The sequence below is a fragment of the Scomber scombrus genome, chromosome 9 (genome assembly GCF_963691925.1).
Source record: "Scomber scombrus chromosome 9, fScoSco1.1, whole genome shotgun sequence".
NCBI classification, from domain to species: domain Eukaryota; kingdom Metazoa; phylum Chordata; class Actinopteri; order Scombriformes; family Scombridae; genus Scomber; species Scomber scombrus.
Genome location: NC_084978.1, coordinates 13,938,802 through 14,082,980, shown reverse-complemented (window position 1 = coordinate 14,082,980; position 144,179 = coordinate 13,938,802). Strand labels below are relative to the sequence as shown.

The window sequence follows — 144,179 nt, the reverse complement described above, 5'->3', positions numbered from 1 at the left end:
TTGATTTTAACACCACAACCTGCCTTTGGTTACAGCCAAACATTGAGACCAGGATCTGTCTTTCTCTCTCACACACACGGACACAAACACACAATGGCATCAGTGCATGGAATATATGCAACACACACAATTTGAGCTATGTTCAACACAAAGACATAAAACCAATGGTTAACAAACAGAAGAAATTAGGGCATTCATCCATGAGGTGATGCATGATGTAAGTAAATAAATGAAACAAAACACTGAAACTTAATCAACAAACAAGGAGCTCTTTTGCAGATTTGATAATGCAGAGAAAACAGATATTATGTATATTATTGTCTTCAGCAGTAACCACCAGTGAAACTAGCTTGGCTCGAGACAGAGGCTTAGCTTTATCGATGCCTCCTGACAGATGGAATTGAGCAGCTTGTGGGAGCATGAAGCCCTTTCAGCTGCACTCCTGTGGAGATATGTTTGTGAAGAGCAGGTACGACTCCATTTTAAACTGCGACAAACAGGGCAATATTGTTTTAGGTTCATAGATGTGAACAGATTAATAGTAAATTGATGCATGAATAAGGACTATGGGGTAGGTTAGACCTTTTAAAATATATAAAATAGAGCAAAAGATTAAAAAAATATATATGCACAAAGGGCAAGAAAATAAAAGGTTAATTTCTTATGAAACATTTCTGCTCTACCGTCACTTTGCTGCTGCTGTTGTTGTTACTACAGTATTTTGTTGTTCAGCACCTTTCAGAGGAGGTCATAAAAAGATTAAAAATGGTTGCATGTAAGCACAGTATGTCACACAAACATAAAAAGCAGCAACATGTTTAAAATACCAGCATATAAACAGGATAGTAAGGAAGACATGAGGTGGGGAAACATTTACATGCAAACATAGAGACAGAAAGATAAAAGCAGCTGAAAGGTGGCTCTGCTTGAAAATAAGAACTCTGTCACTACAAATTTCACCCTGCCACCCCCTCCCTTCCCTCTTCTTTCTCTTCTGTCCATTGCCATCTTTCTCCTCTTCATCTATCTTTTCTGTTGTAATTTGTGCACAGATGTGGCAATGAGGCAGGTGGCCTCCTTACCTCCCTGGCCCTACTCCTGTCTGATGCCAGATCCAGATGCTGAGCTATAGAGAGGAGGGTTAGCTGAGCAAGGCATGATGGACTAGGTTAGTACCTGCCAGAGAAGGGGAGTGGACCTTGGCACAAGGGAGCAGGGGAAGGACAGAAGCCTCTGTAGAGGGCCTGGGGCACCTTGCTGTCCCCAGGTTTGTGGATGACACTGTAAATAGGTTCAGCCCTGCTGTGGGGTACAGGAATCACAGTGAACGGGACAAGTGTAGGACACAAATAAAGCACAAATACCAACAAAGATGCGACAAATGCACATACAAGTCATGTAGACAGCTTGTACAAGGACATTACAGAGCCACAGGACGAACACTCAGTGTCATCTGGTAACACGTTCACGCCACAACACAGACACAAATAAACGCCTGCATGCAGTCACACATGCACACACACACAGGGGGAATACAGCCTCCTCCCCAGAGCTGTGGGTTAAGATGACTCAAGGCTTTGTGGGACACTCCAATCAAGCCACTATGAATGCTACTTCTGATCCAGTACTTGGATAGGAGGTCAAAGGTTAAAACACAGTCATAACAAGTACAAGAAGTGACAAGAGGCCCCTCTGCAAAGCATTTGGTCAGCACATAGCCACCACACACTATCCAGCTATAACACAGTATGTACCACAAGGGCCCTGATGAGCTGAAAATTGTAAACTTAGGACTTGTTTGCTTCATGAAACACTTCATGAAGGCACTCTAAACTGCTAGTGTATCGGTCAAAGAAAACCACACTATGACAACACCTGGAAAACAACAACTAAACGGAGGCAGCTAAAAACAAAAGGAAAACCAATCCATAACTAACATAATTGTTTTTACACACTGAGTCATTTAAAAAAAAAATTCCACAGCTGCATTTCTTCACTGATGACTACAACAGCAAAGTCACAAAAAAGCCTTCTGCTTTTGTCTACAAGCAAAATAAGTGCTATCATTTTTCAGACCTACAGTCACAGAGCCTGTGTGAGTGTAATGTATGGAGGCATTCGTGGAAGAACCAGCCTGCAACCTACCTCGTGAAGTCTTCCTCCCCCAGCATGTGGCGTGGAACTGGCGAGTACCTGGACGGGGTGACCTGGGGCGGTGGGTACACTGGCTTAGGCTCCATTGCCCCCATGTAGTTGTGGCTGACGTGGTTGTCCACCATTGTGGGGAAGGCTGGAGGGAGGGCCAGACCAGTAGGGGGAAAGAAAGAATGATTACAATACAGTCACAACAGGAAGACTGTACAATTAACTGAAGGGGACATGAAATGACAGCTTCAAAATCACACAAAAAAGATGGTATTGCAACATTTGCATAGTGTTGGCCATCATTTTTATGAGTTATAATTACATTATTTGTCTGTAGGAATGATACCGACATCACTAAAACAAAGTTGGGGCAAGAAACATGAGCTGTCAGACAATCAGACAGGTTGGAGGTGCAGTAAAACTGAAAATGAGCAGATCATGTAATAATTCCTCGCTGCACAGGAAAACCTTGTGCACATAAGTATGGAAAGCACAGCAGGTCAAAGAGGTGATGGATGATTACATCAGAGAGTTTGGGTTGTAATCAGATTGTTCAGTTTTGTTTTGTCATCTAAATAAATCTGGCTAATCTGGTGTGTGTGTGTGTGTGTGTATGCGGGTGTGTTATGTTTAAATTATGCATATTCTTCTGACTGCTAGTGTTTCTTGACCCAAATGACATCTTTTTAGCAACATTGCTGAGTTCCCAGATCTCAACACTTAACTTGCTTAGCACAATGTTAATATTATACAGGAATAATGGCCAAAACTACAAAAACAAAAAAAACAACAACTGGATTTTCCCTTTAGAAGGTCCATGCAATCTCACTTTGGGAACTTGGGCTTTTTATACCAGCACTGAGACTTTTGAACAGAGACAGATCTAGACTTGATGTGCTTTTTTAAATCTGCAAATCCTCTTATCACATAGAAGGAAAAATTGGGGAAGATATTCTAAAAAATGTGTGTAGTCCTTTACGATACAAAATGTGTATGCAGCCTTTAAAAACATGTTTTTCCACTGAATTTACATACTTGATGGAGGCAGCTGAGCATGATAAAACAAGCGTTTCAAATCCAGATCATCTGACCAGGGGTTATACTGTCAGAGCAGGGTTAAGTCTGCATTAAGGGCTCGCGTAAACCCTGACAACTGCAAACATTTAGAACATACAAAAAAGCCCTCAATAGCCCCCTCTGATACTAAATCACTGTTCTGTGGAAATTTGAGATGCTGCAGCCCAAGATCGTGGGCTCTCATGAGCAGGTGGGATGTGAGAAACCATCCACACTCAGTGGGAGGCAGAGAACTGCGCTTGTTGTTGCTGTGGGAAGGATTGTGTGTGTGTGTGTGTGTGTGTGTGTGTGTGTGTGTGTGTGTGTGTGTGTGTGTGTGTGTGTGTGTGTGTGTGTGTGTGTGTAAGCATTCACTACATTCACTATGTGGGTGTCTGGGCATTTTGGGGAGAGAACAGTGATCCAACACTAAAATTCATGCAAGCCCACTGAAACATCTCTGATAAAGATAAAAAGATGATTCTCACCGCAAAACACGCTAACATGGACATTGACTTATAAATCATCCTTCACCTCAGTTTCTGACCAGGACATCTGCTTTAAGGAACCAGCAGTGTGTGAACAGTGATCACGATGACTTGAACAACAGGAAGAGGTAGATACGTACTGCTGGAGTAGTCTGGAGGAGCATACATATCGTTGAGATGCACAGGTCCCGGCTTGGCCACCTTGAGGTAAACCATATCAGAGGTGTTCTTCAGTGCTGCCACCGCCTCCTCGTGACGCACGTCCTGTAGCACAATGTTGTTCACCTGAATCAATGATTGTCGAAGAGAGAGGAGGGAAAAATTCTTGTATCAACACCTGAACACCTCGTGTCTTTGCTGTACTGTGACAACATCGCACCAGCCATCACACCAGCCAACACAATAATGAATCATAGCTTGAAAAGTATTATGAGATTTCAGTCAATTTCATCACAAGGTTGGTGTGCTGTGCAGCGTTAACAGAGGTCAAAGCAGTAGGTAGAGGTTCTAAAGATGTACTGAATTTTTAGTTTTAAGATTCTGGAAATAAACTGCAAAAAAGTATTTGAACACCATATTTTAGCACTTTTGGATACTGTATATCTCAAGTAATGTGCTCTTTTTAAATAACTCACAAAGGAGCATATGTAAACTGAGAAATGTTTTGTTTTATATCAGTGAAAACTACCTAAAACCTTGATCACTCTTCTAAGACACACAGAGCTTGAAGTATCCTTCAACACATAAAATATGTCTTAATGTTATGTCCAATAGATAGGTCTATTTATCACCCCATGATATTGCATAAATGGTAGATTATCAATCATGCTCAGAGCCATGAATGATGATGTGGGTTGGCTGTGGCTAAGCTTAAAATGACAGGATGGGGCACTCAAACATAATGTGCTTCTTTTCTTATACAGTCTTCTATGTCCATTACAAATCCACTCAGCCTCATAAATAGGTGTTTGTATAGAATTGCTAGTCATTGATGATGTGTGCCTCATTGATTTAGTCTGTTGAAATTATGCTAACCTACTAGTGAACGACATAAACAACTGTAACAACTTCATTTTGATTAGAACACTCAATGTGACTGTGTCAGAGGGGGGTTTAGACTCATACAGCTAGCAGGCGGTCCCCGGTCTGCAGCCGTCCATCCTTTTGGGCAGCTCCTCCTTCTATGATCTTGGTGATGTAGATGCTGTTGTCTCCAGGGATATGCTGGTTGCCAATCCCTCCGGCAATGCTGAATCCAAGCCCTGGTTGAGTAATATACACAGTGAGAAAGTTAATAATTGTGTTTGAAATCATCTAATTTTATACATTTTTATATACATATTCCATATTTGGTGCTTAGTGTGTGATGTCTCCCAGACCTTTGGGCCCTTTCAGCAGGTTGACCTCCAGAATCGTCTCAGGAGGCGCCTGCCTCCGCCGGACCAGGAGTCGCACTACTGGCCCCGCCTCCTTCAGGGCTTCCACTGCCCGGCTGTGCACAACCTCAGACACGTCCACATCATTTACACGCAGCACGCAGTCATTCACCCTGTGGAGAGAAGATTTTTAATATGTATATATTGCGCAACACCATCACCTTGGAAGTCAACAGATGACAACATGGAGTTAATGTGCTGCGCAAAGGTAGGGAGACCCTCACATGGCCAATGTAATCAGAAACCTCCAAAGCACATAAAAAAGCACTCCATATCATAATTTTTGCATGTTTCAGGCTTTGGTTTTCCAGTGAATCATAACTTTGAGGAAACACACAGAGCCTGGGGGCAGAGGGCTGTAGAAACTCTGCCTCCCACACAGCACTGCCTGGCGGGACACAGTGGTGATGAGCGTTAGAGAAAAAGAGTAAAGAGGTTAGAGTAGAGAGAAAGAGCTGAGAGAGGATGGAAGAAACAGAGGAGCTTGAAAAGAATAGAAGGAAAGGTGAGGAGGAGGAGGAGCAGAAGGAGGAGACAGAGGAGTAGGAGAATGGTAACATGGTAAGGAGGGGAAACTTACCCCAGCCTTCCATCCATAGCAGCTGCTCCACCAGGGATAATCTTGGTGATGAAGATCCCCGGATCATCAGGAATGTGGGGATTGTCTATTCCTCCAGCAATGCTAAAGCCCAGGCCAGAGTTCCCCTGCACATAGGTTATGATTGGCATTTTGAGTAGGGTACAATAAACAACACACACATACTTAGATGTAAGTGATGGACCCAATGTGGACTCAAGGTCAGTACAATATGGCTCTTAAGTGTATTGGTATCTCAGAGGAACACGTGATCGATGCAAACTGCTCCAGGGATTTCTCTGGGCATTTCTGATGTCCATTTTCATGGACACGTGCGTGTGTGTGTTTGTCCTTGCATGTGACGAATGATAATGCCATGTATTCCATTAGATGAGGGCACTTCATTCAAAATGTCACGCTTATTCCATCAACCCACAAGAGGCATTAGTGGTGGAACTGCCCTATGTCTGCAGGAAAGTGGATTTATGATCTAAAGTAAAGATGAGTTGAGAAGCGTCATTTCTATTGCATGATACAGAGCTTCTCACTCTCTGCAGGAGACAGACACAACCATCTCCCGTCGTTCTTGTTCCTAAAATGACAGAAGACCCATTTGGATCCAGTGGGTCCGGGCACACTGCTGCATCTGACAGCCGTGGCCACAGAGACAGGCAGCAAACAAGACAGCTGAGAAAAGACTTCACTTTATTATTTTCTATAATTAATGAGCAACAGTCGCAACAAATTAGGACAGAGGGAGGCTGAGGCCTCCCAGTGTGCTGCTCTGGAGCTGAGAGGAGTACACTGGGCCCTACCACCAAATGTTACACACCCACAGACCTTTTATAGTGTGGCTTTGCATACTTTATTCAAGCTTTCTGCATGCAGAAATGCCACTTAGAGTGGAAGGGGCAGAGAGATACTGTGCATCCATCGTGGGTTCTGAGTTGCATCTATATGTGGGTGGAATAATGAGAGCAGAAACGTATAGCTCTGCCACTACAAGCTGAACCACCGCTGACAAGTGCAGTGGTGCCTGCTGAACAATTGAACAGGAGAGCACTTTACATTTCTGGCGTCTGCTGATGACATGTGCATTAGGATTATGTAAAAAGCTATGCCTCACTGGCATTATTCTATGCTCATACTCACATGAGACATCACACATAAGACATTCTTAATCATGTGATGTAACAGCTATAAAGCTACTATCTCATTTGATTCTCATATAAATGTATAGATATCAGTAATACGATTTCCCCTTGGTTTTCATGTTCTTTAAGCTCATGAGAAGACTGAGCCGCTTACTACCACCTAGTGGGGAGAAATCCATCCATCATGTAAAAATACATCAAAGAGGAATGTGTAAATTTTGGAAAAAAATAATGTAACAAGCAACTAGTAAAACTCACCCTCTCTAAAATGATCTCCTCATATTTGTACATCCCATCACTGCCATTTACCTGTCAAATGCAAAAGCACAATAGTTAGTTACATCACCGAGCCTGAACTATGTCATTTTCTAAAAATAGTTAAAGAAAAAAAAAAAAAATGCATGCAAATGTTTTAGCTAAATCCTTTACCATATAATACCACGCAGACCTATGTACAGACTGAGCACTGAGAACCGTGAAAATAGGATTATTGACAAAATATACTGAAGATACATCCACCAGATTGTTTTACTAACTAAAAATAGCACCATGAATTTATGACGCTACAATAAAAAGAAAGTATCTTTCATTTTTGTAAATGCATATGCGCTGTGACTCTAAATGTGCAACTGCAGAATGCACATTCCTCACAAACAGGCAGGGTCAATGGGATAATGGATGTTGGTCCACATGGCAAACAGCATGTTGCTACCAGGAGGAGGCCCTTTCATGCGCACACACACACACACACACAAAGACACACACACAAACACGCTCATGCATGGACACAGAGGAAGTGTGAATGAGAGAGATGTATACTGTACAGAGAGAGAGAGAGAACAGATACTTACATAAGGGCCTGCATCTAGTGAGTCTGCGTTGACGATGATGGGGGGAGGGTTGGCCTGTGAATATGAAGAGATACACATTATCTCAGTGTGCGAGGCTGGCAGCACACAGACGTAATGCGGTACACACACTATCACTTGGGAGCAAAGTGAACGGATGCCATGGGAACAGTCAGTGAGTCTCCTTGGGGCTGAGTCTGGGGGTAGGAGGGGGGGTTGTCGTTTGGAAGGTGTGAGGATTGAGAATGAGGACTGGGGCAGAGAGACCGCTGTTTATTAACAGCCACAGCAAGACGTCCTGAGGTCACCTCATAAAACAAAGTGGCTTGTTTGCAGCGGTTGGGACAATACTTTTACACCACATCAGCCCCACTCTTCAATTTCACACACTTCCAAAAAAAAACCCAACATAAAAACCCCCCAAAACCCAGCATGTAGTATCACATACAGTAGGAATAATTTCATGGTTCAGTCACCACTTGGTTGATATGAAACAGACCTGTAAAATACTGTGCAACAAACAAAGGCATGTATATACTTCTTCTTCATTGCTTGCACACATTTCTTAAAATAAACCCCAACAGCAATAACACTTTTAGCCAAACTATACATCCATTTTATAAAAACTCATATTTCCCCACGAACATAACATAAACAAACTTCCCAAAAACCTCCTTACCATAATCAAACATTATTACATTTGTTCATGTGCACCACAACATAACACACACTTACTATAATGGTATACTGCAGTCCAACCACATACACACACAGCCTGTTTAAAAACTTATCTATCTAACACATGCTCTGAACACAGGTGGGAAATGTTTGGTACACATTTGGAGTTGGCAACATTTGTGTTTTGCAACGTAAACATGTAGAAGAGAAGATAAATAAATAAGTCAGTAATAGAGTATGAATTGTATTGAAACTCTTCTCTCCCATTACTGGTGATCAGATGGAATAGCTACACTAAATCCATGCACTAAAAATGCAGCAAAGGTCAGGCAACCAAAAACTGACAAACCTAAGTATGTTCATCCTCAACTTAGACAGTTGCTGGATGTAGAGGAGTAAGGTAAAGGCATGCTTGCACTATCCATCAGACATCCTGCTGTTGTTGATGTCTTGACTTGTGTAAATCAGAAACGTTACCACAAGACTGTAAGATGACATCTTTACATATCATACTTGTAGGATGTGTGAGTGCTCTTATGTAGTTTTGATTGCATTTTTGAGTTTTAAGCTGCTAAAGAATCACTGAGATTTCAGACTATAAAATGAAGGGAACATAAGTCCTGCTCATATTATTTTCATACAATCACAAACATACATCTAAACTTGGTTTAGAGATCAGGTACATTGTATTATATGCAGAAAACAATGTGCAATGTAAAAAATTGAGAAGAAATATTATAAAACGTTATATACATTCTGACAGTTAATTAATCATTTCATTTTCGTAATTCATTAAGAAAAAATACAGAACATTTGGTAGTTCCAGTTTTTCTCAAACATGTCTATCCTTATAAACTGACAACCAATAGTGTTTAGATTTTTGGTTGGACAAACAATTTTGCACAGAAATGTTCCTTCAAAATGTACCAAATGTTGTCTTTTTATGTACACCTTGTACATGTTGCTGTATTGTATCTCTAAGTGAGCAATGTACCACCACTGGTATCCACCAGTGAAAGACAAATTTCCATCCATGCTTGCATTAATGGACAATGAAGTTTTCTTGAATCTTGATTGATCTTGATTTGAAGATGTCACGTTGGGCTCAAGGAAATTATAAATGAGCATATTTCTCATTTTTTTCTTTTCATGGGAAAAATGCAAAAATATCTATACATATAGAGATGTCACATTGTCTTGTAGAAAATTTTGATGGGCATTTTTTCAGAGTTTTCTGACTGTAGTTGCAGCCCTGCTGGCACATATTGTTTCGTGTTTTCTAAGAATTGTGTATTTCCTAGGTAATAAATGCTGACGTCGCCTCTGCCATTTGATAATTGGGTCAACCTCAAAATATATAAAAAATGTAATTAATTCATTACATTGACAATTCTGATTAATAAGTATTTGCTCTCTGACATATATTAAATACTGTTTTGTGGAAAATGCTGATCACCCTGATTTCTTTGGGGGCTTGAAAAGAGTCAAATAAAAAATACAGATTATCTCTTCCCAGTATTGATCCACAGTATCAGCCTTCATAAACCCAGCTGAATCCAAGTACAAGCGCTACACTTTCTCACTTCAATTAACTTAAAGAACAGTTCAGCTCTATTGTGCCACCTGGTGTTTCTTTCTCCACTTCTTTAGGCCTGCAGAGCAGCAACAGAAACTATGAGACCTCCGGGGAAAGCTGCTAGGGTGGTAACAACGAAACAGAGGTGTGAAGGAGGAGGCACTGGTCGGTTTAGGAGCAAGCTTAAAGGCCGTCCTCTAGTTCAGCACACTGGGCTGTCTGCTTTTTATTGATTTGATTCAGCTGTGTGGGTGAGGGGATGCTGACGGAGCTGCTCGGGGACCTTACACTTCCTGAGGTCCAACACTGAAGAGAAAATCACTAGCTGTCTATCTTACCCCTACCCTCCCCCACATCACCTGATCTCACCCTCTTACCTCTGTCTTACTGATACATACAGATACTGCCTGTGTCCAATCAGCTGACTCCAACTGAATCTGATCTTCCTCCTGAATCCTCACCATCGTGAGGATCATATACACTTATCATTAATGACTGAAAATTAGATTTTATAAGTAAATCATTTTCTTATATATTATGGAAACACCAATGAAAGCCTCACAGTTAGTGAGTACATTATTATATTTAAAATCCAGGGAAAGAAAAAATCTGAAGACCAGGGACCAGGGATAATGATAATGATTTAATGTTGTTCTGTAACAAAATATACACCTTATTTTTTTTTTAGCAAAATCAAATGAACCTTATTCTTAATAATCATTACCTTCTTGGTATTAATATTATTTGTGAGTGTCTACTTAAGCTCAATTAGTGATCCTTTTTATGCTGTTCTATATTAAAATTGGGGTATTACATATTTACATTCTTACATTAAATTTGATCACATCACCTTGTGCTATTTTTTGTAGAAATGTAAAGCTTTAAATTGAACTGCCAGAAAATCTACTATAACAGATCACTATCATTAGGAGTGAAAAGAATGGAAACATCTTTTATCATGGTATATGTAATTGTGGAATATAAATTGTGATTGTGGTTTCAGTTAAAACATTTTGCGGATAAAATCAGCGGAAAGGAATGAAGATGTGTTTGTGTTTAATACAGACAATCAAATACCTGATGAGTCAAGTTACTTCATCAAATCATGTATCATATGAAAAATCCAAAACTGTCATGAAGCACTTCTGCTCAATGAAGTATAAAATTGCCCACAATGGTGTAATACACACAGTGAAATTAAATGCATAGCTACTATGCCATAAATATTGCAAAATCCCTGCCGGTTGGCAAATATATCGCTAGCCCTAACTATCATGATATAAAATAACATATAATGTGATTGGATCTAAAACTGCTACACAATTTTCTTTCAACCCTTTGGATAAGTATACTATGAAAAAAACATTTCCACAACCATCAAGCTGCATGAGGCTTGAAGCTCGAACCACACAGATCTGATCCTTAATAAATATCCTTCATCATCTCAAACTTTGTGTTTGCTGATAATGAAGGCCACCCTTCAGATAAACAGGAGCTCTAGATTTGACCTGCTCCACTTGGTGGTGATGTGATATGACTCTGGACAGCTGTGGCTGTAACCCCCCACTCCTCCCCCCTCCCGGTCAGCACAATCGGGCCGTCGTTGTAATCTGCATATGGACTGACAGATGCTCCCGTCTGTGCTTGTGTTTGCACATTTCTCATCTTAAAGCAAACTCTTAACACACGTCCAAAATCCAGATAAATTAATAGTAAATGTATCATGGGTTTAGAAGTCAACAGCAATTGCTTTAGTGAATGGAAAGAAAAAAAAATTGGTCAGAAAACCAATGTCCATACAGCAAGCAGTGCACAAGGCAGGGATGAAACGCAGCCTGAGGGCAACACAGGGGAATAACATTGTCCCTTTGTGACTGACAGACTAAGCTACTGAATCCGCATGTGACAAAACACACCTGTTACAGTATAATGCTTGCGGCGCTTATCATAAGTAGTGGACCATTGCTGCCCCAATGGGATCACTGGATCTACAAGTCCAGCTGAAAGACAATAAATCAGTCTTTCCTATCAATCTTATAAAACAGCAGTATTATCCTGCTCTGGGATTGCTGTGTAATCCCTCTATCTGAATCTCACAAAAAAAGCAAACAAAAAGGAATAATGGACGATAATCTCAACATGGGTTTGTTTAACATTTAGCAATTTGTTCAAGTAACTTGGATTAGATTGGATTACCCCTCCCTTCTTGGGACTGTTGGTCACCTGCTCTTATCACAATGCTAAACTGTTGTCCCAAGGAAGAATTTAAGACCATAAGATCTGACTGCCACTGAAGTTTATGGTACATATTTCACACTGTGTGCTATGACAGGCCATCAGGAAACAAGCAGGGGACCAATACAAATTTACAGTATCTGTATGGGATACTTTGATGGGAGGCAGGCTAAGGATCACAGAGGTCAAAACAGGAAGGGATAGAGATTTCTGTCTGTGTGTTACAGATGAATGTGATCAGGGAACTCCAAGTGGTTCAATAGGTGAAGCAGTTAAAGTCAGCAGATGTGGTACAGTGCCAGAGCTGTGAACTTGGACTTAAGTGTCAGAACGAAAGCAGCTATAATCAGTTCTATTATGGATATTGATTATGTTATGTAGAAGGTTTTGCTTATAGTGATGGACACACAGAGAATTTGTTGCTCTCAGGTCCACAGAACATTTGAGTGTGTATCAGCTCATTGTTTTGGTTTTCTAGCCCACAACGTCACTATTTTGATTCACTCTTACTGCTTTTATGGCCTCATTTCTAGCAGTAGGTGGCCATTTTCACCAAAAAAGTTCTAAAATTACCTGCCGAGCACCAAACAGACTTATATTTATCTGTGGCCAAAAGCACAACTCAATAGGAATGCTAATGTCGATCCATATATACTGAATGTGTAAAAAGGGCAATGGTTCACTAACAAGTTGAATCATGAAATACAGATTAATTGAAAGGACTTGGTCTCACCTAAGTAAAAAACACAATTAAGAGCTTAGAAATTATTGTATCAACTATATAATTACCATTCAGAGACCTGAAAGATCTGCTTGTGAACACACGAGACTTGAGAGGAGATATGAAAACACCTCTGTATAGTACAAGTGTGACATATATGCAGAAATTGACCCAGTCTGGATATGATTATCATAAAATTCCCCTTTGAAAATTAAAATTAAAATTATTAATGCTTAATAGTTTTTGATGGTTATTGCTCTTCATCTCTGCCACCTGCAATGCAGAGTTCAGAGTTACAGTAGCTTTGAAACTATGAACATTCATACAGACAGGCTGTGACATGGAGGAAAGTGAGCATGCTGGACACAAAGACATCATGCACACACAATAACAATGAGTCCAGACTGCTTCCACAGCATGAGAGCATTACAACAAGTCCCCACTGACCACCAGGAGTGATTAAAATTCACTCGCTACAGAACTCTCTTCCTTTGACTCCCTCCTCTTGTTCATCTGTTTGTAATAGTTCAACTTAAAAAAAAAGAAAATGCATCAATTTATCGTCTTGCTCTTCTGTCAGTTTATGATATGTGTCTGTCTCTTGTCTCTCAGCATCATAGGGGATGTGTATTACAGTATGTCTTGACAATGTTGGACCACAAAAAAGTTATTTGGCTGCAGACCCTCGAGACAGTAAAGCTACAAAGACTCCCACTGAACCTTGGCAAGTGCAGGGCACAGGCTTCATCCAAATTGTTAAATAATCAATGTGTTCCCATGGTAACCGGTGCTCGCACGGTATTGGCCGGCAGGCCCACTTAGCCACCTCCCCATGCTTCACCTCTCAGGGCTCTCACTGCAGTTTATGCGGCTCTGTTCTTGCACATGCCTGGCCATGGGCTGGATGTGCCTGACTGCCTTCAGTGCTCCACGTCACACACACTCCTTCAATCCATACGTCACGAGTTAAACTGAGAGAAGCAGTGTTCAAAAATAACATTATGGCTGCAAGTGAGGAGGGCTGATTTGACTAAATATCACACATTTTTATAATGTTGAAAGATGTGAAACCTGATCATTAGAAGCACACACACATCAGCTGACAGACATTTTGACGTGGCCATACTGTGTTTCATAGCAGATTGTTTGTGAGACAAAATAAATCATATCTAACTCATACATATTTGAAAATAAAAAAAGACTTATTTTTTCACAGTGCAGTGCTGTGTAGTTAGATTCTGCCTCTGAATACAGTAATGTATGTGGTACATAATTGGCCAGAAAGCTAGAAATGGCAGATAGCCAACACTGACACAAACATATTCTAAAAGTATGTAGATCATATTATGCTCATTATTTTTGCTATATCCTACATACTCTGTAGACCTGTGGATGTCCCTGTGTCCCTGATGACTACAATAATGTTACACCGAAGGAAAGTTAAACCCTTCTCCACCTTTCAGCATAACTTTAGGTGTTTTCAAACCCTCAGCTTCTTCTCGGGTAGAGTGGAAGGGAAGAACAAGAGGGTTCAGCATGTGTATAGCAATGGTGTGATAACAAGGCAATAACCCCTTTCTCCTTAGCGAACATTTCCACATCAGTTCCTCTCTCGCCAGGCACACCAACATGGCAGCTCAGTCTCCAGTGGTGACATCGCAGTGAAATATGACAGTCAGCCCTGCTCAGATGATGCACCCAGTCAGTCAAATGATACAGCCAATGCTGAAGGAAGCTCTTCCTGGGCCTAGAGTCAGAGCTAATATCAGATAGGGATACAAGCTGTGCTATGGCGTGCTTATGTTACCTACAAAAAATGTAATGTTTCTTTGGTTTTCTGATGCCTCTAGTTGTACTGTGTTTGTTTTCCTGCAGAATGTGGGATGAGAGACACAGTCAGTGGTGCTGCTCTGATCTTCTGGCTCTCATTGGCTTCTCATATGCCACGCTGCAGTCCAATCAATACCTACTCAATTACCATGCACCCAACATTTCATTCACACTGTGGCCCCTGTGCCGGAGGGAAGAGGGAAGGAGAGAAGCAAGGTGAGAGACGGAGCCACAGGATGGATGGAGCAGAGAGGGATGAACACATGACAGCGAGAGATGTTTTACTCGCAGACGCTGTCGAAACTCAGTGTTGCATTCTTTGTCAGGAACAAATGCGGAATAACGAGATGTAATAAAAAAAATCCCATAGCAGTAAAGGTCAACTGCTCCTTCTTTCCTGCTACAACGCCAGCTGAATCCAGGCGTTCATTTCAATGAGGAAGCCACAAGGAAATTAATTAGTTCAAACATAAAACGGCCCCATTAAAGGCTCAAAGTTTTTTGATTTGATGGCTATGATTGAGCATTGTGACTATGCTGCCCCCCATCCAAAACCCTTCCAACACACACCACAGAGGCACATTCATGAAACCATAATTAATAGCCCGTCACAGCTGTCAGCAGCAGCGCTCCCTCCTCATCTTTATGTAATATTACAAAAGCATGCTCTGGCTTACCTCTCTGTCATGCTGAGCAGCTTCAAATGAGAGCTGGCTAGTTTGACCTTCACAAGTGCAGCCACAGAGGGAAAAGTACTTAGTGCAACGAATATTCATAACAGTGTTGCTCGAGAAGGCCTTTTACAAGTCTGCTGACAATCGATTAGGATTGAACATGAGACTGTCTGTGTGTGTGTGTGTGTGTTGCTGTACTTTAATCTTGATGTATATATCAAATGTGGGCAGGTGGAGCGTGTGTGTACTTACAGGGCTAGAGTTGATCAATAATTACGTATTGTCATTTATCTGCTTTCAGAAATTCAAGAAATTTCTGCTGTCCAACATAAAAATTCATGGCCATATGATTAAGATGCATATCATACAATAATCTTTGTTCTATGTCTTTCTCTCCTCTTATCTCCTGACAATAACAGCTAAAAATGGCCCAAAAAACTAATATGTTTGTGTTATCAGTTAATGAAGTTAATGTTTTATACATACGAAGAGTTTGGTCACATGCACTGCATGACAGTGCATGTCATTATTGCTAGTGCAGCATTTAATTTTTTGATTGTTTCTTTAACTGATAAAATATAAGATACAGTGGAAGTTGTTTTGTCTGATCAACAGCCACAAACCCCCAAAATATTCAAACATACAAAGATACAGAACAGATGTGAAATGATGTAAAATTGAGAAAAGCAGCAAATCTACAGATTTCAGAAGTTAGAAGCAGTGAATGTCTGGTGTTTTAGTTTGATAAATAACTTGAATCCACTGACTTGATTATTCAAGTTGTTGCCATGTAATTTTCTGGCGATTAATTAATAGATAAATTGACTATTATTTCCTATTCCATCACTCCCCCTCATAACTGCAGCGAATTGATTTGCTAAAGATGTTCATTGTGATATCCTTGTTATCATTCTTTTACAATCCAGATACATTGCTATGTTAGCTACTGTCTGACCCTTACTGCTAATTCACATCAGTCACTGGTCTCACGCTCACACAGCCAAACACCAGGACAAACCAACACTCACTCACAAAGTAACAGCTCTGATGAAAGTTACAACATGTGCTCTGTGTGTGTGTGTGTGTGTGTGTGTGTGTGTGTGTGTGTGTGTGTGTGTGTGTGTGTGTGTGTGTGTGTGTGTGTGTGTGTGTGTGTGTGTGTGTGTGTGTGTGAGACTCTGTAATGAAGGAAGCTTGTCATGTGTGAGTGTCATCAGCATGCTTCACATAATCCCGCCCCCACTGCTTCCTCTACATCAGAGGTCACTGCAGCATGTTACCTCACAGCTCTTGACTAGTTGCTACCCCTTGTTGCTAAGCTGAGAGAGCTGCTAAGCTTGTTCCTCTCTGGTGTTTTGGATCCTGTGTGGAGTACTGGTGACAGTGCACAACCGCACACAACTAAGCGCTGCCATTTTGATGGTTTTGCGACTGCCACGCTGCCTCCTCAGTCAACAAGGGTATATTACTCATCTGCTGTGGTGTCTTTGTGGGGACAGTGGATTCTTAAGTTTTATTTATTTGAATGAATCTTCACTTTTTTTGTTTGTGTTTGCATTTGTGTGCTCTATGTGATGCTGCAAGGAAGCTGATGGAGTTGCTGAGGTAACAGACTCATTTTGATATGACAAGGTGAGGTGTTTCACCACGCAAACAGCCACTAATAAATTCGGGGGAAAAAATCTAGTGATTCATTTCCATGTTTTGAGATCTTTGCTCAATCATTTCTGGAGATGGCAAAAAAAGACGAGGGGGCAGCAAGATGAGTGGTTGAGTGAGTTAGGAATTAAAGCTGCACCACATATTCCTTTTTACCAGTTCTACATTTTAGAGGGTAGAGGGTGTCGTATGCTGTACAAATCATACAAACTTATGATTTGTTATTTAAAAATACATGATAAATATTAAGCACATTATATAAGAAAGTATGAAGTAATTTGATTTGAATATATCAGATACTGCTTTACACCTACTGACACTAGAGCATATCATTTTACATTCTAAACTCTAAAATCTTATAAGTCTCACATGTCACGTTTCTAACTTAACTTGTAATCATAAAACAAGCCATTTTCTATTAAAATGATGCTAAGCTGCCTCCTTCCCCACTTGTAACGCATTTGACTACAGGAAAAAAAAGTACCTGTGCAGTTTTTGTCTGACTTTTTGTGTCTTTAATGGGGGAACATTGGACTTCGTCATTCTGCTTCTTGAACTGCACGTTGCAAATGATCTAACACTTTAACTCATCTGATGCATTTTCGTGCTTAAAAAAGAAAAAAGAAGAAAAGAAAATGTTTCGTTGATTTTCTTAACCAGACTTTTCCACCAGATGCCTCTATTCCAATTTGTTTCCTGTTTCTTTAAATGTGACTGTAATTTTCCTGGATGTGAAAAAATAGAAATAAATATTCAGCTGGTATTGGTTCACAAATCAAAATCATGAGACAGTGATAAAACAACTGAGAGCAAATACAAAGGGCCTACAGCTTCACTGTTAAAATAATGCAGTGACAATAACAAGACTACCTTTGACCCAAAGCCCAATGAAAACCATTGGACCCCACCTCCCAGGGGGCTCAGCCTCTCTCTACAGCAGCAGCAGAGATCCTCCTGTCATGGTTGAGGCTTCATGCTGTTCTATAAGCTCCACTTGCGAACACCCACACATTCACATATCTCTATTCACTACCATTGCCTGAGTTTTGGCTCACAATAAGTGTAGGTGTTGAAAGTGATGAAGAATTACAGTAAATAGGACAACAGGCGAGGCAACAAAAACAAGAAACCGTGCCTCTAGTTTCCCTGTGATAGTTATGAATACATGAGCACATTTATCCATATGCTGATGTATTTAGCGCCAAACAGCAGAGGGAAAAACAGGGCATTGTTTTAAACGTTTGTAGCACTTTGGTGATTGCCAAATCAATCTGCCTCCTGTTGAGGGTCCAAATTTGCCCTTTATTCTCTGCCCACCTCAGGTTGTGTTCAGGCACAACACACAGCGTCCCGAAGAACGTGTCTCGGATGAGATCAGAGCAGCCATCTTATTCGACTGGAGAGATGACACACACACACACACACACACACACACACACACACATACACACACAGACACACACACAGACACACACACACACACACACACACACACACACACACACACACACACACACACACACACACACACACACACACACACACACAAACACACACACACACACACACACACACAGACAGACACACACACACATACGCTGATCTGAAAACATTCAAACTTTTAAGGCTTGAAACACAAACACTGGTCACCCGCCGGCTCCCAAAACACGACAAAATATATGGACTGTGGTCATCAAAATAAAGTATGAATACAGCTGTCAGAACGAGGGCTTAAAAGTAACAATTCTCCATGAAACTGAAAAGGGGCTTAAAGGAATAGTTTTAACATTTTGCTTTCTTGCTGAAAGTTCGACGAGAGGATTGAAACCATTCTCATGTTTGTCTGTCGAACATAAAGCTACATCCAGGAGAGAGTTAGCTTAGCTTAGCTTAGCATACACACTGGAAACAGGGTGAAACAGCTAGCTTAATTCTTAGGAAGGTAACTTAATCCACCTACCAGCACCTATAAAGCTGAATCTGTCCAAAAAAGTATAAAAATAAAATGTTTTACAGGGTGCTATGTACCTGTAGACTGTAGAGGTGCTGTGATGCTGTGATACATATTATTCCCTACATTCCTTAGACCCAAGAATTTATCAATGAATCCAAAAATTAATAACATAATAACGATAACAACAATTATCAACAGTTGCACTCCTTGGTTATTAATATTATTTGAGTGTGAAGATTTCTATAACAAAACAGAAACTGCGAAATAATTTTTTATACATTTGTAATATAATATAATGTCAAAATTCCATAAAATGTGCCTACTTTGACTGTTAATAAAGCAACTTTGTCACAATGAGATCCACATGCTTGTGTGACAAAGTAGTTGGGATTTTTTTTTTAAACAAACAACATCATGAGATTAAAATGGGGAATGAAGTTTCAGGGCGGATTTGTCCCTACTAGACAGTTGCGAACTGGATTAAAATTGTTTATCACTCAGTCAAAGTGTTCCACAGGATCAAAAAGAGAACATATGTACTTGACTTAATATTTCATCACATAATCAATGTCCAGTGACAAGCGGATAGTATGTACAGTAATGTCTGTTTATAAATCAAATCAAATGAGCAAAAGGCAGACAATTTAATTACCTGAAGAGCTCTACAATTTCTTTGCATCAACTAAATGACACATCAAACGACTATGTTTAGATTTACATTTGGACTTGGTCATACCAAGCATGAATTCATTTCTTCAACACATTTTGATATTTGCTTAAATAAGAACACTAATTTTCTGTGCACGGTCTGATGTCGCATCATTCCTCTCATTCAGACTCGCTCTCCAATCATTCTTGCATGCCCAGATATTCTAGTGAGCATATGCAGAGCTTGGATTTGGCTGATTACATAATTGGACATTTTAATGGTGAATATTAATCCACAATGGCCCATATTGGGTTTTATAAGCAGGCTGATCAGGATCTGCAGGCTCTCGGTAAGCAGCGGCAGTCGACCGACAATGGAGCTATGGGTTAGAGAGCTCTTTATATTACACAAGTGGCATGGCTGACACAGCGGAGCACCACTACAATGTTCAATAGTTGTTCAGCATATACTTACCGCACATTTTTTTGTTGTTCTACGTCATCGCAACTACATTTTACTATATATAAATAGATAAAGTATTCCTTCACTTGGAATCGTGTGTCAGACAAGTGCAGCAATCAAAAACCTCTTGGAAATCTAGAAGCCTTTGGCCGCTTGCGTATCAACATTGCAGTCTGTGGGTAATTAGCTAGTTGAGCAGCAAAGCTACTGTGCAGCTCTGACTGAGCCTGCACCATGGCAACACACAGGGCTGTGTCTGAGCACAGGCACCTCACTGCTTTCCGTTCCTTTCCTTTCCTTTCCTCACCCCTTTTTTCTTTCCATTCCTCTTCCTCGCCGACTAACCCCTCTCATGCCCTTTTTTACTGCACACAGCTCATTTCCTCTTTTCTTACATTATTTCTTTCAACCCCCTTCCCATCCTTTCATCTCCTCTCCTAATCACTTTCCCTTGCATCCCCTCCCCTCTTGCATCATCATTGCTCAAACTGAAAAGACACTCACTGGTTCAAATTCATGTTCTCTGCATTGCCGCTTTCCTCAACGTTCTCAACACAGGACTGCTCACTTGTGTGACATATGACAATTGCTTGGACAGTGCAGCCTTGTCTCCTAAAATAATGCCAAATAAATCACACAACCTATCTGATTTAGCAAAACATGCTTGTAGGAGACAGAATGCCAGAGAGGTTTTTATCAACATAACGAGAAAGCATTTTTATTTCATGTACAGTATCTGCATACTGATCACTAACATAGCAAAACATTCAAACTAAACAAATATGCTCAGGGTATTGTATTCCAATAATTAAATACATTTTAATAAAATTGCTTGGGATATATGCTTATATATCCCAAACTATATGCTATATGATATTTGCTTTCCAAGTATGAGATTAGAATAAACGATAAATATGAGGCTAGGTTAGCTTAGCTTAAAGACTATAAAACAGGAATCCTGGATCTGTCAACAGTGAAACATTTCTACCTACAAGTACATATTGAAAAATGAAATTTAACAAATTAATAGTGAGGTTTACAGGTGTCAGTAAGCAGTATCTCCTAGTCTCACATTTACCATACAAACATGAGAGTGGTATCTTGCTTCTCATCTTGGTCTTGGCCAAAAAGCTACGTGTGTATTTTCGGACTATTCCTTTAATATTTTAATGGTGTTGTTTAGGCCACTCAAAGCACTTGTTTAAGGTTAGGGAAGGATGTTCAACTGAAATGGAAATCTTTGCCTGCCCCCAACTTTCCTCGTTTGACAGCATCTCTAAAACTACAACAGTATAGGAACGTCACAGTTCCTGGTCTGGAAAAAACATTAGTAGTATTTTAACGTATTATATGTCATATAACAAATGGCAGAAACCATTTCTGCGAAAAATGTATTTGTCATGTACTTTGATTTTTTAGTTTGTCTCGTGTCCCAAACGCTAACGGAGAGGGCGGGATTTATGAGCTATACTGCAGCAAGCCACCAGGGGGCAAGTGAAATGTTTTGGCTTCACTTTTAAGGAGCTCTCATGAAGTCCATATTTATATACAGTCAATGGGAGGCAACTAGTGTAATTCAGAGCACATTCCGCCCTGCAACAAAAGCAAATTGTACAAGGTAGGGCAGCTTTTTATTTCAAAGTCCTTTATGAAGCAGAGCTCTAACATTACACTGGCATTGCATGATGAAGTATTGTGATTTATTTCCAGCTGGCACATAAAGCACATTAAACCACAACTGTCTGCTTTGTTCTTCTCACATGTCTGAACTTGTGGGACTTCAGATTGTTATACAGACTGTGCAACTCTAGAGATGACCTTTTAAAATTTTTGCTTAAATGCATAAAAAATGCTAGCTTAACAGTCAATTTCATACATTATACATGTAGATTGTGTATGAAATCATTATGTATTGTATGATATGACATAATATAAGTTTGTCTTTTTAGATTTTATATGTAAATATTTGAGAATGAAAATCCAAAATGCATCTAGGTGTAGGTGCTACTGCTGAAATTGTCTTAGATATCATAGATACCAATTGTATCTTATGCATCCAGCCCTATTCTCACATCTGCCTATTGTTTCTGTAGGCTGGTCCAGTGTCCAGAGCTGTGATATTAGAATATTTTGGTAGAACAAGGAACATTAAAACAACCTCAGAATGAAGATGCAATTTAAACATATATGTCTTTATGTTTTATATTGGATACAAATGATGACTTTAACAAGTAACTGAGGATTACTTAACTGTATCACATTCATACAGTATAACGCTCCACACTAATACTGTCGGTCAGTCACACATGAACTTAATTATGCAAAACTTCTTTGACTGCAAGCCTAGACCATCATGACCACCAACACAAAAAGCTAATGCACTAAAACATAAAGATTATAACATCAGCCATGAAACAAGTTATTATTACTGTACATAAGTATTGCTGTGGCTGCCAACTGAAAGGTTGGACCACTGCCTGCTAACCATGTGCTGTCTTTGAATACTTTGATTATTACAAAACATGGTAATCCAGCATGTGAACTAGCCAGCCTAAATTTAACATCTCAATACCTCAGATACAGGTATTTATCATTTACATAAGCGTCACTGTAACTGAGAACTGGGCTTGAACCTGAGCTATTAAAGTTGACTATCATGAATATGAGGTTTGAATTCTGTTGAGTAGGTTTGCAGCAAAAAAAGTTTGTCTTTTTGTCCCATGCTGAACAGGTGAGTAGGAAACAGCATAGCTATATTATGGATAAGCAAATGGGAAAATACAAAAATTCAAAACAATGACTGAATGTTGATTATACAAGATCCACTTATGGCTGTTTGATGCTCCAAGAAAACAATTTATATGGGATTAATGGCAAAAGCAATTAAAGTCTAAAAAGCTAATGGCATGCCATCACAACTAACATATGTCCTGCAAGTGATTTCTTTATTTATATGTTTTCTTACTGTTCACTTAAGAGGCTATGTATTGCAACACTCAGTGGTCCCAGCTAACAATAAATACAAACTCCAGCCTTTAACACACATGTTAATCATGTTGCTATACAGCTTACTGTATATGAGATAAATTAAAATACTTATCTATACAAATAAAGGCAATGACACGAGGAAGAGTTCAAGTTTGGTTTGTATTGGGAAATGTGTTGCATTTCGAAAACATAACAAAAATGCACAGACACACAGAGGGAAACAAAAAGTAATAAATCCATAAAAGCAATTTCAAGGCAGAGATGTACTATCAACAGTCTAATAAGATGTATGATATTAAGCTGGGATTGCTTGTATAGTTTATATCTGTGACAGGGTGAGTGCATGCTCTCTCTTTATCTCTCTCTGTGTCTTCGTCTCTGAGACTGAGATGTGTGTTTCTGTTTTTCCAAACTCAGCGGGTAGATGGAGTAGATTTTCACTAATAGAAAATAATGGCTGATAATAAACTGAGGGACATGTTTAAAGATCATCTATAGCTCTGTGTACATAAAAATAGACATATGTCTGCATAGAGTTAGCTGTCCTTTCTTCTTGTCAGCTCAGTAAAGGGAAAACAGGCTGCCTGAATATATACTTTCTGCCTGCTGTTCACACACTAGCTGCAAATACAAAATGCCGCAAGTGTGTCCTACTGGAGTGAGAAAATGGAATGTGTGCACATATATAAAGGACTGCATAGCTTTTAAAAGATCATAGAAACCAGTGTCAGCTCAAACTTGATTTTTTTTCTTTAAAAAGTTTTGTCTTTTAAATTAATCAAGGGTTAGGGTTAAAGAAAGAGCCAAAAAGGCTCTACAAATTTTGTCCAGATTTGAAACGTAACTAAAAAATTTGCCTAAAAGATGTTGAGTATAATTTTGTCCTTCTAGCTAGCAGATGGATTAGCAATTTGCTAATAACTGTGTATGCACAAATATGTACACAAATGTGCACAAAAGTGTATCACTGCAGACTCGGTCAAATTCATCTCGATTATTATATAATAAACAAATTAATGCTAACTAACTTGGGCCATCAATCATAACAGATCTTAAAGGTTTTTTTGTTTTTTTAATAATGACTGGTTCTCATTTTTACAGTTTTGGATGTGTGTTTATCTCTCTCTTCTTCTTATTTTAAAGAAGTGGCTATGATAATAGGGGTACAAAGAAGTTGGATTAAAAGCCACATGACTGCTCCTGCTTGTTTTCCATAGTGGACTGCACTGTAAATCAACTGTATGTTTTCCCGGAGGAATAATGGGGAGACCTTTCCCAGAAAATGGGAGAAATGGCTCACCTTCACTGCAATGGGGACGTTATCTGGATATGGATAAATCAATAGGGACAAAGAGACAATAAACCAAGAAATGTATATCCCAGTTGGATCCAATGCTTTGTTGATGTTTTTCTCTTTCTTTTGTAAATATATTTTATTAATCGCAACTAAAAAGTCACAAAAAAGATACTGTATGTTTAGCCCATTTTCCTGTAAGGACACCAAGCTAGAAACATCAACGTCATATGATTCAATCTCATTTTGGCACTATGGTCATGATCTTCACTATGAATCAAAATGGTGCTATATTCAAATATGTGATTAGTTCCCAGGGATCCTTTTGCTTCATGTGTTATGTCATACAATTGTTACCAAACTCAGTCAGCTTTAAACAAGTAATAAGACACATATGGTGTTAATCATACAGAGGCGCAGATCTGGAGTTGTTTGCTGCTGCTGCAGCATCCTCTCTGAATACTGCTCTACACCCGAAAATGAAGCCTTTGATTCGTACTATGTATGAAAAAAGAAAGAGCGGAGGAGGAGAAGGGCAGTGGAAGACAGGGGGGGGGGTGATAGAAATGAAGAACACAACACATACACACGCGCACACGCACACACACACACACACACACACACACACACACACACACACACACACACACACACACACACACACACACACACACACACAGAAATGATAGGCCAGACCAAATGGCTGAAGGGCTGCTTGGATAATGCATTAGACAGAGATGGCACTCAAACCAGCTACACATGGTAAGAAATGCACTGCTTTGCCAAATGTCCTCCTAACACACACACACACACACACACACACACACACACACACACACACACACACACACACACACACACACACACACACACACACACACACACACACACACACACACACACAGGGAAGGTCAAAGGACAAATATTCAGTATTTTTGTATGGAGATTTGCCGGAAAATATAAACATTGGTTCACTAATTATGGCCGAAGTGAATCACACTATAATGAGTGTTGAACACTGGACATTTTTAGGGCTTCATCAATATCACGTATACTTGCAGTAAGAAAAAAACTGCGGTGTGAAATTGCAAATATAGTAAGAAGTGTCACAGAAAGGTTTACAATTCTTGAGTAGGTACCAATGAACAAGTAAAAGACAAATCATCAACTAATCAATTTATTTGTCATTATAATAGCTAAGCAGCGAATAACTGAATTAAGAGTTATATAGTTTCTATTAAAGAAATAATAATATGAACTATATTAACCTGCAATGTTGAATTAGACTAATTTCTAATAGTGAGCAGTGGCCATGACTCTTTATTCATAAACTGGAACAATTCTTTGATAAAAACAGTTCATGAGAGCAAGGATGTGGTCAACATCAACATTTGTGAGTGATGGAGCTTACAGGCCTTCATCACAGCAGACATTTTGATTTGTCATATCAGGAAAAGCACAGGTGGATGTGATAACATTAACGATTGTTCAAGTTTTCTTGGAAGGCATACTGGTGAGCCATCAGTCACTATCATGAATTTGGAAAAAATAAACAGGATTTAGCTATCATTAATAAATGCACCTGTGCTTTTCCTGCTTTGACATGTCAAAATATCTGCTGTGTAAAGGTAAGTAGCTCACAACTAGGACTACAGAAATCCAAAATGTAAAGAGTACATATCAGTTAGCTAATTAGCTGACTAGCATCTAACGTGGCTGTGGTAGCTAATAATACTGTATGACAGAAATATATATAGTATTAAGTGAGCTCTGATAACACCAGACGAGTTTAAAAAGATTAAAATAATAAATAAAATGAAAATAAATAGATGAATCTCCAATAATTTCCAGGATGAACAAAAAGGGCTTTCACTAACAAAGGCTGTGAAATGACCTTGACTCTGATTCAGAATAATGTACATGTGCATGTGAAACAACAGTCATGTGTACTCACCTATGTGCTGCCTTGAGTTTCTCTTTTTAACAGGCACACTACTTACATTCACTAATTAATTCCAATCCACTCTGCTCTACTCTACTATGCACACTTTTATGTTACTGCAACTGCAAAAGAAACTCAACACTTCTTGCAGATGTGATCAAATTAAACATGAACCAAGAATGGAGAAGATAAATACTCTGTAAAGGCTTTGTAAAGCTTTCACTGTGAAACAACTGCACAGGAAGTGGACATGGACAGTAGCTAAGCAGCAATAGAAAAATGACTAAATTCAAGTGTGTGACTGTATTTCTATAATAATATAACAATGTAACATATATATAACAACAGAAACTAAGAGCAGACAGGACTTTGTTGTTGCACTGATTTCATTGGTGTTGTGGAAATGTACATCAACAGCAAAAGGTACATGGAGGATGTTTTGAGTTTTCATTAGCAGCCAATTATAGCAGGAGTAGAACAGAAAAAAGGGAGCTAAACTAAGGGAGCTAAACTAATATAATACGGTGAAAAGTAGAAAGCAATGTCTATCTTTTTTTTCCAAATAAAGCAGAATTTACAGTAAGAAATTAAGAAAGTGGTCAGTATACAGAAGCAAATACAGAAGGTAATCATGTACACACAGTATTCAGATGACTGTAGTTCCTGACCTTTTCTTTAGTTGTTCCTCGATCCTGTAACTACTCAAAGTTTTGTGTATCTTCACTGTACAGTGTTACCAAAATAACAGCTGATATAATGGTTGAATAAAAGCAATAAAAGCACAAGCACCGTTGAAAGAACCCACACACCCCCACAAAAATGAAGAGGAGTCAGAAGGCTTAGGGACTAGCTCTTCACTGATATTGATTGTGATATACACATATTCCACGGCAGCATGTGGGTGATGGTGCTAGTGTACCCTGCAGAGAACGCTAAAACGAGACTAGCTAGACTGGTAGAGGAAAAAAAAAAAAACCTCATCCCCCATCATATCTGTACATACAGCCCGTCCCTCAGTAGCATGTGATTCTTTTAATTAACAGCAACAGTGGTGTATCATTTAACTCTGCTGTCTCATTCCATCAAAGGCCCCCGTGTCCCTCGCTTTTCTCTCCAACAGAAAATCTGATGCTTCCATCGCTGAATCAGGAGTCCGCTCTGCCCTGCACAGCACAGTCACATTTCTAGGCCAGTCGCTACTGTGATCAGCAAAAACCCCTAAATAAAACAAAGCAGGCAAGCAAACAAACAAACAGCGTTCTCCTCCCTTCTCCTTTCTTCTCTCCTCTCCTCCCCTGGCTGGCAGCGAGAGGCAGAGAGGGGAACAGGCGAGCTGATACAGGGCTGAGCCCTGGCAGGGCCTCTGACAATGACCATATGGATCACAGGGGCATGGCAGCCTCAGCTTCCAGCAGGACACACACCTCCACACACAGGATCTGCAGCTTCAGGCGACTGCACCTATAACACTGTACTGCACACACATCACATGGCCGCAATCATGAGTAAACCACTTGATGAGGAGAAAACTGCGTTGGCAAACAACACATTCCCTCTGAAGCCTGCATTTCACAAAGGACCACCATGTTAAAACAACAAAAGCAGCCCCGGTCTGTGAATGCAGAGGTAAAGAAAAACAGAGCGACAGAGCGGAGGGAAGTGTAGGAGGTGGGATTCAACACCACTCAGGTCCTGGGTCACCGCTAAAGCAGCTCCCCATCACAAATCAAGCTCTTCAGCTTCCATAATGGTCTATCAGTTGTCAAAGTCTCCCGAGCACTCTGACGTCAATGTCTGACTGGCTTTTTCTCAGAAGCTTGGTCTCAGACCCCTATTACCGCATATAAAAAGCAAACTTTGGTCAGAGTGCACATAAATATTGCAGTGCACCTTGTCTCCCTTGTTTCGTAGTGCATTTCCCCTGATTCACCACCCTCTCTTTACCCCCAAATTCTTATGAGTCTGGAACACTTTGTCTTTAGGTAAAGGTTTGTGTCGGGCATGTGTGTGTGTATACTGTATGTTTGTGTGTGTGGGAGAGAGACAGGCAGGCAGAAAAGGGTAGATAAGATGTAGGAGGTTCGGTAGCAGACGACTGAAATTGAATTATGTGCTCTGAATTTGTATGAGATCAGTAAAATGGAACGTTGGCATCTGAATCTTAATTTTTGTGCCTGTCTGAAATTGCTGAAATACAGTTTTTCTGATATCACTTTTATTATAATTGAGAAATGTTTCAAATGTAGTGTTTTATGCAGAGTACATTTACAAATACCAAAGCTTTGAGATAAAATTATTTCCTTGGCTAAACTGAACATTAAAAAAAAGGAATACATTTTTCTTTCACATGTTTATCAAAACATATCAAATAAACCTAAACATAATATTTTTTTCTCCTGTTGCTATCTCAACGTAACCACTTTTTGGCAAGAAACTGAAATGCTGACTTTGCAGGTTTGTATTACACGTAGCAGCCATTTTGAAACTATTAGTTAGACAGTTAGACAGTATTGGCTTCACCACACTTGATAAATTGTCAGAGCTAATTAAGATTATGGAGAAACTACATCGAACTGGATCTTATTGCCTGAATCTTTTCTTTGCAGAGACGAGGCAAATACAGGTCACACAAGAACAAAGGCTGTGGACCTAAGTCTTCACAAAATCCACCATAGCTGTTCTACAATCTTACAAGAACAACATGAAACAACTGGAGAGCTGTTCACATTGTTACATTATTTTAAACAATATTTTAAAATAGCTGGACACAGTTTTAGTACAGGTAATGGCAATAAACCTGTTTTAAATTCTTTTAACAGCTGCTGCAGATTAAAGCAGACATTGTGTAAGTTTTGTGGCTCCAAATGGGTGGGCTAGTTGCTATAAAGTAGCACAGAAAGGATCATAAGGACACTGCAAACAGTTTTCAAAACATTTCATATTGTTCAGTTGAATACAAGGTTGGAATCACAGTAGCCTATAGGCACATTCCAAAGAGTAATGCTGGGGTCAGAGTGGGACAGAGGGAGGGATAGCACGGACAAGCTTTGTCCTCGGATGAAATGTCAATCTGATGCCAGCATAATGCTGAAGCTTATGAGTGAGACGTGCGCTGACATCAATGGTGTGCCAGACAATAAAATAATTACGCTTTTTATTATTTTTGTGCTGTTTGATATTCTTTTAGAATTGTTGAAAGTACTGGCTTTATAATATTACGTTTAATTACATAGAAGACTAAAAAAGAACCTCTTGTTTCTATTTAATTCAGCAAATGTACATTTCCACTCGGCACTAAGATTGCAATTGAAAACTCCCATTTAACAACTATCCCACACCTGGGACGCTGTCCTGATCTGACAACAACCGAAAACCGCGTCTGTACACTTCTGGCAGAAACATGACCAAATCGCAGCTCACATCTTACTGCGATTTGTGATGTGAAGGAGATCTATGGCCAAAATTGTGAAGCTAAATAAACAACAAACGTTGAAAGACAACTATTAATCTTTCAGGGTGTCCTTATTTCATGAGGTCAAGGTTGTCTGGCCTTAGGGGAAGTCCTTTCATATGTATGATTGGGCAGGGAAGATGGAAGAATGCCTGCGCAGCTCCATCCATAACATCAGGCCATACATCTTATCGGCAAACATGTCTTCATATTATCTCCATTCTTAAGTTTTCTCTGTCTGTAGAGCTCATCGAGTAAACTTTATCACTGTTTACCCTTTAGTAAACGATTTACTTTGGTCATCTTTATAAGGGGAACCCCAAATTGACTCATCAAGACTTTTCTATCACAGGAAGAAATATTAGCCATTGAGTGCTGAGATGAAATCTGTTACACTAAGTATGCAAATTTAACCCTCTTCTTTAATAGAGCACTTGAAACAACCATGCCATAATTGTGTGTCAGAGTGGACTGAATGTATTGACAGGAACTACACCTGGAGGTGTAATGAAATTGTCACCTATTATGGCGTTCATACCAGATTTTTAAAAAGCATGTATGGATATGCTGAGTGCCATTTTATTCAGATCACATATCTCTTGATTCTCTTTTTTTTTCTTCCCTGAGACAAGCTCATAGATAAATCTCTCTTGATCTGATGAGAATATTCCAGGTTTTAGATGGAGCCTTTCAAGATCACAGTAGGGGATCCAGCTCAAGACATTTGGACATGGAGCACATGTAAATCCCATCCGTTAATACTCTGGGTTGCTGTTACAGGAATGGCAAATCAAATCTGGCCAAGCAAGATCTCATCAGACAGATGTACAAACCAATGACACCGATAAATCAATGTGACTGTAAAAGACAAGCGCACATACTCACAGGGCAAACATCCACCTATAACGCACACACACACACACACACACACACACACACACACACACACACACACACACACACACACACACACACACACACACACACACACACACACACACACACACACACACACACACACACACACAAACATTTCTGATCAAGGTCTGAAGGCTTTCGAGTCGTAATCACCTATGGGAGTGTTCGACATGGAACGCCCACCGTGCCTGTGCATTAATCTAACACACCACTGCCACTACAGAGGCCTGTGGTAAACAATAGCTCTGGCAGAGCATTTTGGACAAAATCTTGATGGTAATAAATAAAGTAAAATCCAATTAATGTTTAAAGCCATCATAGCCACAGAGCTGGAGAACACACAAAGACAGATTGGAGCCCGCGGGGGGAAGAGGGAGCTTTCTGTAGCTCCCAGTAGACTGAGGTCTCTACTTTTCCTCAGATTTAAATTCAAAAGCTCTTGTTTTAAAGAATGTTATTATAATCCCAACTGGAATCATCCATAATTAACAAAGCAAGCTCTTGACAAAAGTCACACAATCGTTTTGTAAATAGATGACAGAGGGGTGAATTTTTTTTTTGTAAAAATGGCATCTTTATGGCTCATCTTGTCTTATAATTCCCTGAGACGTACATGAAATGTTCATAGCTGCACGAGCCATTTAAAATGTCAATGATCCAGCTATAAAAAACCTCCAGCTCAAACACTTTTGAACGATTGTGCAAGGTTGCTGCTTTTTCATTGTGTTAGCATCCAAAAACCTGAGTTGTTATGAAAGCTGTAAGATAATATAACGTGTGTCGCTGGGCGTGTGTGTGTGTGAGCTATTGCTGCCCTGCTCTCAGGCTGTGTATAGGTAGTGGAGGAGGGGTAGCTTTCACATTTCCCACCCAAGGATGAGCAACGGTGACTGAGGAGAGCTGGGAGGGTGGGGGTGGTGGGTGTGCATCTTCATCCATGCCGTGCTGTAGCCTGTTCATAGGACGGGGTGCACATACTGGCCATTCACATGCCAGTTTTTAAGAGATGGAGGGACAGATGCTTGTCCACAGTGTCAGGCCCTCTCTTTCTTTCTCTCTCTGACAGCACCACCAACTGCCTCCTCTTACATAACCCCCTCCCCCTCTCCAGGCCCGCTGCCTGCCTTTATTGGCTTATTTCTCTCTTTTTCAACCTTAGCATTTTCACCTCACTGAATGCTGCTTCCCTCCACCCCCCCATCGTCATCTCTGATTCGTTCTCTGTAATTCCAGCTCTTATTATTCTGTTGTTCATGGTGCATGTACGGTAGATACTCCTGGATGGAAACTACTAATGCTAGGTTGGATATTTTCTCTACAGAGTTTTTGTGCGGTGCACATTTGTATGATACAGCAATGGAAACAAGCATCATTGAAAAGGATAAGACCAGAGAGGATGCTATCATGAGTGGTTTATCTATTTACTGTGCTATTTCAACAACATAAGACAAAACATAAATCACAATGCGGTTGAAAAAATCTTTTTCATCAAGTAGACACTAATTTGCTTCATTGTATGTTGAAATGAGCAGTAGAATTATTAGGATGTAACTCTGATGAGAGAACAAAATCAGACAATAATTGCTTACATAATCACATCTACTGTGAGCTTTCAAACGTGTGAAACATGAAATAAGCCTGATTGGCCTGGATGCAGCTGATAAGAAAAGGCTTGCAATGGATTTTTAACGCAACACGAGCTCAAAGAAAGTGTCAATCTCTTTTTTGCCTGCTCAAAGCTAAAACCTCTCCTTGGCTGTAGTAATCTGGTAATATCAACCAGGTTACGGCTCATATGTGGGCTCAGCTCAGGGGGATCTCTTCCACTCTGCCACTGAAAACTCAGCCTCCATTTTACCCCTGTGCTTCTTCTCACCTTCTTCCTCCTATTGCCTCATGCAATCGGACATGAACGGAGGAAGTACGAACAACGCAGCAGCTTTCCTGCTGCAAAGACTACATAGACACATACTCATGCATAGCAAGAGCCATTCCTTGAATCTCATGCTCACCAAGCTACCCTTCCCCCACCCAAGCTCACTCTCATGCTCACATACATGCACCTTGCTTAATTAAAGACTGTGCTTCTGAAGCTGTTCTGACCTTTTATCAACTGTAATTTACAAATACATGTAAATAAATGGAGATAATAGATGCAAGATGGAGCGCATGTAAAGAAGCGGTTTCATTCACACAGTGTGGCATGTATGACAGCCAATGTTTAGATACAGATTATTGCTGATTCTCTATTTTTCTGAAGACACATTCATTATATTCTTATTCTTTTGGGTAAAATGCTCTCTGCTAAAAAAATGGAGGCCATAAATAAGAATGGAACTGCTGTCAGTGATCGATTTCATCACCTCTTCATCTACTCTGCCTCCACTGAGAGTCAATCCTACAATTATTTGATCTCTACTGTACATTTCTTAAGTCAGTGTGTAATGTTGGACTACCTGTTTAAAGAGATAATGCAAAATAATTGCATCTCAGTGGTGCTTCAATGAATGGAAATGCACCATTTTTGGTCTATGGTAGCTGCATCGGCGTAAGCCTTTGACGACATATACTAGGTGTGTTAAATCTATAAGCATTAGTCATCTGCATCAAATCCAAACATGAAGATCATCTCCATGAGTGTGCAGTGAAACCGGAGGCTGTTCTGTTCTCCTTACCCTGCCGCTACCAACAGAGGAACCACAGTCAACAAATCACAATCTGAAAAGGGGGGCTTGAGAAGAATGCTAAATGTGAATTCCCTTCTGTAAACCGACAGCTTTAGCAGTTGATACATGATCGTCAGATCCCACTCCCCCTCTGTTAGGCCCCACAGGCCTGAGCTATTTTACTACTGTAAGTGAGAAAGATAAGTTACCTGGTCATACCACTCCCGGTTGGTACAGGTGCATTCAGGCCACCATCCTCCTTGTCCACTGGAGTTGTTGCCGTTTACTTTGGGGCCACATTTGGATTGGCCCTTTGGGTTGGGGCCTCCAGGGCCCCCACCAGACATAATCTTGCCCTTACTTCTCCCTAAAGTGCCCCCTCCTCCTCCCATGCTTCCACCTCCCCCTGAGGCTGGAGGGGGTAAGGTTTGGCCTCCCCCATACCCAGGTGGGTATCCATAGGGCTCAGCCTGCCAGTCTCCTCCATATGACGGGGCATCCATCCTACGCAGGGCAGCCATACGGGTCACCTCATAACATTCTGGGCACTTGCAGCAGTGGTGGTGTTTGTGCATGCTGGCTGTGCTGGCTGAGCTGACGCTGAGCTGAGCGGCGTGGCACTCTGTCTCTGCTGCCTCCTCAGATCTCACAGAGCACGCTGTGATCGGCTCACAGAGCACTAATGCCGATGGAAATAACACTAATCACAGGAATTTCTACAGATTTTCCCTTTTCGTCAAATCCTGTCGCCCTCCGCTTTATTCCTCTCGAATGTAAAAAAAAGAGATGATTGAGAGGGACGGGATGCAGCAACAGGAAAACAAAAATACAAAATGGGCATGTAGTCTTTGTCCTCCTGACGTAGAAAATCAAAAGGAAATATTCAAAATATTGTATACGACCACACAATCAGAGACCAGCCCCGATGATAGAAATTTCCTCTTGCTTCTCTTGGTTCACAGTGATACGCATATAAATTCATAGATATATATATATATATATATTCTTTTGTTTATATATCATATATATTTACACACACAAATACATATAAAAATATTAATATAAACAGACAAGCACAAATACCGATATGTACAGGGATAAATGTATATATATAAATATCTATATGCGTGTGTACAAATATATATATAGATATATAAACAATATGTATAAATAAATGATATCCGCAGATGAAAATCTTCCTCTGTTAAATCTTGGTATCTTCCAGTTTGGTCAAAATCTCACGTTTTTCCTCCTGCGTTGAAAATCGTTGTCTTACTCTCTCTGTCTCTTTTCTCAGCCTGCAGAGAGGAGCTGAGCACTGGATTGCCTCTCAGCCAGCTTGCCCTAGATGTGGATTATTCAGAGGGATGCGAGCAAGCAAGAGGGAGAGGGAGAGAGAGAGAGAGAGAGAGAGAGAGAGAGAGAGAGAGAGAGAGAGAGAGAGAGAGAGAGAGAGAGAGAGAGAGAGAGAGAGAGGCAGGAAGGGAGGGGGGAAGAGAGATACGTAGCAGCATCCCTCTAGCACCTCAGCCCTGACAGCCACAGCCAATCAACTGGCAGCGCTGCCATCAGCAGCAGTAGCAGCACCAACAGCACTGAGCGCTTCACTAGCTGCTCTTAAAGGGGCCACAACATCTAAAACCTCACTGCTGCCTGCCTTGGGTGAAAATGTACTACTTCTCAAATAAAGGCACAATAAAAACATTTTATTTCTTGATTTGTTTGACATCTTACAAATATAAGATCAGGATTTCTTCAATTTGCCAATCAAAACCCTAAAACACCGATCCACTAATTGTGAGTCTAATCCATGTTTTTCATCAGACCAATGCAGCCAAAATCCAACTAACAGTGAGCACCCCTGTCCCTCCGACTGGTCACTGGTCACCTCCACGGTCATCTCTAGTTCAGCTGCAGACTTAACAGCTTCCTTGTGCTAGATGATTGGCAACCTCAGGCTCTGTGTCACAGCACACAACTGTAAATAATCTCACAATGGAGCAGGTGCAGCAGATGAAAAAATCCCTTTTCTCCTGGGTATCACTAGACCTGCCTCTCATCAGAGGATGCCTTTGAATCATGCTGCATTACTTTACATCATCCGATATCCTCTTCCTTTTTTTAGTATTACTACTGGCAAGCTGCACTGCTGCTGAATTATTTTTATTGTTAAGCCCTGCCCGTGTGCAGGGATTGGGTCAAAATAAGCACTGAGAGAGAAAACTGCACTCCTGAAGCCTCGTTTAAGAACCATAGGGGAAATATCTTACATTCACATTACATTCACAATGATGACATCAACACATGTGTACGAAACCAACAAGATTACACGCTTGGGCTTTCGAGTGGGTGGAGGAAGAGATTGAGAGTGAGAATGTGTGAGGGGGGGAAAAAAAGAGAGACTATATGGCTTTCATGTATCTGTGGCAGTTATATTTGCAGTAATGCGATAGGACTGCCTATAAACCATTTTGCATGCTTATTTGTGGGTTGATCACAGCTAGATATAAAACATCCTGACACTGAAAGTGAAGGTTCATATTTTAGAGAACTGAGAGGGAATGTTTCAGTGTCGCCATTAAAACCCTGCATATGCATTATTAATGAAATGTGACGGGAATGGGTGAGCTGGGTGTGTCTGCATGGGGGAGAGAGTATATTTGTACATAGTCTGCATGTTACAGGGTTCATATATGAATGCTAGTGCCTTCTCTGTGTTCTGATTAGCATATAAGACATACAGTCTTCAAATTAGGTGCATATGAATGTCTATTAGTGCAACCTTCCTGTTTAATTGAGCAGGATTTCAGGGCGAGGGCACACTGCAGCCCTACCAGGAGGCACACACAGCAGGCTCAACCACACTTAATTACATGCAACAGTAACTCACTTCTTTTAAATGATATTCTTTCACTCTAACCTACAGAGATTTGCCAGGCAGAGAGCAAAATCAGGAGAAACTTGGGCATTTTTTAAACAGAGACTAGAAACCACTGAATGCCTCAAGTTACATTGCAGGATGCAGCCACAAACCCCGCCGAAGCCAATCAGAGTGGTGAGGCGGGACTTTAAGGCAGCGGCTTGAAAGGACCATGTAAGCATATCGATCACAGCACACATGACCGAGCACATGTTGCAACCCTCCTCCCCAGCCTTACTCTGTCGCTCTTATATAGTGTCCACATCGTATTTACAATTTAGTACATTCAGGGGATTTGCAGTAAAACAACAAAACAAAACATACTGTACAATGTTTTGTGCGGCACACAAGATGGGGGAATGGCAAGCAAATAAAGGCAGGAGAGATGGACAGAGAAAGACTGTGCAGCATTGAACCAACACTAATATGTCATGGGTGGGCATGCAAATACACTCATACACATCTGCGTTGTGGACTCTGCAATATGTAGGCATATCTATAATACCTCTAGGGGAAAGAAACCTCTCCCTTTAAATATTACATAATATAAAAAACATATATAAAAATGTCAGTGGGTCTTCATAAAGCATATCAATTGTTGTTTTTCTGTAGAAGAGAGATATAGAGTGCAGGAAAAGGAATACAGTAAGTTAATATGAGCTAATCAAATCAGAGCTAAGAAACATCCTGGAGGGTAACATAGTATTGGTGTACATGTCTTACACATGTCATTTTTCTACATTACTTTGCAGATTTTTCTGTTAGAAATTTGATGCTTCGAAACTTCTTATATTTCTACAAGAGTTAATATTTCAGTGAGTTGCTGGTAATGTGAAATTGCAAGCTTACAAGGGTGCAATAAAACCAACACTAGTACAATATTATCTAATCTAATACCATGACCCTGTCATAAATAAGCAATCTGTGAATATTACATTAACTTTTTGTTTTCGACTAGACTCAATTAAGCAAATATTTTTCAGTTTGTCATCTGCAGCGTGCTTGTATTAGATTACACACTGTGCCATGCCTAAAAAACTATATTCAGTTATTGTTGGAACTCTTTGGTGGTTAGACACAGATATCAGTGAAACGGGATAAGAGTAAGATGTAAAACCATTAAACAACAAAAAGGTAACAGTAAGCCACAAAGTGATCTGTCCTGTTTCTGCCTTCTGCATAAAAATGTGGACAAAGATGTTTTACATATTTAATGGAAACTGAGAAACGTGTCATTATTATAGAAACAAATTATAATGCACAGTAGGGCATGGTTGAACTGCAAATTTGTAATTGTAACACTCTTACAATGTGACTTTTACTCAATGTAAAAATAATAGTGCTATGATGGTGGTGATCCTGGGAAATACAATAACAATGATTTTGTTTTAGTTTACACAGAACAATAACAACCCTGTAAGACTCAAAGCAATTTGAAAAATGCAACAAAACAGACATTCACCTCATACATGCATGCATCACTGAATGAATGAATGAGCAGTGTTTGTGTGTGTGCGATCCTTGATAAATATTGTGCCCAATTAAACAGCTTGGACTGGAAAGATGCGGATCAGCGGCATTAGGTGATTTATCTTGTGAAATGAAAGCAGTGACCTCTGACCTTCTGTAGACAAATGAAAAAGACGGACCTGTGATTTATGGCATAAGCGAGTGAATTATCCTGTGCTTTTCAACAGAGATGCTTCTCTGCATCCTGCCTTGCAGCACCCCCAACACTATCAGCTGAGCATCAGCCTGCACAGTCCTTATTACATAAACCCACCTGGACACCCTGTAACACACACACACACACACACACACACACACACACACACACACACACACACACACACACACACACACACACACACACACACACACACACACACACACATGCTATCGTAATGACCATTACAACCCCCAACCACTGCACAGACCATGTATTGAGCTTTTCAGTCATTTCTAGGCATTTCTCAGAGAAGCTATGTGACTAGTCCTTCGTCACCTGATCGGATGCAGAGCCATATAAGGAAAGTCGGTAGTGAGGCAGTCTTAAAGAGGCAGCTCCATATCAACATGTACTAAGCTTTTCTACTCTAGCCTTAACTAACTGCAAGAAAGGGTGAGGAAGCAAGACTTATAAGTCATCATTACATCTTAGCAGAATCAATGTGTTTCTTGCACCAATGGCAAACACTGAGAGGCTAAAATATAGGTGAAATCTTTACACTTAATGCTGCCACCACATGACAAGTAAAACCTTTGTACAGGTGTTTGTGCAAGTCCGTGAGTGTGAATGTGCATTAGGGAGGGCATGTGCAAGCGGGAGAGAGATCGTGAGAAAGGAAGCCAGTCAGGCTGAGAAAAATGACTGGGTGAGTTACAGAGAGATACTCATCAGTTTTGTACTGAAAGATTAAAAGAAACCTGCCAAGGAGCCGTTACGACGCACTCCAAGTGATGCAGATGCAGAAAACAAAGGCTACACAACTAAGACTCCTATTAATAGGCCTCAGTGGCAGAGAACAGCTGCTCCACCACACATACCAAACACAGCACCTCCAACTGATGGAATAATGAGAGAGAGAAGTACACACATGGAGGGAAAATGAGAGGAGGAATGGAGGGAAATGAGGGAGAGCGGAAAAGAGGAATGCAGGATGGCAAGAGTAAAGGAGATCATATCAGGAACAGTGTTAAGTGTGGATTTTATAAAAGCAGAGATACAGAAATAAAAAGAGCTATGAAAAGGAGGTTAAGAGATATGCGGCAGACCATCAGAAGGGTGAAAGCAGTTGACAGAATAAGATAAAAGTGCTGTATGTCCACGACAGACGCCATAACTGAGGAGAAAAGGAGCTAAGGTGCCCTGTGTGTGGGCAGAAATGCAATGACTAGAGGGGGCATTACTGAAGCATGGTGCTGAACAGAAGGGGGAGTAAAAATAGAGAGAAGAAAATAGAGAGACGCAGAGAAAACAACAAAGTGCTTATGTGTCCATGAGTGTATGGGAATGCAAAATAAACTCTGTGTAATTACCCATTCAGCCTGGTACAGAGAGCGAGGCATCTGAAATCACAGTGCTTGCTGAGTTTGCATCATCACGAATGTGCTCAATGTGTGTTTGGTGTAAAAGCAGAGCTGAAAGTGAGGGGTGGGGGGGTGGGGGTGCAGACACGAATTAAAAGAGGAATGAAAAAGACAGGATGAAAAACAGAGAAGAGAGAAGAGAGATAGATAGAGAAAGAAAGAGAGTCAGAGCAGTCTGTAGGGATGCAGGCGGGGGAGGAATGTGGTTTCCATGGCAACCCGAGGAAGGCTGAGCTCTGGGTGTCCGTTCCAGCTCTGCACTGCACCGGCCCTCGCCTCTCCGCTGCCTTGCTCTCTCTCTCTTTCTCCAGCCTCCCCCACTATATCTTCCTCTCTACACCCCCTTCTTCTATCCCTTTCACTGCCTCCCTCCTGTTCCCTGCCCTTCCTCAGCTCCCCTCACCTCCCTCCTTCATGTGATAGCGGGGTCTCTCACACACACACACACACACACACACACACACACACACACACACACACACACACACACACACACACACACACACACACACACACAGCTCCATATTATCCACACCAGCTCCCCTCAGAGAGCCAACCTGTACTGTCACTGTATTCTTATGTAGACATTATCATACAAGCACAATTAATCTATGTGCTTACAGCCTGCATCCCCTTTCCGTTTTACCCCTCCCAAGCCCCCCAATCCTCACGCCTCCACCCACCCATCTCCCCCCTCCGTCAAACCACTTGCACTAGTTCTGGGCTCAGCTGAAAAGCCAACGCCTGCGGCCACTGTGCAGCCATGTGCCACTGGCCGTGTTGTAATGGGGAAGGCATGTGAAAATACAAGGCCTTTAACAGTGCTAAGAACATGGCTAGCCTATAAGACATGTCTCCATCATGAAAAAAGGAGACTCTGCTTGTTGCTCATGGTGACCACAATCCTTTAAGGAATAGTTAGACATTTTGGGAAGTACCTCATTTGCTTCCTTGCCAAGGGTAAGATGAGAAGAGTAATAGCTACAACTCTCATATCTGTACACTAAATATGAAGCTGGAGAGAGCTGCCTGTTAGCTTAGCTTAGCATAACGAGTAGAAACAGGGGCATATAGCCTGGTTCTGTTCAAAAGTAACAAAATTCAGCTACTAGTGCCTTCAAAGCTTATTAATATCTGTATGCCATATATGAAGCTGGAGCAAGCAGATCTTAGCTTAGCATAAAGAGAAGGGAGACAGCTAGCCAACAAAATCCAACCTACCAGCATCTCTAAAAATCACCATTTAACACACAAAACTTGCAAAATCTGAAGTATGAAAAAAAAGAAGCCCAAAACTGCTGTTTATTTATACTTTCTTTTATGTAAACACACCACATGTAGCATGTGGGCTTAAAGGTGTTGGTATGCAAGTTTTGTTACTTTTGTACTGAACCTGGCTAGCTGTTTCCCCTTGTTTCCAGTCTTTATGCTAAGCTAAGCTAATTAGCTACTGGCCATGGCTTTACTCTCTACAAGTTTATTTTCCAAAATGTCAAATAAGTCCCTTTTCAACTATAATATTAGCAGTAGGTAACAGGTAAAAACTACAACTTTAGGATATGAGTGTTTTACAGCAGAAGGCCAAGACAGTGATTACAAAATATTTATAAAATGCCTAAATATTATTAATTACTGTGGTCTATTTGAACATAACAGAACATAAGAGATGCTAATTATGTTTGGAGGTGTTGAAATAATGAAAAAAAATGAATTAATGCAATGTATTTTGCCTTGAAATATTAGCATTTCCTAGTAGTACACACTTGGTGTGATTTCATCAAATCAAACAAATTAAACAAATATCTAGAAGTAAATCCGGGGCTTCTTGGACTGGGTTATGATTTAGTCATGTCTCAGTATTATCAAAATGTTCCAAATGCTTGTGATGGCTTCTCTGTAATGCCTCACTAAACCCTCATGGAGAAATGTGTAATCATCGCATCATCCGGATCATTAGTATCTGCTTCCATGAGCAGCAGCTGCCCTTTGAAGAAGAACTTCAGATGGTTCAGGAGACCCCTGAGAAACTCCTTGCTGCATTTTGCTCTCACTTACCTTTGGTATGTCGACATGGGAGCGGGTCACCACGCCAGACACTCGTTCCACTTTGTGAGGACTCCTCCTGCTGGTCACTCGCACCCGAGACACGCCCTCCTCCCCCTCCTGGTCCATGGGACAAAGTGACAGCAGAGGTAAGCATTTGAATACCAGTGAATGTAAGTATAAATATCTGCCTACCAGCACCCCCAAAGCACACTAATTAACACATTATATTTGGTTTGCTCAATAAACTAGCGTGTAAAAAGAAAAAGTTGTGGTTTAACCTGAAGTTATGTGCTGTAACTTTTTCTTTTGAGAGAGCTAAGCTAATCTTGCACAGCCTGCTGGCCCAAGCTTCATATTTAGTATAAACATGAGAGAGGTATCAATCTACCCCTTAATAAGAAAGCAAATGGGCATTTCCCAAAATGTCACACTCCTTTAAAATGTTACTTAACAATCAGCAATTTTCAGGGGGAAGGAAAAGATTAGAGGCTAGTGCCAAAAGATATGTCAGAGCATGGCTAAAGAAATTATACCTGTGGTGAAAGGAGAAGACCTTTGGATAATTAAAAATAACCTATAACTATTGCAGTTTACACCTCTGGAAATCAACCATTAATCACAACACAGTGCTATTTGTTGTGGAAACAGTGATGACAAAGCAGCACAGAATTGTAGTGAATACTTCACTCCATATCAATTCAGCAAGTATGAAGTAGATCAAAACTAATACTAATACTTTACCTGTCAAACTTTGACAGGTAAAGGTTTCTCAATGCAGTGACTGAAACAAGTCTACTTACCATGGACATGAGCACACAGAGTCTACAGTACCTGAAAGTCACTGAGATCATTGCCACAGTTTAGACCACAAAGACCCTTAACTGACAGCAGAGGGCAGCCTTTAGAGCAGGACATCACTGGTGCAAAGTTGCAAAAAGTGTTGCCACAAAACAGTCTAATGATACCCCAAATAAGCGGTGTGTTCTCTCCTGGTAGAGTTAAAATGAAAGCTGTTCTCGCACCCAAGTCCAAAGGACAAATGTGTTAAGTGTTTCTATAAAACACACACCCTCCTGAGCATGCAGGCTGCTGTACCTGGTATCAATCAACAGAAAGAGTCAAAAGCAAAAAAAATCAACCACTAAATTTAAATCTATGTCAAGTTTACAGCATTCTCACAACAATATGTATTTTCACACTGGTAAGGGCCACATATACTGTGTGTTACTCCTGTGATAACAAGTGAATTTTTCTTTGGCAGCTCCATTTCCACATGGCAGCGCTGACAGACAGGTCAACTGACACTGCGAAAGCCAGATCTCTGTCTAATAGTTGCAGCTAAGAGTACGCCCTTTGCACTGTGGACAAACATGCATATACAAAACTATGCAGACATATTTAAAACTAGTCCATGAATTAATACTTTCAAGTCACATGACTTACTTATTACAATTTACTAAATGTTTTCATTTTTTTCAATTAATATGACATCCAAATATTCTTGCAATTAAAACACAGTTCCATATTTAATTACAAATTCAATTAGTTTACTAAAAACAGTATAAAGTGCTATAGTTTCTTTCATTTCTCTTTTTCTAAAGCAGCTATTGTCCACTCTCACCTGCTACTCTGCACCAAATCAAGGAATTTGCAGACTCATTTAGTTTCCCTCCCATCCTCCACTCAGGTGACAGCATGGCTAGAATACTGATGAGCACCTCACTGGGTGTCCATTAAGCAGCTCTCTCTCTTTTCTCTCAAACTTCCCACTATGACTGCTGCATCCTTCCGTCAGCTTCTCTCTTTCCAGGACTGTGCCTGCATGGGCCCGGCAAGCAGCTGGGATCCGGAGAGGAGAGGATGGGGAAGGATCAGGAGCCATGCTGCACCGAATTAGAAGCTAGACAGGGTGGATCACAGAAATGCTCTGAGAAGAGTTCAGGATGGCAGAATAAAGTTCAAGCCACAGTCACAGTTTGTGGTTTAGGTCTTCTTTTATGGGAATGACAAATTAAGAACAGATGACACCGCAATAAGCAGCAATTCATGCAGTCATTGACTGACTAATCCAGCATGTTAAAGGTCATAATTTTGCCATACTTTCCAGAAAATAGATTAATATGTTCCTTAATATGTTAATAAAACTGACTAATCCAGCGTGTTAAGGGTCGTAAGTCTTGCCATACTTTCCAGAAAATAGATAATTATGTTCTCTAATATGTCCTTTACACAATATTACAAATGTATGAGAACCATTTTCAGCTGAAAATAATGTGACTCACTCAAGCTTGCTGTGTTGAGGAGCACTCATAAACTGGAAAACACAGTTTCCTGCATTAAGCCCTTTATTTAATACAGTCTAGCAAATTACAAGTTTATTGCAGTTCCCCTGTTCAACTGACCGTACATAATCCAGTTCACACTTAGCTCATGAATTTCAAAAATCATATTGCCATTAAGTGATTGACTGGAGGGAGGGGTTGCTAAGCATGAAGGAATAATGTTAGATTGAAGTTTTTATCTCGTGGTGGGCGTAAATTATGTAATTGCACTATCACCTTTATATTATGAATTTGAGAGCCACCAAAAAGCAGTATAAATAAACAATTGAACCACTAAAAATGTTGAAAATTAAATCCAGTATAAATCCCATCAACCAAATATATAGGGGTCTTGGTCAAATCCACAGCCGCCTGGTCCCTGTTTAACCCTTTTCACTGGAGACTCTGCCTGGAAAGTGGATTAGAAATGTGAGGCCCTTCTTTAGTCTGTCAGGTTGACATTGTTACATTCACGGTGCCAGTTTGTGACCCATGAGGGAATCCTCAATGACCAAATAGAAAATGGACAAACCACTGAAGCACCATTTTGACTGAGGTACAGAGCCAGCTGCTCTCCCAGTGATCAATGGTCAAATATAGGCCACTTTATTATGCAATGCAGTGTTATATAGAGTTTACAGCTTTTTACTTGTAATAGCTTTTTAGTACAAAATGTCATACTATAAATACTACAAATTTGGAACATATCCACTTTATTCATTTAACTCTGACTTAAACCTCAAATTAGCTTCAGCTGACCTTTAAAAAGCAGAACAAGGGATATCTATGTAGCAAGTAGAAGTAGTAACCAATGAAAAACTAAACAATTTCAGTGTCCAAATGGGCATGTGAGTTGTTGTTTTTTATCAACGTATACTTGAAGAAAATTTTAACTGTCATTTAAAGTTAAAAAAAAGCTGCAGTAATTGTATAGTTTCTCAAAGCTTTGGGTGATGATGCATAAATGCTTTCACGCAACATTAACAGAGTCTGGGTTGGAAAACAATGAAGTTATCCTTTAATTCGTAAAGGATTTGAAAGGGGTCAAAGAAAGGGGGATTCCCTTTCAGAGCACAAACTTTGGGTGCAAAATAACAAATCAATGTTACAAATTAGCAGATCAGCATAAATATAAAAATAGAAGGGGGAAGATAAAAGGATGAAATGATGGAAAATGTGGAAACAGTTTATCTTTGGTCTCCCCTTCTGCAGCTACTGTAGAAGAAGAAAACATTTAACAACAGTGAGTGAACTTTTTGAGTACTGGATCATTTGAATGCCTCATGTTTGTGATATGCTGGCTCCACCCCACCCAAAAACTGGGATACTAAAGATTTGCCATGTTAAGTGTCTGTGCAGGTATGGTTACTGGCAGGACTTCTCCCAACAAGACATTTTTTGAATGTCTCTAGATGTATTTCTATTCACTGGAGAGCTTTTGTGACACATTAGAACTGAGAAAAGGCTTTAAAACTGTTTTCTAGTGGGCTCTTTTCACCTCTAAAGTATTTTTGAGTTGAAAGTTTTGTTTTTTTCCCATCACTACCAAGACTCCAATTCTCCACAGGCAAAGTAAGTGCCTACGTACACTATCTGCCCATTCCTATTTCTGTGGTGTTACAGTAAATTTGAAAGGAAGTGCTAATAGTGTAACATGCTTGCACTCATAAATAATAAATAATTTTAATGCAGACCAGAAGTTTTATTAATACCCGTCATATTGTTCCCGTCATATTGTTCCCTCCTGTATAATAAATAACAGCTTTGGGAAATGAACTGTTGCTCTTCCTGTTATCGAATAACAGCCTTTGAGGCATATTATAGGCCGATTCTCAACTTTAATTTGATACAATTATTTCAGCGGAAGATTCCAGTTTGATATTTTAAAGGCTTGGCGGTGCTGCGCCTGCTGTACCTTACATTCAATTTTCAAAAAATTAAATTTTTAAGTTTTATGACGAAATTTAAATTATGTTTTTGTTTTCGTCAGTGTGATAACTTTGTACCCCCTGAGGCTGCACCACTGTGTGTGCAGATGAATAAGCAGACACAAACACACATACAGCAGACGCTATAGCGCTTTTCTAATCTCTGCTTAAAACCAGGCCAAAGATCATTCAGCTAATGGGCTATAGAAGTCAGCCAAAGATCAATTTCATTAACATTTTGGCATAGCTGAAGGAAAGTTATGAGGCAATATTAAATCACACAATTGATGTGAAGTCAAGGGTTCCTACCCATCCAAAGACTATTAGGAGATCTGTGACATGAAACTATGAAAAATAGATCCGTATTCAACCACAGAGTATGGATGTATTGATATTTAACTTGCTGAAACATGGAGTCTGAGCTCTTTGATGCCTCTTAATAAACTTCTGAATAACATTTGGGTGTACACAACATGCAGCTTCCCCCTTAAATCATTCATATAAAATAAATCATTGCTGTTTCTGTGTTATACACTAAAAATATTCTAAATAACCATGTGACTGTGAACATTACATATAATGAAAGGACAGGCGGACTTCATGAGAGCAGCCCACTGATGATGAGCAAATGGTAATCAGTGCTCCTTTGACTCTGTCTAATTTCCTCTTCTCTCGCTACCCATGCATCCCTCTAACTTTTTTTCCTCTGCCTGACACACACTCACCGGGTTGAAGTCAGAGCCGCCGTGACTCACGACAACATTTTTAAGTCCATGTAGGAGTGTGAGGGATACAGGTAGTGACACCTTGCGGGTGCCGCTGACTAACCTTTCGTGCAGCCAGGAGGCGATGCATGATGGCACGTGTGAAATGTAAACACTTTGCATATTTTCACCAATCTATAATGTGAAGCAGGAAAATTACCTCCCACGCATCCTGCCTGCTGTCTTCTTTCACAACACTTTGTTCCGTGTTCAGTTGCAAGGTCACCTCGTAACACTCTTGAATATCTGTGAGAAAAAAACATAAAATAATGAGCTGTTTATTTGTCTTAACTTGGATCATTACAAATATTTGATGTGCAAGCTTTTCTTACTCAGTAATGTTTATTGATCATAAATCTTCTGCTATCTTAAGTTGACTATTCTGGTCTGGTTGATTATTCCACCAATCAATCATGGGCACATTGGGAGATATACGCTCTCCTCTGTGCTGCACTGGGTGCGAACATTGGGGTGGGAGTCATCTGTTTACATGGAAGTTATGTCTCCATATTTGCAAGTGTTCTTCTTATTTTGCTGCTGAACTATATGACTCAGGTACTGACTGAGTAAATCATCAAGTCCGAGTCTAGAAAGCACACATTATACTATCCTAAAAAACATTCATCACAAACACCATCTCTCTACTTTTTGATTTTCTTTTTAGAATAACAGATTAATCACACCCTGTGTGTCATTTCCAGTCAGTTGCTTTGAAGCTCCATTTTAGGGTGAGGGTACATGAGCTCCTACTCATGTTGAATGAATGTAGACAGCACCCCCTAGTTGAAAAGTAGCCCATTTATATCCTGTTACATGCTCTGATTTGAATGCCATGTAGAGCAAATGGAAGTTGGTTTCCTGAACTTGAAATAAAAAATGTAAATGGTTAAGGGATGATGCTTTAAACTTTAGGTGATTGTGTCAGCAGTAGAAAGCCATAGTGAAAAATAATCCAAGTGGATGAAAGTAGGAAAAATATCAATAACAAACAATAACAAATGAATATGGCCCTAACATTTTGTACATGTTATAAAGGATGCACATTGGGCCTCAAGTGTACGTCACTGTTTCTCAAGCAACACATAGCAGTAACAGTATTGATATTGATGTCTAAGCATGTTTCTCAAGTCTTCCTCCATTCTTGTAAAGTTTTCCATTTCTTTTCTGACTGCGCTCCTCTGCTCTCCTCCCTTCTCTCCTCATCTCCATTCATCACCTCTTGGGTCATTACACGCCTGTGTCCCTTGGACGCCTATTGAGTGGCAGTCATTTGACGAGAATGCACTGGGACAATTTTGCTGATGTCACACGTAGGGCCCCGTAACTGCTCTGTTGACACAAAGAGGTTACCAGAGAGTACATCCACTTCCCAAAGTTCAATGACGGGACAAGGCGGGCAATGAGAAACATTTGAGAAGGACATGTGGAAAGTTGATACAACTGGAACATGTTTTTTATTAGTAATGTGTAGCTATTGTTGAAACAGAGACTCAACAAAAGTTCTGCACTCTTTGTGTGTGAGACAGAGAGATAAGAGTCAGTATGGCCCAGGAAGACAATGTGAGAACAAAAGTGTAAGAATGGAGCATGTGACTCATCACTGTGTCTGAATGTGGAGGAGTGAAGCCATGTGTGGGAGAGGAGTTTGTTGCCCGGCTCACTAAAGAGCAGCCTCACTTACACAAACTCTTATATACAGATACACACACAGTCATATTTCCATCATTTCAGAGGACATTACATAGACTTACATTCATTTCCTGGGCACTTATCCTAACCCTAACCCATACCCTAACTCTACCCTTAACATAACCCTAAACTTACCTTAACTTTAAACTAAGTCCTCAACCTAAAATGAATGATTTACATTTACATTTTTGTACCCATAAGGCAGATTTATGTCCCCACAACATGAGGAATACCTGGACCACACACACACGCACGCACACACACGCACACACACGCATATACACACATTTACAGGCACTGACACACAAACATACACATAAATACACACCTGAATCTCCTTTTTGTCAATATATAAAACTATTTCAGATACACAGTGAACAACTCTGTTTATGGAGGGGTCACTGTGTGTTTTATGGATTCAAGAACAAAAATATCTCTGAGTTGAAATGGGTATGAATACACGCTTATTTTGTTTGTAGCTTAAAATAATTGTTATACAGATAATGCAATATATGCAACTGCAACATGATTCAAATACAACATTTTAAATCTCAGCACAAATGTATGTTTTTGAGCAAAATGAATAACAACCATGTGCCATCTTTCTGCATGACCCAAATAAAGATATTCAGTTTTTGGTTACCATCTTTTTCCTTAAACCTGCATTAACTGATATGTTTGCCCTTTGGAGGCAGAAGAGCATATAACACAACATTAAAACATTAAAATACCACCTAATGAAGTTGATATTGCAAATGTGTTGCCTTGAGTTGTGTGTCTGTCCTCTTGATTAATGTAGGTCCATTATTCACTCTCCTTCTAGCCTCGGTTTGGCCACTACTAACTATTCAGGGGAAATATCTGTCTTTTTAGCAGCTACATGCTCCATTATGTTCACTACCTGGTTGCTAACTTTGTCCATCTGCTGTTTGGTTCTGGACAGGTAGCATACAGCACTGCTGGAAAAAAGGTACACAAAAAGTATAGCTGCAGGTCTGAAAAACAAAACAATGATCTGAAAGATGCTATAAAGCTTCTTAAAGCTGAAGGTAAACTGCAGAGTCAGGTGAAAATTCAATGTGAGTTTGTCACTTTGAGTGACCTCTTCCACGTACAAGTAGTCCTTTAATCCTTTATCCATATGAAATATTAATTAGTGAAGCTTTAAATAAGTCTTGAAAATACTGCATCTGTTAAGTCTTACAGGATTTGCTCCTCAGCTGCACCTTGGACACCTCGCTTCTATCACACAACTAACACTTCTATTTGCATCATTTATCTATTCCTGGCAGAGGTAACAAAACAGAAAAAATGCTCAGTTCAGGTCTCAAAGTGTTCTGAAGTCACAGTTGCACAAGTATAGAAGTTGTTTCTTTTTCTTTTAACATCTGTGACTTTCCAAAAAAAAAAAATCTCTGAATTGTTCCAACCCTCACAGACCACATACATTCCTGCCCATAGAAGAAAATACATAATCCAAGCCAGAAGTGTCTTTCACAAGACTTATTTCAAGATCTCTTTTTGATGTTGGGACTATTTTAGGTCGGCCTGGTCAAAGCTTTGTGCCTTTTTGTCACAGTCATAGGGGGTTTCCAGCACCTTCTCCCTGCCCTACACAAACTTTGCAGGCAGGATTAGTGTGTGTGTTATAGGCCTCTTCTATTTGTAATGTGCCTATTCAATTGGACTGAAGTCATATCTCTATTGCCTCCCTGGTTGATTCAGACAAAAAAAGAATGTGCCCCTGATTGTTAACATGATGATGAGCAACCCACAGCTCACTAGAATAACACATTCAGGGAAAACTAGGTCACAATTTGAAGGCAGGGCAAACAATTCACCCCCTTGTCACTGCCTCAATAAAATATTCCCCAGCAATTTAGGGTCCTCTGTAATTTAACGTGTGTTTGTCTGCATGTGTGCCCCAACTCCTGGCGTCCAACCCCCCCTCCTCCAACTGCATGTTTGTATGCTGGAACAAAAGGGTGGATGCACAGTTAAGGCAACCTTTGTTCGTGACTGTGCAACCATGTAGACATCCAATCAAGTGGCCAGTACCAAACCTTCCCACATGGTGGGAAAACCACCTCTTTACTTCCCATAGCTCATCAAAATTAGCAAAATTGCATAAAGACAAATACTTGACTGTATTTTTTAGAAGATCTCCCTAATTTTTAATATCAGAAAACTCAGTTTTGTTCATTTTCATCTGAATACTTCCTTCTCAGCCAACTATCACAGTGACAAAACATATTGGTCCAAACAGAACCGGTTCACACGGCCTCAAGCATGTGAAAGCAAACACAACAGAAGAGTATAAGGGGATGACTAATGTTTATACTGCACTGTATTCCTGTTAGTGCTGTGAAGCGGCTGCTACTCCTTTCTGCCTTGCCATGATGAAAACCACATGTTGAATGAAGGGCGAAGCCTCATCAGCCCTGCACCTGAGACACACTGACCGCAGACCTCTTTGTCTATGCTCACACTCCATGCAGATGATCCAGAGATCCAGTAGAGTAGTGGAAGAGGCTCGGCATGGCAGCCAAAAGCAGTTTATTTTCCTGTCCGCCTCAGGATCGGCCCTGATTGAACATTCTTTGTGAGGAATGTTTGGAATCCTGATTTGGAAACCTAATCCTCTCTGAGTCTCCTTCACTTAAATATATTACAAGGTATATTACATCTGATGTCAATAGTTACTAGGTTTGAATTTCTAAGAGCATCAAGCTATTAAATCAATACATCTTTAAAAACATTTATGTATTCTGCAGAGGTACATGAGTTAATGCAAATGTCTAATAAAAATGTTGTTTCAACATATTATGCAAATCAGTACCAACACTGGGGAAATGGACAAGACTTAACTGTGTGTTTTGTGGCCTTGCTACCTTCAGAGAGAGAGACAGTCCCTTGGAAACACAGGAGCTACAAGGTTATCTGTGCCTTGATCAAGGACAGTTTTATATCAGTTAGTTTCGCAGGAGTTGAGAGGTATAATAACATCCTTGGACACACTTAAGGATCTGTGATTGGAAAAACTCTGATTTCAGAAGCATCAAATTGGTGTTGTGCTCAAGTGTAGAGTACTTTAGCCAAGCGGCAACTACCACGGGTTGAGACTCAAGCCAACACCGAAGTACCTTTAAGTGGAATTCCACAGACAACCACTAGATGCTTGCTCAGATTGACTCTCTTTCAAAAAGTGTAAACTTCTCTCTTGAAATACTACGTCAATGATTTTTTCCCCAACGAGGCGTTATGGTTTCAATTGCTAAAAACTAACACACCGTGGCCATTTTAGGAAATTATTGCTCCAGTCTGAGAATCAATAATTATTTGGAGGGTCCTTGCTCATACTGGCTCCAAAACAAACTAATTGGTGACATCACACCTTGCTATGTTCATCTTTATATACTATTAGCATTGCACTTCAGTAACACTGTTGGACTTACAAAGGAAAATTGTGTTTTTGTTTTTTTAAGTATCACAAATGATACTGCAGAACCAGAGCTATCGTCTATATTTACTCCATGCATTATTGTTGTCGAAACGTTAAATAATTCACACCCCTGATTTTTTTTAATTTCCAACTTGGGACTTCAACAATGATTTATTATTTTTATTGAAAAAAATGTATTAATTTGATACATTTGTTCCTATTACTACCTATCACACATACCAGTAATCACTAGATATGAGGCAATCACCAATGTAAACAACAAAACAAGTAGACATTTAAACTTTTGTGTAATGTTCTTGAACTTAGATAAACCTGAAGGTCCAGATTTAGGACTCACAACTATCTGTCCTGCTGAGGTGTCCTTTATCAACACAGTAGCTACAATATTTCATAAGCCATGTCCTTCAGTGGACATGACCTACAAAATATGAGCCTTTGCAGGGCTGAAGGCTAGAGGGCTGATCAAAAGTCTACAGGCAAGGGTGTGTTCAGGCAGTATATACATTTGTACCTCAATGTCACCAATGAAATTAAAGACATTTTAACAATGAGTGGTAAACTCAGGGCAAGACCCATGATACCCAAGTTTACTGTACAAATATGTATGGATTAACTGATTTTTGGCTACAAGGGGAAAACAACTAGTAAACACAACAATATATATGTACAAATACCTATGAATACTTTTAAAAACATTTGCTTATTTACACATCCAGTGGACACGGAGCAGCATAAGTATTTATTTTTTGGTGGATTTCTGCCACATAACATATTGAGCTCTCTCTTCATCTGCTAAATGCTCCACTATGTTCACCAGCTAATCACTAACTTTAAACTATGGTGATGAGAGTGAGTCAAAACAGCAAAGTTGTGGACAATAAAACTAAATCAGTGAGCTAAAAGACACTGAGGCTCTCTGTTTGGCTGAGGAAAACTGCAGTCAGGTGATATTTCTGATGGTTTGTCACAACTAGTGAGCTAGTAACATACAAGTACTTTAGTAGGTTCAACGCAAAATTGGCAACTGACAATCGGTGAACCAGAATAAGGTAAATAGGTCCATGTAACTTTTACTCATCACTTACTGCTAACAAGAGTTTGTGTCTGGCTTCCATTATTTACTCCCTGTAGTGGATTTTTTTCTCCAGTTCCTGTAATTTAATTATCAGTAACTGATGACCACTTACAGACAAATACCCCGTTGTCTCATGATATATTTAAAGTTTACATGTTGACGATAAAGCCACAAATTATGTATCACTTCTTTCACTTCTATTGCCACTTCTCACTTCTGCAAAAGAAGACCTGTTGCACCATATTTGGTGTTGAAATATGGACTCATACATAAAATTGCTTCCTACTACCTCTTGCGGTGTTGATCTATGACATCATTGTGGTAGACAAAAAAAAACACATTGACAAATCCTGTACAAGCAACTTACATTCATCTTGCACAATAAACTTTAATATAATCAATGAATTTATATTTTTTGAGATATATTCTCTGTTCAAATAGGTGCAAAGTGTATTAAATATATAAAAAGATTTATGATCAAAGTGTGTTCATGTCCATTCAGTAAACACCACTGGTAAAGCTGCTAGACTGTCTTTCTTTAACTACTGCCCCTCCCCCTCACATCCACAGTAGTGGGTCAGCAGGAGCAGCATCATTATAATGGGCAACCATCATTATAACATGGCTTTGGTAATTAGAACAACTACTCAGACCCACAATTGGTTAAACTGAAGTAATGTGCTTTATTTGTTTTAAAATGAACTGAGGTTAAGGTTCACACACACTTCCCCGAACTCTTTTCCCAAACACCTAAACTTGTCATGAAGGTGTAACCGCTTACACATACAGTAATAATAGTGAACCTATGCACACTTCATTCAGGATTGGTAATATGTTTTTAGTCATCAGCCAGTTAAGTACATGACTAACTTCTTTCTGGTTGTGGTGAAGTAACAGTTTCAGGTTTTTCTGCGCAAGTATCATTTGCATGATATATATTATCATCAAGTTGTTGATGGTCCAAAGTCAGAGGAAGAAGTGTACTTTCAAAATGTGAGAAGTCTGAGCTAATAACAATTCACTATATAGATAGGTGGTGTGTGCCTTTATTGGGATTTCATTACAATCTGAGTACAGAGGGGGGTATACAGCAAACCTTTGTAAGGCGAACTGAAAGGCCTCTTTCATAAGACTTAATTGGGAAACATTTAGACTCAGTTAACTTCCCATACAAATTAATACAACCTGACCCTGTCTACATCCTGTGTGTGCCTGTAGTCAATCACAAGAAAATACAAATCAGAGTGTGTATACCAAACTAAAGAATGATATTTTATGAGTGAAAAAAACTCAAATAGGGCACGTTTGCATTAAAAGTTATTTTAAAAGTCCACTCTGGGAAAAACCCTGATGTGATGAAAGTTATAGCAGAGTTATGAAAGACTCTCTTCTCTAAAACAGGCAGTTTTACAATGTTTTTCTTACCAAGAAGGGCTTGGAACAGCTGGCTTCCCAGGATGGTGGACACTTTGCCCACATTGGTCTTCAGGGCCTGTTCGTCTGGGCTGGTCAGGTTGGCCTGGTACTGTCTGAGCAGCTCCACTGCCCGATCTGTATCTGCCTCACAACATAAACACATGTCTCAGGACAACGGCAGTCAAGAAACTATGCATGCTGACAGTCCTGGGTTAATAATATTCTTTGAAACTATAGAATTAAAGTTAACATTTATTATATTGCGCAGAATATGATAATATGACAAAATAGAGGACAAATCTGTTTGGGCTTTAACTAGTCATCATTTCTATTATTGACTATCTAAAAATTATTTTCATGATTAATAGTTTAAATGGTGAAAAATGCACATTACAAGTTCTAAAGCCCTTGTGAAAAGCCTTAAATGTTTTATTTTGTCCAACCAACTGTCCAAAACCCCAAGAAAATCACATGTGACAAGATTACACTGGTAAATTTCTGCCATTTTTACAATAAAATGTAATGCTACAGCTTCACTTGTGTCTATCATGTACACAATGTTAAATAGACCCACAAATATAGGTATTAATACTGACTGGGGTACCGTCCGACCCCAGAAAAAATGCAGCACTTGACTGTCTGGTAAACGCTCCTGCAGAGCACATTAAAGGTGTTGCACTTATGCAGCACGACTGTACAGCCGGTTGTTGAACCCTGTGGGTGGTGAGGAACACAGCAGAGAGATGATGATGATGATGATGATGATGATGATGATGATGCACATCACGGAGGTAAATCTGCCGCTTCACAGTTTCCTACCTGATTCTCTCAACATTTAGAAAAACCTGAAAACACTCCAGCTGCTGCCCGGAAGTCCCACAGACTTTTAGTTTACCTTTTTTTTTCATTCCATGAGGAATACAATAATTTCCTGTTTCCTCGATGGATTAGTTAGTGGGAAAGTGAAAAGCCATGTAAACAGTTTGATGGAGTAGCCATCAACCTAAAAAAAAAAGTTTAACAACAAGTTTCTGACACGTGAGCAGGATGAAGACGAAATGTTAACGGTACTCACCATATTTATGCACCATGTTGTGGCCGACTTGAAAAGTCATGTAAATGACAGTTTTTGGGGAGGATTTTAGATTAAAAAAAACAGTTAAAGTTGCAGTAATAGTCCCGGATAATGACACCTCAAAAATCGGTCGTTTCTTTTTCAAAAATCAAAGTGCAGATCTTGAGTTTTTACATCCAGTCGCTGGACACTCCCCGTCTGTCTGAACCTAGCAGTCAGCAGTGACACCCACAGACAGACAGAAGTGCAGATGTGACAAGAGCAGATTGTTTACTTCATGTCAATTTTCCAGAAGTTTGGCCAAAATACGTCTCCAGAGCGTGACATGTGTTCCCCCTCCCCTCTCACATGCCTCGCCTTCATGGAAACCTGCCCAGCTTTATTGAGATACTGTAATACCGACACGCTTACAGTAAGCCCGATGCACAATCCTTAGATAACCTGTTAGATGACATCATCACCAGTGATCAATCACTCAGTTTATGATCTGATTCTTGTTCATAGTTAAATTTTCCTCTGATCAGATTCAGTTTGCTTCTTTTCCAAGTTGTTGGAATGAGTGACATCTAGTGGTGCGTTAAGGTGCTGCTGGACCAAATCAGTGTAAATCCTCTACTCCAGTGGTATGCAAACAGCGGCCAGTAGGCCAAAGTCGGCCCTGCAGAAAATATATTTGGCCCTTTAACAAAAGTTTTGACTCATAATTTGCATCAAAAATATTTACATGATTCTTCACAAATGTATAGATAACAAAATATACACACAGCCGGTTTAAATCTCAACCATTAAGTTACTTCTGTGCTGTTACAGCACAGTTACATCATTCTACAACAGTGCATGGTGCTGAAATTACATCTAATAAAACTACCAGAAATTAAATTTGTGCGAAATTGTGCGAATTCCACAACTTTAGCCTATTAGGCCATAACAGATTTATTTTTTGGCACACATAAATAAGTGGCAGTTACACAGAAATGGTGTGTTGATAACATTTTTTCTAAGGCAACGACAACAAAACAACAACAACAGTACTTTCAGTTAACCCTGAATGGAGCAGGCCACTGTATGTGGATAACAAAGTAGTCGCTAGTCTCAAAGTGCAACACAGAGCATGTATTCAGGTATGAGTCATTTTTAGCCAAATTACAACACACGGTTAGCATCACTTCCTAATGGGAACATTACATCTGCCTACAGCTGCAACCCTAAACAGGGTTACCCAACCACATATCTCTGAGGCAACTGAAAGTCTTTTTGGACCCTCACAACTTCCCATTTACAAATATTTAAATGTTTACACTGTTATTATCTGATGACATGTTTTTGATAAATCAAATGAGACGCTAGAGAATTTTGGGATGGGAACACACTCAGGAAGCTGCCACTTGTCACACTGCCTCTATAGTGGTGGAAAAAGTATTTAGATCATTGAGTAAAAGGAGCAGTAATATAAAAAATATTCTATTATAAGTAAAAGTCCTTCCTTCAAAATTTGACTTTAGACATATGGAAGTATTAACAGCAAAATGTGCATGAGTAAAAGTATTCTATAAGCACACAGAATGGGCTCTGTCAGTGTTAAATTGTTGCATATAATAATATTGATTTAATATAATTGATGCATGAACACAAAAACAGCATATTAATCCTGTAGCTGGATGCAATACATACAATGCATATGAAAAAATACTGAGTTTTTACACAAAGAGACGGTAAGCAAGTAACACCTTTCTAACGTGCAGTTTTGTATTCATCAATTCACCTCATACATAGATCAATGAACAGCAGAAACATAAATTAAATCAATATTTGGTTGTCAGGCAGTTTGTTCCTGTATCTTACAGGGGTTGCTACAGTTCTTTTGTGGATTTAGGCATCACAGCTGCTTGTGTCCTTGTAATCCTGACCAACTTCCTGATGTTGAGATCGGGGCTCTGTGGGAGCCAAACCATCTGCTGCAGGACTCCTTGTTCCTCTTGTTGATGAAGATACATCTTTGTGACTCTGGCTGGTTGTTGTGATGCTGCAGAATTAATCTGGGACTAATCAGATGCCTCTCTGATGGTGTTATGGACAACAATCTAAACATCAAATAGGTTACACCTCCTGATTTGTATAGTTTACCCTTATTGTAATGGGATTACTTTAGGTGTAGCTCTCTTTGAATGGAATGCACTATTAATGTTTGTTTAATCGCCTTCAATTTTTCTGTTTGTTTTTTTGTAACCACAAGAGGATGTCTGGGAGGGTTGGTTGTAGATTTGGTGGGATTTGCTTTGTTTTTACTTGTTATATGTCAATAGAAAGAGTGCCAAAAAAAAATCTAAACATCTAAAGTGCCTTAAACTTTGATACAACTGTATATGTTGCAATAATATTGCACCAAAATATTACATTTTCTGAGTTTTCATTTCTACAGGGCACTGATACAATATCACAAGACACACTCTTCCAAAAGTATAACTCATGCAACAGTTGAGGATCAAATACACAGACACATCAGAGTATAGATAATAGTTTTAATGCTTTTGGCTCTAGTTACATATATGTAAATAGTTTATATATCTACATCTTTCCTGCATTAATGACCATGAACCAAACACCATGAAAAAACGGTCTGAAATGAATCAAAACACCAACAACACAATGACATAAAGTGCAGAGAGTAAATCCAGTGCCCACAGCTATACAATCAGACAAAAGCGGAATATTTTTAATAGTAACAGAAGAATAATCAAACATGAGAGAACCTGTTAAGAAAAGAGGTAAACCTGGTAAAAAAAAAAAAAAAAAAAAAAACAACAACACCAAACAACTAAAACTGCCATCCAGTGGCACAATGCTGATATTTGATTCAAATTTATAATCTCTGTAAAAAAAGAAAAATTCTCATTTTCATGGCTACAAAATACAGTTTATAGTCCAACGTCAAGGTCCTTTCCTCCTGATCCAGGTCCAAACCGCTCTGAGGCAGAAACATCTGCTGCTCGAGTCCGCTAAACTACACAGTGGGTAAGAAGGGTGACAGTTCTTTCTCACTCCAGGCTGAAGTATTGTTGTTTCCCTGTTTCCCTGATCCTGTTAAAGGTATGAAAACAAATGAAGGGATCCATTTTGACACATTCAATTTCAGTTTTACTAAAAATATTTACTTTGATTGCATTAAACAATCATATTCATGCATATTCATGTTGTTTTGTTGTTGCCAGCAATCATTTTATCACTGTAGTGACATTATTCAGTTATAAGCTTTTCACCACATTCTCTCACTACTTCACCCATTTCCCCATTAGAAGCCTACATACAAATGAAAATGTATACAAACCCACTTTATTCACCATATGTACAGTTATCTGGAATACCGTGCACAACACCCACATGTTAAAAATGTCTTTTTAAGTATGATTATTGTTAATATGTTAACTAGACCTGAGACAATTAGTTGGTTAATTGGTCAGTAGATCAATAGAAAATTAATTAGCTATTTCAACCGATTAATCACTGAAGTAATTTTTCAGGCAAAGAGGACAAACGTTCCCTGGATATCCAACTTCTCAAATCTGTGGTCTTGCTCCTTTCTTTTTTTCTATATTTATAGTTGACTGAAAATCTTTTCGTTTGGACTGAATTTTCTCACTATTTTATGCCACTTCATAGACTTAACAATGAATCGATTGATTAAGAAAATGATGTACTGATCATTAGTGGCAGCAATTCTTCAGTTGCAGCCCTGACTTACCTTTTCTGTGACAGAAACAGTGTGTTTTCCTGGCAGAAACAGGTGAGGTGGATGAGTCAGTCTATATTCACTTCCACAGACATTTTCAAAACAACAGACACAAATATGTATAAGAAACATCATTCCTGTTTACCACTGAAATATGTAGAGAGCGAACATCATCAGAATAGATAAAATATCCACTGAAATCCATATTATTCGGTATATGTGACGTGCCTGAAACAAACAAACATGCTGTTAGGGTCAATGGGTGTCACATACATTTGAAAAAACACACCTCCAACTTCACCTTCGAATGTACTGTATGCTTTAACTGATGGAATTACAAACTTGTTGCTCACCATAACCCAGTCAGGCTGGGTCATATTTTGCAGGAGGTGGCAGGAGTTGGTGGTAACGGAGCTGGCGCCTGCACACCACAGCAGAGAGAACAGCCAACGCTCATTAACCACCCACAGGTTCACTGTGATGTTTTTTTCCCGAAGGTCCCTGTCAGATACATTAGAAACAGAACATGTAGGAAATAAAAAGTTGTAGTTTTAAATATTGGAAGACAGGAATCAGTGGAAAACAGGACAGTAAGTATTTGTGCATGCAGATGTGTTTCTGCATGTGCATAATGTGTATGTTCATATCTACAGTATGTGTGTGTTGTTATATTGTATGATTGGTTCTCTTTCTATTTTAAAAAACAGATTACAGTGTAAAATTCATGATGCCCAGCGCAAACTGTTCCTGCTGTATAAAGAAAGATGATCTGCTGATGTTTGGTAAAAAACCTAAATCAAGAAAACATACTGTGTAGTCTGATGAAACACATCTACAGAGTGGAGTCTTATGTGAAGCATACTTTATCCAAAAGTTTAAGACACACAATGTACAATGGTACATTATCATTAGCAATAGAAATGCATAGTACAGAAGACAGGTGTTATTTGTTTGCAGTGTAATGTTAATGTGAGATGTTTTGTTCTTGCCTATGCCCATGACACAATAAAAATATATAAACTTTTTTGGCTGTATACATACATGGGTAGGTATGGATAAATAGACACACACACACACACACGTCTATATCATATTGCACATGATTTCAGCACAAAAATTGCAAGTATTCAAAGGGTGTAATTAAAGATTAACAAGTGCTAACAGGTATTAAGCATTTGATAAGGAAAACATGAGTTGTGCCATGACCAAAGACAGCAGTGCATAATACCATAATAAAGTGCTGAAGCAAACACACGTGTGTTTGCTTCAGCACTTTATTATGGTGGCCCTGAGGTGCAAAACACATTTCACCAAACATAGTATCTTGAAATGTTATGTTTCCTGTTTTGTTGTTGTGTTTTTTTGAAATGATGCTGATGTGTTTCTCGAGAGTTGTTGTGTTATGCACCTCAGGGCCTTCATATTTTATCAAACATGTTTCTACACTGCATTTCATTCTTTAGTATGTTTCAAAACTGGTTTAAAAAGACACTCCTGGTTGGAACATTATTTGAATGTGATCCCCTGGAGGCCGATGCTTCGTCTTTATATTCAGAGCCAGCACTGTGTCTCAGCATGCTACAGACACACTTCTAATTAACACATTACTGTGTATGCCCTACGGCACTACCTCATACTATATAATATGGGTGTATTTTGTTTCTTCTTGTTTACCTGATTTTTTGTGTAGAGAACTTGCTGTATTTCACATTCAGGTGCTTCCCTCCTTCATTATCCATATCACTTTCATTGTCATAGATCTGGATGAAGCCTGGAGCAGTCATATTAACATAGTCTCTTTGTTTTGGAGGAAGCCAGAGGATCTATTGAAAGGAAAATCAAGCCCTTAACAAATACAATTATGAAATATGTCAATCAAATTCCATTGGAGGAATTGACATCAGACCTACCAGGCTTGGGTCAATGCCAGACTCCAAGATGGTGCTGACTGTGTCCACTGTGTCATTTTCCGGGTTGGCACAACGTAGGTCAAATATCACTGAGATATCGGTCTGCTTGGCAAGGTTGAGGAGCTGAAGTAAGGAAGGTATTGTCTGATTCCCCGCTGTTTCTCTTTCCTCTTTAGAGAGCTGGGACACTGAACGGAAAGGATCTGTCTGGATATCAGATGAGGAGATCATTCATATCAGATATGTGATTTTGTCGTCAATAAGAACACATGATGTGAAAAAAGTCAGATAATACACAATAATTCTGTGTGACAACAGATAAAACTTCATGAGCAAGTGTGTGAACATTTAAATCAAAGTCTCACCTTTAAGAACCATTCACCTGCATTCAGACTCTGTAATCCCTCCCAGGTCAGGTTGCCGCTGTAGTTGAAGTCAATGCCAGGGAACTTCTCTTTAACGTTTGTCGTTCTCCTCAAGAACCCAGAGGAATAGTCATGCATCAAGAAGGGAATTCTGTCTTTACTAGGTTAAAAACAGAAAACAATAAAGATCATCAAAATAAATATAGAAATAAACAACTATTTTTCAATATGTTTGTGTTTTTTATTTCCTTTTCAATTATTATTATTATTTTTTATTTCTAATGTGTATGTGTGTGTTTGTGTGTGTGCTTCATTTGGTTTTCATTTAATTGTTGTATTTCTGTGTATTTAAACAATTTTTATTGCTTCTTTTGCTGATGTTAAGCACCTTGAACTGCCTGTATGAACTGTTTGAAAAGTGCTGTGCAAATAAAATTGACTTGACTGTTTCTTCACCGCAAAGAGTACAGCCATGGTAGTTTCAAACAACCTTCAAACATTTACAGAGTTTCACTAGCTTATTGTGCTACATATCACCTCTTGACTTTGTGCTACACAGTAAATTTCTCAAAGAACACCAGTGCAAGTATAGGGCACAGAAGAATACGCTAGGACTATAAGCTGATTTGATTTCATAAGAGTTGTTAAATTATGTAAAACAGTTAATGTTGGGAAATATTGAGTTAAAAGAAGATTGTATATGTTATTTGACTGTTTTGTTTGAGGAGGGATGAGTACAGGAGTTAATTAAGATGAATAAAATGTTTTATGAGGTATTTCAAGGGCTTCACTGCCCGTAATGCTCTAGGAGCAGAATAAAAAACAAAAAAGTTAGCTTTAGCTCTTTTTGTCAGCAGCCTAGTTGACTTGCCATGAGCTACTGTTTGCTTTGCTAATGTCTATGTGTTTATTTTAGTCACGGAAGAATCATGTCTGATTTGAGAGTCTCATCTTGTAATTTTGATAAACTACAAGAGAATAAGTTAAGGTACTTGTAAGTAGGAAGAGTTCATTATCGGTTTGGCTCTGCACATGATATTTGTTGACAATAATATTAATAATATTTTTTAAACATGAAGTTACGTTAACATTCATTGTTTCTCACCAAAATACAATGCATGTATCTTCCAGGCCTAAAAATCATGCAGAATTTACTCATAAATCATTTGCAGATTGATTTTTGGAAAAATGTTTGATTCTTCATAACTATTTGCCAACAGTCTTCTTCTTTACTGCCTTTGTTTGAGCATTGCTGGATTATTTGACATTACTGCAACCAACTGTTGATCAGTTAATCAGCATAAAACCATTGGCAGGATTTTGTATCTGCTATCTTTTGGCCTTGTGTGTGTGTGTGCATGAAAATCTAACACCCCCTCTCATAGCACTACCAGTGGTAAAAAATAAAACAAAAAAACAACAACAACTCCACGGGATACCTTTAAGTACACTGTTGCCCATAAAGTTGGAATAATTTTGTTTCAGACACATTCCTCTTTTTATTTTCTATTTATACACATCACTAATCACCTTTGACCAGGTGCAATGAGATTGATCAATACAATTTTGAGAATATATACACTTTATCTATCAAGAATAAATCACATAATCACAATCATTTCATGAGAAGAAGTAAAAACTGTTTTATTCCAACTTTATGGGCAACAGTGTAGTTTAGTTGACCTTAGTGGGCAGCAAGAAGAAACTGCAAGAACATTGATAACAAGATGGTGTATTGATTGTAAACATTTGTGTAGCGATCAACAAGCACATAGTAGTAATTATTTGCTATGGAACAGTAGATAATTATTTCCATCTTTATTTATTTATTTGTTTGTTTATTTGTCAGGTACCATGTACAATTGACATTAATCTCAAAGAGAAAAGATGCATTGCACCAGAGTATAGCCATTGGCTAGTTTCCATCTGCAGTCCCAGTGATAGTCCAATATAAGGACTACACACACTAGAAAGTATTGACAGACATACAGTACAACAGGTAGGGCAAGGTGGGTAGATAAACACAAGCACAAAATACATAATTATTTAAAAATATAAATAGGCTTTACTCTTACAACTCACACTAAAAAATACTAAATAAATATGTACTATACTAAATATGAACCCATTTTCACTGTACCTGAGTTGAACGTCTGTCTCAAAGGCCGTCACGCCGCACGCTATGCTCCTATTGAACGACATCATGGTGTTCTCCGGAGCCAGCTGAACACAGACAGGACAGATGGGTGAAGCACACTCATGTGCTTAAACTCATAAACTACCCCAAAGCTGTGTGAACACGCACAACCCCATACAGAGTGTTAAATTGAGCCTATTGGCGAACCAAGAGCAAAGCAGACTAACAAGATGTAAGAGCAACATGGCATATGGGGCCCTCACATGACTGGACATGTTCACACCTGAGCCAGACATAGAGCTGTAATGTGAACACATGAAAGTGCAAAGCCATGTGATATCATTACAGTATCAGTATACTGAATATGACAGAATACATTGCATAATTCACTTTGAATTGCAGAAAATGATGATATTTGCATGGATTGTAGACACATTTTCTTCTTGGGTCACTTAAAAGTTAAATAACAATTAGACTACCTGCCTAAATGAACAACAATCCTTAACTAAAATTGCTATGCCTCAACTGTTACAGCTTTATCCAAAAGTGTACAAATGACAACATGAAACATAGACCGTTTGTGTGTTTAGGGTTTTGTAAACAGTAAACAGGATTCTCACCATTGGTGCACCTCGGTGGCCAATGAGCTTTGGTTTTTCAGGTAATTCCTGCAGTTCTATCAGACAAGGTGAGTCAATAAGCAACGGACATAGGAAGATGGCTGCTGACACCACTACAAAGACAGTCGCAATCAGGAACTTCGAGCCTGGTGGAAACAAAGAACAAATTGCCTCTGGTTATTTACATTGCTGTGAGTACAACCACAGGACTAGTACAGTCGTTCTTTTAGGAAAGTGAGTTAATAATGACTATTATTTGTACTATGAGAGTATCATAAACATCAGAAGTGCTTTTCAAACCGTTCCTTTTTTGTATGCCTTTTTCACTAGAATTGACACATGAATATTTCACAAGAATTGTTTCATGCGTCATTCAAATGACATGTTGTAATTCAAGCAGAAACCAGATTATTCTTATACAAACAGTTTACACAATGTTCTTGTTGTGTTTAAAACAAATTAAAAGTTATACGTGGTTAAGATGACTTGATCGGTGCATTGTTCATTCCTGCAATCCACTGAACATTTCTGCAGAGCACGCAAACTCTAGTGTGCTATAGGGTTTGAGAACAAGTATTACAATAACTTCTAAAAAATAACTCAAGACTCAAGAATATTGGTGGGATGGGTGAATATGTCTCTAATTTCTTAATTAACTGTAAATTGTAAGAGCCAATGAGCATCATTAAGATGTTTTTTTTTCATTTCATATCTCTGCCTTTAATCCTTTATTTGTATTCACTCTGCATGTCAACCTATAGCACTAGATCAAGATAATCAATCTTATCTTGTAGAAACGATTTCCTCATTTTCAAAACTGACTTTTTGAAAATGCAATGAAATGTTTTAGCAAGCCAGTGATGAGGTTTCTGTCTGGAAAAATGTAGTGTCTGTATAAACTGTTATATTTCCTTGTGACTCATTACAGTTTGTGCTTTTAAAGGGGATATTTTCCTCGCTGCTGTCGCCAAGTCTTGGCTCATTGGAAAATTTGGGTCTTTGTAAATTTGAGTCTAGAGCTGCTCTATGTGAAAAGTACCCTGAGATAACTTTTGTAATGATTTGGTGCTTTATAAGTAAAACTGACTTGACTTGACTTTTTAGATGATGTTGTAAACATACATTTGTCCTTGGCCATGTGGAAGCCTTGGAAGACAAACGAGCTCAGCAGGGTCAAAGCTCCAACGGCTCCAAACTGCAGGAAAGGAGCTGTGGCCTGCCAAAAGGACCACATGGACATCAAAAACACAATCAAAGCCATGAACAAAAACAGATGATTATCATTCCCACACAATTAAATGCTTTATCTTCACTGTACCTGCAGAGAGAGAGGAACAGTCGGCCATTCTTGTCGCCACTTCAAACTGATTCCCACGACTCCAAAGGAGATGAATAGCACACCAAAAAACAACAAGATCTGCGGACAGAAAAAGCAAAAATTATACGTGGTGAGAAAATTCAACCTCAATATGATGATGAGTTTTGCCGGTAAAAAGTTGAGCAGTTAAATATTTACAATACCTTATGCAGCCAATGTAGGTTGAGTGGTTCCCTCAAAGCAACTTGAAACAGTGCAAAGACCTGTAATGAACAGTGTTATGGTAAATTACAGAACATGAAACTGCAACTATAATTTCATACTGGAAAAAAGAAACAACCTATACTACATGATACTAGGCTAAACAATTGCAATTTTATGATTTTTGTTTAGTTGAAACATCCATTACCATGCCCATAATTCACTAGCGCCTTGAGAGTGAGGTATGATTATGCAGTTACTCCATCATTACTGCTGAATTGCAAATTATTATATTCTCACCAGCAGTAGAACACAGTAGCTGGTTAACACTGTGGACACGATGATCACTACCATGAACCAGTTCACCCAGCGTTTCAGTTTTGCGAAGCCTTCCCTGATAAAAGAACAATAGAGGGCAACATAGGGTTAGCAGAACAAAGGTCACTAAAAAAAGAAAAAAGAAAAGGAAAGAAAAGAGAGGATTCTGGGCTTTTGTGCTAGCCTCAATGTGGGCTGTGTGTGTGTGTGTGTGTGTGTGTGTGTGTGTGTGTGTGTGTGTGTGTGTGTGTGTGTGTGTGCGTGTGTGTGTGTGTGTGTGTGTGTTCAATTCAATTAACTTTAATTGTCATTCTTATGCTGGTACAGTTAAAAAAACATTTTAAAAGAGAGAACAGAGTGTTTGTTTGTTTGTGTGTGTGGGTGTGTGTGTGCGTGTGTGTGTGTGTGTGTGTGTGTGTGTGTGTGTGTGTGTGTGTGTTTTGACTCACCAGTTAACATCCTCTCGGTCATTATAGGTAACCAGACAAATGTACATCCAGCATAGGGAAAGCAGGGAGACCAGAGTGACAGCTGAGAACCAGCAGCATGCATACTGGAAAAGGACAGGTGGGACATGATTTGTTTTCAAGCTCTGATGCTTCAACGCTTTTATGAGTAAAATAAAGATAAAGATCTTATGTGTGCTTTGTGAGAGTGCGTGTGTGTGTGTGTGTGTGTGTGTATACACCCTGTGTATGATTCCAACATTTTTTCATACTCTGTTTCGCTCTGTGCACTATGTTGTGAAAACCCAACACAAACAGCCCCTTCATTCTCTTTCACCATCATCAACACACCTCCACTGTCCATTGCAATCTCGTCTCCAAATTAAAAGCAGCCACCATCCTCATTCCTCCTTTCATAATCATGTTCCAGATGAATCCATAACAAGCCTGTTAGGGCCTGTGTGTTTACTCATTACTCTTGGAACACAAATGCATATTCACCATTTCAATCATCACTTCATGTTTTCTTTTGCTATAAATGATTCCCCTAAAACTGTTTTCCCTAAACAGAGTAAAAAGGTTTGTATAGGTCATAGGCAATGTTTTATATTACTGAATTCAGTCTGGTGGAATGTTAATCCCTGATTACAGGGATTTGTAAAGGTTATGCTGCAGTGGAAGTACAAGGAAAACTTAAATCTAAAGAGTCATTTTAAACAGATTAGCACACACTACAACTACAATGCAGTAGAGGAGAGCTGAAGAGAATTGAACTTTTAGAACAACTACAACTTATCTGAGTGTACTAATTATCATACACATATATTTCTGTTTATATAAACGCATATTCAGTTTTTGACATATGTGAAAATATGCCCCCAAAACTTACTTTTCTCTTATTTCTACTTGACTGGTTCAAGTGGCAGCTATACAAAACCCTGCTGCAAACAACACAGCAACTATCGTCTTGCGACATCCCCTCTTCTTCTCATTCACAGTTTAGGAAATGCAGATCCTGTTTTGTAGGTCTGGACACCTGATACACGCAGCCAGAAGGAGGATAGAGGAGCAAGCCCAGATAACCCTTTCTCTGGATACTGAGGAGATGCTTGACCTCATTCACTGCTCTCAACCTATGCAGTGCAGGAGAAAAAAAAAGGATGACTGTGACAGAAAGCAAATGAGGGAGGGGGGAAAAAAAGAGTTTCTTTTGGGTATTAAGGCAATCCCTGCTCAATAACACCATCAATAGAGCCTGTGTGCAAAGGGGGTATAAACCACTGGCAGCACTTACAATGGTCAGCACCATGGGGTATTCAGAGTAGTGCACAGACTGGCCTGAGAGTGAAGTCACACTCTTTGAGCCTTTGCTACACAAACAGATGCAGTGACAGGCACATCCACGCACAGAGAGTGGGCAGAGGGAATAAATTGAGAGTAAAGAACAAACAGTTTACAGACTAGCTGAGTGGACTAGATCTCTTGACATGGATGACGACTGGAGTAGAAACTGGTTTGCTAGATTTCCATGAGAACACACAGTAGCCTGGGAATGGGATACACTAGGAATTTAGTTAACAGGTTGGGACATATCATTTTACTATTGCACCAGGTTTCTGTCCATTACACATGGGAAATTAAAAACATAATTTGTCTCACCTCAAACAGACATGTTGAGCAATAAAGGTTGTCTTTGTGGAAAAGTTACATGACCCACTGTTTTCTTGTCTGACTTGATTTGACTCGGCGCCTTGCCAGCTATCTTTTCACACAGATTGTTCATTTAGTTTGGATAGTTCATAGCCTTTGGGGCACATAAGCAAGTTCAAGGTTAGGGCATAAATTTTGGATGGATAATGACGGTCAAAATTATCCATAAACCTTAACCATAACTTAAGACTCTGAATGATTCTGCAGACAAAATTCAATTAAACTACTGGTTTTCTTAAAAAAGGATTTGGAGATTACCTTAAACAAAGAGCGTGTTTGGACAGGCTGGCTGGTCGAAATGTCACCAACATGAAACACAATACACCTTGTTTCATTGAAAAACTGGGACATTTACCAGGAAGTGTTCAACCTGAGACCAATGTTGAGCAATAACAGTTGTATGTGAACAACCACACTGTCTGCAAGTGACAGGATGACAAATTGGAATGAAATAAGTTTCCCCGCTACAAGGAACAATCAAATACTTTATGGTTGAGTGACTTACAACAGTGTCCTATTCATGTCCCTTTTTTAACACATGTGAAAAAAATAGCTGTTTATTTATTGAATGATTCTGCAATTGTTGCTTTAGTTTTGCAGCTCATGTCATAAAATAGATAACTCTACTTAAAATAAGGCATAGAGCTTCGTTGTATCTGCATTGTTAAGCAGATACAACGAAGCAAAAGATACACACATAGACACACCTTGCCAGTTGGCTCATCCACATTGCTGTTATCATCTTATACTGGTTTGGCTATGTAAACTTTAATTAGACACAAAATTAGTGTCTCTAATTATACAGTAAGAAAAACTACAGGGAGAAATATATCCAGCCAAATAATAATAAATATTGTATTTTTAGGCACTGACAGATTGATGGAGGAGCAAAACTCAATCTCTCACGGTGTCTGATGCATATCTTCATGCCGTCAAAGTATTTCTTTTTGGATCATGGATTGCATTGCTCTGCTGCAACTTTTCATAACAACAGGAATCATCTTTAAATCAATTTTTAAAAAGATCATTTAAAAGACATGACATAACAAGACACAAACACCTTGCTAAGTCAATTTTACAAACTCTCAATCTCGTAGCAAATGTAATCAAGTGTTTTTTTCAACACTTCAATTACTACAACAACAACAACAACAACAAAACAGAAATAGAGCCTGTAAAATCATCTCAGGTGTGTATAACACATTCCTTTAAGATGTGCAATATATGCTTTGTTTCTGTCCGGGAAATTCCTTAAAATTTTAATCTGTCTTGTGATTTTATCTTGATTTCTGGAACATCGGGAAGTACTTAAAACAGTTTCAACAAGCATACAGTGTTTAAACATTATTTGTTATATTCCTTTTTTAATGTTTGCCCCCCTGTGTCTCTTACAGGTCTGTGGATGGACTTGTTGAATTGATTGCTTGTTGAACTCAGGCTGATTTTTAATTTTCTTTTCCCCCCTTCTTGTTGTGGCCACTATGTTCAAATGGCCAAAGAGTGCCACACAGAGCTGCAATCTTTAGCACTTTAACCGAACCCCCCGCCCCACAAAAAAAACAATAAAAAAACAGCTAACATGATTTCAATTAAGCTATGTGTGAAGAGACGTTCAATCAGAAACTTTAGAGTGACCTTCTGACCACGTGGTTGATTGCAAGACCATTACTGTCACTGTCAGTGTTGTCAAACAGAAAATGTTAAGTTGTTCATGTTCACAATGATTTCTCATTTTAGTAGTTTCATCCTTTGCACCAGCGGGAAAAATCCATGAAGTATTTAATCACTTACTACAGTGTCCAGTCCAGGGAATGAGGATGATTTCCCTTCTTATATAAACTACCTTAAACTCTATCTATCTATCTATCTATCTATCTATCTATCTATCTATCTATCTATCTATCTATCTATCTATCTATCTATCTATCTATCTATCTATCTATCTATCTATCTATCTATCTATCTATCTATCTATCTATCTATCTATCTATCTATCTATCTATCGTGCTGAAGCGGAGTTACTCACCATGAATCCCTCCGGTTCCTTCAACTTTCTGTGGATTACATGAAAAACCGGACTCACACGCTTCTTGGGAAAAAACCTCTCAGCCTGCTCTCTGCGCCCTTCTCATCCTTTTCACTTTCGGGTGAGTCCGTGGACTGAATATGAATGGTCTCACATGAATAGTCGAGCGATGAAGGGGTGTTGCCCAAATTGAAAGGGAGGATCCATTAAGTTCAGCTCAGGTACTAGGCGAAACGGATCTTGCAGCCTGTAGGTATTCAATTACAGAGAGCCTTGAGCTTAAAGAGGATAAAACAATCATTTCATTTCAAGGTCACCTTCAACAAAACCTTTTTTAAAAAGATGTAGATATAATATCCCAAATACACTTATCAAAGATAATCCGGGATTACTTTTGATTTAGTCTCGAGCAAACTAACACCATCGCGTGCCTTTTGAGAGTTACGCCCATCGTAGTTAGGCACCTGCACCGACTGTGATGACAAAACTTATTGTGATATGATGATAATAATACAACTAGGACGGGAACAGTAACAGTGCACCGGGTAGTGCAAATATCTCACTGAATAGCCAATGAATGACATGATTTCATGTGTGTGGCGGTTCGTTTCATGCCAATGTAAAAAGTAAGCTTGCACAGACTTGAAACCTGCTCGATAGAAATCCATCACAGTGAACATGGTGTCTGGTTCAGTTTTTATCCAAGGGATTATTCCTTGGTGAGGCAGTGCATACTTGTCAAACCAATGTGCACCCATAACTTCATTACACGCAAGAAAAGCGCACATAAGGCTACTCTGATCAAGCGCATTTGAAGTCTCTGCCAAATGACTTTCCTGGTCATTTAAAAGATCTCTAGCTCATGAGAACTAAAAAAAGCTCTGTTTTTAGGAGTTCCCCCCGTTTTTCTGAGTCATTTTTTCCCCTCCATTTTTCGGAGTATTTTTTATTTCTGAATTAACACAATAATTCTAAATCCTGCGAAAAGCTCCCACCTGCAAGTAACGTTAACCGATGGTCAGCTGCTGGTGTGTGGAGAGAGGCACACATCATAATAGCTGATGTGATTATTTTCCTTCAGCTGTTAGAATTGAGGCTTCATGTTTGGGTTGAGACATGACGAGATTTTGCTGTTATTATACTGTGATGAGTAGGCCAATGTTTACACTGAGAAGGATTTAAAAGTGCATGGGGCTGTATACGGAGGACTCATTCATCCAGCTGTATACAGGAGAATGAATCAGTCCGACCCACTGTAGGTCATTCATTCATTGACGTAGGATGAGCCACCACAGCCCACAAGCAATAACACTCATTTTAAGAAGCGCCCAGGTTGTTGTCTTCTGACTCCTGTTCGGATGCACAAAGACAGATCTCTCTCTCCGTAGCCTTCATGGTAGGATGAAATGGCCGCAGCATGTTTTAACCACATATAGAGCTTCACTTCTAACAGCTGAAGGAAAAAAATGGAAGTGTAGGAGAACATCAAGGGAGTCCACCTTTGCTTGAGACTTACTTGCAGGTGAAAGCTTCTCGCGGGATTTTGAAGAATCGCGTTAATTAAAAAAAAAACAATTAGTCCGAAAAACAGAAGAAAGACAAAATGACTCAGAAAAACAGAAAAAGAAAATATATTACTCAGAAAAACAGAAAAAAATATTACTCAGAAAAACAGAAAAAGAAAATAAATTACTCAGACAGGTGCAGGACAAGAATAGCCAGCTGATCTGTCATCATTACGATACATTTATGCTGCATTCATTAGAAGATTCATATCTATGTTTTAGGAGTTCAGCCTGCATGTCAGCTGCACAGAGTTGCATGTAGCAGATTGAGGATTTGTAGCTCAGAGGTTGGTCTGTGAGAATATTTAATAAGTCTCCATTTCTGCAGTTTTGGTCTCTTAGTTACACACAAAGAATGCTGTTTGAGTAAGTGCGTGCAGTCTGATGTGAGGCAATAAGGACATGTCACACATACGAGTAAAAGACTGATTCATTAGATTGTTAATTTATAAACAACATTTTCCTGTTGTGGGTGTTGGAGGTGGAGTCGGTTTAAACTACTTTTATATACAGTTAGCTAGTTTAGTTTAGTGCTTCCCAACCACTGGATGATTAAAAGGGAAGTGATTAATGGGAGAGGAAAGAATAAGCTATGCTACACAAATCTGTTTTCAGTTTTTGGACTTTTTATCTAATCTTTGATTTTTGGTGAAATATTGGATCATGAAATGAAACATTGTGAGAAGTGAAAAAAAATCATTATTTTGTGGAGCTGTTAACACTGACTGCTTTTTGTAAGATGTCAAAAGCCAAAAAGGTTGGAAACCACTGGTTTCATCTGTAACAATGTGTTAAAAGTTTGTTATATATGTTATATATATGTTCTTAATTACTTTTTAGAACTGACTAGTAGCCGACTAGTGACACTGTCTAGTGTGTGTGTGTGTGTGTATGTGTGTGTGTGTGTGTGTGTGTGTGTGTGTGTGTGTGTGTGTGTGTGTGTGTGTGTGTGTGTGTGTGTGTGTGTGTGTGTGTGTGCATGACTGTCTGCATGAAAATGATTTGGCTGGCAAAACACCTGGCCTCAAGAGGAATTACTAAAGAATTAAATCAACATGTTCAGACAGGTGGGAGCTGAGGTGTAATTCAGTCTCCGGGCCAGCAGGTGGCGGTAATGCTCCGGATCACAGTCACTGTTTAACCCAAGAAGCAGTGCCCGTCGCTGGCTTTCAGACCAGCTTGGTGAGATTATTTGTTGTTTTATGGAAGATACTCTGTGTTTTCCGTTTTAGAGTTGTATCTGTACATTCATCGTTATCGCTCCGACGATGATAAGAGTGAATGTTGGTTTTCTGTATTATCTGATTAACGGAGCAAAGCGAGCTCGTCCCATTACAGCTGAAGTTAGCTAGTCAGCTAACCGTAGCTTTAGCTGTCAGCTAAAACATGATTCACTTCATTTTATTATTTTTATTAGATCTAAATATCCTTCAATACATTTACATTCGCCCCAGGATCTTTATTATGTTGGTTGTTTTGGAAACAGTTGTCAATTGAAGTAAGTTAACTAATTACATAACATTACATGCACTGTTATTTTGAGTCTTGGTCGTTTTGCTGTCAGTCATGTTATAATAGTTGCCTCAGCTGAACTATAACAAGTAGTTACCTAAACCTCAAGGAAGTAAGGATGCTGGCTGCAATTGGCGATGATTTCCATAATTGATTTATGTTATTTCTTATTTCTTATTACTTTGGTTCAGAAAATGCTGAAAAATGTCGAGCACTGTTTCTCAAAGCTCAAGAGGACGCCCTCAAATGTCTAGTTTGGTCCATGTCTCAAAGACATTCAGTTTACTGTCATAGAAGTACAGATGCATCGATACTGATATCGAACTGATACTGACTGAAATAGCTGGATCGGGTATTGATGAAAATGGGCCAATCTGGTATCAGATACTATTATTTTAATAGATAACAATTCAGTATATTTATAGCTGTGTTTTTATCTGTTAGATTTTGTTTTACAAATATAGGAAAGCAATATTTCACTCAAGCATGATATTCCACACAGTGAGACATACAGTTTATTATTAAACACTGGTATTGTCTGATACCCCAAGCCCAGTTGTCAGTCACAGTATCAGTATCTCTAGACTATTCAGAAGACTAAAGAAACTAGAGAAAATTCACATTTTAGAAGCTGAAATGACTCAAAATATGTATTGAGTATCAAACTAGTTGCTGATTCATTTAATAGTTGGCAACTAATCAGTTAATTGTTGCAGCTCTTCTAAGGGTGCTTGTGGTTAACTTGTACTTTTTCTTTAGGTATTTCATAAACAATGGATCAGAAAATTCCTTATGATGACTACCAGCTCCCAGTGGTGTTCCTGCCCTCTTATGAGAACCCACCAGCATGGATACCGCCACAGGAGGTATATCACATCTACTAGTTCCTCACTGTGTGCTTCAGAGTCATACATAACATTTCTGCTCATCCAGTAGCAAAGATTTAAGAACAGTATGTGATATCCCATAACACCAATTTATGTAGGTTGTTAACTCTTCCTCACAATGATAATCGAGACATCTGTGTCTTTTATAGAAGTGATACATTGTCAGCTTTTCTCTGTGATATTTTCAGCGGGTTCATCACCCTGACTACAACAATGAGCTCACCCAGTTCCTACCTCGCACAATTGTACTGAAGAAACCTCCAGGAGCACAGCTGGGCTTCAACATCCGCGGGGGCAAGGCCTCACAGCTGGGAATCTTCATATCCAAGGTCTGTGTGTGTGTGTGTGTGTGTGTGTGTGTGTGTGTGTGTGTGTGTGTGTGTGTGTGTGTGTGTGTGTGTGTGTGTGTGTGTGTGTGTGTGTGTGTGTGTGTGTGTGTATCTCTGTGATTTGGTGTATTTGTTATAGTCATATTAATTCACTAATTGTGTGCTTTTCAAAAATGTCCACATTGTAATTTGTGTGTGTCTGTGTGTGTGTTGGTAGGTGGTCCCAGACTCTGATGCCCACAGAGCAGGGCTACAGGAGGGAGACCAGGTTCTTTCTGTGAATGAGGTTGATTTCCAAGACATAGAGCACTCCAGAGTAAGTCAGAGTAGTACTTTGAAGTCCATAACGATTTTAATCAACATGTTATTATTATTACAGTGTACGTCTATAAAATGGAGTGTAATTGATGTTGAGCAATGTGGTTGCACATGTTAATTATTATATATTTGAATTGTTGTTACTTGGTGGTGACATCTTCACTGCATAGTAACTACAATATGAAACAAATAACAAATGTGACACTAGCTGCTAGGCCTTCTTCACTGTGGTTTGGACAAAGTGCAGCTTCAACATATGTTTGTGATATAATTATCATTCCAGATTTTGGAGGATATTTTTATGATACTATTGACATAACTTTTCAACTGAGATGGTACTCCATATATATTTATGAAAGATAATTGCCCTTGTCATCTTTTCAACGTTGGGTTTAAAGTTAAAGCCGACTGTTTTGTTAGCCTCAAATGTAAAACTTCTACAAACAACCATTCGGTGCAAGAATGTAGCGTACCTTCCTGTTTTGGTATTTTATTTAGACCACAGTGGGGGGAAGGTCTCCCTAGGGGGGCTCCAAACAGTTTCAGGGGAGACTAAAGGATGTGGAAGTGAAAAAATATTATATTAGCTCTTATATTACTTGTCAACAGGAGATCACATAGATACATGTGTGTGTGATTGGGTTTAAGAGTTAGTTCAGAGATACAGTAGCTATGGGTCATTTTATTGTTTTTCCCACTTTCCCAGAGTCAGAAAGTGATAAATGCCTTCAGACAAGATCAAACAAGCAGATCAAACAAGGACATCTTGGCTCAGTTGTTGTGTGTCTGTGGGATCAAATAACATAATCATGATCCCATAGGCATCCGGGAATTGAGCAAAACTAAGGAAGTAAACTTCCAAGCTTTGTCTGAAGTGAGGCCTGCAGTCTTAGACTTTGAAAACAATTGATGTAGATCAAATATTTGTTCTTTTGGACAAAAGTATCATTATGCAAACAATGTTAAATATAGAAAATATAGCAATTGTCTAATTGTGAATTAGTCTTCGTCAGTGCGTCTGACCGGATTTATTTATTTAAGTTTTCCAAGTTTATTGTTATTACATACAATACAAAATAAATACATACACACACCTCAAAAAAGGAAAACAAACCAAACAACCAACAAACAGGGAAGGAGGGGTTTGCATCCATAAATACAGCCACTTGCTGTATTTATGGATGCATAAATACAGTCTCTCTCCAACAAAAGATACACATAATCTGGTATGGAGTTATGACCTAATTGTGTCCCAAAGACCCTCCAGGTCCGGATCAAGGTGCCTCAGTGTAGCGGCTGCTCTTTCCATCTAAATTAAATCAATAAATTCTTCCAGTCAACTGCTTAAACTCAAACAATTTGGAGTTCTCATCTCCCAGTTCATAATAATTTTTCGTTTAGCATCCATGCCAGCATTTGTCTGAGATGTTAGGATTCATTTTATTACATTTTATAGGGGTAATATATGCCCTCAATTTTAATTTTAATAATTCTATATTGGACACATTTTGATATTATCGAAGTATTCCATATTCTCTGCCTACTGGCTGTTGCAAGAGTCCTTATGTCTTTCTCCCAGCAAAGTTGTGTTGGTGAGTTAGTCTGAGCTGCAGAGATGCTCAAAACTGTATATATGCTAGAGACCTGACCTTTCCTGGCAACAATGTCCCGTAACTTATTGTCAATGTCCCGTTATGCATTTTAGATTTAATTATAGAGTACAATTGTTGATATTTTAAATAAGAGGTGTCATCTAGGAAATATTGTTCTTTAAGATTACAAAATGGAACAATTTTTCTATCACTTATTCAAACCTTATCTCCCAAATAATTGATGTTAGAACTCTGCCACCTGGTGTTAACTAATGGTTTGCCTCCTGCTGAAAATAAAGGATTGTGTCATAAAGGGCAAGAAAGAGGTTCCTGTGATTTTTAACCTTTTATGAATTTCTTTAGCAATATTACAAGAAAAAAAATCATAATTGGATTGTCAAGTTCTGCAGGAGGATTTGGATAAAACCATAAAGAAGCCAAAGAAATCCTATTGTCAAGACCAGTGATAATCTGCCTCTGAAGCCAATTCCAAATACCTATTGAATTAGGGTCTGACCTGATCTGATTTCTCTGTGATGGGGAAACGAAATCATACAAATAATGCTTAATTAAGGGGAGCCTGATGTGGTATCTTTGTGGTATCTAATATTTCTAATATTTGTTGATGATTGATATTTTTTATCGTATTATATTGAGTTTATTCCTTTTATCTCTTTAGGCTGTAGAGATTCTGAAAACTGCACGAGAAATCCTGATGAGGGTTCGCTTCTTTCCTTACAGTAAGTCTGGTTTTACAAAATCCTTTCAAAAGCATCACAGTTATCTCAAATGTATTAAAATAATCTGTCAACCTTCAGATTTGACATTTGCTATACCCTTTTCTTCACAATGCAACTAGAAATGACCATTTATGTAGTTGCATGTGTTTCCATATTTTGGGAGAGTATATATAGGAAGAATATTAGTAAACACTGTTTTAAAATGTAGAATTTGTAAGATTAGGTAAAGTGCTTAAAAGTGTATTCCTCAATTATCTATACTTATTGTGAATGTACAATCCAGGACAATTACACAGTGAACTCTGAGCTATCTGAGACTTCTTCTGTGCATGAAATAATGTTGAAATGAAGCACAGCTGCCCACAAACATTTAGTAACTAGTAAGTATCCAGTTAAGTTTTATAACCCCTAAACTTTGAGCACTTTGTATTTAAAAGGGCCATATCTCCCACATAGTTCTTTCTGTAAAGCTGAGACTTTTTTAATATTGTATTCATTATTCTGTTTCAAATGAAATATCCTGAAGCACAGAAAACTGTAGATGTCCAAATACTCACTGCCTGGGCTGTATAAGACTTTCTAATCTAAAAACTATGTTTAGATTACAGAAATGATGCCCATGTCAATTTATGTGATACATCCAGTAAATATGGAAGAATTTGTTCATTATGCTAGTTTGCTTTAAATTACACACACTGCAAATCAGATGATAAACTGAATCTGTATTTGAGTTATTGGGATCATGGGTCCCTTTCTTTTTGTACTACACAATATATATCAGCATCATCTTTTTTATTTTATTATAACTTTTTTTTTTAAATCAAATTGTATTGCCTGATTATTACTTAGATAATTCCACCTATGCTGTATAATAAATTGCTAATATTAAAACATTTCTAAAGTCATATGATGAAAATATAGGCCTGTTTAAACATTACTAATGCAGACAAACCTTTAAAAGCATCAGAAAACATTAGTAACTAAAAAAATAAACTAGGATGAGATAAAATTGAATTCCTCCTAGAGGAAATGTTTGTTCCCATTTAGGAGTGATGGCAGATTCCTTTCAGTTTTGGATTTTGACCATGGACTGTGCCTTTGAAACATCACGTTATATATGTCTTATCAAACTGACAAAAAAAGAACATATTTGTCTTTGTGGGAACAAACCAAAAGAATGTAAAGCTTGTCAGCACTTACACACTAACATGTTGGAGTACACGCATACTGCAGCTAAGATAACTATCTGGCTTACCTTACTGCATGACTTCAACACTGAAACTGGTTTTAGTGTCATACCAGTAGATTATAATAACATCTCTTTTAGTATTGTAATGCTGTCGCATGTGTGTGTGTTTTTATCAAGACTACCAGAGGCAGAAGGAGAGGACTGTACACTAGGTGGCAGCACTATCAGAGAGAGTGAAGTGGACAGACACATCACTGCACGTCATCACCCTCCTCCCACAGACTCTGGCCTCCATTCTGTCTTAGCTTCAAGATGACTGATGTATGACTAACATACTCATTCACAGTCCTTCATGTACGGACAATATATACTCAGTTATACACCCAGATTGCAGGGCACGCTCTAATCTACTGTGAAACATGATGATCGCTACTCCATCAGAATGTCTCACAGGAAGTCCTTTTTATAGGTTCTCTGCATTCAGAATTTATAAGCAAAAGCTTTACAGACATATGACATGATAAATTATAGAAGTGATATTTTTTTGTCATGTATAACAGTTATAGACCCTGCATAATTTAACAAAGCATTTACTCACTTTTCCCTTATTATTCCCTTATTTCCTTTCACAGATACAGTTCACAGTTCAGAGTAGCACTTGTGTGTACTGTACACACTTGCCTTGATGACACTGATATAAAACAGAGGTATAATACTATGTATATGTAGAGAATTGTGTATAAAATGTACATATGACTTGGATTTCAGTACACACTGACACATACTGTAAGGTACAAAGACAGCAGGGCCTTACATACTGTAAGAGCAAATGAAAAGTGCAAGACTTCTGTTAGATTTTTAACTAAATATCACTGTGAAAATACTGTTTTTAAATATTTGTAATTGTTTAGAAAATACACAGTCATGTTAATATATTTCCATGACTGCTTTTAAGGGCCCAACATTACTCTGATCTTATCTTAAGTAGTACATTTAAAACAAAGTTGGATGAATTCATAACATGCATGTATGGCTTCTGGGATGAAATGGATTATATTGTCGTTATTTATGTACTGCAAATTTGAGGTGCCATACTGATAACAAGTAAAATTTCCAATGTAAAAGTAAAGTGCATGATAACAGTACCATGAAGCATATTATCTTAATATATCATGACAATTAATGGTATGACTTTAATCTCCCTTTGGAATGAAGTACTCAATCTATCCGTCTATTGATCCACAGTATGTGGGGTTTTATCTGTATGCATCAGAAAACAGGTTTTCATTCCAACAGGTCTTTTTAACCTTTCTGAACACCTTTGTAAATACCTGCCTGTTTATTCTTTTGTACACTGCTTCTTTTTTTGTGTGTTTTTTTTTTTTTTAACAAAAAGGGAAAAACTTTGATTTTCCATTGAGCACATTATGAAAGAAACTATCTTGAAGTGTTTTTCGGCAAAGAAATAAAGATTTTGAACCATTGTGACCTCGTCTGTGTACTTGGAAAGTCTTAAACCAGAGCTGGAAATGGACTGGTTTGATCTGGTTCAAGTAGCCAAACTTGTTCTTGCTTGTAGGTAAGTTTCTCTTGAGACTGATTATCACCTTCAGAGGAATGCAGTCAGTGCAAGTGATTACTGAAGTATGTTCACCTTGTCAGGTTTAAAAAAAAAAAAAAAAAGTCAGTACCACAAAACATATTTAACATCAAACGTCAGAAGAAGAAAAACCTGTCTCAGGCTACCGGTCTTCATTTCAGGATCTTTCCTGCATCATAACTTCATCTGAGCTTATGGTAACCTTGAAATAAATAAATGGAGATCCATCACAACACTTCAATTCTTCAGATAAAGTCATTATTCAACTGACAAAATACAAACTTGCTATGTACATTTTACATGTTATTACAACCACCTAGACGGATCAACACCTGATCCCTTCAAGTGCTAATGCTAGTCTATACAGTACATAAATTATAAGAATCACAATGTGTACACTTGGATAGCACAACATCAGAATAAATACAGAGAACCTTCAGACAGCACCTTCATACAGTTCCTGTATTTCATATTGAAAATATGAATACAGCATAGTAGGCCACTAAAAAATAAGATTAAATAAAATTTAACTCCACAGGTAGTTATAAAATTGGCATATTTAAAAACAAAATCGGAGGTAAAGGCAGTGATAGAAGTGTTTTTGTTTCACATTAAGCTCAAGAATTGTGTAATAACTGCCTTAAAGATTCAAGCTGCTGCACAAACTCAGAACCTTTCACTATATTTGGTTTTTCATATCAGTCTATTAACATGAAATCTATGTTTTAACAGTGAATAAACTAAGTCTTGATTTAACAAAAAAAAATATATATATTGTTAGTGTGCCCAATGCAGACTTCAAAAAGACATTCAAAAAAGATAGAACAGCTAGCTAAAACTGAGCAAACTTGTCAGTGATACATATAACTTCCCTTCACTCAGTACTTCTATACCTGATGGTAACTGGTCTAATTTGTCTTCATAGTTACTTGTAAAGGCAAAGGCTCACTAGTGGACAACTACACATAGTTTACTCTTGTTTAAACTTTGTTTACTTGTAGTGTTCATAGCTGCAACTGGAAAAAAGGCCTTAAGGAGGACCTATTGTAAAGATAGTGCTGTAACAATGCCACATTCAAACCTTATCACCTCTAAACCTGGACAGTTGTAAACACTCCATGCTCTTGCTCATCCCAAAAGGCACAGGATTTTAGAAAACTGGAAAACCGAATATCAGGATGACATTGCAGAGAGTTCGGAGGTTCAAGTATACAGTCCATCCTCCCAATCATTCCCTCTTGGTCAGCATCCTTTGATGCGATTTAACTGCTGTCCTCATTTTCCTGTGCATCCCTTTTGGAGCTCTCGTCCACGTTTTCTAGTGAGTCTGCTCTCTGTAATACCAGTTCGGCGGGGTCCATCATGGGCAGGGTGCTCTGCTCTGGGAACAGCCATGGCTTCTGGTCAGGAGAGTTCTGCTGTTTCCACTCCAGGTAATTTTGTCCCGCCTTGTGTACACTCTTCAAAACCTAAAAAGGAGTTGGCCCAAGAGAGGGTGAGATTATCAGAGAGCGACTGTCTGACAATGATCATGCCACACCTTCAGTCTCAGTCAACAAAGCTGGTCACAAAACACTGTAACAGATTATATGGCAAGCAGTTGAAGTGATTGTGAGCAAGTAGTTACAAAACACTCATAGCTTAAGATGTTAGTTGTTTTTTGTTTTTTTCCAAAAAGATGTTTACAAGGAAACTCACACTTTTTAACAGTACTCTTTTAGCCTAATTTAACTGTTTGACTCTGTCACACGGGACAAACCTAAAATATGAAAGCCCTTGGCCTCACTGTGGCTTAATAACAGTAATATCAGAGAAATGTGGGAGCGGGATAAATTGCAGCTCTCACTTCAAATGTGGAAGGATCTCATAAATACCAATTGGAAATCAAAAATGTTAGGGCTCAATACTTTACCAATGTTATCCTAAACACTTTGGATCAACTATGTTGTGTGGAAAGGGCTTTATAAATAAATTTGATTTGTTTACATTGTACAAATTGCGTTTGTCGTTACGGGTCCCACAACCACTTAACTTTAAACTATTTTTCCCCCTTTCACATAAAGTCAGAAACAATTAAGGATCTCTTGCCTCTCTAACGTGACAATTTACCAAAAGAGTTTGCTGTTGTCTGCTGTGGAGCCATTTTATTTGATGCTGGGACACTCTTGTTAACTTGATTCTTTTTCAATACAGTGGATATAAAGTGTCTACACACACCTGTAAAATTGATGAAAATGAAATGTAAAGACAGAAATAACACTGTAAATGTCAATTGTTCCATCTTTAATTTGATCATCCAACAAACAATAATCCAGAGAAAAACCCAAACAGTTATAGGAATAATTAAATGAACCCTACAATCACCCCTGACTGTATTAAATCTGCACATCCCACCTAACTAATACTTTGTGGAAGCACCGGTTTGATTTATTAGAAATCTAAAATCTAAATCTATGTAAATAAATCTGTTCACTTTGCAGATCTAGACTTTGGAATATTATCTCACTCCTCTTTGCAAAAAAGGTTAAAGTTTTTTCAATTTGTGAGGTAATCTCCTATGTACAGCTCTCTTCATTCCACATGTTTTCCATGGGATTTTCTTTGATTTTCCTTTTCTGAGCCATGTCTTGAATGTGTCGACTTGAATGTGTGTTGGATTTAAGCTTCCTGGTAAAGTGCCAGCAGGTTTTGTGCCAAAATGTTGATATTTGGAAGGTATTTATTATCCTGTCTATCCTGACAAGAGTCCCTAACACAGCTGAAGAAAAGCAGCCCCATGGCGTCGTTCTACCACCTGCTCCTTGGATGATGAGCTTTACTGGCTTCGCACCAAACATATCTTGTAGAATTAAGGCCGAAAAGTTCAACCTTTGTCTGTCAGACCATAACACATTTTCCCACATGGTTTGGGGTGAATTAATGTTAATCTTTTGTCAAAATTCAGACGGTCTTGGATATTCCTTTCTTGTAAGAAAGAGTTTCCATCTTGCCATTTTACCCCATAGCCTGGACGTGCAGAATACAGGACATGGTGGTCACATGCAAGGAGTGACCAGCACATGCCAGAAATTCCTGTAGTTCTTTCAATGTTGCTCTTGGCCTCTTGATAGCCTCCCTGATAAGTTTTCTCATCGTCCTCTCATCAACTTTGGAGAGCCGTCCTGATCTTTGCGATGCCACTTTTTCTACACTTACTGACGCTGATTTTGACATCGCTCCATGGTACATCCAATGCTTTCCATATTCTTTTATATGCCCCTCCTGATTGGTACCTTTCAAAAATGAGATCTCACAGTTTCTTTGAAAACTCTTTGCAGACCATGGCACTTCCAGTAGGATGCAACCCCAAACAGTTAAGCAAATCCTACCGCAACTGCTGACTTTAATCTGGTTTTGATCAGAATTGCTATCATTGATGGCCGGTGTATGTATTATTTTTTTTCTGGATTTTTGTTAGGTGGAAGATCACATTAAAAGATAGAACAAGGTCTGACATTTACATCATTGTCATGTCTGTCTTTGCACTTCAAAAACCTGTAATTTCATGAGGGTGTGTGGACTTTTTAGATCCACTGCATATTTTGGACATTGGTCATCATATACATTTCTCAAATCCACTATAATAGTTCCCCAGTCATTAAGATTGAAGCATGCAAGCAAACACCCTTCCTGAGGAAACCTAGCAAGATCCCACAGGTATTGCCAATTACTATAAAAACCTACACTCAACTGCTTAAATGCACTTTGCATTCTTTGTTGGATTTTTTTTATTTTTTATTGCTATTCATTCCTAGAGGATCACAGCCTGTGTGAAAGAGTGCCATCTATTACTTACATTTTTGTATTTATGCTAATTATTTTTGTCCCGACTTCTTGACATTTTCCTCTCTTAAGGATACTGTTTTGCCTTTATTACTTTGAAATTTACTGTTGTTATAGTCTTGTTTTAGCTCTTGAAAAGTGCTCTACTATTAAGGATTACATCTTTTTCTCCAAAGTTGCATGTTCTCACCCCTATAAAGCTTTAATTTATATAAATCACTGTTAAGTAAAGGATGTCAAGTTTTCTGTCTAATTCAAAAGGCCTGAGTCTGTAAGTGCTAGTTTCACACCTTGGTCTAAATAGTTTCAAACTGTGAAAGATATGAAACCTGGGGAACGAGTTCTCCCAGGAGAAAGAGCAACAGCTCGAGCTGAGATAGTCCTTTGTCAGCAACATTACCAAGACAGGCACTTAAATTGGGTTTCTATGGTTACCATTGTCCTTTAAGAAACATGAAACTCTCCATTCTTTATGCGCACACACCTACAGTATTGCACACATCTTAATCACATCGTGGACACACCCGCCCACATTGTCAGACACAGTTAACTATTCATGACCTTATCACTTTCAACGCTATTGTTTACTGGACGTGAACTAAACTTTTACTCTAAACAGTTTGTGACAGTACTTGTGTTACATACCCGTGGAGCGAGAACTTGAGATGCTTTGTTTACCACCCACTTTGGAAGAGACCCTGGAGCACAGTGAGAAGGGTAAACATTAAAACAACACTAAAAAAAACTGCTCAACAAGAGTTCTCAATTTGAAAAACAGTAATGTAATTGTTGATTATGGTCTCACCTTTGGGGTCGGCTTGTGAAAGGTATATAAAAGTACAGCTATTTGGTCCTGTGGGCTTAATGTAATAGCCAGTGAGGATGGATATGGCTCTCACAAGGTCGCTGCGAGGCGGGTATTTCTGTAATTGAGTCGAAACAGTTTGCAGAACAATGAGAAAAACTTAAATGAATCGGTTTTAAGTAAAAATGCCTCTTTCAAGACACTTAAGAAGTGCACACGTAAACAGCACACTATAAATATGGATAAAACAAGTACTTGTAAATGGTAAAATAACAGTAAGACTATTGTGTCAATGAGCCACACATTTAAAGACTGTGGTTGCTGTGTGCCTCAGAGTGTGTGGAGGAGGTGGCATACCGGGTGTTTGACTGAGAAGTTAACGATAATGTACTCGTCATCCTTCACCTGCCACGAACGCAGTGTCACAACATCTCTGTTCTTTATTGGGTTTGGACAAAGCCCTGCAGAAAAGAAAGACATAAAAAGAAATACAAACTTTGGGTTATGTTGTGTTAAAACCTCCTTTGTTATTTCAGTTTTTCACTGTCCCAACCTTTGTTTCAACAAGTGAACACTTGTTATGACAATAAATACACTGGTCGAACAAGTGGCCGCATCAGCTAACAACAGTGTCCACGGAAGAAACAGATTCTAATAAATTAGAAATAGAAAAAGGCTGCAACACTATGATGTAAAATGGACAGGTTAAAATAAAATAAAAATCTGGATAAAAGAGCTTGCTGATGGAAACATAATGGTGAGCATTGTTTATGTTCCATTATAACTCCAAATAAATTCTCCTCTATAAAGAACATATTGTTTGAACTTAAACTTTAGTGTATTTCTACAAACCAAGTAAAGTTGAGCACATTGACAAAATCCAAACTGTTACACAATGTCTTACTATGCAAACATATTCCTTTCCCAGTGATTGTATTTCTAGAGTTCAACAGGTGAAACTGAATCAGGCCTGCACTGGTGACTAACAGGGTAATGGTGGGTCACTTCAGAGAGACAAATAAACAGATGAATGTGATAAGATTTAACAGATAAGAGAAGTTCTCACATGAGTAGTAGCCCACATCAGCGTTAGCAGAGAGCCGGGCAATGTCAAAACTCTCCAGCATGGTTGGATCCCACTTCTTACGGTACTGGCTGTCATGAAGGACATCATACATGGTAGCAGCAGAGACGTCCTTGATTGTAATTTTGCACTGAAACACACACACATACACAGTCCTTAATAAGTTATGGCAAGCTTACAGTAGACCAAGAGACACCCAATTATAATATCCCAATAGAGTAGTATTTTAAAGTCAGTGTAAAGCTACTTAGGAGGAAATGTGTACAGTGTATTATTGAATTAAGTATTATATGAATTTAACACTCCTCCAAGCACTTTCACCCCTGTTAAAATGAACTTACCTTGATTTTGTGGATTTTATGAACAGAATTTCCTTTAGTTGCAGGAGGAACTTCGACACACACTTGCATCCCATTATTGTTATACTTGTTCACCCAATTCTCCTCTGATAGACACTGATTTTTGAAGTCAGAGAAGGCCGCCTCGTCAGGTAAATTAATCGAATGGAGAGACATCTTCTTCGGATCAGTCGGGTAAAAACTACAAACAACTTGTCTTCTTTCCTTCTTTAAAAAGAGTGCAACCTGCTCAAGCCAGCTAAGGTTGTGTGTTTGTTGTGGTCGACGGTTGGAAGAGTTGGAGGCTTCTGTAGCTGCGTGCCTTTGGCGACACGCATATATATGGAGGTTGATGATCGCCAAACAGGTGGAGCGGGATTTTTGTGCTGCATTCCTGAGCCATACCTTCAGACGCCTCTTTCGCTGACGTCACGACGCATTCTGAACTCAGGTGTGTTGCGCAGGTGCGTGCAGAGAAAATACGTGTCCCACCTTTAGCAGTATTAACTGTATGACTGAAGTGATACCAGATGAACACCACAACACTGAAATCATGAGAAGAGCAGTCTTTGGGGTGTTTTGTTATGAGAAATGTGAAAGGTTTACACACACAGACAGACACACACACACACACACACACACACACACACACACACACACACACACACACACACACACACACACACACACACACACACACACACACACACACACACACACACACACACACAGTAGGCGGAACACTATAGGCTGGCTGAGAATTGCTCATTGTTGATGAATCTACTTTTTTAAAATCACGACTTTAAGTTTTAAAGTCGTGGTACACAGTGGGTATTCATATGTAGGCCTGAATCTATTTTCATAGACTTGGCTTCTGGTTGGTTTAAACAACAAATGCTAAACAAAACTTTAATTTAAATCTAAATTTAGTATTGATATACAGAGGGGTGACACATTAAAGGAAAAAGCAGTACAAGTCTGAATGCGTAATCCCTACAGTGAAGGGATCTAGTTGTTATGCTGTCGGGGGCATTTTACTGGCACGGTTTGGATCCATTTGTCCCCTTATAGGGAAGGCTCACTGCAAATCAATACAAAGTTGTTCTGAGTGATCACTTTTATCCTACGATCAAACATTTCTATCTTGATGGGAGTAGTGTCTTCCAGGATAAAAAATGCTCCCATCCATGGTCAGGATGGGTCACTGAATGGTTTGATGAGTATGAAAATGATGTGAATCATATGTTGCGTCCTTCACAGTCACCAGATCTCAACACAATTGAACAGCTATGAGAGATTTTGGACTGATATGTTAGACAGTGCTCTCTGTCACCTTTATCAAAATACCAAATGAGGAATAATGGTGTTCAAGAATGGAGTTTAGAGACTGTAGAATCAATAACAAGGAGCATTGATGCTGTTCTTTTGGCTCGTGGTAGCCCGATACCATACTAAGATACCTTTTGTTTTATCATTTGTTACCAATCTGTACATCATGAGTTAGCTTTATTATATGGAAAGCTATAAAGTTAGCTTTATTATATGGAAAGCTTTTTTAAAAATTCAACTCTACACTTACAAAGTGAATACATGCAGTTCATACCACACGTTGGCCACACCTTTCTTGCTTACAATGTATTGCGTAATAGTTTCAGTCTACTTTGGGCAACGTGTGACATGTATAGATACACCCCTTATATATGCAACAGGTTTAACTTACACTGAGGTGTTGTTTGGAGTTGATTGAGTGAATCATTATGCGCATTTACTGATCCCTAGTGTGTGAGAAAGACTTGAATGTGGCAAAACACTACTACCATATAACCTTTAATGGAAGCTTTTGTCATATCATAAAGAAAGGCACCTGAGAGGTTACAACTTTGGTGAAATATCTTTATTTTATTCCATGTGATAAGCCTACACTTGTGTTTCATTAACTCTCCATTTTATACATCAGATAGTAATAGTATTCACACAAACGTTGCTAAACACGAGTAGACAGCATATTTCAAATGGACAGACACAATTCAGAAGAGCACAAAGCTGAGTATTTAGTTGTGACAAGTAGTACAAGAGCTGCTCATGTTAAAATGTTTGATGTAATTAAATACTTAAATTTTTAAATCCATTTTAAAATACTAACATTTCAAAACAAGCTGCTATGCAAATGACCAGTGTCTTATGTTGTGCTATGGCTAGTTAGTTGGCTTGTATTACTGTACACTGTGTGTGTGTGTGTCTGAAGACGGTGCAGCCTTTACCTGTAACTGTAAACCAAGCCACTGACTACACACACTGCAAAAAGTCCTTTTCTAGCAGTGTGACAGGAAAAACATTACCAGTCCTAAATGTTGCCTTCTGATGGAGCCCCAGCAGACACGCAAACAATAAATAAAACTTTCAACATGCGTGTCAGCATCTGCACTTTTGGTCAAGCGTACAATGTTATTTGTATGTCCAAGTTACAAAATAAATAAACACATAAAACCAACAGTCCTACACAGGCAATAGCAATACAGCGACGGATACTGCAACTAACTTCTCTGCAATTTTTTACAGCAAGGGTGTTAGTAAGCGTTAGCTGTATCTGAGGACAAACTCTTATCTACCAGCTCTACAAAACAACTAGTGAAGCCATGAACCAGTCAGCAGGCTTCTTTTATATTTTACAATATTGTGGCTTGATTCAGTGCACAACGTTGGTGAACAAACAAGCAAGGCATCTGTGTTCTTATCCATATAAATCCTGCATGGTGAGCATGCTGTAAGTTCTTGCAATAGTGTAATCAACACAACACAAATGATCAATGAGAGATGGTGGGTACGTCATAGCGACCAAAGTGACAACTTTCCATCAATGTGGAAAAACTAAATACTGGCTTTATTTTTAGTTTGTTTATACATTAGGGGCATCTAATAACTGAAAAACTTCTCCTCAGACATGTTAGTATGCGTGCAGCTAATTTGACAATGTTGGAAAGAGTGTTGCTATAATTTATTGACATAGCTTCAGGTTAGTAGGCGTTCTAATGGGACTTGGGATGGCTTCTGTTTGATGAAAATGATATTTATTTGCTCATTACTTGGTTATACATCCCTTGTGCAGAACTGTTTGACGTAATTATGTAAATTTGGTTTACTAACAATGTTGAATTTGGCAGTTTATGCCTATGGATGTATCAGGTATTAATAATATCTAATGAATGGTTCCACTTAGTATCAGTGAAAAGGGTTAATTTGAGTCTTACGTGGTAATGTGATGAAATTCACTGGTATGATCCTGTCTACACTTCCTCAAAATAAGACAAAAATGCTGATATAATCAGTTATCTGAGAGAAGAGATAGTTTAGAGAATAGTTTAGGCAAACTCTCCATTGAAAATTTAAAAAAGAAAATAAAAAAAATACATACAGAGGGCTGAAAACTCAACCTTACAGAGTCATTTAAATAATCCCAAGCAGTTTTACTTTACAACAATGACGAGAGTAACAGCACTAAGATTCTGAACTGTGCAATAACTCATGAGCGGTTAGCTATGTCAGTCTGCAATCCCATATAATGCCATGCAACTGGATGAAAATCTGAACATATCATTGAACTTATTCCTTGTTTTAAATGTTTACTTTTTAACCACTTTTTTCCCCCCAGATAATCTGTTTCAATACAGTAATGCACATCCACACGGTTACTCTGAAAAGTCACTGAGTTGAAAAGGGGAAAAAAAAGAACCGACAGGTCCTCCATCCCGATGGCAGTGTGCCAAGGGTAGAGAGAGTGGCCACTGAGAGACAAGCTGTTGGTGGGGAGGAGACAGGCAGGGTGGGGGCGAGGTGTACTAGCATGAGCAGCTGCTCTCGGTGACAGTCATCTCTGGCTGTTTCTCCAGTTTGATGTCGATCACTGGGAGGGTTTGGTTAAGCAACATCATCGATGAGTGTGCAATTTTAACTTCACTATTTTCTGCAGTGCTATCTGGCTGCCATCTCAGCAGTAAACATACTATCTTTTCCTGCACAGTGAGAGAGGCACATAACAATAGTCCAAGGTAATAAAAGCATAATGTGGAAATTTATTTTAAAGCAACATTAAAAAGGATACTGTCATCTTTGCTTTTCTCTGGTGTGCTATCCATCCCGGGCAATGCAGCAGCAACACGACGGAACAGCTATAAAACAAGTCAGACGAATTAACTGTTTTTCTTGCAAGGATGTCATATAAAGTAAAACACTGTTAAATAAGGGTGGGTGATTTGGACAAAATCTATATCACAGTATACATTTCATATTAAGTAGTACAATTTCTGGAAATTTAATTGAAAAACTGTTAAAATAACCAGGCAGGCGTATGTTTTTTCTACAGCAGTGCCTGAAAAACTATGAGACTTATAATCACACAGATACAAAAATCCTGTAAATCCAATATTGCCACAATGCAGTCTTGCTCAATGATTTGCTACTTTTACCATAACGCCCAATACAAATGATATCAGAGGGATAACTGCCTCGTCATTAAAAGTATAAGAAAAGAGACAATAGACAAAGTATATCATCTCAAAGTACATATTTATATCACCCACCCCTTCCGTATGAGATATATTGTATATAGACAGAAAGCGGTCAACTAGTCACTCCTACATAGTGCATTTTATGAAGAACAGGCAAACACAAGAAGCAGTTAAAGCAGTGATACAGAATGTGACTGTAATTACTTGTTGAGATAACAGCATGAGAGTGAAGGTTGTCGTGCTAACCTTCTCCACTGAGCAGATCCATTATACTCACAAAAACACTTTGAAAGCTCCAGAAATTTTAGTGAATCAGACATGAAGTACTTGAGCGAGAATAAACATGGTAGCAGTAAACCTGTGCAGAACAAGTGAATCAATATCGAGACTTCTACAAGCAAAGCTTGTGCAGGGGGAATACAACTCAACTGATGTACTGAGATGTGTCATGATGAGCCACAAGAGGGGAAAAGGAGGCAAAAGGAGAGAAGTGTACACTTGGAGAGCAGAATGAGCTTAACTACCCTGAGAGAGCAGAATCTCTACCTGTTTGACATTGTAGCCAGTCTTTGCGCTGGTTTCAATGAACATGACATTCAGTTCCTTAGCTCTCTGCTCGCCCTCCTCCGTGGTGATCTGTCTGCTCAGGTAGAGGCAGAGGGGGGAGATGGACGAACAGACAGATATGGAAAGAAACATCGCAAAGTGGACGGGCCAAAAGGAGAGGGAAGAGATGGAGAGAGAAACAAAGAGAGAGAGCTCAACACAGAATCTTTTTTGGGGTGAAAAAGAGAGAGAGGTTAGTTCAGTTATAACAGACAAGAGAGGAAGACAAAGGGAGAGAAGCTGCTGTGCTGAGTAAAGATGAAGCAGCAAGAAAATGACTCCAGAGGTCACTCATTCAGTCAGCCATACTCTGATCCATATATAATGAATACATGGAGGAGTTGTACATATTTCAGATGTCACAGGTGGGCTTCTCTGACCTAAAGGACATTGTGGCCTGTGCTGGAAACAGTCAGGATCATTTGTCAGCTGGACACCAACCTGTTTGACGTTATAACCAGCCTTGGCACTGGTCTCTATGTACATCACATTGAGTTCACGAGCTTTCCTCTCTGCCGCCTCAATAGAAACTTGCCTGCCATGGTCCCGGGAAGGGGGGGGGGTGGAGTGAGTGGAGGGCAGTGAGGTGGTATGGAGGAAAACACACAGACAGACATACATACATACATACACACACAGGCACACACAAACAAAAAAAACAAAAAGAAAAAAATCAAAATGATATGGAGACAACATGTAAGGCAATAAAAAAATAAAGCAAAGAAAAAAGGCAGAACAGAAATGTGATCAAATCATAAATAAAAATATATAAATTAAAGATCTTCAATAGGTAATTCAGTAAAAAAAAAAGACGAAATATGCAAAATACCAAAGGATGATAAAATTGGATGAGGTGCACTGAAGGGAAGAAAAGTGGGATTCCAGGCTTTGGCAGAGTTTATACAGATTATACAAACTGTTTCTGATAGTGGTCATTTAAAAAAAATGATGGTCTATTCGTCAATCTAGGTATTGGAGTATTTACATGTCATTCACACATCTCATACAACCATGTACCTTTTATCCGCCAAGTCTGTTTTGTTTCCAACAAGCATGATAATGACATCACTTCCTCTCTCTGTTCTAACATCATCAATCCACTTTGAAGTTTGTTGGAATGAATTAAGATCTGTGGATGAGAGAAAAAAAAGCAGAATTACTTTACACATTAGCCACATATAGCCTTAAAAAGACATAAAGCATTCAGTATTTTAGCTATCGTTAAAAGTGTGCACAAGCAGGTATTACTCTTTGTTAAAAGGCATAACATCTTGTGTCAGAACAGCTCCTCCAGTACTTATGTTAGTAAGCGAAAGTATTAAGAGTAGAAGAATAAAGAAAGAAAGAATAGTTGTAGAAATGTTGGAGATTTTAAGCAGCAATGTATCAAGTGCAACTATGCCAAGATAGCTTCCTTCCAATTGCTCTAGACCCCTACAAAACAGTTAGAGTACAGCCCTGACTCACTGGTGATGTCATAAACAACCACAGCAATGGTAGAGTCACGGATGTAGCTGGGAATTAGGCTACGAAAACGCTCCTGTCCAGCAGTGTCCCAAAGCTGGAGCCGGACCTGAGGGGTGGAACGGGAGAAGAAGAAGACAAGGAGGTGGAGATAAAGACGGGAAAGGCAGAACAAAAAGAGTGGCGAATAGGAAAGACATAAAGGAACTGCAAGCCAAGCAGCAGAGATAAAAAATTGCTTTTATAAATGGAGGAATGGGGAGAATCGTTCAAATGCAACAGGGTCGGAAATGAACAGCTTTACGCAAATAATGACATGTAAATGGAGGCCCAGCTCAATCATTATTTAGGCAGATCCTGTTTCAGAGGATGTCTGAGGTGACATCTTGAGACATTTTCCGTTATTCCTTCCATCAGCCTCATATATATCAGCATTTAGGAAGCATATACCCCCCTGGACATTGCTGGAGAAAAGCTTTAGTGTTACTACGGCTGATGCGAACAGCCAGAAGTTCACACACATCATGCTCATGCTGTCCAGTGGGGTAGCCAGGCTAGTAAATGCTCTTTTATGCCCTTGCACATGTTATGCCCTTGCACATACTAAGCGAAGGACAAAGAGGTGAGGCAAGGCCATGATACCTACTGGCTATGTCATAAACCACAACAGCAGCAGCTGAGTCGCGGATGTAACTGGGGATGAGGCTGCGGAAACGTTCCTGTCCGGCTGTATCCCAGAGCTGCAGCCGAATCTGTGGCCAGCCGTGAAATGAATGTAGGAACAGGGGGCATTTCATGACCCAGCCAGGGGATGGAAGGAAAGCAAAAAACTTAAAATAATGATGGGAACTAAAAACATGTTCAAATGTCTGACAAAATTAAATGGTAAAATGTTGGACCATGTAAAAACACAATGTAAATGGTGAAAAGGAAATAAATGGTGGCTACTAAATAAAAAGCTGAAGCATGCTTTAAGCAATTCTAACAGTTTTATTCTAAGACAATGGAAATGATGGAAATAACTTTAAGAAAGGCTTACCGTGCGATCTTCTAGGTACATGGTTTTTGACAAAAAGTCAATGCCAATTGTTGCCTGTAAAACAATCACTGCATCAAAACATAGCTATCAGAAAAATAATTGACAATGAATTGACTTCTATGGCCAAGATAAACTATAAGAGAAAGTACATTTTCAAAAGACCTTTTCACAATAGATATTTATGACATATTGGTTTATCATAGTAGGAACAGGCCAGGAGCAACTAATAACATTAACGATGGCTCTCCTATAACTCAGTTTTCCATGCTGGTATTACCTTAGCATGCATATTAGAGGTGTTTATACACGTATAAACAAATCTTCAAACACTGAATCTAAAAACTAAAGTGACTGTAGTGAATCACCACTGTCACTGACCAAATCAGTAGCAAATTGGCACTCTTCTCACTGGCAACAGGGAGCGCCAATTTTTGGCACGGTCATTCTTCACTGTGCATTACTTCCTTGTTAAAACCTTAACAAAAGACAGTGAAATCCACTGTACTAAAGTTCAGTGATGTGATCACTTATCTTAAGGAAAAAGTCATAATCAGTAACTCATACCTTTGAACTGAACTGAATGAAATGATACATATCAGTAACGTGATTCATTACTTACACCTGTAATGCACACTACCAACGTCCCTTTAATTGGAGCACATGATTAATGTTATGAATGGTTGATGAGTCAAAATGTTTGCTGTGAAAAGGGTATTTTGGCACATTCAGTATAATGACTACAATACACTCTTAATATTTACTTTGCACATTGATTCCAAGTCATGTTTGGAGTATTTGTTTTTACCTGATAAGTGTTGTCGAAACTGTCATACATAAACCTGGTGATGAGCGAGGTCTTCCCAACTGTGCAGACACAATGACAAACATTTTTAGACTTGAGTCCTGGTACTCAAAGACCACATCCAAAACGTAATTGTTAATATTAAATACACAACTACATCAAGTCCAATTTGGCTTTCTAAGAAGACCAAAAAAAAGCCTCAGTGACATCAGATGGTGAGTAAATCGCTATCATCACTGATGCAATGTGGATCCTGAACCCACACGCTGAGCTGGCACTATGGGCGGAGCCTCAAAATTAGGAAAATGGAAATTGATTTAGCTTCTCAATTTGATTCATGATCAGAGACTGTCACTATCCAAGTAATCAGGTACCACTACAATACAATCACGCCTAGATAATGTCTGTATCAGTCCCGGTAAACTAGCGCTGACTGGTCTGAGAAAAGGCCGACTGGTGTAGACACACTGGCCGACGTGGCTGAGCAAGGTAGCAGCTAGCTTTGAAAGCTAAGTAGCACTACAGACACAAATAAGATCCATATTTACACTGAGTCTCGGGTTTCAGAAGCAATTGTATGTAACCAACTGTTAAAAAGCACACCATTGTTTAACTTAGCTTGGGTAGCGAAGGTTAAAACACATACTATCGTTAATGCTAATGTAGCTCAGCTATCTGCTAGCTAAAAGTAGTTAGCCAGACACCGTTAGCCAGCTTCATTGGTGAGATGATGCTGAGCAAGGACCAATATGCCCTGCTTTAATTTGACAGCAAACACAGTTGTATATACATCTCGGACACCATTTGTATGTCACGTTAACTTCAATCAACCTTTGAATGTATCACTAAGAGAAAGAGGAAGGTGTTTGCTCTTTTAGCAAGCTGCAATGACATCATCAGGAGAGACAAATGGTCAGATCTGTCGTATTTCTCTCGTCTTTTTCTGTCATCTCTCATCTCTCTCTCCCTCGGACACTTTTATAATACTAGAATGGTGAATTCTTGCTACGTATCATCACTGGTCGTTGGTGTCCGGTGGGTAACTTTACCCTGCTAGCCAGCAGCTAGCTGTGGAGGCTAGTTAGCTCGCCGTAGCTAACATAAACCTCCCATCAGACCAGATTAAACATCGGTTCAGATGCTCCGTGTCCAGCTTACCACTCTGTTCGCCCAGGAAGACGAGCTTGAACTTTCGTAGAGGGTTGCCAAACTCTCCGCCGCCGGCTGTGGTTGACATTTTGTCAAAAAAATAAACAGCTAACTAGCTGGCTTGGCTAATGATGTGATGTCTGGACTGGAGAGGAGCGAGTAGTGTATATCTTTATGCTGCGCTAGCCAGCGCTTTTGTTTTTTAAACGAACAGAAGTGAAATAGCGCAACCATGAGGCAATCTTTAGGAAACAGCAGTGATTACAACATACCGGTTACACCTTTCTGTGAGCCCGTATTTTCAGTAACACTTATTTCCTTTTGAGTTTAACTTAATTTTCCACAGACTGGCTAGACAGAGGTCATGGACATTTAGCTTACACATAGACTTATTGAAATATTTACTCAATTTTAGCTACACTTTACTTAAGCTTGGTAATATTATACCAAGTAATACAAATAAAATTAATAGTGTTTGGCGGGTGTTTAGAAAACAGTAAGAGCAAAAAGAAAAAGCAGAAGGCTCTCCAAACAGATGGTTTTCTATACCAGTCAGTTTTGGGACAAGTGGTTCATGTAAGAGCTTTGGCTTTTTTGTATTTTGGTAACAAAACAAAGAACATATAATTGGGTAAAATGTTTTTATTCCCTTAATAAGGAATTACAATTAGTGTTTTGGGGTTGTTCACCCCACAGCTGTACAGTCAATCATAATATCTCATGGCTCTAATGACACAGCAATAAAGATTACGGATAAATGAGGCTCTGCATCTTTAGTATTCACAACACATGGAGTGAAAGTCTACACTCTATACTATGAGACATTTCCTTTTTCAATGAAAAATGTACAACACATGTTTATTGTTATTTCATACTCATGGCATTCAGAAAGCAGTCACATACTCTCTTTGCAGTGGTAGAGCTCTCACAGTAGTTTCAAATAGAAATGTATTTACAAGAACTTTTGTTGTAAATCAATGACAATTTGTACTTTTTTCACTGGTGTTGAGTCCCTTTGCTCTGTGTTATCTTTCAGAGCGGCGATCTTCCCTCCCTGGACGTCTCATCATTCCGTGGTATCAATCGCGATGTCTGCTCTGTGATCATAAAATTGACAAATAACTGCTTCTGTGAGTCCATCATCACACCAAAGTAATTCAGATGATAGCATTTAATCTGATTTTACGTATGGGAAATTGTTTGACAGAGAAGAGTGTAAAACTGTGAACACAGTGAAGTCTACTGCTTTTGCAACAAAACATGCAAATAGCAATAGTTTGTGCATACAGTTGTTTTGCTTTACTAGATAAACTACTGCAGGATATCTAAAAAAATATGAAATGGGGATGGAGCAGCAATGTTTCAGCAACAGGGTAGTGTGCTGGAACATTGGACCACATTGTACTCATTCAAGGGTGATCTTATACAATATTTCTTTCAGAATACCTTCTGTAATTTATAAGGCAAGGTCTCACAAATGAAACAATATTAGTAGTGTCATGAAGTACATCTAACTTCACAGTGTTCAAATTAGGTAGGTATTTTATAGAAACGGTGTGTATTGTAGCCCTTGAAGAAGTGAACAGCAGAGAATGTGCTGAATCGGTGGAGACCTCACCTGAACTAAAGAGGCCTTTAGTCCAATGTGCTGTGGTTCATAAAATACACAAGCAAAAAAAAAAAATTGTCATCAACATATCTCAAGCATCACGGTCACAGGTTGATATCTATGTGTGTTCAGAGACACTTCTTAATACTTACACTTCTGCTCAGTATGCAGCAATGAATCAAATAACAGGAGAGAGCCAATCAGATTAATCAGTTACAGAAGATTTAATACTGTCTCTTTTGTTTAGGAGAAATTTCTCAAGAATAATTGAATTGGCAACACACTGCACTTACCTGCAGGCTTTGGGGACATCAGAGTCAGAGGAAGCTCCACAGTCACATCACTGAAAATATAAAAGGACATAATTAGAATAATATAATGTATATTTCTGACATAAAAATGCATGACCAAAAATAAAGGAAATCAGTATTTACCTTGCTGTTAGGCCACCCAGCAGGCTTTGGTGAGAGAGAAACAATAAAATAAACTTTTAGTCTGCACAATTCGACACAACATGTTAAAAAGTATCCTGCATGAATTATTTTACTCTTCAGTTAAGCCTTACCCTCCGCTGGACACGATCAGATTGACCTTGACTTTGTAGGCGACAATGATTCCCTGTACCTCCTTGTCTCCTTGACTCCTGTGAGATGACAGGAATAGTTTACCTTTGAGAGCTTGAGGATTTGGTCTAAGACACGGTAAGTGGATGACACAATGTAGAGTCGTATCGCCACCACTCAATAAGAGGATGAGAAGCCGTCTTGGTCTCTATGTAAGCCCTGTGATGAAAGACCTAGAATGGCTTACAGGGTTGTGGATGCTAGGTGAGTGTCCTCATCTTTTAGCCGTCCGTCCACAGAGAGGCCTCGCTTCTCTTTGTTGTTGGACAGCAGTGGGGTTATTTGGAAGGACTTCTCCAGTGTAGAGTTGGCGTTTATTGTCTCCCTGTGTATAGTAGTGAAATACAGAATGCAAATACATTATCAATGAAATATAAAAATATTGTGATGTGAGAACATTTTTACAGAAAAGGATTTCCAGAGAAAGCCTTACCCAAACTCTTCAGTGCAAACAGGCTTGGCGTAAGTATCAGATGAGTACAGCACTACACTTGTTAGCTGCTCAACTAGCAGGGGGAAAAAACAGTTTTGTTACAAATTATGACTCTTCAACATATATACATATGAACATATTCTTATTTTTTTCCATTTTTAATTTCTTTATTCTCTTGCCCGCTACACTCAAACACAAGAATTAAATGTCACTTAGCTCCAAGCTTCTCACCTGAGACTTTGATTTTCTTCACGATCTTGTTGGTTTCATTGTTGACTTTTACTTTGACAATGATTGGATCCCCATGATAATAAATCTAAAAAAGCAAAAATAACTTATTTAGATATATATATTTAGAATATATTTTATCATTATATATATCTGTTATAATATAATTCATATAATGACAAGTTTGCACCTCTTTCTCAAGGGAGGCCTCCAAGTGAACAGGCTTGTCAGTCATCATGAACTGCTTGGTGATGTCAGCCTTGGGTCCGGCTTTGTTGTTAGCTGGTGCAAACTGAATTTTTCGAATCATTAGACGACAAGTGTCCCTAAGATCAGACAAAAAGATTAAAGAGTGTCAGGGACAACCCCCTATATATTCTATTCTTTAAATTAATTGAATTTAATTGCAATACAAGACAGAGTTGACAGTGTTGTTAGACTGTGGGCACACATACTTCTTTTCAATAACTTCATCTACATTGTTGACTTCATTGGCAATGTATGCTTTGACCTCGAAGTCCACGCCACAAGCCTTCAATGGAACGAGATCCAAATCAACCATTTATTTGTCAAACATTTAAAAGCAATAATAAAAGAGAAGAAATAATGAAAAAGGACGATAGTAGTAGTAGGCTACCTTGCCGGAATCATTTGGCCCAGGCTGTAAGGAGACTGAGCATGGGAGATCTGCTGGCATCTGAAACCATTAAAATAAAGATGAATTAATGATCTGTGGTTGATCAATATAAAACTGAGCTGTGAGATAGGAGTGATTTGATATGAAAGTGTGAGATGCTTCGTCACCTGGAAAGCAAAGGGACAACCTTGCTCTCCAGTTTTCTTCAGGAGGGATTCTTGAATTGGTGATTTTGTAGTGTTTCCATCTGTAGGTGGATACACCTGAACACGCTTTATCCAAATGTCTCTTCTGAAGGAGAGCCCAATCACATCCAAGTCTTCACTTCCATAGCGGAAGGCGCAAGCAAGGTAGACATATACTGCAATAGAAAAGGATATAATCTTGAGTATGAGTCTCTGTCTATGTATCCAGCAAATTCAGAGACTGTAAGTTTGAGCACTCTCAGTAAATGAGGTAAAAATACCTTTTCTGCCATCAAGACCAGAAGGGTCCACTTTAACCACACCATCTGCAAATGAACAGAGGGCCAACAGCATTAGACTTCATAGTGAGACACATTTATGTAAATCTATGTGAGGTTGCACAAACAGAAACTTTGCCACACACCAACCACTTCCACTGAATCCACATTGTCCACAAAGTCTCTCTTTCCCAAGTACAGGGCAATCTGAGGGAAGCAGAGAAAAACAGACCAAGGTTACAAGACTGTTATTTCTGGGAGTTGGAAGAGCTACATATAAATTTCACCCCTCCCTATCCTCAAAGGGTGCCCTGTAATGACTATATTACAGAGGCCACTTACATGCCCATTGCCGCTGGTCTTCTTGAAAACCCTGGGAAGAGAGAGGACAGGAAAAGATAGTGACTTTTAGGTGAACTAAATGTATTAGAAACACAAGATTTGAAGGATGTAATGCTTCTGACTTATTTATCTACACTCTGTCACAATTATGTTTATTTTCCCCACTTCTGAAGTGGTCTTAGGCCATGATTTTGTGTAACTTTACACAGTTGTCATTTCCAATTATAGGATATACCCCCCGCCCCTCGCTCCATCCCACGCCTGTGAGCATGGATTAGTGCTTAGGACGGAAAGGCACCTGCTGACACCACTGTCTAATCCGGACAGGACACACAACAGTGATTTGGTAAGTGAATGCACAATACTTAGTAATGTAATCTAAAATTAAAAATGTCCAGTTATGCTCAGCATTTAATTAAGTTAGCAGTTTTTTGTTATTAAGGTATTGTTCATAAACGTAACACATGATGCTACCTCAATAATTAGATGCATACTTTTAATATTATTACAAAACCCACCAAATACTCTGATATTGCTGCAGGGAGTAGACTTGTAATACTGAATATTGAATGCAACCTTGGAAAATGTGTTACATTATTTATCAATATTCCAAAATATTCAGTGTTTTCCTTAATATTTCTAGGATAACATAACCTTGTAAACACAGTCCCTCTCTACGCGTACAACCACAGACAAACAAGTAATCTTCGATGGCGTTTGTTTCTGCTGTGTGCCAAGTAATCCCGTTAAAACTTTTCTATTGTCTTGTAAACCTCTCCTCCAAGATCAAATCCACACAATCCATCCTAAGCAGGATTTATCCATATCCTGGAAGACTCAAATGTAAAAGGAGTTGCAGAGACTCTACAGGCCTCTACCAAGATGTTAAGCTACCCTGCTTCCCTTTTGTTTAGGAATTACCACTTTTCATCCCTGCATTGGTCCTGAGCCAGTCTTGTTCCCATCAAATGTCATGTATCAAATAATAGTTTATCGTAAAATAACGCCAAAGCAGGGTCTCAAATGAACATAATGTTATGAGTTAATTTTAGGATTTGTAACATTTAGTGTCTCAACAAATATACTGTTCATTTTGATATCATAAATCATCACTATTACAGCCATCTGTTCGTTTAACTTCCTTTTGTGGCTTTTAATGCCTTAAAAAAATTAAATGTTACAAGACATGGTTTTTAACTTCTATTCTAAAGCAGTAACTATGTTGCAATTATGAATATAGTTAATAAGTAAAAACCCTTTATACTCACTTAGACATGTTGATGGAAAAGTTATGGATCCACTCTGCCAATGAAAAAGAAAAAAAAAGTTATTAAAACATTTGATACTGGGCGCGCAGGTGGTCGAGTGGTTAAGAGCGCATAGATAGATAGATAGATAGATAGATAGATAGATAGATAGATAGATAGATAGATAGATAGATAGATAGATAGATAGATAGATAGATCTTTATTTATAGATAGATCTTTATTGTCATTGTCACCAGTACAACGAAATTTAAAAGTGCTCACCAGTCAGTGCATCATTCATAAATAAAAATAAATAAAACAAGAAAATAAAGGTTAAATAAATACAATATATAAAAACAGCCCAACTATACCCACATAAAGTTACATTTTGTAATTGCACATCCTTATTTCACAGTCAGTTGTAAACAGTATTACTTAATAATTAATTAGCAGTATTGAGTGTAGTAATTGCTGTAGGATAAAAGCTGTGTTTGAATCTGTTTGTCCTTGTTTTAACTGATCTGAATCGTCTGCCTGATGACAACAGTTCAAACAGAGAGTCTCCAGGGTGAGAAGAGTCGGAAGCAGCGGACCCTGGTTTGAGTCCCAGCCGGCGGACCTTTCTGCATGTCACACCCCCCTCTGTCTCCCGTAATTCCCTGTCTCTCTACATTCAAATAAAGGTGTCTATGCCGGAGAAAATCTTAAAAAAAGCAAAAAACATTTGATACTGATAATACCAATAATAATTGTTCAGTGTAGGACAATTATTATCTTTTGGCTAACTTCTCGTGTAAAGAGCATCTTTCTATCAGTGTAATTAATACACATAAAATATGAAGTAACACCAGTGAAAAAATGTTAAGTTAATGGTTATTCTGTTCTGTGCAATAGATATACTGTCATACTGTTGAATTATCATTTCCTCAACTATTTCTAATGTGCTGTGGCTCACTTACCGTGTGCTCAGTTCTGTCAATGAGTCCTCTCTGTTGTCTTGTAATCTGGCAGTGTTGACAGCGTACAGTGTTTGCCAATCACTGCCTAGTGTTTGCCTTTATACTATAACCTCCCAACCTTGGATCCCTCCCTTCAGCTTACACAGGCTCTCAAAGAGGACTGTTTAAGAGACAATCTGATTAATTCATTAGAACGCTACTGTTTTGGTCCTCAGCACGTGTAAAAATAATGTTGAGTATGTGACTTTAAAAGAATAACCCCAGGGACGTATACAGGCAAGTGGAGTGTTTGGGTGTAGGACAGATATAGTCCTGTGTGTGATGTCCTGTGTTTAGACTGAACTTCACGATAGATGGTCTTTTATAATTTTCTATATTACTGAAAATAAATAATCAGATTTTTCTATTCCTATGACGTTATTTTTAAATAGTAGTGCAGCACATTTTCCACTTTCCCTTAACATCCATTTAAGAACCATGATCATAAAACTTGGTTTAAATATTGGTTTTAGTGGCCTGATGATAAATGCTCAGACAGTGTAATTATTATATAACATAATTTACATAAACAATACAACACACTTAATGCTGCACTACCTACTGTCCAGCATCCCCACTGATCATATCTGTTTACACAAAGCACAAAGTCACATTACAATTAACAGTTTTTTTTAATTTTAACTCTCTTTAACTCTTTTTAAAACTTTTTTGGCACTTCTCTTGCTTATTTAATTTTTTTTTCATCTAAATTAATCTTATTCTTCTTCGCATTTTTATTTAAAAAAACAAACTTTAATATATTATTGTTGTGTGCATCCTTTTCATGTGTTTATTGTGTGTAAGGAGAGCAGCAAAGTAAGAATTGTATTGCATTGTCTGAACGTCCGTATTTTTACTATGCATATGACAATAAACTTGAGGCTATTAGAACCTCACTAAGGTCAAAAGACTGTCTTGCAGATAGACTATGCATGGATGTTCAAGGGCTTCCTTTCTTATGGCTTAGGCAGGAGTAGAGTGGTATTAGTTGGATTTTGGTGGTTACTGTATCCAGGATGACAGATGGCTTCTCTACCAAGCCTTGTACAAGCTGTGCTCATGACAGGTTGACAGAACTCTAAGTGACCTGCTGACTTCTGTGCAAGCAACAAGGCTTTTTAACTAGCATCACTCTGATTATAAAGTCATAATGCCAATCAATACCACAGTTTATGGTTATGAAAATGATTATTTAAAATGTTATTTAACATCATTAAATATGTTGAAATGATTGATGCACATAAATTGAATATCTCCCTGATAATAAACTCTGCAATTTCTACCTTGAGTTGACGTAGATCACCTGAATGCACTATGACCTGGTCTCTGTGAAGCAAGTGACTCATCTTGAGAAGAGGCAGCAGTTCAGCCTCGCCGGAGTCGCCGCAGGTCAGGACCCACATTCAATGGCATCATCCTTCACACGATCCAGTGTTTGAATTGGCACTGAGGTGATATAGGTAAATCTGTCTGGTGGAGGATCTTCTCACTTTCCCAGCTAGGTGTAATTGATTGATTAATGAGGTAGCTGGATGATGGGTTTTATGGAAGATTGTGACACCCTAGTAGATGGGGATAATGAATTACTGTTGGCCTCCATTGAACTGTCATATGGGGACGAGGTTTGAGATCTCTTTAAAGCTGGACAGACAGGACAGTGCTATGGTACACTGATGGGTCAGCAGCTAGAAGATGGTAGAGAAATACAATGTTAAACTGGTCAATGCATTAAACTTGATACCAATCATTCTTTATCAGTGCAGTACATATACATTTTATATTCACCTATGTGCATTGAAATCCAGTAATGCTAAGCAACTGTGACTGGAAGACTATACACTGAACCAGAGGTTATTGCAAGTAATTCAGAGCAAATTGAGAGTTTCATAAGAGTGGTAATAGGTGGGAGTAGTGACTTCTTTTAGGTGAAACATGAGGCTTTAATGTAACATGTAAATAACAGCCACAATTTAGCAAAAAGGTCAGACAGGAGAACTGTATGAACAGTATGAACTGTTGCCTAGATTGAAAAAGGTGTTTCCAATAAAAGCACACAAACACTTCTATAGGAACAGTATTGGAACATACTGTGTTGTTTCTTTTTCAAGTCTTTTAATAAAACAAATCTACAACTATTTAAACAGCTCTGTCACCAGATACTGAAAACTCAACCTCATTCTAACCGGAAGGCGTTCACGCTACCTGTGTAACCCGGAAACAACTCATATTGTGAAACAAAGAGATTTGAATTCTTTATGCAACCAACAAATATCCCAGAAAGCCACAAATATCTTGGCCACCTCTAGGCTTGTTCTAGCAAGTGAATTTTCTCTGTTGCCATCAGGGCGTTGTTATGTTTTGCCTGCTTGTAAAACTAACCACTATTCTAAATCATTCATTCCCTCTGCAGTTCAACTATCAAATGACCTGTGGGTCTTACCATTGTCATTATTGGTGAATGCTTTATCTGATTTTTTCATTGTGTTTATCAAGCTTATTTATCAGTCTTATTTATTGGCTTTTATCCTCTACACAGTTCTCTGGTGTGGGTTTTTAAATCCCTTTTGTTTGCTTTTTATTGTTTTATTTATTTGTTTGTATGTTATTGTGTTGTACAAACAGACATATTGCCCCTAGTGGGATTAATAAAGTTGTTTGTTCTGTATTGTAGCACGTCTACATTAATGTATTAACCACTCAAGTCTATTATAGGCATCTACAGTCATTTCGATACAGCTTGTGCCTGTGTGTTTTACTGACCACACAAAACAACATCTGGTTTGAGGTAGATGATGAGAAACAGCATTGCCTGAAACCTTTACACCTCACAGCCATTTAATACCAAGACCAAGCGGTTTGTCTTATTGATGAATTAGCTGAGGGAATACTGTATTTTTGTTTACATCACCCACACAGAATAGTATTTTTGTACACCACTTAATACTAGCCAGGATTAAAACACTAAATAAAACTAAGGTAATCTCATTTTCTTCTCTCTTGACTTTTCTTTCCCCAGTTTTAGCTGCACTAGGTTGTATAAGCCCCTTACAGTTAAGCTGGTGCCATTTTAGGCAAGCGCTTTATATAGACAGTCAACATTATTCCTCAAAGTGGACCGCTAAGTTGACCCAGTGTGTTACGGCACTGTGGCTTTACTATTCCTTAACAACACGGCCTTCAGTGTGTTGCTAAACTGAGGCAGTGATGCCGTATTTGCTGCAAAAGGGAACACATTTAATCAGATAGTGAGCCAACCAGTGCTTCCTTATGACTGATGGTGAACGGTGTGAAGTGGTGTTTCCTTCCAGTGTAACCTTCAACACAGACTTATGTTGAGTACTATAATCCTCATCACTGCTTTGAGTGACATATGAACTCAGACTAAATATTCAGCAGGTACAGGGAACTTACCTGTTAACTATATTCTGCAACTGTCATTTGACACTACTACTATTAACAGTTATCAGCTACTTACTCAACTAATTATTGTGGCTAATTATTTTGGCTCTACAGTCAAATCCTGGCTTACTTCCTGGCCTTGATTATATAAAATTGATTACACATAAGTGTTTCGACATCTTTCCACAGCAGCAAAACTACATCTCTTGAAGTTAATCAAAAAATGCTAATTAAGCTCAATAATATGACAGCCGGCATGGAAAATAAAAGTTAGCAGGCAGTTTTTAGAGTGTACATCTTGCCTTCTCAGTGTCTGTCTCAGTATCCTGTCGAATCCGTGCTTGCATAAGCAAAGCAGTTGGTTGGACTGGATAGAGTAACAGATGAGACAGAGGAGTCAACAACCATTGCTGTTTCTGAGAATAACAAATGTGCTACAAGGAAAATAATCTTTCAATATCCTTCAATGTTATCATCACTCAACTAGAAACAGATCTTCACTACAGACTGTGTTCAGATGTATGACAGACAAAATAGTTTTTTGAGTAGGTCCGAACCAAATTTAACTGAAATTTTCAGTGACTTAAGTGGGCTAAGATGAAAAAACCTTTCTGATTCCTTTCAACCTAATGAAGCCATGAATAGACTGATTAGTTAGATATGGGTTAAGAAATCACTATCGCCATTCAAAACATGTACTGTAATTAAAATATACGTTAAATCATCAATTTATATGAATAATAATAAGTTATAATTACAAGTTATCTGGAATCATGCAGTATTTTTCATTTATATACCTTTTAGTTATGTACTGTAGAGAACTCTCATGGCAACAACCAAACAAATTGATGCGTTAGGGTAAGCAGATACGTCATCAGATGGGGATGGGCTGGTGTCTATTTGTTTTATGGGGGCTGCGGTCGGTGGTCTGCACATTTCTGCTGAGTCGTGAGAGGCAGAACAGCAAATATGGGACCAAACAGCATCCCACAGAGCTCTATTCCAGCTAATGGAGAAGGAGGGAAGTAGGAGGGCTGATGTTCTTGAAGGGCAAAAATAAGAAAGTGAGGGTTGATCATAACCATATGGAGGCTGATTTTGGGGCTGAAAGGGAAGGAGGGAAGTTTAGGGACAGGGACAAAAGAGAGAAAGAGTGAGAGAAAGCAAATGTGTCTACAGATAACGATGATAAAAACACAAGTGAGCGAAACTGAGGATTAGCCTGGCAGCTCAACTATGAGAGGAAAGCTGAGTTTTCTGTTTTGAATTTCAGGGAAGAGGAAAGGCAGGGGCTGAGGGAGGAAGAAGAAAACAGACGGGTGCAGAGAGAGAGTGTGAGAGAGAGAGAGGGAAAGGAAGTAGTCTGCTGTTTCACACACTGGTGGTGAAGTTGAGCCCCTCACAAGAATTCTCCTGGCTATGTCCGCCATCTGGAATGTCGAGTCACTTCCTCTGTCTGCCCTGCGCTCTAACGGGGTTGTCCTCTTCTTGTCTGCACCCTCCCTCTGCTCTGACAGCACTGTGAGGAACCGCTGGAGACCACACCAGCGCGGACAGGACGCTTCTGACAAGACACACACGACAGCACGCAAACAGCCAGCATGAAAGTGAGACCCCCGGAGCAGCCCACATCCAACCAGACACACTGTAAATGGAATTTGGGCCTGGAAGAACCAAAGACAAGTGCAGTCATCAGTTGAACTTTTTGGAGGGTGTTCCTATTCCCTTATATGGCAACAGAGCTGGGAAATCATTTGAATTAGTCTGGTTTCTGTTGCATGCCTGTCTGGTTTTAGTGCTGACTGAGTTCCATCTGGTATGTTTCTGTCTCTGCCGTGTGCGTGTGTGAGTGTGTGGGCGCTGCGTGTGCGGCCTCATTTGTTTGTTTTGCCATTCTTGGTTCTTCTTTTCCTGTTGTTTGCATGTGGGGCTTTTGTTTTGGGACAAGAGGAGGGCTTGTGTTTGTGGTTAAGCTAGAGGCACCGTCATTGCCTTAGGGCCGGTTGCTTCATTCAGACTCTGCAGCACCTCTCGCTGTTTTTCCTCTCCCCTCCCTCCCTCGCACTGCTGCTGTGATGGTCTGTGTTTGTTGGAGCAACACACCCACCTGGGTTCAGAAACTTGCAAGCGAAAACTGAAACTGAGTCTCTCTACACAAGGATATTATCAGAAAGGTAGACTGGAGCTTCTGCTGAGGAGGAGGCTGTTGTTATTGTGGACAAACCGCAAAATCGGTTGGATATTTCTCCAGTGCAACAGGATGTGTGACCCAGAGGGAACAAACGGGGACCCAGGAAGTGCCAGCTGATATAAACAAGGTATTGGATCATCTTTTTACACAGACTTTGATCATGAAGAAAAGGATCATGGGAAAGTTATAAGCACTAGATCAGAGCACTCAACACACACTGACACTGACATCTGACGTGAAGTCCTCTGAGCAGAAAACTTCTGTGTGTGTGTGTGTGTGTGTGTGTGTGTTATGTCAAAGTCCTCACCTCATGTGGATTATCCTTATTGTTAACGCATCTCTCAAGATTGATTGCCATGGCTACGGCGGCATGGTATCATCGTGACATCAGCCGTGTGCACGCAGAGGACTTGCTGGCACGGGCAGGGAGGGATGGCAGCTACCTAGTGAGAGACAGTGAATCTGTGCCAGGAGCCTATGCCTTGTGCCTACTGTGAGTATATCACACACACACACACACACACACACACACACACACACACACACACACACACGCACACACACATACACACACACACACACACACACACACACACACACACACACACACACACACACACACACACACACTTAAATTCACCTACTTATAGGTCAGACAGTTTATCTTACCTGCCACAATGAAACATAATTGACTGTAAGAGGCACTTTAAGCTATTATGATCACTTAGACTACATTTTATACTAGTACTAAGGAGCTGTTACTGTAAATGTTCAGCTCTACAAACGTATACAGTGTATATCGTAACTTAAAAGGAATGGAAAATGCAGTCCTTTTAAGCAGTTAAGTGGGTGTGACTCTTCTTACTCACTTGAAATGATTTTGCAGTAGTTATTGAATGTTACTCTATATGGCTTAAAGCAGCTCTACTTTATGTAAGATCATACCTAATTAAGACCTGAACTTTTAGATTTTGGCATATAGGATTGGAAACTATTCATAAACTCAACATTCCTGCACAATGTCCTCATCTGCAAATTGAATCAGCAGCTTCATTCCCCCTGTCATATCCATCAGTGACCCAATCATCTGCCGGCAGGCCACATTGGAACTGCAATGGCTGAAAAACGAGGGCCAGCTTTACACATACACCCTCTCTAGACTAGTCAGATTGTCCTGTGTGAACATAGTCCATCTCCCCCAGTTAAACCCAGGTTTTGGACTCCCTGTTTCCCCTCTTACCCCGCTTTCTTCCCTGGGGCCCCTGAAAGAGGGCGGGAGCTCCAGCGACCGCACTATGCTGACTGCTCTTCAGCCTGAGCCAGATACATTCCTGAAAGCTGAGCCGGTCCACTCGCAGTGCTCCCTCTTTCCCTTCGTTCTTCTCTCAATATCTCATTCTCCTTTTTAGCTTCTTAAATTCCTCCTCCCTTTTGATTTGTATTCAGTGATTCTGCTGTTATTGTTCCCCTTTGGTAATGCAATGAACAGTAGCTGCCTCTTATCTTTACCTGCTGCCTGAACCTAATTTCTCTGATGTTACTGATGGGGATGATTTAAGTTTCTTTCACACATTGTAGACCAAAAACAAGCCTGATCATTAGTGATCTGTAAAATGAATGGCACCTTGTTCAGGAAGTTACAGTGTCTCCAACAACCACCACCTATTTGGTCCCTATTTCAACACTAAACTGAACTATATTCCACCTTTTTAAGGTTATATTTGCTCAGTAACTTGCTATGTCAGTTATAAAATTGATTTGTTTTGGTTTTCCAAAGGTTCCAACGTCATGTTCACACCTATCGTATTCTTCCTGATGCAGACGGCCTCCTAGCAGTCCAGGTGAGTGGTCATCACCACACAGTGCTGAACCCTCTGCCTGACCAAGGACAACAGAGGAAGGAAACACAATAGATGTCTGAAATCTTGGCACAAACTGAACACATAGAGAGAGACATAGCTGGTGAGATGGAGTCTAGCGGGATCAAACAATGGTTTGTTATTGCCTGTTGTAAGGAGAACAGGAACATGTTTGTGTTTCCTTTCTGTACAGGCTCTGTTACGACTGCAGTAGCCTTGTTGTTTGAATGGTATCTCTGCCATGTGGCTGCATGCTTGACACATGAGCTCAGCAGTACAGAGGAGAATAGTTTTTATGTCTCAGAGGTTCCTACTCTACCCACACACTAGGTCACTGACTGATGGGCGTGCTTATTTATTATGTGTATATATGAGGGTGTTTGTATTATACATAATGAATCCGTTGAACGTGGCACAGTTGAAGCCAGTGATGGTTTGTGTCTGTTTTTCATACACTGCGGGGGGGGGGGGGGGGGGCATTTAGTCAGAAAATGACCTAATTATTAGACGCTAAAAAAATGCACACCGACCGGAAAGTTTGCAAACACACACAGTGGGTGATTGGAAGTGTGAGAGTGAGTGAAATAAACACATAAACCTCATGTCATCTGTGGCGTTTCCAACCATGTCTGCATATTAAATTCCAATAACGAGTTTAATTACGACTGCCTGTCGGTTGTTTTCAAACTTCTGACTTAGAAAAAAAAATCTTCTGCCTTCAAAAGACGACCTTAAACTCTGTTGCTATTTCAGTTGTTTTTCCACTGCCATCGGTATAAACCTCCAGTACGTATTTTCCCTCACTGGACTTGCTCCACTAACTCACAAGTCGCATGCTGCCTTTTTGTTTTTCCAAGAGGGCCATGGAGATATTTTTAGGCCCGTTTTGTCTCTCACTGCCTCTTATTACTTTTCATTTCTTTCTTAATTGTTTTTCAAGAGTTCCTTGTGGCATAAAATATACTATTTGAAGAGTTCCTGGCAAAACAGACGGGTAGCTCAAGCCAAAACACGGCTTCTTTAACCGCAAAATGAAAACAAACGACTAAAACGGGGACACAGGAAAAGAGCTTGCTCGATATTGTAGTCTAATGTGTATCATGTTTATTTTGTGCATGTGAATGGAAGATCTGTATAGGTTTAGTACTTGTACACAGCACATGTGTTTATTTCATCTTCATTTTTGCCAGTGTTTAGAAGTTTAGAGTATTCTTCTTTTCTTGTGGCATAAATGTGAGAATGCGTGCATATAAAAACTTACATTCTTACATGTCTTTTGGAGGCGTCTTAGACTTGACTTGGAATGCTGGAGCGCAGTGATCATGACAGCTACTTGCTGCTTTAGCCAGGAAGTAGCTGTCAATAATGTCTTCTGTCCGGTGGGGTGCAAGGCATAGGCTTTCTAAATCCCCATGGGACGCCGTTGATCACAGAAAGTCATCTGTATGTGTCTTTTTCTGTCATGCAAATAGATACTTCTGCTTTGTTCTATCACGCAAGAGGAGTGGGGAGTTCCTGCATGGGGGAATTCACTAACAACTAAAGTTGTTAAAACTAAAGTATACAAATATAAACTGGAAAGTTGTTTGATTTATTGTGCAATTTAACGCATGTAATTTGATATATAAACATTAAATGATAGCATAAAAACTCTTACTGACCTCATGTGAGAGATTTTATCATCTCTCTTTCATAACCACATGTTTGAACTGTGGTGGATTTGCAGTTGAGTTTGATTTTAAACTTTGTAGCGATTAGCAAGGTCATGACACTGTAGACCACAATATCTTGTCTGAACACACACAATACCTTTTAATTATATGTTTATTATTACTACTGTCTGTCTGTATTATGCTGCTACTCTTACCATCTTGCTGCTACTTTTATTGTGATTCTAACTATTTATTATATTCCACATGGCATGCTGTGATAATGTCTCCCGGTCTGTAACATTTTATTGTTTGCCATCACATTGCGCTGCTCACTTTATTAAATTATTTTTCATTTATTTATTTATTGACTGATTATTGTGTGGATGTTCATTATTTTATTCTATGTTTTATTATGGTCAGCACAACCTGAGCGTTGTATTTCGTTCTCTTCCATGTATCTACATGGCTGGAATTACAATAAACATCCTTGATCGTTGATCCTTTTATGCACAACCTTTTCTTAATAGTGACATATTTGCTCTGTTTTGTCTTACACAAAGCAAGACAAGGAAAGCTCAAATATGATTTAATTTATTATTTAAACTTTCAAAGATGTGTTTATGAATGCAACAACAGTGTGTTGTGTGTTTGTACAGTATGTGTTTCTTGTCATCTACAGTACATTTGTTTACAGTGTCTATGGCCTTTCCAGTTTATGTTTCAAGAAACGACAGACTCAGCATGCATACACGTTCATGTGATTTATACAGCGCATATAATGATTGACTTCTGTTGTGTGTGGCTAACAGACAACACAGGGAGTGCAGGTAAACTGTTTCCGGACATTGGAGGACCTGGTTTTGGGGTACCAGCATCCCCACAAAGGCCTGGTCACTCCTCTGCTCTACCCTGTTCCCCGTGATACCGACACCGGGGATGAGAGCTCAGGTGAGCCCGCTAGTTGTTATTATAATCATGCATACACAGTAAACAAACACATTCTTATAACAAAAGCTTGTCCTTTCTGTGCATCAATATTACATGATGATGATTATTAATGCATGGTTTTATGTTTCATGTATGCACAGATGATGAGAAGACGCCTCCAGGTCTAGCCTTTGTCAACATGGTGCCTGTCACAGCACCACCAGCCAAACCAGCCCCTCATGCCCCATTCCTGGATAAGTTACAGGAACTGAACACATCCGGGTATGATTATCTAGCTTGAATGTGAAAGTGTTACCATCTCTCAAAACTCTCTTTCAAATATGTCCCTTTGCATACTGTCTTTCCTATCTATGCTTCATTCATGTTTTTTTCCTAACATATCTGCGTTTTATCTAAGATTTTTATTTTTTGTGGATATATCAGATATTTTAATGTGAAGTGATTTGTACTGTCACGTTATTGTTAGCCAGCTGTCACGTATACTAATAAAAAACATTTTCTCATTTAAATATGCACCTGATGGCAATCGAGCATAGAGCAGTTAGAGGAAGCAACATTTGACACACTGTTGCTATTTTGATTTTTTTGTGGTTTATTAGTAAACATTGTTGATGTACAGTTTTATCTGCTGTTTCCTGTCTGTTTCTCAAACCTTTCCAAGAGGGTTTTAAGAGGTATCAAACTTAAGCAACAGTGTACTTCAAATGGCTTCCACAGTTTTACATTGTCTGAATTCTGCTGGTATTATCTCGTTTACAGTACTGCATGTGAGGTGATTGGTCTGCTCAACGACTACCTCTTCAGCGAGCTGCCTCTCGACATTGAGAATGTGCATAAAGGAGCAACGACTCTCTGCCACCTCAAGCGCACTCTGGGCACTGCCTGCCAAGGCCTAAACAGGTTAGCATTATCTTGCTTTTATTGTTAATGATGAACTGAAAGTGAAAACCAGAAGCAGTTTGCAAAGTACAGATTGTTACAGTTTAGTGCGTGTATTTCTAAATGGTCTGCGCTATGCGTTTAATTCACAAAAAACCATACTGGAAAATTTTCATTAATTAAATTGTATGGTCAATTGTGCATTGATCTGATCTACAGTGAGATTGACATGACTCTCTCAAGTCTGGAAACCCTGGCCAAGGTCTTCGACCATCCTAGCTGCTCTTTATCACACACAAAGACACAGGTACGATACCAACTCAAAATGAACTATAGAATTTCTAAAATGGTATCTCAGTACTGTATGTATGAAAAGTTCAAATAAAAACTGTAAAATCTGCTTTGTTCTTAACACCCTTATACCTCAACTAACTTGTGTCTTTGGAACAAGGGTCCGGAGATGGAGATAGACACCTTGTTGTGTAAGATTTCAGCATTGGTCAGCCTCCTATCATCACTCGAGAAAAGGGTATGTAAAGAAAACACAGGAAACAAATCTTATTTTTCAACAAAGTGATATCAACTGATATGTTTTAACCTCCCCAGCTTTTCTGCGTCTGCATTATTATGAGGATATTGATATAATACACATTTGTTGCAGTAGTTTAACTTTTAGTAGTTGCGCTCAGTATTAGATGAGTAATGATTTAAGGATAACCAAACTTATTTGTAACATATAAAAGTTTCTGTGGTCATAAAGGTATTAAAAGCGCTACAAGATGCAGTGACCAATCACAATCTGGCAGTGCAGCCTAACCCACCTCCTCCTGAACCAGCGCCCACCAATGCAACTTCTGTCAAGAACCCTGCTCGGCAACTGCCAGTCCACGCCTTTCAGGTAAATAGAAAGAAGCATTTTACCTGCAAATCTGAAAAATTCTTGAAATAGCTTGTTATTCAGTCACATTATCCATTTAAAATGATGATACATACCACAAATAACAGAAGTGACTGTGACTCTTTTAATGTACCAGGAATTTCTCTCTGTGTCCAGGTGAAGATGGTGCGCTACGGCAGACAGACTGTTTCAGTGGACGTGGATGTAGGAGTGGTGCTCTTTGATAGGAAGGCTGCCTCATTTGGCATAGAGAGGGTCTCACATGACAGAAGTAAGGACATTTTATATATATTTTCAAGTGCATACAACTCTTCTCTTGCTCGCAGATGTATTGTATTATTGTCTTCTGGCTTATGAATTTGTGCATCAGTCCTTCAGATTGTCAAGTTTCAGAGTAGTCCAGCTAAGGTCCGCGTGGTGGTCGACAGCCACCACAGCACACCACGGGAGATGACGTTTGAGAGTGCACGGGTAAAGCTGAATTATGTTTTATTATTAACTAGAATCGACTGTTTCCTCACCTGCAATTCACTGACAGACTGTCATCTCTTACAGAAACGTGATGCCTTCTGCCATCTCCTCCAGCTGATGAAAACCAGGCACTCTCAGCTGAGTGAACCTGACCTAATCTCTGTTTTCGTTGGCACCTGGAATATGGGTAAGAAACAATGTGATGACAGCCTCTTTCACTGTGAGACTCACTAAAGATTAAATTAAAGGAGTAATTTTGATCATTTAGCATGGTTTTTTGTGTACACAGGCAGTTCACCTCCTCCTCGCAGCCTACAGTCATGGGTAACCTGTTGTGGTTTGGGACACACTCCTGATGAGTCGATCGCCTTGCTGCCCCATGACATCTATGCCTTGGGGACTCAAGAAAACCCTCAAGGGGAGAAAGAGTGGACTGAACATATCAAAGCAACCCTTCGCAGCTATACTCAGATTGACTTCAAACAAGTAATTCACCTTTTGTTCTGTTTTAATTCTGCCAGTGAATCGTGTGTATATTTAGGGTACATTATCCAATAAATTACATTATACCGTTTACCATACAATACACATTAACATGTCCAGAAAAGATTCCCTGATAATATAATTAATAATTAATAATTTGTTGTTTTCATTTTAAAATCACATCAAAAATACACAAACTGAAAAACAGGCACCAAAGCCAAACCAAGCCAAGATCTATTGTTGTCAGTAATGTAGCCATCTAACTCTTAACTAAACATAATTCTCTCTATATATAGGAATTGTTGTCAGTAAAAAACAAAACAAAACACTAATTACATTTTTTCAAATGCTAATAACAGAAATCTCTAAATCAGCATTCATTCTGCCAAAACATTCAGATGTACAATTATGTAAAACAAAGAATACCTTTACATAACCAATAAAGAAATACATAAACAAAATAAAATAATACCTTTCATTGTTTTGACAAAGTAAAAAACTACACCTGCAACATAATTCCTTGGGACTGCCAGAAGGTTGATGAAATAAGGTTCATGAAAAATATTACCACAACATATTTCTTTTTTAACTTTCAAACAAAAATAGTAAAACATTCACATTTAAAGCATTATTTGTAGAATTTGTTGGACAAACTAGCTCAATATCAACTAATAATATCAGTTTACTCTGCAATGCCCCCCAGACTAGTTAGACAGATTTAGGTTTATTGACAACACTTCAATATATTTTAAAACCAACATATCGTATCAGACTTTGTCAGGGATAGAAAAGTAAAGTCTTAAACTTCTTTCCATCCTTGTCCCGGGTATTTTCACAGACCTTCATCCATTCAGCAAAATCGAGACAAGAGTTCATTGTCTGTCATGAAGAAATATCAAAAAACAAGCACCAATTATGGACAATTGAAACCTGCAATCAGTATAAATTGATACAATTTATTTTTAGACAAGAACAACTGTAAGAACAACAGTTATAGTAATAAAAAAGTGAATCAAATAATTTAACATTGTATAACTCAGGACTTTTATCATATCATATAGTCATACTGGTAAAAAGATCAGAACATAATGTAATCAGATCAAGTGGCATCTACTTTAAGATAAAACTGTATATATATGTATATATAATAACACTATTTCAATAATGTTAAGGAACACACATTGGAAGATGTCTCAGCACCATTTCAGATAATAGGAAAGGACTAAGACAGTTCTTGATTGTTTATCATCAGTGTTTTTTGTGTAGCTGTATCAAGAAAATATCATTTGGTTGATATATGGTGTTCTGATGTATTGAGATCTGAAATCTTTCTGACTTTAGAAAAATGGCTCAAATCAATTGACATCTCAAGTGGTATAGTTATATCTGTTCCTATCATTGGTTGTAATGTGGATAAATGTACTGTAGGTGGCAGTGCAGTCCCTCTGGAATATGAGGCTGGCTGTGTTTGTGAAGCTGGAGCACGAGAGTCGCATCAGCCATGTGAACACTGCCAGTGTGAAGACTGGTTTGGGCAACACTTTGGGTACGCTGCTCTCTATAATCTCACATCATATCAAATATCACAAACACAGAAAAGAAAATACAGAAAGTGAAGAGTGTCATGGCTGACAGCCTAAAATATCAGTGCATGATTACGAAGCACAAGATGTGTTTTTATGACCTTGGAGGTTTGAAGTTGAGTATTTCTGTTGTTTCAGGAAACAAGGGAGCCGTTGGCGTCTCCTTCCTCTTTAATGGAACCTCTTTTGGGTTTGTTAACTGCCACCTGACCTCTGGAAGTGAGAAAGTGCTTAGGTAAACTATGTGTACATGTGTGTTTCTCCACCCATTTGATTTATATGTTCTATTAAAAAGATTTACAATTGTGTTTTGTCATATATGTGATGTTCAGGAGGAACCAGAACTTTATTGACATCCTCAGACTGCTTTCTCTGGGCGACAAACAGCTTGGCGCCTTTGACATCAGCATGCGCTTCACTCACCTCTTCTGGTGTGGAGACCTCAACTACAGGCTGGACTTGGACGTACAGGTCAGACTGATAAACATCTATAATTTTACAACTATTTTCAACACATTGCTCTGATGTTGAACCGTTGAAGACTGACATAGTTGCACATGCAGCAAGTCAATTAAAAAGTCTCACACATTAATGTCACTGCTTGTCACCACTACTCATCAATTCCAGGACATTCTCAAACACGTGTCTAAGAGGGAGTTCGAGGAGCTCATGTGTGCAGACCAGCTAACCCGAGAGAGACACAAGAGGAAGGCCTTTCTCCATTTTAGTGAGTTTCATTTTTCTATAGTAAAAATGTTATATTAGATGATATTTGTTATTGATATTATTATTATTATTATTATCAGAGTTGAAATGATTAGTTGATTAACAGACAATTAATTTACTATTTTGCTAAGTAATTAACAGCATGATTCACTTTTCAAACACAAATGTCTGATTCTGTGCCAGCTCCACTATTTTCAGACTTTCTATAGACAAAACAAATTGATTTATCAAAAAAATAATAATTAGCAGATTAATTGGTAATGAAAGTAATTACCCATTGCAGCTGTAGTTATTATAACATGCATAAAGAGTAGTAACAGTAGTTCTTGATCGGCACAGTGTGCCATATTTGATAAATACTATTACAAAATAAATATTAAAAAGTGATTTTTTTAATACATTTTCTTACTTCTGTATCACTGTGCATTGTTTCTCTGTTTATCATGGTTAAGAGGAAGAGAAAATTACATTTCCACCCACCTACCGGTATGAACGGGGCTCCAGAGACTGCTATCTATGGCAAAAGTACAAGACTTCAGGGGTGAGTCATTTCCCCTAACCACATTATACAAAAACAACTCAGAAAAATGGGATGATGTGTATATCCAAAATCTTCATCAGGCACTTCCATCAGGTTCCTGATGAAGTGCTGAAAGTCCCTCAGCATTGTAACAATTGTTGAGTTAATATTACCCATATAAAGGTATGTTCTAATCTAATCAACATTTTCTAGTCTGTTGCTGTCATACTTTCAACCTGGAAGTGTATTGTATTTTAGCCAGTGACACTAAATCTATACTACATACTGCACCAGTACTGCACAAGTACAAAGATAAGACCGTGGTTGAACTCTAAGTATACAGGTGACTTCCCTCTTAAGATACTCTTGTGTGTAATGTAATCCTGTTTAAGGAGTCTGCAGGGATAGATGACTGTGACAGCAGCAGCTATGACCACTAAAAATAGGAGGTTAAGAATGAAATGACGTCACCATTCACTGCGTACTGTACATATAAGTGGCATGAAAATGTGTAAGCAGAAATAACATGCACAATATTTTCTTGATTTATAACCTATTTCCTTTTCTGTAGGTGCGAGTCAATGTTCCATCATGGTGTGATAGGATTTTGTGGAAGTCCTACCCAGACACACACATTATTTGCACGGCATACGGTAAGATCTGATGATTTAAGCAGAAGTATTCAAAGAAAAAAAAGTACAGTGGTAAATAAGGCATAAATAAAATGCTAAACACAACAAAGAAAAGGCAGCATCTAAGACTGACATAGCCAAAGGATTTAATCCAGCATTCTCAAATTAGACATCTGTGGTCTTTTTTTTCTCATTGTACTAACTACTGTGTAACGAGAGCAGCCCTCAAAATGAAAAACGGTCAACCCCTACATCCTGGTCTGTGGTCCATAAAGAAACAGAGTCATTTCCTCTCATGCAGGCTGAATTTCTGTTTCTAACTAACCTGAGCAAACTATCAAAATATAACAACATACAGTGGTAGAATACTTTTTGTTTCCTAAATCACCTTTTATGACATCTAGTCATCTGATCTGCCTTACAGCAGTTACATTATGTTTGATACAGTACAGATAAAATACTTAGCATTATTAATGCAGTTATATACAATAACTTAAATGGATGGATTGTTCTCTTACCAGGTTGCACAGATGACATCTTCACAAGTGATCACTCACCTGTTTTTGCCACTTTTCAAGTGGGAGTGACATCACAGTTCAGCACCAAAACAGGTGCGTCATTGTTGTGGCACTATGAACACACAGATGAAGTATAACTAAATCCCTTCATTAAGTGAGCAATGTGGTGTTTCATGACCAACAGATCCAAATTCAGGCATGGAGAGGGCCTGGATAGAGCTTGAAGGCATTGAGGCCATTGTGAAGACAGCCAGCAAAGCAAAGTTCTTCATTGAGTTTTATTCGTCTTGCCTAGAAGGTATAGTATCACATCAAAATCACATCTTATTGAAAACATTATGCGGCACAGTGGTCGAAATCATCTCCCTTCCTCCTTCACAGAGACACGCCGCTCGAGTGAGAATGACTCACAGAGCTGTGATGTTCCCGGGTTTCTCAAACAAGCCTGGTCCTTCAAACAACTGCCAAAGGTCAGAGGATCAGTCTGTCCATTTGGAGATGTTTGAAAACACAGTATGTTGTTTTAGTCAAGCTTTAACTTGCGATTTGTACATCTGTCATAGCTTCTTCCAATCAAGTCTGACATGGAGTATCTCCAGGATCAGCACCTGCTGCTGTCTGTCAAGTCATGTGATGGATTTGAGTCATACGGTTGGTCAAGTCACAAATACACAACTTGCTCCTATTTCACCCTTTTGTCCTTGCCTAAGAACATGAAATTATTAAAAAAAATGTGTTTACTTTTAACTCAAACCACAAGTGCTATCTATTAATCCAGATTACAGTTTGCAGATTACAGTTTGAGCTCACCCAAAGTCAGTGAAATGTCATTTTGGCATTTCGTTTACGGCACAAAATCACATTTGAAGAATTTAGCAGCATCATTTTGGAAATGGCACAAAAAACATGTGAAGAGTTTTATCAGTAACTAAATACCACTCGGGTACACAAGCAGTTTCTTATCTCTGAGTAAATAGAAAATGTTCATGATAAAGATATTGAATTGAGAGTTTTGAGTTATCGAATATATCTGCCTTTTAAGTGCTCCAAATCAAATACCATTGACTTCCACTGTAGCTGAAGGATAGTCAGTATGTCAATATTAAAGGAAATCATATCCCAGTCAGAAGAAATTCATTCTGAAATGATCTGGATGGATAAATTAGACTCACTTTGTTGTATCTCAGGGTGAATTGCATCACTGATATAAACTGTTTTTTGTAGGTGAATGCTGCGTGGCTCTCCGCTCACTTAATGGTGCATCGGAGCAATTTGAGACATTTCTGAGTCATCGAGGTGAGGAAATGGGCTCTATAAGAGGACGGGTCCGCATCCATGTGCCCAAAGACCGACGAGGAACTCGGGAGAAAATCTATGGTGGGTCAGCCAGAACTGCTCCTGTCCTACCCTCTGCCTTCTTGCACTATCACTTCCTACTAAACCTTCATCTCCACTGTCACTGCATTCCTTGACTCTCCTATGAGTCTCACATTGCTTCCTCTATTTGGTTCCTCAATGACCCCTGGCTTGGCTTTACACTTGCTGGTATCTATCGACCGCTTCCTCTTTTGGCTCCTGATTGACTGACGCTGACCAGATGCATCCTGAGACACTGAAACAGGACAGATGAGTATTGTGCCACCAGGTCAGGCCTAACGACAACACACCCAAAATTACCATGTGCTTACATAGGCTTTGCCCTTCACACACAACACACACTTTCTGAAGAAGTCTTGCTGATTGAGAAATATGTTCTCCATTTTATGTCATTTGACTTTTATAGAGTGGTTCTGTTTTGAGAAAGACGATAAAGCTCCCGTAAGGGGACACATGTCTCCTGTATCTACACGGGTCCCGATGAACAGGTGAGATTCTCTTCATGTTTCCAAGCATCAGTACAAAGCACCAGAAAGCATTTAGCTTATTTTGAGTTGTTAAAAAAAGTCTGTTTTCTAGGTAGCAATAGTTTTAGTTTTGGAAGTCTACAAATCCTTGTGAGGATCATCAAGCTCAAGACTGAGGGCTATCAGCACGTGATTTGTTCTTCCAAATTTAAACAGAACAACTTAAATGCAATGATTTCAAAACTTGATGTTTTACAATCACAAATAAATCTGTTGAGCAGAGTGTATTTTATTGCTGTAACCAGCAGTGGCAGATATGTTATGAGATCTTGTGAAACCACAGTTATAATTAAGGACATGGGAACATATGCTGCATATATAACTTGGATAATAAAATTAAAGACCTATGGGTTCGTTGCAGGTCTTCGGCAGCTCCTCCCAAACTAACCCCGAGCAGCTACACCAATCCTGCCTACTTCATTTTCGAAGGTGTGTCAGTGGCACGCAAAGTGGAGGAGGCCCTCCCCCAGCGAAGGGACCCTCAGGTGATCTGGGCTGGAAATGAGGCTTTGCAGCTCCCAAAACTCTCAGGACGACATGGCTTTGACAGGAGACCTAGCCGCAGATCAGACTTTACAGAAATTGAAATTCCAGCCATCCTGCCCCAGTGCACTCCAACCAATGAACTTCATTCATCCCAAACCAACTCTTATCAGCTTTTCCCAGCCAAAAGCCCATCTCCCATACCTCCACCTTCAAGTAACGCCATCACACAGTACCAGGAACAGACTACACAACCTAGAGACAAATACCATGGTAAAAATATTGTCCAGGATTCCATACTGCCAGAGAAGAACCTGAGGAACTTGTACATGAATCACTCAGCAATCATCAGGGAAAAGAACAGAAGGGACCAACTTCCTCCAGAAAGGACAAATCCTACCCGGACAGCCAAAACGCCATCAGTTTTCCCCTACACGCCCACTCCCATACCACAATGCCAGGCCTCTGTTCCCTGGATAGTGGGGCAGCAACCCCCTGGGCCTACAGGAGACAACTCCCTCACTGCTTTGCAAATTGCCAAATCGCTCAGTGAAGTCGACTTCTTCCCCACAGAGCAGAGAAGTCCACCCATACCCAACCAGAGGTCAAACTATAGGAATGGCCCCACCATGCATGGAGAGAGGGGCTACGGCTGGGAGAAAGAGGTGGGACAATGCTGTCAAAGACATTTGTTTTAAAAGACGTGAATCCTGGTTCCCTATAAAAAATAAATTCTATCTGCTTTATCTCAATGCAGGTGTCTGTCCTCCAAGGTGCACCAGAGACCGTCCGGGAGCTTCTCAGTATACTAGGTCTGCAGAAATACACCTTAGGACTCAGCCTCAATGGTTGGGATGATCTGGATTATTTCAGGTACAATGATTGTGGATATAACCCTTCATACTTACATCATCCCATTACTGCATTCCACAGATGGACAGAAAAAATGTGATTCATGTGATTACTTTTCACAATTACTAGAGTTTAGACGAGGAACAATTCCTAAATTTGGGAAAATGACGAGCGAGCTGTGACGCTAGTATAAACACTAATCTAGAAAATGCGTCCAAATATGCAACTCTTTTAGTCCCTAAATAAAAAATAAAAAATTTTAAAAACTAGAGGAAGTGGGGAAAGGCTATGTGTGAAAAACAATGTATTCACTTCCATTTAGGAGAAGGAATGTTTGTTTTATAAGTCATTTCAGTACAGTTTCAGTTCTCTTCGAGCCACCATCTGGCAGCCATTACATAAAATGCAAATGCTCTTAGCCGTTGTCTTCACTATTCACATTGTGATTGCTGCTTGGAGCTTACAGACCACTTTAAGTTCTATTATTTGTTACAAGAAACCACATTTTATTTTTCCACCGCTAATGACACTGCTCTGGTATTTTTCACTCTGTGATGCATTCAAATCTTTAAAGCACTTAAAGAAACCAGAATACCAAATACAGGACACATGACATGATTAACTGGGAAAACTTATGGGTAACCGACCTATATTGAGTCATACATTTATTCAGTTCATAATGTATGTTGAAATGTCTGTTCACAAGACAGTTGCAATACTCACTTATAGGCCTAATTCAATTATTAGTATTCATGTGACAGTCATGCACATCTGAGCGAGATGAATCAGCATGACTGTAAGGTCACTGCGGCACCAACTTCTAATAATTGATCCTTTAATGATGTAAGAATAATAACCAAATAATTGCATAATCAAAAGTGCTTAAGGAATAATTTTTTAAAAACACAGTATTTCTCCCAAATTATACAAATCACTTCCCAACACCAATATAAAGATGTCAGCACCACAGATATGTTAAAAAAAATTACAAGATGATGTAATAAGTAAATAACATGTAAAGATGACCACTGTGTGATTTGTCTGGGCTTTTAATAAAGTAATTTTTTTTATCCCACAGTGGCATCACAGAGGAGGATCTATGCGCTGCAGGAGTGACAAACCCTTCACACCGACGCAGGATCCTCGAGAATCTGCCCAGGAACTGGAACTGACCTACATGGATGAAAAGAGTGGATATTAGGAGGCCTCACTGTCACCTGAACTAGAACTGGAAGAACTATAATCAGATCACATCAGCTTTATTTTTGCCACAGGCCTAACATCCTTTCATTTACTCGATCAATACTGTAACAATAGTGTGCCTGTGTCAACACAGCAAAGGGAATGTACTTGTCCATTTCATTAATTTCTCCATCTTGACAAATAGTGACGGATTGTGAGAGATGCCAGATGTATAAATACTGATCATGGTATCAAGGTCTCATTGATTTTATTTTAAATTACTTTTAAATGACTATGAAAATATAGTCCTTCAATTTTCAGTGTTCACTCAACCCTAGTGTTTACCATTCACCTTCATCCCTTCTACTGTGTGCTTTCCATTACTCTGCTATTATTGAGCCTGGATCTGAGCTTGTAAAAGCCCTCAATTAACCCTATGGAGCATAAAATCCATAGCTGTACATACTGTATCTACTGGAACATTGTCTGTAAAGTTGGTATAGAAGGACCTGCCGTATCCCATTTGGTTTAGTTGTCTCTCATACTGTTTCTATCATGTCACTTAATCAGTGCCTGTGTCCACTGTGCGTGTTTAATGCAGCCTTTGTAAAGTTAAGTGCATAAAGCAACTCTTGACTGTCACCAAGCAATCACAAGTGTCATTTCATGCTGTCGGGCAGAAAATCTCTTCTCCTCTTCATGTCCGCACCATTTCAGTGCGTAAATTACATCATCACACTATCATGTTCATGCTTTCTTTAATGTCACCTAGTTTTCAGGTGTAGAACACTTATCTGTCTCTAGGATGCATCTGGCTGAGGTTTGTTTAATACACATCATCAATCTCTAAATTCCCTAGTTGATAGTTTATAATAAAGATACAACTTTAGTTTTTTTAATCTTTATTTGAAGTAAATGTTCCACTCAAATGATTTCTGCACTGGACAGTCTGCTATTCCTGCAGTGCTTTGTACCTGCACATTTTCTTTGACTAAATATAAAAATGTAAAAAAATCCATAGCACCAATCAATACCAACAAGCTTCATCCGAACGACAGTAATGTTTCATCAAGCTACATCATGTATGTGATTTATATCTCCCTACTTTACATTCGTATTGTGTACACAGTCTGCATGACTGACCAAACACCAGTGCTTTTCCACTGTTTAACATCAGTTACATGTGTGAATACACAATGACTGTCCATGAGCAAACGTGGGTTATATTTGTCGGCTTAGTTAACACCAGACCATAGCGATGAGATGAGACAACTGTTCTCTAATCCTAAAATAAATCCCAAATACTCCACTTGCTGTGTGAGTGGGTTTTTTTTTTTTTGCCTGAGGCATTCAGTTGATGTAGTTACTGATTAAGGCATGACCAAACACACCCTCTATTTACTGACAAAAGATATGTGTCAGTGACCTTTATCTACTTCACTGACTGAATGAGAGTTTTTGGCAATATTAAACAAAGGGAAAGGCACAAAGGGGCGTTTAGAAATAAAAACCAATCAACAAACTAAGAGAAAGTGGGTATTGTTAAGCATTTAATTTATTTGTGTGGTACTGTAAACCCAATCGTGCTGCACTCTTGAGTGGGTTTCTGATGAGGAACGTGCTGTGTCAGAGGCCCACTCACATTCCAGACATTTAAACCACAGAAACCAATACACAACGCAACACACACTGCTAACACCAAGCTGACCTCTACAAACATGAATCTCTGCTGCATCTTTGAGCAGGGTGAAGGGTCGTGCAGTTTCCATATGTGTGAGAGAGAGGCAAAACAAGGAATGCGTTGTAACTAAAACATAATATAAATAGTACTTTGGACTTGCTTAACCTGCATGGGATATTTTATATGTGACTTATATTTGGTGATGAAATTAGTGTTCAAATATCTTACTTAAGTCATTAAGGACAGTTACCACAATGTAAAAATACTCCCCTACAAATTGTAATGTACAAGTAAAATGTTACTTGATTAAAAGCAAAAAAGTACCAAAACTATAAAAACTAAAAATACTTGTTATACAGAACAACCCATTTCAGAGTGTTTTGGATTATCATTGTTGGCACAATAATGTATTTCAATCAGGAGAGACCAGAGAATGAAGTAAAATAATGTTTATTATGCAGATGATATTAATGAGTAGGACTCTGCAGGGAGAATTTTTGAATCGAAGGACGTCAGTCCTGAGCAGCAGCATGATAGATCCCCCCATGGAGTCCAGACACTGGTGGTGGTGGCTGATGACTTCGATCAATCAATCTCGGGCCAAATCACATCAAAAGTCATCTTGAGGCACTTTTTGCATTAATTTAGACCCAACATTCCCACATGAGCAAGCACTTGGTGACAGTGGCAAGAAAAACCACAGGCTCTAGGTGGGCGGCCATCTGCCTTGACCGGTTGGGGTTGAGGGGAGAGAGAGATAAAGGGAGAGAAGGAGAAGAGAGAGAAGGGAGAAATTGTTGCATTGAGGAATCAGAAGACGTGATGATGGGGAGGTGGTGGGTCGCGCAAAACAGCATCAAGAAAGAACATTTAAATAGACAGCTGCAGTATGAGAGGCTGACAATGAAGGTGTGTCACTGTGCTATTGGTTAGACTTGAACAGGTGATGTGAACAGCTGACGTGTCAATGTGATGTGATGCTCCAGAAATAACAGCAAGGAAATTATGAGCTTTGACAGAGATCAGTATGAGCTGCGAGAAGGATCAGAATGACTTAAGAATGAGAAATAAAACTATGACGTGAGTATACAAAAAGATGGTCCTCCAGTCTGAACTTTCGCTAAGCTTCATTAGGAGCAGAGTTGCAATGATTAGTCGATTGACAGAAAATTAATTAGTACAGTAACTATTTTTATGATTGAATAATCTTTAGATGCAAAAACATGCTGATCTCAGAGAAGATTTGATATCATACATGATAGTTAAGTGAACATGCTGCAGTTCTGGACTGTTAGTCAGACACAACAGGTGTTATGTGACATTTCATAGACCATTTTGGAAAAATAATCTGTAGATCAATCACTAATGAAAATAATCATACATGCAGCCTCGTAAGTGTTTTGTTATTGCAGTTTTTGCTATCTTTTTCTGGTGACAATGCTTCATAGTTGATTACAGGTTTTGCATGTAAAATCTTATTTGAAAAAGTATGAGGCAGCATAAAATGGAAGCCCTCAAAAGAACTTGGATACATTTGAACTCTCAGATGGTTGGTCAACCAAAATGTAATGTGTCTGGTATTAACAAACCATTACAAGTTGGACAATACCATTTGAAAAAATGTACTGGTGACTTTACTAGACTTATTTTGAGTCAAAGCATGACAGGCCTCAACTATTCAGTCAGAGTGTAGGATTAGAAAACTGAACATAACAGTGAGATGTGTGACTGACATGTGAACTCACTATCTGTCTGTCTCAATGCCAATCATAAAAGGGACATTTGAAAGCAGTGTGTCCATAGACTTTGGGTTATTGGAGTGCATATGATCTTGTTTGCAACAATCAGACCTCAGTTTTTGGTAACTTATTAAGTAAACACCTCATATCACCGTCGTTTATCATCTGTCACTGACAGCAACATTACTCATCCTCCCTGCTTTTTATTTCTTTATGATCAGACTTTATAATTCCAGACCTTATCACATGAATCTTACAAAAAAAGCCTGAGATGACAAAGATTACTGGAGACACAACCCAGTGAGTCATTCACAGCTCCACATCCACAATTGATGTTTTATAACAGCCGTACAGGCTACTGTCCAGCTGTGCAAATATTAACTTCTATGACATTTCATTATTGACTAACATTAAGTGTTGTCATGGGAATTATCCTTCCTTAGACAGACAATACCCCAGACTTTCGATCTTTTACTTGAGTAAAAGTAGCAATGTCACAATGTAGAACTACTTATTTAAAGGAATTTTACCTAGAAGTATGGAGGTTTTAAACAGAAAAATGTGCTGAAATTTCAGAACTAAAAGTAGACTACTCATGGTTAACCTTTGTTACAGTCCTGGTTCCTCATTAAACAGGATGTTAAGATGTAAGTAGTTCTGCTGTGGCTTCAGTCAGTGCAAATTTTGATAACTTTTGATACTGCTGCGTAATTTATTCCACAGTATTGCATCAATGATATAAAGTAATTCATATGACAACAACAATGATACAGTATTCATAGGGAGCATAGCTTAACTGAAATGTTGTGAAAGAAAATAAGATTGTATCATAAAATAATATCACCAAGCATGCAATGACGTACCACCTCTGGACACATAATTACAAATTTCACTGTATTTAAACATTCTGTTCTCTAATAATAACAATAATAATAAAACATTTAATATCATATTTTATACAGGCGATAAAACTCTACTAGTACTAAAAGTACTTTACAATTAACTGAAGAAATCAGAGAATAATTAAAAACAGGCACATTAAAACAAAGGCAAATAGAGAGTTAATTGTAGTTTATCAATGTTTTGCAAGACCATTAAAAAAGAGCATTACAGTAATGTAATCTACTTGAAATAAATGCATGAAGTTTTTCGCCATCTTATTGGGATAGGATCGGCTGTGTCTTTGAATGTCTTTGAACAAAGAAAGCTGCTTTGGTCACCATCTTTGAGTCTTGGAGAATGTCCAGGTTTGTGACTTCTGATTTGGGGCCAAACTGCCAAATTTGATGAGAAGTGGCTCTCTTTTTGTATGTGGACCAACTAATAACATTTCTGTTTTCTCACCATTTAATTTAAGAAAGTTGGTGTGCATCCACTTTTTTTAACTGCAGCCAGACCAGTTGTTAAATGGCAAAGTGTTTTTTCAACACTTACGTTGAATGAAATATAGAGCTGTGTGTCATCAGCATGTGTGTGAAAATTAAGTTTATGCTCTTTGATAATATCACCTAAAGGAAGTATGTACAACAAAAAAAGCATAGGACCAAGCCAGCTTCTCGGAGCATATAACTCATATTTCATTGATACATGATCTCCCTTAGTGACAAATAACTCTCTCCCTGATATTTAAGAGCCAAACCAATTTAAAATACTGCCAGAGAGTACCCAGTTCTCAAAGTGCTCAATAAGAATACTGTGATAAATTGTTCCAAAGGCAGCACTGGTATCTAATAGAGCTAAAATAGAGACGTCGTTAGTATTGCTGCTAATCCTGAGATAGCTGACAACTTTGGTAAGGGCTATCTCAGTGCTGTGATTTGCCCTGAAACCTGACTTAAACTTTTCTAAATATTATTTTTGTTAAAAAAACATCATTTTCTAGTAAATATCGATAGATTTGATATAGGCCTATTGTTATTTAAGATATCACTTTCTAGGTTTGTTTTTTTCAACAGGGTTTTATAGCTGCAATTGTGAAGGATTCAGGAAAACATCCACTTTCAAGAGACATTAAAGATCATTTAAATCCCAATGAAAGCTCATGAAGATCTTTCTGACAGAGTGAAGCGAACAGTTAAAACTCTTAAAAAATATAGTGGGGACTAGGTCAAGACAGCATATAGTAGTCTTACTTTGCTTTACTTTACTTGGGGTGATCGGGCCTTCTCAGCTGCTGCCCCCACCCTATGGAATTCACTCCCCTATCACATCAAAGTCTACCCAACCCTCTCCTCTTTCAAATCTGCACTCAAAACACACCTTTTTACACTAGCCTTCCCCACCTAGCTCCCACCGTATTCTTCATGTTTTAACCTCTGTTTTGTTTTTAACCCGTGTATGAATTAATAAAGATTTGTTTGTTTTAATAGGGCAAAATGTAAAGCGACTTTGAGTACCACATAAAGCGCTATATAAATGTGATTTATCATTATTATTATTATTATTACTACTTTAAAACAAGTTCCTGATCAGAAATAGTGATGAATTTCAACATACTTATTTTTGCTTGGTCAATTGATGCTGTAACCAGCATCTATAACGATACTCACTCTTATGGAGGTCATTTTTTTGTTAAAGAATATTGCAAATTCCTAACATCTAGTAGAAGCTATTTGGTCCATTGACAGGGGCAGGATTGAGCAACCAGTTTATTGTTGTGAATAATGTTTTTTTGTAGGATGATTGTTACTTAAACATATTAAAGGTTCAATATGTAACTATTACGAAGCTATACACGTGTATTTAGTGTTTTTTGTTCCCAATGAGTGAATGGGAATTAACATAGCTTAAATGACATTAACCAACTTTGTCAGTTGTGTTTGTCTGTAGACTGATTTTTACCTACAAAAGCAGAACATAACTTAGCCCTTTAGTTTTTTCTGTTGGTGGTCCGAAGATGGTAGGTATACATACCAACTAAGTATACTACCAATTCTTATCATTGAAAAGGATTTAATCTTTTTTCTTTTAATAATAATAACAAAGAAAACCAACTGACATGTCACAGTGCTGCTCACCTCCTCCTTCAGTTGGGGGTAGGGCTAGTTTATTGGTGTTAGGGATAAAAACAGGGCTGCTGGCCCTGAAGCTGCATCTATTGGGTGTGGCACCAGAAGGGGCAGGGACAACTGATTTAGTATGAATAACTTGCTAAAAGTTTTCCTGCATTTATTTAATGTCGGCTAAAAGCAGAGTGAAATGTAAAAACATAATTTTCTGTTATGTTACTCATGTTAGGCAGCAAAAGTAAACTTTTCCCACTATGGACTAACATTAAGCTAATTGGTTAATTTTCACCACCTATACTACACGGACCTTTCTATGTGAAAAAATGGGTAATATACTGTTGCCCTTCCTTTTCTCTGTTTTTTTTTCAAAATTTGGATGCCAGGTTTTCTTTAGGAAACTGAGACATGATACTCATTGCTAGCATGTAGCCTTGGCGCCTGGTTTGTAGTCAGGACTAAAAACCATTTCATGTAAATAGCGAGGGGGCAATAAAAAAGAAGGGAAAAAACCCTTGAGTGTTATTATACATTGTAAATACAAATAAAATAATATATGTATGCTTACAGGTTGATCATTTAATATATTTTTTTTAAATCACCAAATGTTCCAATAATTTTAGAGCCCCTATCAGTCACAGGCCCTTAGAGTCGTCCTAACTCACAGAAACATTAGGAAGCATAACCCTTTTAACATCACTACATCAAGTGTATTCCCATGATGATAGGTGGACCCAGTGAGATAAACTACTTGGTTCTCAAGTAAGGTTTTTAGGATAGGGATCTGCGTGTTTTTACTGCACTCATTATACAGTTTGATAAAGAATGGTGACATTTAAAAAAGGCATAATAGGTGTGTGTTTGTGTGTGGTAAAATGATCCCTATAACAGCACCTTCACGTGGGCGTTGAGCTCATTAAATGAAAAGTGGCTGTTACACTACAGACTGTTTTTAGGCGGCTCTTCTGCACACTCAGCAATGCGACTTCCCATTTCAGCCGTAGTGTGCTCTGTCCACACACGCTGCGCTCGGTGTTGGCTGTGTGTGTAGCGGGGCCATGGACGCCTACACGACTTCAGAAAACAACTCAAAGAACGTGCCTAATGAAACCCATGCCGACTGACCCACAGCGAAACCGACAAAGGAGAACATACTGAACTTCTGCTTAAAAGTGAAACTTTTGAAAACACGACTTTTGGGTATTGCCGCGGTATCAAGATCAGCCTGGCAGAAGCATTTTCCTGAGGATCCAATTTTGGGGTAAGTGCAGCCGAGATATTACGATGCTTGCATTTGTGTGACTGAGAAATGTCGTGTTGTTCAGTGCATAGGTTACTGTATGTAGAAGGATCTCATGTTGAGCAGAACAACTACATAAATAAATGTCAAAACTTCTGTCACCGTGGTGGAAAGTAATTAGTTCGTTTTTTTATGTCAGTTTAAGGAGGGAAAGTTAGACTTTTGCCTACAATACTAATAGAACTATTCGTTAATTTGTATTTTTTTCAACTAAAATAAGTTTATAATGAAATATGATATAAATCACACAAAAAGTAACCCCACCTCCACCAGCTACATTAAAATATTGCTTACATGTCAATGCTTAAAACATATAGTATTCCTTTAATATAATAGGCTATATTTAATATTAATATAATGTTGAGCTGCTTTGTGCCTTGTCTGAAATATAAGACATCAAGACAGAATGTAAAAGCAACACAAGGCAGTATAAAACGATGTCAAATTTGTAAATGAAAATAGAAAATGACAGATAAAACAGAAGAGTAAAAGTTACAGTGCATTGTAAGATAATAACCAAAAGCTTTAAAATTGACTGACAAAAAGACAGCATCAAACAGAAAAGTCTTCAGTCTGGTTTTTAAAATGATAATTTTGCTCTTCAGAAAATGTTGAACATGACAATGTAAATTCATCTTACAGTAGGGCTGCATTAAAGGTACAGTATATATAATGTGGGCGAGATGGACATGGCAAAAATTGAATATTATATTCATAAGTATGTTTTAATTAGTGTATAATCAGCTAAAAATAAGAATTGTTGTGTTTTTGTTACCTTAGATTAGGCCGTTTATATCTATATTGGGAGCAGGTCCTCTTCCATGTAGTCTGTCATGTTGCACCTCCATGTTTCTACAGTAGCTCAGAATGGACAAACCGAACACTGGCTCTAGAGCAGGCCGCTCACGCTTTTTGAAAGTTTTGCAGCCAATGATTCTCTTACATGCTTGGGAGGGTAGGGTTTGGGGTATATTCTATTTGCAACCCCTATTCTAGATGCTATTAATTCTTACACACTGCACCTTTAAATGATTATTTTCACTATCAATTAATCTGTAGCTTATTTTCTCACTTAATCATTTGTCCTAAAAAATGTCAAAAAAGTTTCCCATCAAAATGATTTATCATAATTTCTTGGAAGGGAAAGTGACATCTAAAGATGAAAATGGTCTATATTTCTGCTTGAAAAATCATTTAAACAATCTATTGATTGATAAAATATCTGTCAATTAGTTATCTGTTTTAGCGCCAAATTGTTTCTGCTGGAGTCTGCATATCTCAGAACTTCTTGTTTATTTGAAGGTTGTCATTTCCTGGCATGGAAGCGCACCATTGAGAGGAGACGTCATCATGGAAATGGTCATCAGCAGCAGCCCCAGCAAACACAACCAGTCAGCCGTGTTCACTTCAATATTCAATTCTAGCTGTTACTTTGATGAGGAGTTTAAATACATCCTGCTGCCTGTATCGTACAGTCTGGTGTTTGTGGTGGGCTTCGTGCTGAATGCTATGGCTTTATGGATGTTCATCAAGATGCGTCCATGGAACCCCAGCACAGTGTACATGTTCCACCTTGCCTTGTCAGACTTCCTGTATGTTCTCTCCCTGCCTACCCTCATTTATTACTATGCCAATCGCAGTCATTGGCCCTTTGGTGTAGCTGCCTGCAAAATAGTGCGCTTTCTGTTCTATGCCAACCTCTACTGCAGTATCCTCCTCCTCACCTGCATCAGTGTGCACCGTTACCTTGGAATCTGCCACCCCATCAAGGCGCTGACCCTGGTGAAGTCCCGCCATGCCCACTTGGTGTGCGGCCTGGTGTGGGCCGTGGTGACCGTGTGTCTGGTGCCGAACCTCATCTTCGTCACCATATCCACGAGGGACAACTACACCTTGTGCCACGACACAACCAGTCAGAATGCTTTCCGGAGGTATGTGGACTACAGCTCTGTCGTCATGGTGCTGCTATTTGTCATCCCTTTCCTGGTCATCATGGTGTCTTACTGCCTGATGGCGCGGGCCTTGTGCCAGAAAAGACCGGTGTCTACCAGCAGGCAAGGCGCCGCCTCACGTCAGAAGTCCATCAAGCTCATCATAGTGGTGTTGGTGGTGTTTGCTGTGAGCTTCGTCCCATTTCACATCACACGGACCGCCTACTACATCACCCGCGTTCTGAATCTGCCATGTGATTTACTCAACATTGTCAACTTTACTTACAAGATCACCAGGCCGCTGGCGAGCATTAACAGCTGCATTGACCCGATTTTGTATTTCCTGGCTGGAGATCACTACCGCTCTAAAATGATCTCTGTTCTGACAAGAAAAAGACAGACGACAAGCAGCCAAACACTTGAAGAGGCACAAATACAACCGAACAACAACACTGGCATTGCTCTGGTCTACAAAAACACAAAAGCCAGAGAAAAGGATGAGAGATGAACTGTTATATTTTATCTTTTCAGGAATCTAAAGCATTGAACATGTATTTAAGAGTGCTGCTTTAGACTCAGTAACATTTCTTGCACTAACATTACCATCACCTGGGTGATTTGCCTTTTTTGAGAAATATAAAAGATTTTACTGTAAAATCTATGGAAAGTATGATTCCTTCGATGACATTTGTGTTTGTAAGACAAATAAGTGTTGTTGTTTTTTTTAAATCAAGGAGTCTGTACCCTTTCCTCAGCATACAACCTCTTAACAAAAAGGGATTCTTTAACAAAATGTTATTTGTAATACACAGTATATAAAGTATATGTACTGAAGTAACTGTAATCAAAGCTTTTTTATTGAGAAAATGGTGCCTATGCAGAAGAAAAGTTTTAGATTATGTAAGTAGTGACTTGGCACAAGTGATTACAGGTGCCATAAAATCATAGATGATTCAGTTAGTGAATTATTGTCATCTGATCAAGGAGAGGTAAATGGAATATGGCAAACAGTAGTATAAACATTTATCTTGATATCTGACCAGGGATAACATATATTTTGGTTATTGTCTTAGAAATGAGAGAGTTATGATGCAATCCTTCCTGTTGTATCAACAGTGACATTGAGTTACCCAGAAACTGCGGCTCCGACCAGTGCAGCCCAGCTGTTTTTGTCCTTCAATATTCACAGCTGTCTTTTGCTCAGCCGTGAAGAAAAACAGAGGGGCTGATCTGGACGAGATGGAGCTTTTCAAACCACCCACGCCTCATTAGAGGGATAAGGGATTTTCCTTTTTTGCTTTTACCTTTGGCGTTGATACATGGAATTAAAAACGTATTTTTTTACTGATCTAAGTTGAACCCCTTGATAGTTTTACAGGATGTGAAAGCAGTATTGGAAAGTTTTACTTCATGCTACAAAGTTGTTGTTTTTTTAACATTGCTGTATGAATCCATACTGGAGCAGATGTATCCATGCTACACATTGTCACTCATGATATTAATGAGCACCATCTTTGAGGATGTTTTTGTAATTACAGGTTAATATGTATCATAAAATATTACTGCATGAGTAATGTTATGGTTAGAATGTGGGTAACTATTACTATAGTAACTGTTACTGTATGTCACATAACATGAAGTGATTGTACAATATATCAAGTCATTTTCTCACGCACTTTGACAAACAGAAACTAACTTCCCTGACCTACAGTGTAGTTGATGTTTAAGGGAAGTGAAGGTATGTGACCAAAACAGCAAAAAAGTATTTTTCGTTGGAAATCTGCCCTCAGTCATAAAGAGTAAAAAAGACGCACCATAGTTGGAGCATCAATTGGAAACACCACCAAAGCTTTTGGGTCACTTTGGGGTCACATGTTTTTATATGACTACAAGAAAATGATGCAGTTTCCTTTTTGGGATAGTGAATGAATACATTAACACTGTAACAATGATAAAACAGTTACATGATGATTCAAAATTGATCATAAATGTCTGATTCACACTTTGAATGTTGATTCTCTCCTAATGTTAAATTTCCCCAAACTGCAAGTCACTGTAAATCACACATACTTTTCACACCTAATGATAGCATCTAATGTACATTCTGTCTCAGCTGGTTCCATCATTTTATTGCAGCTACACAGTCCTTTCATTTAGGGCTACAACTATTATTGTCATTATTGATTAATGTGTTGATGATGTTCTTTATTAATTGATCAATCACTGGGTCTATATGATGATGAAAAACGTCAATCATTGATTCCCAAAGCCTAAGATGCAGCATAAAATGTCTCGTTTTGTCCCAACCGACAGTCCACAATTTAAAAATAGTAAGTCTACTATCAAAGAAAATAATCACACTTAAGAAACTGGAAGTGTGGAAGTTAATTTTCTTAAAAAATGACTCAAAACAGTTTGATTGATTATCAAAATAGTTGGCAAAGAATTTTCTGTCAATCCACTAATTGATACATTGCTTAATCATTGCAGCTCAACTTGCATTGATTGAACTATTCAAACCTAAGATCTTCTAATTTTATATCTGAATTTTTACGTCATGAATAGATTTGATGCCTAATTCGTGTTTGGTATCTTTGGATACTTTCAGCTTTTTGACAAAAACTAAAATAATCTGTGGTTCTGAACAAAGTTTGTCCATACGATATGAATAGTGTTGTGGAATTTCTGTAATAAAAACACAAAGCGAGTTGTCTGTCGGACTTTAATTGACACACATACAGGACTCTTAAATCTGGATTAGACAGAGAGACCAAGAGTTAAGTCAAATGTTTACTTACAGTCACAGCCACACCTGACACAGAAAGTTGCAGAACAAAGATCATGAGACTACACAAACTTAAAGGTACAGTGTGTAGAATATAGTGGCATTAATCAGAAAAGACTTTGTAAAAATGGAATCTATTATTTATAAGTATGTTTTGATTAGTGTAAAATCACCTGAAAATAAGATTTATTGGGTTATGTCAGAATTAGCACGTAGATCTACTTAAGGAGCGGGTCATGTTTTCATGGAGGCTTCCATGTTTCTACAGTGGCTCGGAACAGTCAAGCTAAACGCTGGCTTTAGAAAGAGCCATTCGCGTTTCAAATTTAGTAGGCGTTAACACCAGTTAAAAGACAACGAAGTAGAAGAAGATGAAGTTGTTGCTGTTGAACACATTTTATATTGTGAGAGGTTTATTGAAACAAAAAACAGATAAATGGAGGATTATTATTTATTACAAGAAAAAGCACAGGAGCGTGACTCGCTGTCATCAAAGAAAAGAAAACACAAACAAGCTGAACGAAACAGACAAGTGACGGTATAAAATGAGAATAAACACCACAGACTACTGAGAGTTTTGAAAAAGGACTTAAAATATTTCTTTTTAGCAGAACCTTTGACTTTTATTATCTTGCTTTTTATTATGTTTAATATTAATGTTTTTACCTTGTAGCACTTTGAGATTTGCTTCAAATGTAAAGTGTGTTACAAATAAAATGTATCATTATTATTATTATATTTCCCCCTGCCGCTAATGGTTCAAAACCTGATAATGTACAATGTTTATTTGCATTAGCCTTAGTTTGTGTCTCAGATAGGCTATTTTTTTTAGCACACAGTAGCTTCAGTTTGTGTCTCTCTCTCTCTTGTGAGCTGCTGGTAATGTTAGCGTTAGCAAGTTTCAGAAAAGACAACATAGTTGTGCTATTAACCCAACGATTCTTTTATTTTCTGTGGCACTAAGAGACAACATGTGGACTGATAACTAAGATATTTAGGACTGGCAGTGTGCTAAAGACAATAGGTTAAAGTAATGACTAAGTGTGAAAGATAAACTGAGGACAAGTCTGCTCATCAAGATCCAAGGCTCCCAGCATCTTAGGATGTATCGTAATGTACTACAGGAATGTGTGACTGTGTCATGTAGCACTTTTTTCTATCTATGTTTTGTTTCTCCCGCACTATACCGCTAAAAACTACACATGACACACTGAATCTTTAGGTTGACAGCTTGTCTTTTGTTCATCACTTATCAGTGTCTCTTCCTTGAGTTCTGACTCTGCATCCATCTGCTGGGAGCAGGAAGTTAAAGGTCAGCTCAAACATTCCTCCACTTTCTCACGCAGCGGTTGTAAAAGTAAAATAAGTTTCATACAGATGCACATAATTATAAAACAGCATGACATAAAAGATTTCCATTGCAAAGAGGCTTGTATTTTGGTTGAACAGATCAACCTTTATACAATTACAAATAACCCATAAACAAAATAATTCAGCATATTCACCTAGAAATTAATTTAACTTGTGGATAAGTGGATCCAGACCATCAGTGCTGCCAGTCATTCTGTAATAGTTTTTGTTTTTCATAACATTATGACAGGATGCATCTCATGTGTCTTCACAGTTTTTTTTCACCAGCAGGCCTCTGAACAGTTACTTTCATCAACATCTTCAGTTTGGACTACATGAACCAATAATTATTTTTTGAAAAACAAGTCGAGGTGACCCTGACAAAGATCTGCTAGGTTTAAACATGATCTCATTTTTGATTGTTAAAATGAATCTAATTAAGATTTAGACTGCTTGCTAAAAAGAAGACAGGCCATCTTTGTGCACTGTTCAACAGCTAATCTAATTGTGACTGGCCCTTTTCTCAGTTGCAGTGTAACCTGTTCTCTGTTAAGATACAAGCTTACTAGCGCCTCCCTGTGGTGGGATTTTGTCAAGATGCCTGCTGGCTGTTATAGTGGCACCTCAGGAGAACTCCAGTTGGACTTCTCAGTAAAGAAGTTAGATAGTAGTTTGTGCATATTTTGATCATGACCAGGTTTTCGCAAGTTGCCACTTGTAGAGCAGGTTTTAAATGTTTTAAAGGTTGCCACATGGTAAAGTTAGGATTATAAATGACAGCAGACCCACAATAATGACTGTGAATCTGACCCAAAAAGTAGAAACAAACACAAAAGTCTTAAACTGTGATTTTTAAAATAACCGACCTGCAGTCTTCTGGGAGTTTGTTCCAAATATGTGGAGCATTAAAACTGAAAGCTGCTTCTCCATGTTTAGTTTTTACTCTGGGGACAGAAAGCACACTTGTCCCAGATGGACTGGATAGTTCATAAAATAGCAGCAGATCAAACATGCACTTTGGCCTCCAACCAGACAGTGCTTTGCAAACCAACAGTATTTTAAAGGCAATTCTTAACATTGTAACCAATAAATCATATGTAAGGTGCATGCAATGTTATTCCGTAGCACAACTCTCAATCTATATTGTTTTAATGGTTATGATACACTCTGGGTAAAAATTCACTGTTTTTAGTTTACATTGTTGACTTGCTCTTTCTGACCTTGATGTGCTGATCTCAGAAAATTTTGCAAGATTGCTTTGTCTTGAAATACTCATTGAGGCATAAATAGAGTACTTTGATTGAATAGACTTGAATTTAGCGTAGTTACATCTGTAGTGATTTTCAAGTCACACTGAATGATGAGCCACTTTCTCAAATCTATCTCTCATGACTATCAAGCAAGAATCGCAACTCGTTTCCTTATGTTATCATGTTACACTGTGTTCTAATATTGTGGAGATGCAGTTTTTTCCAGGTTTGCAAAAAACTTGAATGAAACTTGAAGAAAGAAACATCTTTGTTTGTATTAATCAAATGGTTACAGCTCACTTTATTGTGTCCAGTTTCCATGCAGGTCTCATTACATCAAATCAAACAACTGCTTATTTTAGATGATTTTGTTTAAGGTTGTTTCTGGTTTCTGGACACAGTGACAGGATATGTGTGTGATATGCTGCCTCGATGACACATTCTTAGGAACACAATAATTCAAGAGCAATACATGATAGAAACTTCATAAATGACAGTAATATTCCACCTGCACTCTCCATGAAGACTTTAGAGGATGTAATTTGGAAAATTGGAAAAAATTATTTTCTGTCCAAATTATTTTCTTTATGATAAAGTAATTACGAATTAAGTTTTCCTCTTAAATATAGGTCAATTAATTTGTTAATTGGTTTAAATAAAAACATAGCAACAGAAGTGCTTTCAAAACTGCACCTGCTTAAGTTATTAAAAATCTCTGCAGTCACCCCAGAGTAACTTAATTTTATACTTCAACAGAGACATGTGTGCTTTTGGTTTGCATCTATGTTGTCAAACATTACATTCAGGGTTAATTACATGATAATTGGCAATTGTAATGTTTGAATCTGGTTCCTTTTGGTAAGTTTAATGTTTTGAAATCAGGACTCACTGCAGGGCCCCGCCCCTTGTCTGTAAGACAGCGCTGCGGGTTTAATCTCTCTTTTACTAAAAAGTCAGTCATCTGCGTGGTAATGTCCTCCAGTGGTTTTATGCCGGTATGTTTAAAAGTACTGAGGAAAATAAATCAACACAGACCTTCAACGCACTGTGATTGAATAAATGACTAAATTTGCTTTGAGCACATAAAACTACGAAGGAAACGTCAAGCTGAGGCCATTAATTAGGAATTTTAATTGTCACTTTTGCTGTGAATAAGCAAAATGCTGTGCCAGAAAAACACTATTAATTGTATTTGAAAACACATTTTTAAAAAGTATCCCTATTAGATTGATACAACTGCTGAAATTCCCCAAATGATTTAATTTTTACTCGGAATAATTTAGACGAAAGTGCACAAATGGCAAAGTAAAGCTTTTGCTATGTAAGCTTATGAACTAAATATATTGCCCAGTAGTCGCATTCATGGTGGAAAATAACTTGATAGATACAATTCTGTATTTAACAGTTATTCGATCATTGCTGTTTAAATGGTCTCATTGTTTGATGGTCTTATTTGGATCTGTGTCTCGATTCTCCATCTTTACCTGAATTATTTGCACGTTTTTTCTTCTTCCTTAATCAACCATCATGCAGACTTTTGAATGAAGCACTTGATGTTCTTGGGCAGTGAGGATGTCTGTGCTCAAGGACACTGAAGGACTGCGAGTGCAATCAATGATCGAATTCACTACATTTAGAGGAAAGAAACATCTTCTTTTTTTTTTTTTTTCGATTTCTTATTGAAATACAGAAAAATAACCTGGCTGGGGAGCACGTGTCAGACAGCTTTGAGAAGTCTATTCAGCCCCATGTATTCATCATTATTAAATGTGACAAAGTAGCCTTGTCGCATCCCAGCACTTAAAAATACTTTGTGGATGCTTTCCATCAGCTCCAAGTATTCACTCTGCAGCAGAAACGGCTTCAAGTTGATTGACTTAAAGGCTGTTGTTGACATTTGCAGTTTTGGAGTGCAGGACTGAGGCATTCTGAAATTTAAAATGTCACCAAAAATTCAAAAAAATTTCAACTGATATTACTGACCTTGAAATATGTTTTGGACTCAAATATAACTTAATGGAGTTTTTAAAACCTTTCCAGTTGGTTTGATCTGAATACAGATGTTCTCAGAGAAAATTAAATGATTATCATCCAAGGGAAACCCATCACCAAAAAATAAAATGTAACTGCATGCAAGTATGTTTTAATTAAGAGGACATATTCCTGTTAATAAATAATAAAAGGTACACTGTGTAATGACTGTGAGCTACACCCACGCCACGGCCCTAAAGTGATGTATTTGTTGAGCCTTGAACATTTTTTCTGTGTTTTTCTCATTTGGCAAATTATAAGGCAGAGACGAGGGATTTCAAGGACGCATGGACTTCAATTTAATCGAAGAGGCTGAGAGTGGAGTGGAAGAGTGACACACAGAGGAGAGAAGTTCATTATTCGGCTGAAAAGGAAACCAATGGCTTTCACAGTCACCATGGTAACTGGCCTTTCTTTTGCTGTCAGACCTATGATAAGGTACTTCACAGCATTAAGCACAATTATTGCAAGGTAAAAGGGGAAATATTGCTTTCCAATGCTAATAGATGTTAGATATTGATTGGCATGGCAACTCATACAGAAGTGTTCTCCGACTATTTCACCTGCATGACCCTCTGCAACCTTTAATGAAATTTGAGCTTGCATCTTTGCTTCAGCTGAACACCATAAAAAAAACCACTTTATTTGTGACAGCAAGAAAATGAAGACAGATTCAGTAGTGAGACAGTGAGATGAAGCTCCTACTTCCGTCTTCGCAACATTACTCATAACATAAATACTAAACACCCGCTGTTTCCCATCATTACCATGTCATTCTGTTGTCAAGTGACCCTGCTCGCACTCTCACACAATGGCGGGTCGGCCTTGGCAGCAGTGAGGTCAGCGCCAAGCATAAGTCCAGGCCATGGGGGGTGGTTGGTTGGTGGTAGCCTGCTTAGTGGGTGAGAAGACTGAGGATTTACATAGTGGAAAGCATGGGAGCCAGTGTGTGTGTGTGTGTGTGTGTGTGTGTGTGTGTGTGTGTGTGTGTGTGTGTGTGTGTGTGTGTGTGCGTGTGCGTGCGCGAGGAGGGATAGGGTGGTGGGGGGCAAATTGTTTTAACCCCTATTACAGCAACTGCATGGCGCTTCTCTTATCTAGGCCGCTGCAGCCACTCATTAATATTCCGTACATATGGCAGTGCTTTCTGTATCATTGTCTATTAATGGGAGGGATAATCGCTCATTCAATTATCAAGCAGTCAGCAAAAGACCAACCGCGCCTGCACACCCCTGGTTCACACAGTGGCACAGACCAAAACAGAGGTGTGCCAGTGAGAAGGTGAGAGCGATAGCAGGGATTACAACATATTAGCTACTTTAATAAGTCAGGCGTCGGGAATAATGTGAAGCAAATAGGGATCTGTTGGTGAACAAGAAACATGTCTGAACTTTGTAGCAACAAAGCAGAAGAGGGCGGTATCTTAAACCTTTCTTCTTCTTCATTTGTAAAAGTCACACATGGCTCACTTGCACGTCATTGTCATGTCCGTGATCTATGTGACAGTTTCAGAGAGCGTTTCATGCTTTTAAACACTGATACTACTCCTGACCTGTGGTCAGAAAAGGCCTTCGATAGCTGTCTGATAGACTCTGGCGGCTCTGGCTGAATGAAGCTTGACCGTGATGTCTGCAGGCCAAAGATGTGTGAAGTGATCAAATGCGGCGCTCATCCCTGTTGATCTGTGCTTTGTGGCCGGAAGATCCTGCACTGTCTGCCTCCCTGCTGCTGAGGCCACAGCCTGGATATGAGGGGGTTACTGATAATAGTATGACCTCTGGCTGTTTTGACCTAAGAAGACCCTGTTGAGTCAACAGAGGCACACACACACACACACACACACACACACACACACACACACACACACACACACACACACACACACACACTTCCCCTGACTATGTTGGTGCCTGTAGGTGAGATTTTAGAGCGGAACCCCAAAAAAGGGCAACAATAGTTTCTCCAGTCCTAGAAGTTCAAAATTAACTCACACTAAAATTGTTTTACCTCCAGCCCTCACAAAGTCCTCCCAGTACCCCAAGTGGGGGTCAAGGTACCATTTAAGTGTTTGGTGGCATTGCCTAAGGTAGCACATGAAGTTTGGTGCCTGCTGGGGAAAACTGATCAACCATTTAGGCTTTGAAATCAAACTAGATGAAAGCCTGTGCAAGCCAGTGGGGAAAAAGAAAGCACCTGCGATGTAACCAACCAACTACAGGTCTTCCTTGACCTGAGGAAGACCTGTAGTTGGTTGAAACGTCCCAAATAAAGAAAAAGGGGCTCAGATTCATTGTGTGGGTGCTCTTTGTATCTAGTTTAATTGTTTTTTTTGTTTTTTTTATCCAGCAGGTCCTCCATTCAGGTTTTGGTGGTGTGCGTATGACTACTTTGTTTCATTGGGGAATAAAAACATTAAGAAGCTATCCAAAAGCTGTATAAAAGAAAACTCACCTGTTGGTAAGACAAAACCAGTTGAAAAATATGTCCCACTCATTTGGTGCCCCCTCCCTTATTTGGTGCCCTTGGTGACCACATGTGTGACCTATGCCACAGGCCGCTCCTGAACACACACACACACACACACACACACACACACACACACACACACACACACACACACACACACACACACACACACACACACACACACACACACACACACACACACAAGGAGAAAGAGGGAGAGTTGGAATAAGGGTGTTTAGTTATCTGGTGCACTGAGTTTTTTCAGAAGGTGGGCCACAAGATTAGGATGCAGGACTGTTGCAAGCAGGGGTGTTTTGGGGAAGTGTAAAAAAGATAGGAGGTGAAATGTTAACAAAATCTTATAAAATCCGCAGTTTGATAAATTTTCGCATTTTGAATGAACCGAAGGCGGCTGTGGCTGTGGAGGGCCTTTGTTGGAGGTCCCATTTTCTCTGGCAGAGCAGCACGCTCACAGGGTCAGCGAAGTTACGAAAGTAATTAAAGCTCGGTGATTCACTGCCTGCTGCAGAGAAAAGAAAGCAAGCTGTCATTCTGATTTAGAAAAATAAATTACAATTTTAATAATGGGGGAGGATGAGGGTGCGAGAACGTCTAGAGCCTTGGTGGGTTGGGGGGAGGCGAGGGGTGGGGGGGCATGTTGGGTGGGAGGAGGGGTCGAGGGGGTTGCGCGCTGCCTACTTATCAATAGTTGCAATTTTTTGAAACCGCATCGGTTGTACATTGCGAGAGCACAAGTGCCCTTAAAAAAAGAAAACCCTGGAACATTAACATACTGATTTCATGCGCATGGCAAAGGGCCTGAGCCAATATCAGAGAGGACTCAGCAGTCCTATTGTCTGCTGGGACTCTGGTCCCCTCTGATATGAAAATTCAATTATTTTATAACTAGATCTGGCGCTGCGTTTTGACAGTCGACGGTAGCGCCTTGCCAGCTGCATCAGTGTGGGGGACCAGAGGCTCCTGATAGCGAGAGGGAGGCCTTTCAGACATTGACATGTTTTTGGGGGACAAGATTGCCTAAATGTGTTGCATTTAAGGACTGAAAGTTAATCTAATGCACCACCATTATCTCACTCAGGTAATTCCAATACCATCCTCAATCTATGTTTACGCTCATGCACGCACCCGCATACTCGCACATCCATTCATTCTTCAGCACTTTGAATCTGATTCCCAGGCTCTCTGAATCCAAACAGGTAATGTATTTATTTATTTTTCAGCCCTGCATATTCTCAGGGAGCTGCAAACTATATGAAATAGAAGTTGTTTTCTTAGAGACATCAGCAGTTTCTAGGCAGTAATTCTGTAGAAAGACACACAGGAAAGCCAGTATGGTACTCAGTGTCAACAATCTTTTTTTTTCTTTTTTTTAAAGAACTCTTTTACTGTACTTTTATACTTTTGCATTGCTGGGTGCAAATAGCTTATGCATAGAGTAGATATGTACTAAGTTATACACACTTCACAAATATTTTTACAAATATGTTTATCTGGAAAAAGCATAGCACAGGTTGTTTTGTTGTCACACATTTTTAAGTGCAGAATTTC

The 144,179-nt window shown here is 38.9% G+C and overlaps 8 protein-coding genes across 14 annotated transcripts in view; 3 read left to right on the top strand and 5 right to left on the bottom strand.

Annotated features, from left to right (window-relative positions):
- dlg3 (discs, large homolog 3 (Drosophila)) overlaps positions 1-55,435 on the bottom strand; it is a 79,539-nt gene extending 24,104 nt beyond the window's left edge. Inside the window, exons 1-11 of one of the 4 annotated variants that reach the window (XM_062425926.1) lie at positions 55,189-55,435; positions 54,123-54,254; positions 46,631-46,716; positions 41,467-41,574; positions 7,708-7,761; positions 7,115-7,165; positions 5,706-5,830; positions 5,069-5,238; positions 4,815-4,951; positions 3,830-3,974; positions 2,146-2,308 (exon numbers count right to left, since the gene is read on the bottom strand). In XM_062425926.1, coding sequence (XP_062281910.1) covers positions 2,146-2,308; positions 3,830-3,974; positions 4,815-4,951; positions 5,069-5,238; positions 5,706-5,830; positions 7,115-7,165; positions 7,708-7,761; positions 41,467-41,574; positions 46,631-46,716; positions 54,123-54,254; positions 55,189-55,228 — 1,211 coding nt within the window. In that variant the 5' untranslated portion in view covers positions 55,229-55,435. Of the gene's footprint in view, positions 1-2,145; positions 2,309-3,829; positions 3,975-4,814; positions 4,952-5,068; positions 5,239-5,705; positions 5,831-7,114; positions 7,166-7,707; positions 7,762-33,610; positions 34,258-34,643; positions 35,197-41,466; positions 41,575-46,630; positions 46,717-54,122; positions 54,255-55,188 lie in introns of those variants that run through there. The other 3 variants (XM_062425923.1, XM_062425924.1, XM_062425925.1) reach the window with 3 other exon arrangements.
- A 2,788-nt stretch (positions 55,436-58,223) lies between these two features.
- On the bottom strand, positions 58,224-67,206 carry gdpd2 (glycerophosphodiester phosphodiesterase domain containing 2). Its single transcript, XM_062425214.1, has 14 exons — positions 67,120-67,206; positions 66,234-66,337; positions 65,767-65,860; positions 65,469-65,528; positions 65,266-65,364; positions 65,070-65,163; positions 63,948-64,093; positions 63,331-63,413; positions 61,191-61,350; positions 60,826-61,032; positions 60,590-60,738; positions 59,269-59,416; positions 59,061-59,143; positions 58,224-58,266 (listed from the first exon to the last, which is right to left on the bottom strand). The coding sequence occupies exons 1-14, from the start codon at positions 67,204-67,206 to the stop codon at positions 58,224-58,226; spliced, it is 1,557 nt and encodes a 518-aa protein (XP_062281198.1).
- Positions 67,207-72,663: 5,457 nt separating this feature from the next.
- pdzd11 (PDZ domain containing 11) lies at positions 72,664-79,586 on the top strand. Of its 3 annotated transcripts, none has more exons than XM_062425525.1 (7): positions 72,686-72,713; positions 72,949-73,029; positions 73,803-73,909; positions 74,119-74,259; positions 74,477-74,575; positions 76,849-76,909; positions 78,276-79,586. In XM_062425525.1, exons 3-7 carry the CDS (start codon positions 73,817-73,819, stop codon positions 78,308-78,310), a joined length of 429 nt encoding a protein of 142 aa, XP_062281509.1. In that variant the 5' UTR covers positions 72,686-72,713; positions 72,949-73,029; positions 73,803-73,816; the 3' UTR covers positions 78,311-79,586. The 3 variants fall into 3 exon arrangements, with proteins under 3 accessions (XP_062281507.1, XP_062281509.1, XP_062281508.1); XM_062425524.1 differs by having other exon boundaries at positions 72,689-72,713; positions 72,986-73,029; XM_062425523.1 differs by lacking the exon at positions 72,949-73,029 and having other exon boundaries at positions 72,664-72,713.
- Positions 79,587-80,960: 1,374 nt separating this feature from the next.
- Positions 80,961-85,924, bottom strand: stard14 (START domain containing 14). The gene is made up of 6 exons (XM_062425950.1): positions 85,751-85,924; positions 85,392-85,539; positions 84,683-84,786; positions 84,326-84,443; positions 84,166-84,218; positions 80,961-81,167 (listed from the first exon to the last, which is right to left on the bottom strand). Exons 1-6 carry the CDS (start codon positions 85,922-85,924, stop codon positions 80,961-80,963), a joined length of 804 nt encoding a protein of 267 aa, XP_062281934.1.
- A 1,707-nt stretch (positions 85,925-87,631) lies between these two features.
- rab41 (RAB41, member RAS oncogene family) lies at positions 87,632-95,533 on the bottom strand. Of its 2 annotated transcripts, none has more exons than XM_062425918.1 (8): positions 95,322-95,533; positions 94,167-94,225; positions 93,362-93,415; positions 92,326-92,431; positions 91,876-91,987; positions 91,300-91,393; positions 89,847-89,913; positions 87,632-89,648 (listed from the first exon to the last, which is right to left on the bottom strand). In XM_062425918.1, exons 1-8 carry the CDS (start codon positions 95,398-95,400, stop codon positions 89,584-89,586), a joined length of 636 nt encoding a protein of 211 aa, XP_062281902.1. In that variant the 5' UTR covers positions 95,401-95,533; the 3' UTR covers positions 87,632-89,583. The 2 variants fall into 2 exon arrangements, with proteins under 2 accessions (XP_062281902.1, XP_062281901.1); XM_062425917.1 differs by lacking the exon at positions 92,326-92,431 and adding an exon at positions 92,969-93,074 and having other exon boundaries at positions 95,322-95,527.
- A 497-nt stretch (positions 95,534-96,030) lies between these two features.
- On the bottom strand, positions 96,031-99,863 carry arr3b (arrestin 3b, retinal (X-arrestin)). Its single transcript, XM_062425213.1, has 15 exons — positions 99,855-99,863; positions 99,648-99,710; positions 99,452-99,512; positions 99,309-99,353; positions 99,010-99,203; positions 98,843-98,902; positions 98,661-98,737; positions 98,396-98,531; positions 98,209-98,293; positions 97,978-98,050; positions 97,732-97,869; positions 97,487-97,564; positions 97,356-97,379; positions 97,215-97,264; positions 96,031-96,038 (listed from the first exon to the last, which is right to left on the bottom strand). The coding sequence occupies exons 1-15, from the start codon at positions 99,861-99,863 to the stop codon at positions 96,031-96,033; spliced, it is 1,101 nt and encodes a 366-aa protein (XP_062281197.1).
- Positions 99,864-107,581: 7,718 nt separating this feature from the next.
- inppl1b (inositol polyphosphate phosphatase-like 1b) lies at positions 107,582-123,742 on the top strand. The gene is made up of 28 exons (XM_062425376.1): positions 107,582-107,609; positions 107,829-107,975; positions 109,260-109,323; positions 111,803-111,941; positions 112,082-112,202; positions 112,701-112,841; positions 113,040-113,127; positions 113,272-113,349; positions 113,581-113,718; positions 113,875-113,989; positions 114,089-114,189; positions 114,274-114,376; positions 114,479-114,675; positions 116,101-116,218; positions 116,394-116,490; positions 116,588-116,726; positions 116,883-116,982; positions 117,434-117,522; positions 118,073-118,154; positions 118,655-118,744; positions 118,836-118,949; positions 119,033-119,121; positions 119,215-119,302; positions 119,876-120,028; positions 120,435-120,516; positions 120,917-121,703; positions 121,796-121,911; positions 122,969-123,742. Exons 2-28 carry the CDS (start codon positions 107,839-107,841, stop codon positions 123,060-123,062), a joined length of 3,660 nt encoding a protein of 1,219 aa, XP_062281360.1. The 5' UTR covers positions 107,582-107,609; positions 107,829-107,838; the 3' UTR covers positions 123,063-123,742.
- A 6,816-nt stretch (positions 123,743-130,558) lies between these two features.
- On the top strand, positions 130,559-136,697 carry p2ry4 (pyrimidinergic receptor P2Y4). Its single transcript, XM_062426055.1, has 2 exons — positions 130,559-130,758; positions 132,100-136,697. The coding sequence occupies exon 2, from the start codon at positions 132,148-132,150 to the stop codon at positions 133,234-133,236; it is 1,089 nt and encodes a 362-aa protein (XP_062282039.1). The 5' UTR covers positions 130,559-130,758; positions 132,100-132,147; the 3' UTR covers positions 133,237-136,697.
- The last annotated feature ends 7,482 nt before the right edge of the window (positions 136,698-144,179 follow it).

What these genes read in the sequence shown, in the direction of transcription:
- p2ry4 (XM_062426055.1), top strand. Translation starts at nt 132,148, where the DNA reads ATGGAAATGGTCATCAGCAGCAGCCCCAGCAAACACAACCAGTCAGCC.
- pdzd11 (XM_062425523.1), top strand. Translation starts at nt 73,817, where the DNA reads ATGGATCAGAAAATTCCTTATGATGACTACCAGCTCCCAGTGGTGTTC. An exon ending in TGGGAATCTTCATATCCAAG is followed by an intron (nt 74,260 to 74,476) that starts GTCTGTGTGTGT and finishes GTGTGTTGGTAG; the next exon opens with GTGGTCCCAGACTCTGATGC. An exon ending in AAGACATAGAGCACTCCAGA is followed by an intron (nt 74,576 to 76,848) that starts GTAAGTCAGAGT and finishes TTATCTCTTTAG; the next exon opens with GCTGTAGAGATTCTGAAAAC.
- gdpd2 (XM_062425214.1), bottom strand. Translation starts at nt 67,206, where the DNA reads ATGTCGCAAGACGATAGTTGCTGTGTTGTTTGCAGCAGGGTTTTGTAT. An exon ending in GACCGAGAGGATGTTAACTG is followed by an intron (nt 65,861 to 66,233) that starts GTGAGTCAAAAC and finishes TTCTTTTATCAG; the next exon opens with GGAAGGCTTCGCAAAACTGA. An exon ending in GCTACTGTGTTCTACTGCTG is followed by an intron (nt 65,529 to 65,766) that starts GTGAGAATATAA and finishes TGTTCATTACAG; the next exon opens with GTCTTTGCACTGTTTCAAGT.
- rab41 (XM_062425918.1), bottom strand. Translation starts at nt 95,400, where the DNA reads ATGTCAACCACAGCCGGCGGCGGAGAGTTTGGCAACCCTCTACGAAAG. An exon ending in TGTACCTAGAAGATCGCACG is followed by an intron (nt 92,432 to 93,361) that starts GTAAGCCTTTCT and finishes TCCACCCCTCAG; the next exon opens with GTCCGGCTCCAGCTTTGGGA. An exon ending in GGTTGTTTATGACATCACCA is followed by an intron (nt 91,988 to 92,325) that starts GTGAGTCAGGGC and finishes TCTCATCCACAG; the next exon opens with ATCTTAATTCATTCCAACAA.
- stard14 (XM_062425950.1), bottom strand. Translation starts at nt 85,924, where the DNA reads ATGTCTCTCCATTCGATTAATTTACCTGACGAGGCGGCCTTCTCTGAC. An exon ending in ACTTCTCAGTCAAACACCCG is followed by an intron (nt 84,444 to 84,682) that starts GTATGCCACCTC and finishes ACTCAATTACAG; the next exon opens with AAATACCCGCCTCGCAGCGA. An exon ending in CTCAAGTTCTCGCTCCACGG is followed by an intron (nt 81,168 to 84,165) that starts GTATGTAACACA and finishes ACTCCTTTTTAG; the next exon opens with GTTTTGAAGAGTGTACACAA.
- arr3b (XM_062425213.1), bottom strand. An exon ending in TGGTCTTGATGGCAGAAAAG is followed by an intron (nt 99,204 to 99,308) that starts GTATTTTTACCT and finishes TTTCTATTGCAG; the next exon opens with TATATGTCTACCTTGCTTGC. An exon ending in GATGAAGTTATTGAAAAGAA is followed by an intron (nt 98,532 to 98,660) that starts GTATGTGTGCCC and finishes GTCTGATCTTAG; the next exon opens with GGACACTTGTCGTCTAATGA.
- inppl1b (XM_062425376.1), top strand. Translation starts at nt 107,839, where the DNA reads ATGGCTACGGCGGCATGGTATCATCGTGACATCAGCCGTGTGCACGCA. An exon ending in CTCAGATTGACTTCAAACAA is followed by an intron (nt 114,676 to 116,100) that starts GTAATTCACCTT and finishes AATGTACTGTAG; the next exon opens with GTGGCAGTGCAGTCCCTCTG. An exon ending in TGATGGATTTGAGTCATACG is followed by an intron (nt 119,303 to 119,875) that starts GTTGGTCAAGTC and finishes TGTTTTTTGTAG; the next exon opens with GTGAATGCTGCGTGGCTCTC.